Genomic DNA, 142300 nt, shown 5'->3' on the forward strand with positions numbered 1-142300 from the left:
AACACGTCGGGCGGGCTGACCTTTTCAACCCGCTATCCCGCATTAGCCCGCGCGGGCAAGCAGCGGGGCGGGGCGAGCTGACCCGCAAGAAAAAAAATTGGCAATTAGCAGCAGTAGAGCAGGGCAACGTAATTAAGTTTTCACAAAATTTCAAAGAAAGAAACACAACATAATCGTGCTCACATCTCACAGGGGCTTAACTGCTGCTCCCAAACGGTCCACACACAAACGCTCTCGACAACGCCGCTGCCGTTCACTCCGCCAGCACTGCCAGTCGCGCCGCCACGATTAAGCTTGCTCCCGCCGCAGCTGCTTGCTCCCGCCGCTATGACTCTGCTTGCTCACGTCACTGCTGCTCGCTCGCGCAGCCTCCGCTTGGAAGTGGAAGAATATTGATATTTGATATTTATCTTAATGTTTAATGTTTTGATGTTTGACTATGTTTGAAAAGAAAGAAAAAAAGATTTAGGTTTGATAGTAACAAATATATAGGTTTAATTTGACAATTTTTTAAGAACAAAATGTAAACAAAAAAATATTTAATTTAAAAAAAAAAGAAAAAAAGTACGCGGGCTAGCCACGACACGCAAACTCGCGGGCCACCCCTACCAGAACCTTTACCTCTTTCTTCTTTTCAGTTTCGCTCAACCATTTGTAAATCAAACGCTAATCCTCTCTTTCATATCCATCGATCAAAATGTTAGAACTCCGTCTAGTTTAAGGTTATCTTATGAAAAAGGTTGTGGAATGCATGAAGGAGCTCCGTCAACCAAGCAAACTTCGACTGCTCCTCCACCGGGATTTCTGTCAAGACTAGGGATTCCACATACTTGGTGATCGTCATCCTTCTCCTCGGGTTGGATGGTTTCGAGCACTACCGTTGCGACCACAACATATCCATTGGCATAAACCTAAAAAATATGGCTAAGATGCTGAAATATGTCGGCAATGATGACATCATGACCACCAAAGTTGATGGCGGTGGCGACACTGTCAACTTCATGTTCGAAAGCCCTGGTAAGATTTATGATTTTGAGATAAAACTGCTGGTTATTGAATGCCAACAGTATTGGATGTCTGAGGAGGCAGAGTATGACGCCACTGTTAAGGTGGCGTCTTCCGAGTTAGCTATGGTTTACAGGGATCTCAGTAGCATTGGTGGCATTGGTACAGGTATGATGAGAATGATGCATGATTTTTTTCGTATAGGGGTAACGACTGATCTACCTTATGGTTGGGAAGGTAGCATAGATTATTATGGGAGAAGTTACATTTTTTTTTATGCTCGCTCGCGCCGCTGCTGCTCTGCTTGCTCACGCCGCTGTTGCTCGCTCGCGCCACCTCCGCTTTGGAAGTGGAAGAATAGTGATATTTGATATTTATCTTAATGTTTAATATTTTGATGTTTGACTATGTTCGAAAAGGAAGAAAAAAATATTTAGGTTTGATAGTAACAAATATATAGGTTTAATTTGATAATTTTTTAAGAACAAAATGTAAAAAAAATAATATTTAATTTAAAAAAAAAAGTACGCGAAAAAGTACGCAATCCAGCTCTTATGTGGGGCGGGTCGAGAATTCTAGCCCTTAATAACATTGCGAAGCGGGCCAATCTGGCCCGCATTTTTGCAGGCCAAGCGTTGGTGCGGGGCGGGCTAGCCACGACACGCAAACTCGCGGGCCACCCCTACCAGAACCTTTACCTCTTTCTTCTTTTCAGTTTCGCTCAACCATTTGTAAACCAAACGCTAATCCTCTCTTTCATATCCATCGATCAAAATGTTAAAACTCTGTCTCATTTAAGGTTCTCTTATGAAAAAGGTTGTGGAATGCATGAAGGAGCTCGTCAACCACGCCACGCAAACTTCGACTGCTCCTCCACCGGGACTTTTGTCCAGACTAGGATTTCCACAAAATTGGTGATCGTCGTCCTTCTCCTCCGGTCGGATGGTTTCGAGCACTACCGTTGCGACTACAACATATCCATTGGCATAAACCTAAAAAACATGGCTAATATGTGGAAATATGTCGGCAATTATGACATCATGACCACCAAAGTTGATGGCGGCGGCGACACCGTGACTTCATGTTCGAAAGCCCTGGTAAGATTTATGATTGAGATAAAACTGATGGATATTGATAGCCAACAATATTGGATGTCTGAGGAGGCAGAGTATGCTTTAAGTAAACATGACATTGTCATAGTTGTCCGAAACTTCTAATGCACAAATGCATTAAATTTGAGTGACATGTGCTTTTCTCCTTGTGACCCATTTCAATTTCTTTTGCACCACTTAATGGTTAACCGAGACTCTTGAGTCTTAGCTCTTAATGATTTTAATTCCACATAACCACTTGTCTTAGATTTTAGCAAGAAAAATCACTACACAATCCACACTTTCATTGTGGATGTCAGGTTGTTGTTGCATAGTGCACATTTTCATCCATTAAAAAATCACTTATGCTTTATTTGACCAATGAATGCATCTACTATGCATGCAAGAAGGGTGAGTGAGACGACGATATTAAAGAGTGCGACATGGATAAAAAAAGTATCTTTCAATTTATTTATTTTTTTATGAAAAATGACATCTTGATTGTATAATTCAATTTTTTTTAATTTAAAGATAATTTTTAAATTGTATAATAAAAAAAATATTTTGTAACTAGTGAAAAATTTCGTATTTATAAAAGATAGAAGAGAAATATGGGGTGAAAAAGAAATTCCCAATTTTATGTGGACTTTTGTTGTGTTCAACTTTGTAAAAAATAAAATATTGAAATTTCTATTTTCCCTCCGCTCATTCCATCATACGTCCTGGTGCCGCTCCAAATTGAAGAGATAAAATTGAAGGAGATCAAAGAAGAGAGAGACTTGAAGAAGAAAAGAAGAAATTTGAAGAGGAAAAGAGGTGGTAGAATTAGCTAAGAAATGGACCTCAAGAACACCTTCTTTCTATTGAAGCCATGATAAAGATGACGATGAGTTAAGGGTGCAAAGATCAACAATAGAAAAGTTAAGATTTCAAAGTTCTTTGGAAGTAGTGACCCGAAACATATACTTAGAATTGGAAAGTTAAAATGGAGAATTTTTTTAATTTATATGTTTTATACGAAACTACTATGATCAGTCTGGTTCATTTTAGAGTTTGAAGATTATCTTATGCCATGGTGAAACAAAAATCTCACAGATTATGGACAAGGCATGTGAATGCCTATAAACTCTTAGTGTGATTTTAAAAATTGCACGTGTGAGAAAATCCTTCTTATTAAAGAAAAGAACTATACTTAAAGTTCCAACGAGTTAATCACTAGAATCATTAGAATAAACAAAATCAAGATGATAACGAGAGTATGGTGGAAGCAGTGATTAAAATATTAAAATTTCACAAATTTAATTCACAATTGTCGGTTGATCAACCATGAATATTAAAATTTCCACTTTACCTTTAATTCACAATTGTTGGTTGATTGTGTAACTGAAAAACTCACCAATGATGCAATTCATAAACCTTATGGACTGTGTAATTCAAAACTAAAAATTACACAATTTAGAGCAATAAAGTGGAAGCTAATATTGTATTTCAAATTACAAAATCTACAAGTTTTTTTTATAGAAAAAATTGACTTTAGGATTCTGCAATACAAAACAGACCTTGAGATGGACTTATAGATTGAACAATTTGAAAATTATTTTTTTATAAAATAAAATTATAAATTATACAATTTTAGACACTTAAAGATTGCAAAACTATAAAAAATGTGTCAAAGATAAATTCTCAACGTCTCACCAATTACATAGATCATTAAACCAATACCAATGTCCTGCCATCAAAACACCTTGAACTACTTATTCTCGTAAAAGACGAAAGCGTTCTTAATGGCGTATGTCCACTTTTTAGTTAATACTTTACTAGTAGTTCAACATTGGTTATGTACATCAGATTTCTTTAACAATGATGTTTTTAGTTTGTTGTTGAGGGATCAACATTGTAAGAAATGTTGAATTGATTGATACAAAACACTTGCATATGATAACTTGTTATTATGAGTTGAAAAATACAATACAATAAGACCTATGTTGTCATAATTCATATTCAGTGTTGTCCTTGTTGGACATGGCCATTAATTGTTTTCGTCATTAAACAGTGCTAAGGTTGTGTTATTTGTAGGTGTTGAGTTTTAGTGATGACAAAATGATTTATGCACCTGCTACTATTGTTGGCCATTCCACCACATGTGTGGAACAAAGTAAGTCCTCAGTTGGTGGATCAATGTTGCATCGACCAAGTAATTTGAAAGTGTTGTTGATATTGTTGTAAAATTTGTATATCTTCACTATGTTGTTTATTGTGATGTTGACATAGTGTGTGATGTCGTTGGGACTAAAATCAACAACCTGTGATGACACAAAATAGTGTTGGGTTTAATAGTGCCAAAGTTCAAGAGGGGGGGTGAATTGACCTTTTAAAACTTCTTCGCAAAAACAGTGTTTAACCCAGTTTTACAGAAAATAAATCGATTTATGTAAAAATGAACAGATTTATTTCAGCACTGTTTTTTGTTTGAAAAGCTTTTAATTCAGCAAGATTAATCACAAGATCATGCAGTGAAAATTTTCAGCAGCACACACACAAATATCAGATTTGAAAAACAGTGAATCACAGAAACTGCAAGCTTCAATTTCAAGCAATTGATTAAGGTTCAATTGATAGCATGCTAATTAATTGAGTTACCTTTGCACACAAGCTGTTCCAGTGGACTTTAACAGAGTATGAATGTTCTTCTTGATATTAAGCAATTTTCCAGAAATTAAGAACACTTAATCACAGAACAGCAAGCTTCAACTTTTAGCAATTTGTTTAAGGTTCAATTAATGATATTGACAGTTTCTTGATCAGCCTATCACAGTCAATCTGTTCCACTGGTTTTAGCAGATTCTGTATGTTCTTATCAGATTACAACAGCTTTTTCAGAAATCAAGAACAGTATGCACAGTGCCCAGAAAGAACAGATTTATTCTCAATTGAACAGATTTATTTCTTTGCTGTTTTATCAATTATGCAGAAACGAAATTGCAGAGAGAGAGAGAGAATGAACACAAGCAATTATACTGGTTCACTCAACCTGAGCTACATCCAGTCTTCACCAACAACAGGTGGAAATCACTAAAACACAGTACAATCAAGTACACTTCCCACTGTTCTTGAAACCTACAAGAACTTAGGTACTCTTGCTGAAAAAAAAAACTTATTTCAGCACTTACACACACATCCACTCTCCAAGAACACCTATCAAGAAGAGGATTCAACCAAACTTTTACAAGTAATAAGAAGTGAAACGACTACACCTGATTGAGGTAGCAAAGATCAGCCTTAAACCAGTAGGCAAGATTGCTAGAACAGTAGCTGCACCTCACACCAAGCTTTTGGAACCAAACCAAGAACAAGCACTTTGTGATTTTCGAAATCTTTGAAGAGCAAATGCTAATCCTTGAAAACACTTAACTCTCTGCTGTCAAAACTTGTTTTTGCAAATGTATAAACTGTTTGAATCATTGTTAATCTCAGAAAACAAGTTTGCATTTTATAGAAAGCAGCTTATAACAGATTTTTGAAAAACAGTTAAAGCTGTTATAAAATGAACAGATTGAAAATAAAATGAACAGATTTATTTTCAAAAAGCAGTTAGAGAATCTGTTAAGTGAGGAGACTTAGTCAACCATTCTGGTGCAGAGATAAAACTGAAAAACGTTTAAGCTTGTCATGGCACCAGAGAGAAAAAGAATCTATTCATTTACAGATGAACAGATTTATTTTTCAAAACGAAAACAGAGAAGGTTTAACTATTTGAAACTCAGTCGTTTTGAAAAGAAGAAGACTTAGTCAAAATACCTGATGCACAAAATCAAATTTTTACAAGACTTTAGCCAAGGCATCAGTGAAGAAAATGAATCTGTTTATTTAGAAAAGAACAGATTTATTTTTATGCAGTAAAACGTGTTTTTGTGTAAAACATGTGAAAAACAGTTTTAGAAAACTTATGCTTGTTCTTAACACATGGCCAGTGGTTATGAGGTGAGTTACTCAGCAAAAAGCTACTCTTAGAAAACCTCTAAGCACTAACTAAGACATACTTAAAGCAAAGCACAAATACATGGAAAGTACATAAATGTCTTCATCAAACACTACATACAAGTCTTCATCAAACACAATCTTGAAGGGGCAGCAACCATCTTCAACAAATAGTTCATAGAACATTTTTAAAAAATAACCTCCATAAGAAGGTGTGATAGAAAATAACATTTTTCAAGATTAAGACAATTCAATTGCAATTTTATGTCGAATTTCATTATCCAGCATGACTTTGTGATGGACAATGGCTTTACAAATTATAATTGGATGGATAAGAAAAAAATAATTTACTATATTTGCATGTGAAATTAATTTATGTTGACCATGAAATTGAATATATTGTTGTGTATTTTGTGGTTCTGTTGAATTACGATTCAGTATAGCAGTTTGAACATTGCTAGGCGATTCTGGAATTAAGTTGGTGGTTGTGTTTGTGTTGCAACGTTGTACAAAGGCAGGAAGGTCGCTGGTATCAATATCAAGTTCGTCATGGGTATCTATTTTCGTCACCTTTCATTTCGTAATACAAGCAACAAGCATGTTAAAAATAATCTTTATTAGAAATCAACAATTAAAACAAAAAATCATTTGAAGTGTGATTTTTTTTACCAAGAACTCAAATAATGGACTGGCTACCGCATACAGGTTGGACAAAATCATCACCTGCTTACTCCTTGTTGTGGAAAATAAGTTCAAGAAGAATGAGATTTCACATTGCCGTCACCGTTTTCTTTCCTTCAAATTTGACTTATTTAAATACACATAATAAAATCAATAACTTCACACAATAATGCTTTAATTTGTAAATGCTTTAATTAAACATGACATTGTCATAGTTGTCCAAAACTTCTAATGCACAAATGCATTAAATTTGAGTAACATTTCTCCTTGTGACCCATTTCAATTTCTTTTGCACCACTTAATGGTTAACCGAGACTCTTGAGTCTTAGCTCTTAATGATTTTAATTCCACATAACCACTTGTCGTAGATTTTAGCAAGAAAAATCACTACACAATCCGCACATTCATTGTGGATGTCTGGTTGTTGTTGCACAGTGCACAATTTCATCCATTGAAAAATCACTTATGTTTTATTTGACCAATGAATGCATCTACTATGCATGCAAGAAGGGTGAGTGAGACGACGATATTGAAGAGTGCGACATGGATAAAAAAAAGTATCTTTCAATTTATTTATTTTTTTATGAAAAATGACATCTTGATTGTATAATTCAATTTTTTTAATTTAAAGATAATTTTTAAATTGTATAATAAAAAAAATATTTTGTAACTAGTGAAAAATTTCATATTTATAAAAGATAGAAGGGAAATATGGGGTGAAAAAGAAATTCCCAATTTTACGTGGATTTTTGTTTTGTTCAACTTTGTAAAAAATAAAATATTGAAATTTTTATTTTCTCTCCGCTCATTCCATCGTACGTCCTGGTGCCGCTCCAAATTGAAGAGATTAGGCAATGAACGGTTTTTACCAACACAACTCGCAGATATTTTTACAAAGGCATTAGGCAATGAACGGTTTTTGACGCTACGACACAAGTTGGTGGTTCATGATCTTCCCCTACCAACTTGAATGGAGTATTAAGGAAATAATAATTATCAAATTATATGCAATTATTGTATGATATTGTACGATATTGTACCCAATTATATGCAATTAATTTAATAATTATAGAATCTCATGATTAGTATCCCTACCTAATTAGATTGTAATTTGGAGAGGGAAACTCCCCTATATATTTGCTATACATGTAACCATACTCATAAGAGAATAAGAAACATTTATTCTTCTTACCATTTTTTATCATTTTCTTATACTCTTTCATATCCATCCATAAAAATGTTAGAACTCCGCCTCCTTAAAGGTTCTCTGATGAAAAAGGTCGTGGAATGCATGAAGGAACTCGTCAACGAAGCAAACTTCGACTGTTCCTCCACCGGAATTTCTGTCCAGACTAGGGATTCCACAGGCTCGGTGATCGTCGCCCTTCTCCTCCGGTCGGATGGTTTCAAGCACTACCGTTGCGACCACAACATATCCATTGGCATAAACCTCAAAAACATGGCTGAGATGATGAAATGTGTCGGCAATGATGACATTATGACCACCAAAGTTGATGACGGCGGCGACACAGTCAACTTCATGTTCGAAAGCCCTGATAAGATTTATGATTTTGAGATAAAAATGGTGGATATTGATAGCCAGCAGTATTGGATGTCTGAGGAGACAGAGTATGACGCCACTGTGAAGATGGCGTCTTCCGAGTTTGCTAGGGTTTGTAGGGATCTCAATAGCGGCACTGGTACATGTATGATGAGAATGATGCATAATTGTTTTCGTCCTTGTAGTTACATTTTTTTTTTTCAGATTATAATTTTTTTAAAGAGATATATGAAATTTGTGGGTATTTTTGTTGAAGTTGTTATTTCCGTAAGCAACGAGGCTGTGAAGTTTTCCATTGAAGGAGAAGATTTTGGATGTATAAATATTGTGTGCATGGTGAGATGATAAATTTTGTTTTTGCTTAGTAAAGAAATATTCCTTAGTGGTAGACAATTTTTAGAATGTTATTTTTTGGTTAATCTTGCAGCCTGAAGAAGCTAGTGTGATTGATATGAAGGAGCCTATCTCACTGAGATTTGCATTGGGGTACATGCAATCTTTTACCAATGCAGCACCCTTGTCCAATACGGTCTCCATTTGTCTGTCAAAGAATTTGCCATGTCTTGTTCAATACAAGATTACTGAAATTGGTTATCTAAGGTTCTACGTGTACCCCAGGAACACCATGCTAGAAAGGATAAAGAGGAAGAAGGAAAACATTGGATTTAATCCCTATTGGATGTTGGGTTAGGATATTAGTATTTTTCTTTCAGTTCAACTTTGTAGTTTTTCTTTTGAAGATATATTTTTAGCTATAATTTGTTCAGAAAACTTTGAAGTTTACCAAATTGGGTGTGCAAATTTTCCGGGTGATGTATTTCTAATACTATTGAAGGTGGCACAAGGAAAAATCCTACACCTCCATACCTTCTTCTGCCACTCCATACTAAATGTAAAAATACCGTTTTCTCCTTTTTTGTGCCACTTCCATACATAATCCGGAAGCTGTTTTTGAACCGGAAGTGTTCTTGAGATTTATAAAATCCAAAACTCTTTTTTGCATTTGAAATAAGCCTATGGATTATGTAATCCGAATATATTCCAGATTACATAATCCGGAAGTCAATCTCATATTTAGAAAAGACTTCCGGATTATGTAATCCAAAAACTAATCACTCCTTTGAAAAAAGGAGTGATTAGTTTTTGAACCGGAAGTGTTCTTGAGATTTATAAAATCCAAAACTCTTTTTTGCATTTGAAATAAGCCTATGGATTATGTAATCCGAATATATTCCAGATTACATAATCCGGAAGTCAATCTCATATTTAGAAAAGACTTCCGGATTATGTAATCCAAAAACTAATCACTCCTTTGAAAAAAGGCTTCCGGATTACATAATCTGGAAGCTAATTTTATGTATAGAAAACTTCTCTGAAAAAAGTCTTCTGGATTACATAATCCAGAAGCTAATTCTGGATCTAGAAAAAGACTTTCAGATTATGTAATCCGAAATATTAGTAAAGAGTATTTTTGGAATATAAAAAATATATGGGGGTGGCACAAGAAGGTATGGAGGTGCAGGAAGAAGCAGCCCTCTTAAGAAGCAGCCCTCTTTGAACGCGTAGGCTCAACTCTGTTTCAGAAACCCGATGAGCTCAATGCCCAATTTTGGGATTAACAGAAATAAAAACTAAGAGAATTTCTTCTTGCAACCCATGCGTTTTTCTAATGTATTCCCATAAATATTAAAATCCACACTTTGGCCTTCCATTTAAAGTAGTTTCCGCAATTTAGAAATTTCCTAATAAAGAACTTAAAAATGTATATATGGATTACATAATCTACAACAACAATAATCTAAAAACTAATTTTTATTTTCGGTTTATATAATCCAAAAATTAGTATTACATTCTAAATTATATAATTTATTTTATTTTTTTATAAAAAAAATACCTTTGAATTGTACAACTGAAAATAGATGTTTAGATTCTTGGATTTGGAAGTAAATTTCAAATAGAATCACTTAGAAGTCATTCTTTTTCCATTGAAAAATAATTTTTAAATTATTTCATAAAGAATACACTGTACAATTTAGAAGTATATTTTTTGTTAAAAAATCCTCTAGATTATATAATATAGAACTATTTTTTAAAAAAAAATATTTCAGAATCGTGTAATAAGAAAGTAGCATTCAAATTTCACAATTAAAACACATTGGTAAAATAAAATATGGATGTTTTTTCCATGAGTAAAAATTTTGTAAGAATGATTGACCAATAATAAGAATTTGGATACAATTTTGTATTTTACAGTATTCTCCTTAAGAGTAAAAGCAATGTATTTCTTTTTCACTTATTATGAGATTATTGTTGAAACTTAACATTCGAACTAAACTTAACACCTCGAGTTTCAATAATAATCTGATAAAACTTAACATCTCAACTAAGCTAACACCTTAAATTTCAACAATAATCCGATAATATGTAAAAAAGTACTATTAAAAAAGAAAAAGGAAATACAAGTAAATGTTACAATATTCTTGTTCCAGGATTTCATTGCTAATTTGGAGGGTTGTCTTCAAAAATCTGAGTAAATATTATGGCAATTCAAATGAGGTGAACAAAATATAACTTTAGTGAAACTTTTCATTAGAAGAAATTATGTGGTATATTCACTTGGTGAAACTTAAGATTGTACTGGTATATTCATAAAAAAAAAAAAGGAATCAGGTTACCAATATAAGCCACAAAAGGGGCCTGACAAAGTCCTATAAAAAGAAAGAAAACCAATACACATGTTGAACCCTTTATCCTAAGATTCTTGGTGCAGTGCCAACCACAGCAAGGAAATCCAAGTATACAATAAAAAGGTATATCTTAAGATCTCAATAATGTGAACAGGAAAACTTCATCACCCCAATCAATTTTTGCATATAACTTTGAAATCCACCAGACAAAAGTAATGCTTCTAAAAGTGTCACTGATGGCTAAAAGAGTGCATTCCACCATGCTTCTTAATAGAGTATACCACCATCAATCCATACTTCCATTTATATGCTTTTTAAAAAGGAATTTATTTAAGTTTATACCCTCGTAGCATGTCCATCTACCATTTACCACATGCACTTTATTACAACGACAGAACAGCTTCTTTCTCTGGTGCCTCTGTAATTTTGATTAAGAGAAAATTAACAAACCATTGTTAGCAAGTAGAGTTTACAATGTACTATATAACTGGAGACCTGTGTGGATGAACTTTTCCATAAATACTTCTAGAAGAAGAAAATTTAGTTTCTGAATAAATTAATAGCTTTTCAAAAATCATATTTTAAACCTGCCCATAAGCGAGTTTAATTCATTTTTTTCTACAAGTGTTTTACAGAGAAGTTTATCCAAAAAGACCCTTTAGACAAAAATAGATCAATTATTCAAAAGTAAAAGGGAGAAGTTTAGGGGGAAACAATACAACTTGATGCTATAGAAAAGAGAAAAACAGCTCTGCCTTAAGAGTGCTGACATTTGCACCCTTTTATATGTTACTAATTACTAGTCTAACACTCAAAAATCGAACCCCACTTAACACTAATCTTAGACAAAAACATAAGCCAAGAAATCCACAAGCAGTACTCAAATAAATCATTTTTAAACATAGCATGTATCCTATAACAACTATAAATTTAATCATAAATTAAAGTCTATGTTTGCTTGAATTTCACAAATTTTATGGCTTCTGCATAAATTCATGATTGGGTTTCTTATTTTGTGTGTTGTTTATCTTCTGCTACCTTTCTTTTTTACAGACCACACCAAAACCATACACAAGTATTTGTACAAACTATGAAGGCAGTAGGACGATTGTAGAGAAGACATTGAAAAAACGGATACTACCAAAAGCAGCATGAGTAATGATGGAAACAGAAGGAATGACCTAACTTGACTTGCAGCACCTAAGCACAGTTTTTTACCTATGGGACATGACCAAGCCCAAATCAGAGACAATGACTAGGATGTTGAAAAGGAAACTATTTTCTAATGGGTCAAACCCAAATCATCATATAAAAAGGAATGGAATCATGAATAAGGAAAATATTGAGTCTATCCTAAAAGAAGGACACGATTAAATGGGAACCAAGCCTTCAGGTCATTTTACTATGCATACTATACATCGAGCCAGAATTGAAATAGAGGGGAGCACTTTACAAATGAATGAATTAATACAAGGATTTTACTACTGGAGATGAGGTCTTGGGATACATTGCAATGCTAGAAATTATTTCTTGAGTTAAGAGTACAAGACCCAATTTATTAAAGAGGAAGGCAAAAACTTCTGGCGAGAACAATGGTGTGGCTTGTAGGGATAAAACTGCTACATTTGGCTAAGGCTCATAGCATGGGAAAGGTTGGAGATGGTTTGGTGACACCTCTCACTGCCAATAATAGTGATCAAGGGACTCAGGTAGCCTTAGGCATGGATGTGGACAAAACAAAATAGGATAGAAAGGAACTAAACAGAGGGTCTTAAATGTACTGTGTTTGGACGTTGGAAGTTGTAAAATTAAACAAAACACAATGGTGCCATCAATTAAAAATATATCCATATCCTTGCTGGCTGATCTTATGGAAAAAAATATGTAGAATTTCAGTACAAGGGTAGGCAGGACTATGCATTATTCACTTTGCAAAGGACTCTTGGTGGAGTGTGTTAGAGATATAAATTTTACAAAACCATTCATATGTTTTTACTTAACAGCTTAAGCACTTGGGATAGTTAGTTCAAGACACTACCTAGACTACGTGGGAAAAAAGATTAAGATCAAGGGAAGAAGGGAAAGAGGTAAAATCATATATCATGTGGGATACAATGGAAAGGTGGAGATGAGAGATAGGAAATTGCGAAGTATTATGGAACGGAAGGTACAGGTCTCTAAAATGACATAAGGCTTTTTTTTCTTTTTCTATTGTCAAGAACTCTAGAGGTATATCTTTTAAGGAAGCAGTCTCCCTAATTTCTTAATGAATCAACACTCTAATAAACTTTTATTCCAGTTTTATGCAAAACTTTTCTCATATGCGTATCCTTCCCTTTCTAGTAAGCTCGAAAACAGATGGAACTTTCTCAAAATATGTAACTTCATGCAGTCACATAAAATACTATACCATCGTACAAAAGAATTTACAAAAAGTTCAAAAGCTTAAGGACGACTGCAATGGGATATAGTATTTTTGGAATTTTCAAATAAGGATAAGTGAGAGAAAACTCGAATAATAGTAACACTTGTTTGATTACTTTTTGCATAATAATCATCATCATAATAGTAATAATAATCATTATTTATAATTCAGAGAAAACAAATGATAATGGAGGGAGTATAATCATGTCCACACACTCACAGCATTAACATCGTATAAAGTATGTGATGCAACCATGAAGTCAGATCTTTCAATCAATCAAATAATGTTGTCAAGAACCAACAATCCAAAAGGCTTACAGGTTGATAGGTGAAAACAAATAACACACTCCCAAACAGAGAGTTCTTGGGGCTTGAACCATGAAATTGTATAGGCACGCCCAACTTGTGCCAAGATTTATGAAAATATTAAGAGTGGAAAGAATCAAGCAATAACAAGGTAGTTAAACTCGAGATTCTATTCAGACTAGGAAAGGGGATACAGAATCGTAAATCATGGAATTGTAATATGAAGCATAAGATCCTACAAGGTATATAAAATTCATATATATGCATATAACATAACATAAATAAGAAAACAAAAAACACGTAACACACTAAATATTTAATAAAGCTTAAATTTATAAACATGGATTAATAAGCATATGAAATTCAATGACTTAACCCCATACAGAACTCGACTCACAAGTCATAAATGGCAAACAAAGCAACTCAAACTACTTTAGTTGTGCCAAGTGATTACTCACTCCTAATAAAAGCACAACACTTGAACACCTAGACTAGACCTCTAAAATAGATCATCCAAATTAAAATTATAATAGCTAAAGAGATCCTCATTTCCTCCATAGAAAGAGAAGCAGTGAACCACACAAAAAGAGCCAGACAACCTCGGACAAGGATGAGAAGAGCTCTGGTTGCTATACTGAGGCTTGGGTGAGAGAGGACACAGTTTGTGCCAGAGGTTGAAGAAGATGAAGTGATGTCAGCAAAGGTGTTTTCCTCAATTATTAGTGTTGGGGTTACAGAAAAGTTGGTTTTTGGGCTTGGGTTTTATGGGCTTAGGTTTATAGAAGCCCAAAACAGAAAAAAGAAACCTTGACCCGCAGCTGAAAGTTGGCACACAAAAACATGATCCATCAAACTAGGAAAACTTTGATTCCACCATTTTTATGATTCTGCATGGCTAGTCTACCAATTCTGCTCAGCAGTGTTCTGAGCATGGACAAACTTGCCAAGGCATGGCAGAAACATAGAATCGTGTGATTCTACTGGTCAGAACATGAACAATACACCACTTAGTTGGGACTCTCATACCAAGACAAGAAGCAACGATACCAAAAGAAATGGTTTTAGAATACATCTCTTTATAGATGCTACCAGCATAACATTGATGAGATAATCTCTAACCAAACAACAACAGAACAAAGTAAGACCGAAAGAAGGGATTAGATTTCAAGGAAATATAGTTCCTTTCATATCGGGGCCACTGGACCAAATATTCTATACACAAACGAACTCAATAAAAGTGAGAAAATAATGTGTATATATGGCATACGTGATAGGAAATTATAGCATTAATTAACACTGTGGGTATAAACTTCAGATAGTAGACAAATTTAAAGATAAATCTAAAATCAAGACCAACAAAACTTACATTTCAGAAAAAATTGGGGTTATCAAGTGCATGTGGGTTTACTGAAAAAGCACCTATCATAGAAACAAGAAGAGGAGCTTGACTTGCAATATAAAAATAACTTTTGACATTGAAGGATGCCATTTTTTAGGAAGTATCCTGCATAGATAACACACAGGTAGCAATTAACACAACTAGGGATTACAAAGAAAAACAGAGGCACTAAGCTTAACAACAGTTCAACTAAAAGTAGTAGGCTTAGAAGTGAAATAAAATATTAGGTAAACTTGACATTTGGCTCGTTTATGAATATGTTACTTTACAAGAAAGTGACAAAAAACCCCTTAAATTTTAATTCCTATAAGGGCATATAGAAACTCAAAATAAAGATTTTTAGGGCTAAGACTTGAGAAACATAATAAAAGCACGGACCAATAATATGAGTGTATAGAGTTTAGGGTTTAGGATTTAATATTAGCACTAGAGTGTACTAATATGAGTGTATGGGGATTAAACTTAAGTTTTCTCCATACATGATCTGATTCCAAAACGAGTGTAACCTATGAGGATTAGAGACCAAATGATTAGTTCTACCAAACAAAGGCCAATTGAAGTTAGAAAAAAACAGATAGAAAGTTTTTCTATTTGCTTTGTATTTTTCTGATAAATATTCATTTGATGACAGTATCTAAGGTTGGAAAGTGAAATAATTAGAACTAAACCCCTCATAGTCATCCCCAATCTTAGACAATCATTTTATCTTCTATTTATTTAATCATTGAAGGCCGATGTTCATAAGCTTTATAATGTCCATCATTCCCATTTTCGGGAAGGCCATAAAAGATTGCTTAACTTGGCCTTGAAGAAGTGGTGACTCTTTCTACCTAGTGTGATTATCCTTCACTAAAAAGCAACCAAACACTAGTCAATTCTTTTATTCTCTGTTTCTATTCCCTGTCATGTCTAAATGTAAAGGAGAAAGTTGGTTTTAAGCAATTTAAAAGATACATATGTACTCACATTCAAAAGGCTACAATGAAGAACACTAAACACATTCATTTCTTAAATAGAACATGTTTACACAAAGATAATATGGCCAGACTACTAAATTTCACATGGCCTCTAGATACCCATAAAACCAATTGCCATTCAAGGGATCCTCAAACTTATGTAAATACCATAAAAGTTTGCCTCGGCTCATCCATAATAGAACAAATGGTGATGCTTCCCAAAGAACTATTATATTTGAGGCTTCAAAGATATAAATTAACAATAAAAAAAACTAAGCACCAAATACAAAATAAATATTATTATACATTAAATCATATACAAAAGTCACCCTCAATTTAAGTAAAAGGAAACACCAGTTTGAAACTTACTGGAACATACAAGCAACACCATTCATCTTAAATGCATGTTAGAAAGGAAGTCCGACAACCTGAAAGCATCATGTATTATGTTAGTGAATGGAAAAAAGAAAGGAGGAACAGGGTAAGGTTAAGGTCAGATATAATGAGAAGGAAAAGAGGAACCTGATGTCTTTTGCAATTACGGTATTTCCATCTGCAGCCCCTAGATGTCGCAATACTACCTGCTCCACACGGCCATCTCGATATGCATGCTGCGAAGATTTCAGAAAACAATCTCCAGTCAATTTTGCAAATAGATGCCTAAAACACTTCTCAGGCCTCACTTTTAACACAGTTCAAGCCCCAACCCACAATCTACAGATAACACAATTCAACACAAAGTAGGGGAATAGAAACTGTATGCCTGAAAATACTAATAGATTTAGTTACCAAAAAGAAAGAACTAGGTTGCAGCCATTGTTTTCAGTGCTGTAATGCTAATTTTGTAGAAAATAAAAGTCATTGGGATAACTGAAAATAGCTTATGGAAAACCAAATTTAGTGCACACTGTGCAATAAATTCTATAGTGTACAAGAAACCATGTACATGCCATGAGAAAAGATATTTTTAAGTGTTAAGCAAGAAAAGAGAAAAACGGCCAAGACAGAGGGGAACATGGGGGTAAAATAGAACTAGTTGTGTTCACAGAATTACCTTGTAGAAACAACTAGTTCCAAAAGGGCAGTTACCATCCCCAAAGTCAAAGTGCTTGCAGTCAATTGACCTACAAAAGGAATTAAACAATTACCAAAAGAGTATCAGAAAAGAGATAGTCATTCACTATTTCACTCAGCTGAGCTATTTTTTTTTCCTTGTTGTGAAATATATGCTATATTGCTTGCCATCAGCTGCCCTTGCACATGCAAATCAATATAAAGAAGGGGCAAATGAAATGGGTCATCCCTCATCAATAAGACAGCATATAATGGTGAACCAAAGTTTAAACCCTCTGCGCTTATATTGTAATCAGATGATGGATTAATTGGATAGAAAAAGTAAAAGAAGTCATAAGATTTAGTAAGTAATCAAGAAATTACTTGAGTTTGGCCTTGTAGTTGTCAATGATTTCTTGTTTCTCTTCAGTTGTCGAGTACCAAATGACACTTGGGATGACAAAGTACGATAGCTTACGACAAATAGGACAAGCCCTCAATGTACTATTAACATCCATCCCCAATGTTGGGTTACTACTACGCCAATTCCTAATACAGGATATGCAAAATGGATGATCACATTCAGATAGCAGCCCAAACTTACGTTCGGCTGCTGTAGGCTTTGACAGAACACGCTCCAGGCAAACACTGCATTCAATTTCTTGACTTCGTTTCAATGCCTCAAGATACTTGTGCTTATTTTCACAACTCTTCACATGCTCTTCTCTTTCCTCAGGTCGGAAAGGATGCAAGCAATGCTTTCCACAGGTGGCACATAGATCCCCATGAAGATGAGGACATTTTCCCCCTCGTGGACAGTTGCCAGCAGCAGCAAATGAACAGATTGAAAGTTCAGAAGGTGAAGTGATTATGGATCGACCAACATTGTCATCCCCTAAAATTTCATAATACTCAAATTCTGGATTCCAAGCCAGTTCATTATTCCAAGCCGGTTCAGTAGGAAGAATGTACGGACCAGTGGAAAGAGAAAACTCTGCAGCTGTACCAACACCAGTTGAAGTAGTTATAATATTTCCAAAAGCACCGGTATCTGGAACCAGCGTATGTTGTTCAATTACTGAAGAAGATGGAATGGAAGTTTGCGCTTGAGAAGCTTTGATGTGATCATATCTGCAGCGACTACCATAAGCACAGACTCCTTTCTGATAAAATGTGCATATCTGTCATAACAAGAGAACAAGAAGAAATTATAAGAGCTATGTACATTAATAATAATAATCAATTAGGCGGGTCTGCAGCAGAGAAGAGTTTGCATCACCAACATTATTTGGAGGATCTTTCCAGTCATGAGAAAATTCACAATGCTCCCCTTTCAGACAGGCTCCATGAGCAAAGAACTTACAGAGAACCCTACAAGATTCAGAAGACAAGAAAGAAATTAAAAAAATTATAATAATCTTCAAGTTGCATAACAAACGAGAGAGAAAAGGCCCACACAAGACTTGTCCTCCTGTGTATCAAAAACCAAGTTCCCCAATAAAAACCTTCTATCTAAATTTTCCACACACGAAAACAAAAGGTTGGATTCAAATGATTTCATAGTTAAAAAGGGTCAAGTGCCAACTACAATCCACAAAAAGGATAGAAAAGCCAAATACCATTCTTCTACCTACTACAGGAATCAACATTGTTATGACATCCAGGAATGGTTTATTGCCTGTCATGACCATAGAAATATCTATTACGAATAATGGTAAGCTACAAATTATAACCTGATTGAGTCCCCAACAACAAAAGCTATCTGAATCAAATAACGATTTTCCAAAGTCAATAACAAACGGGGGCTACAAAAAAGCTAGCAACTTTCAACCCTTTCTCTTCTGAATTCTGATCAACGAATGACACACACCACCAGATAGAAAAAACAAAATAATCTGATCGGGGTTCAAAGATTAAAAAAATTAAATAAATAAAACATGATTATAAGAACATAAATAGCATAAACATATCTCCAAACCAATCAACAATCATCATAAATTGGAGAAATGGCAGAAGAAAAGACAGAAAACCCACATGAAGAAAAGTCAATTAACCATGGGAGGAAAAGCAAGATGGTGAGGCTCACCTCTTAGACATGGCAGTTATTGAAAAGAATGAAATATCCTTAAAATAAGCGAGAGTGGTTGAGAGGATCAAAACCCTAAACCTCCAAAGGGATTATTGGATGAAGAAAGAGGAAAAGAAAAAAAGGGGCAACCAAAAAAGTGAAGGAGGTTACACGTGGGGTTTTGCAGCCACTCAAATTCAGAAAAGATTGAGAGCACAAGAGAAACGGTGGTGGTTAAGGTTGGATGGATGGTGGCAATGAGATATTAATAATAATAGGAATACAAATAATAGGGAAGATTGGAAATTGGATTTGGATTTGGATGGTAAAAAATATGGGACACAACACAACACAATGTTACAGCTTCCTTCTCTTCAAAACTTCCCTCACTTCTCTATCACGTGTACGTGAGTTTGCTTTATCCTATGATCACGTGTTCTATGTCCCACATCCTTCAATTTTAATTCACTTAAATACATGAATCAAAATACATGCATATTTTCTTTGTTTATCATACCTACCAATTTTCTTCATTCACAAGTTCTTAGAAAAAAAATTTAAATATGATTGGATAATTAGGAAATGGATTACCAATTTTGTTAATTCACAAGTTCTTAGAGAAAATAATTAAAATATGATTGGATATACTAGGAATATGGATGACTATTAGGTTAAACTTGAATGAGATGAATTACATATAACTCAATTTGTATTATTTGTCAATTCAAATGGTTAAGGATAGGTTGAATTGAGATGAATCATCACATTTTTTATTTTATTTTAATATATTGTTTGGTTAATTTTTTTATTGGATATGATTTTTAATTATTATTTTTTATTGGATATGATAATCTTTGGTTGGAGTAGAGTGATGTAGTTGCCCTAAGTTGGGTTTTCATGGAAAAAATAAAGTCTAAATTTGATTTTTTTTACTTTATTGTAGGCTTTGTTTTAGGTTATTTTGATCTACATCAAAATCAGGTTTGACCTACAAGTCTATTTAAAAGTTTATTATTATGTTATAAAACGTTTTATAGAAGAATGGGGTTAGTGTTATTGACCTATATATATAAACTATGTATATTACAATATAAGATAATAAATTACTTATTTAAACGCTAATTTGTAATAAAACTTTTATACAATATATAAATTCATCTTTCAACAACTCTATAAATTTTAATTTTTTTATGTATATCAACATGCTCATTAACAAATAAATATAAATATAAATAAATATACATTTAATACATCATAATTTATATTTATCTTATTTTTTTAATGAAGTAGTTTTTTATGTGTTTGGTTTTCATAAATGATGAAAATAGAAAAGAGATAAGTTGAGAAAAAGAAAAATAAGTAAGAAATTGAGAGAAAATATTGTGAAAGTTATGTAATTAGAGTGATAGTAAAGAAAAGAAGAAGAGATTAAGAGATAAATATAAATAGGTAAGAAATAATAGAGTGATTTCCACCCATTTTTTCTTCTCCTTTATATCCTAAATCCAACAACTAATATTATTTTCCTCTTAATCTCTTTCCACTCTACTAAATAAGGTGTAAGTTTAAGTTAAGCCCAAATTAATATTACAATGTTTTCCTCCTCAAGATTTAAAGAAGAATGAATGAAAAATAGTTAATTCAAAAGGCACATACAAAGTGAAAACTCTATTAAGTATTATCTAGAAACACTTACTTTTAAAATATTTAATTAAATGTGTCCAAAGTGTGTCCTTTCAAAAGAAAAGGACAATTTGTTAATGGACACAAAATGGATATATCCAAGTGTGTTTTTAGAATTGTGTCCAACATTCATTATAATAACTTAAAGATTTGACATCATTGGTTGAGAAGTGATAGGATAAGCTATTTATTTTTTTAGACAATGTAAGGACATGGGAATATTAATAGAAATAGTGGTAATGGAGAATGTGTCAAAACAACAAAATAACAATTCAATAACAAAAGCAATAAGTAGTAAAATAATTTTTTCTTCAACTTACTATAATATGTGAGGAACATCAACAAAAATAAAGCATAGTAAGAAATTCAAGAAGAATAAGAGTATAAGAGATAAATAGATGTTTAACATGGAAAACCTTGAGTCATACAAAAAATAAATAAAAACCTACCATGATCAATAACATTAAAAAAATGTCTTTGGTATAAAAATACATACAATCTATATCAAAAAATCAAACAACAATGTTTAAGATAAGAAAAAAAAATTAAAAACCTCAAAACAAAGTCTCTAATAAACAACATTTATTCCTTAACGACAAAGGAGATGGATGAAGTCGTTTGAGCTAACTTTGTTTCGTAAGGCAGTTGTTTATGTTGGGGCAACAAGTGAATTTTGACCATGCACAAAGAGATAGAGTCTCTATAGAAGAATGAGACATGGGAGTTGATAAGATCACCCGAAGACAAATCATTATTGAATGCAAATGGATCTTCAAGAAGAATATCATTGGAGCGCAAGATGGTCTCACATTTGTACTTATGGCAAAAAAATGCATACCCGTTGAGGATGGGATGAAGATGAATTTTTACTTCGAGCATGGGATGGAATAATCAAACAAGCACTCTCCCAGTCTAGTTGTCATCTCTACTCACAATAGCCACAAAGGATGTGTAACAACTATTTTCTTTTCAAACTCTTTATATAAGATCTCTTTGGAGAAGGAAGATTGACGAAAATTTTGCTACAACAATGTACACAAGATCTTAAGCTTCCAAGCCTTGTGGTTGTAAGAAAGAAGATTGTTTGTGTTCATTAATAATCTAGAAAAGTGATATTCCTTGTATAAGTTGTAAGATACTACCTATTTTTCTAGTGAATGAACCTGTGATCTTTTAAATCACAGTCTTTATAAACCTTGTGACCTTTAGCTATGAGTGACTATGTTTCAAATAATATTGTGTTTAGCTAAGAGTGGTTGCGTTCCAAGCAATACTCTGTGTAATAATGAATTATTACATTCCAAATAATACTTTGTGTTTAAGTTGGAGTTATTGCATTTCAAATAATACTAAATTTTATTCAGACTATTTGCATTCCAAATAATACTTAGTTTTAGCTAGGTGTGACTTATGTCCAAATAATACTCATTTATATCTTTGCAGCATTAGTTTGTTTTAGTGAAACTCAATTGATTGAGAATTGTACGCAATCTTTGTTAACAAACGAACAATAACCATAATCAAATCCTTTCTTGTTTTTATCTTACTTGTGCTTTTTTTTTTATACACAATAAAGGATATCCTATAATAAAGAAAACACCTCAGTGATTATATTATACCAGAAATGCAATTATTTCCTTTCAAGAATTGTTAATAACTTAACGAATAGATAAAAAGTAATGTAACTTACAAAGGCTATGCAGTTTATGTACTTTAACAAGGCATATTTGAATGATAATGAAAAAATTAGTGAATGGATGGACTTTTGATTTGGAAATATTCTATTTATCAAGGAGGAAAGTATTTTAACATAAGAAAACACTTTTTTTTCGATTCTCAATGGAAAGAAAGGAATTTTAAAATTTTATTTCGCACCCATATAATTTTAAATTTCAAAACATAAGGTTGACAAAAAAAACATTAAATTGAATATTTTATTATTATTACGTTTAAATTATTATAAATTCAAATAATTGAAATTAAGTTAAATTTAAATCCATATTTTTTAAAGAAAATAAGTTTAAATTTTTATCCATCTTAATTCAAATATTGAATTGAAATACAAATCTATATTTTGAAAAGGAAAATAGTTTTTTGATGTTTGTAAATCGGTTTGATATCAATTTTAGAACTAGTATCTTTTTTCAAAATAGATGTTGAATCCAAATAATTACAAATAAACATTAAAGATATTACATATTAAATATGTGTACATTTTATGAAGTATGTTTAAGTAATCCAAGTTGGTTTTCCATGGAAAAGATACTGAACTAGCAAAAACAAGCAATCTTTTCAACAAGGGTTTAACCAAAAAACTATGGTGATGAACATGCCAACAAGACCAAGAATATGAAGCCATATTGTACATAGAAGAGCAATCTGAATTCAAAGTGCAATGACACAGAACTAAGCAAAAGCCTCAAACCAAAACTATTTGAAAAGGTTCATGTTAGAAAATATACAAAATGGCATATGATCACGAATAGCAGATGTTGGCATGAGTACTAGCATACCATAAACTAGAAAATCTTGGGAGTTTCTGCCTAAATACTTCTCAAAACAAATGATGGGGAACCTCAACAACTGGTTTGATATGAACTGTGTGATTCTAGTAGAACTCATCACTGTATTCCTCTTCATCATCATCATCATCTATATTAGAATGCATCATCATTGATAACAAGGCAGCCTCCATAGGGTTGAATTCTTCATCCACAAAATCTTCAGGGCCAAAATCATCCACACCAGAAACCAGTGCTTCTGACAATGCAGCCATCTGAAAAAAATCTGTGTCTTCTTCATCAGAATCAAAAGGGCCAAAACAAGGACCTGATTCACCACCAAGACTATCAGATATATCCATCATCCCAAATGGATCCATATCATCGAAAAACCCTGAGTCCCTCATAATAGAATTTGTTAAATCAACATCGCTGAGCATCTCCAACATGTCATTCATCTCATTCATCGTAATATTGTTTTGTCTCCGGTGTGGTGGTGGCCTGCGATGGATCCATGTGTATGAGCCAGGCTTCACAGTGTGCTGAAAGCAACAGATATCAGAATTATTGAAGGTCAAACAAGTACAAATATAAGCTATGTAAAGGATTAAAGATAAATAAATATGCATGGCCTCTGAAAAACAGATTTACAAGTATCCTACAGGTGAGTAGTCTTTTTCTCTTTATATTGGATATTTTAAAGTCTATTAGTGTTTATTTCAAACATAGAGCATAGCCAGAGACTGAACTTGTTTCCAATTTCAATTTCTGTGTTTTTTTTAAATAAAAGTATTTCAAAAAATACCTACAACTCTCCTCCATTTTATAATTTAGTACATGCTTATCACTAAGGGTCTGTTTGCTTCTGCTGATGTGCTTGAAGTACGGTTTGGCAAGGCGTGCAAATTGGCGAGCGGGTGACTAGCTAGTTTGTTTCAAGTGTTTGAAGGTGACTCTACCAATGTGCGGATTGGAGAGCAGGTGACTAGCGTGTTTGTTTCAAGTGTTTTGAAGGTGACTCTACGAGTGTGCGGATTGGCGAGCGGGTGACTAGCGTGTTTGTTTTAAGTGTTTTGAAGGTGACTCTATGGATGGGGAACAGGGTGGTAAGCATTTCAGTTTCTTCACACAAATACATGATTTGTTCTGATTAGACGAAGGATGATCATAGGATTTTACCTTCATATCCTTAACCCTAACACTTAGGATGATCATAGGATTTTACCTTCATATCCTTAACCCTAACACTGTGCATGCATGACACTTCTCCGAGGAGAATCGATTCTCGTTCAAGTTCATTTCATGAGAGAATCGATTTTGTTCCAGTTTTACTTATGGTTGATTTCATGGAAGAATCGATTTTTAGTAGTTCTTTGTGCCCTTTGAAACCCATAATCAATTATTGTCCACGTTGTAGGAAAGGGAGAATCAATTTTCTTCATTTGTTGGTTACTTTTGGTGTCCAAAATCGATTTTCTTTAACTAGCATACAAGGGAGAATCAGCTCTCTTTCACAGCATTTCCAGTAATAGGAGTGCCATCTTGATTAAGAGGCAGGGATAATAATATAAACAATACATAAATTTATGTAAGAAAATATTTAAATATACTATTAATAACAACATATAATTATAAATAATAAAAATAATAAAATAAAATGATAATATGAACAAAACATACATAATTATATAAAATAGTAAATGTATATAATAATAATAATATTTTAAAATTTATTATTCCCACTCAATCATCACATCACTCACAAATTTCAATGAATCATCCTCACAAATTTCAATGAATCATCCTCACAAATCCATTCTAACATCCCTCAATCAAAACAACATCACGCATCCACTCTCTCAAATCCCTCCCCCCAAACACACCCTAAGGGTGTGATGATAGATTTCTTCCAGGTGTGAAGATAGGCGAGAAAAGCATGAAAATTAACAAATGAAAAATCAATTAAAAAACAAAAAGCTAGGCAAATATTTGCGAAGAAAATATCATTGTAAAGGTATATATAATAAAATATGTATTCACAATTGATTATGAATGCAAAGAATCAATTTTCATTATAGATTATGAATACATATTTTATTATATATACATTTATAACTATTATATTAAATTATATTTTTATATTATTAATTTATTATTAATTATATTTTATTATAATAAATACATATAAATAATAATAATAATTATTAAAATAATAAAAAAATTAATAAACATATAAAATGATAATTAAAATGAATAATAAATAATAAAATTAAAATTATGGATTAATTATAAATTTTTTATTTAGTTAAAAGTAATTTATAATAATATAAATTAATTAATTATTATATATATGCATATTATTTTATGATTTTTTAAATTTATTATATCTATCAAATCATTCACAAATTTTCATAAATTTTTCTTTCACTTTCATTCTATTTACCTTAATCCAAAGAATCTTACTCTCCTCACACTTTCTCTCTTCAAATCACTTCCTAATCCTAACAAAGCATAAAATGAAACAAGACATCTTAATTTTAGAAACATGGGACCATCCCAAATCAAACGAAACAAACCACAAATCCTGATCTAGTATAGAACCAAATCCCAGCTCATGATCGTTTCCATAACTACAAATACTTTTTTATTAATTATAAAAAGAAAAAGCATAACACAAAATGTAGTTCATAAGGTATGTGTAAAGAAAGATAACTAAAGAAACCAGAAGTTAAAGCCCAAGAGCTTTATTTCAGAGGCAAAGGCAAAAAACAAGCCCAATTTATCAACTTCAGAAGCTAATCCAAATAAAAAGATAACAAGAGCCACACAAACTAAAGTGACCTCACAGAGAGAGGCATGAGAAATGAAAAAAGAAAAGAGGGGTATTGAGTAAAAACCAAAATGCAGGTAAAGAACAGAGAAACGTGGTGTGCTACTTGGAAGAGGAAAGCTTATTGCAAATCTGTCTCTCAAAGATAAGAACAAAAAGACCCACAAAATGAGGGCTGCACTGGATCATGCAACACAGCTCACAAATTTGTGGGGCTTCAACATGCAGAAAATTAAAAATCTCACGTGCAAGCCAGTTTGCTCTTCAACCATCTAGTATGATCTCACTCTGCAATATTCATACACTGAATCAAGCATGGAAGCCAACCAAAACTCAAGGATTGTAAAAAAGTAAAATCACAAATTTGCCAACACTGAAGTAACAGTATACACTACAGATCTGTATGAAAGGAAGTACTTAAACTAACTAGCCAAGTATAATAGTACTAATGTACAATCACAAATGCTCAAGCTAGTCACTAAAAACAAAGTACCATAATGCAACACAGAAAGATCACTAACATTGTTGCATGCCCCAAAAGATTAAAAAAAATTAATCATAATAATAAATATGCAGACATATATGGCTTGCTTTAGTTAAGATTTCTGAACTCCCCAAAATGTAAACTGATTTGTACAATATTTTGGTAAATCAGACCTGGACCAAATGGGATAGTTTCTTGGAATTTTAGTTACTTGATAATCATGAGGTGGAATTATTATTTCCCTAAGAAACAGGAATGTTGAATTGTAAAGCAGTGATAATCACGTGTATCCAAATTGAATAGACGGTGGAGATTGGTAAGAAAGCTGAACTATTCAATTGTAGCCAGCATGGTGAGTCAATTCATCGATTCTCCTCATGTTGATCATGAGAATGCAATTGTCCAAACTTGATATTTCTTAAAGGATATCTAGTAGAAGGATGGATTAGTATATGAGAACAAAGGACATATCATTGCCTATACCTGTGCTGACAAGGCTGGATCTCCTACTAAACCTGCGGTTATTGTGTCCTATTTGGTGAGAATCCCATTACATGGAAAAGCATGAAACAAAATGTGGTTGCAAGTCCAAAGCTGAATCAGAATATCAAGCTATGACTCTCACTGCTCACGAACTAATTCGTCTAAAACAAGCAAACTCATCAGTGTTATTGAATATCAGAGATGGTAGTTTTGTTGCCAGACATCATAACAAGGTAGTAGCGGATCAGAAATTCTGTGGTGCTGCAAATTAGCCAGGGTGGAAATGACGTCGCCACTGCGGCTCACGTCTTCTTAATGAAGATTTGGGCCAACGTGATATGACCCGATTTCCGTGAGCTTGGGAGGGTGCTGGGAATAGAACATCATTAATGCTCCACTTTGCATTTATCAGCACAATTAATTGACACAGGGTTCATGGCAGTCTCATATTCATTGCATATTAGGGGTTAACCAGTCTTCATTAGTAAATAATACTCATCATGTATATAAACATATTTTTGCTGAATCATAGGGTTCCTTGAAGTCTCACACTCATTGTATATTAGGGGTTAATACCAGTCTTAATTTGTAAATTGTACCAATCATGTATGTAAACAGATTTTTGCTGAGTATATTACTACACGTAGAGCATTAACATTTTGAAATTCCTATCTCGTTTTTCTCAAGTTGTCAAAAGACATACAAAAAATAATATTGGTGTTAGATAAGACCAAAAAAAAGTTGTAGATTCTATACCCAAGTGGATAGTCAGCCCAAATATGATTATTTATATAAATAAAATCAAATTTGACATCTAATATCTAATAGCAAGATAATAAATATTATTTAAGTTGAAGGAGAAGCATGGTAGAATGCAATTCGCTGTTTAAAAAATGATGTTAATAACTAAATAGGAATGGTAATCAAATTTTCCCAAGGAATTTACAGTGACAAAAGAGATAGTAACTTGGGTACCTTGTAGAAGCAACTAGCCCCAAATGGACAATTCCCATTTCCGAAGTTAAAATGCTTGCAATTAATTAGTCTGAAAAAAAATCAAATAAGAAACCATTCAATCCCTTAATAAAAATATTGTCTTGGATCTCTTTAATAATCAGATTTTCACCTAAATAGCTGAACTCTGCATAAATTGCTCTCATCAATAGAGACATGTGAAGAGTATACAATCAACATTTCACAAAATATTGGAACACAGTGTGTGCATGCATTCTTATGTACTTTTGGGAGTGTTTGATTGCTGTGTGGTGTAGAAGGGGTTTGGGAATAGGAGTGGGGATATAGTGATGAGAAAAGGAGGGAATTATATTCCCAACCAACCACCATCTAAAACAACTTTGATTGATTAACTATAACACAAGTAAATTCAAAATCACGAGTCACCAAGTAACAAATCAATTTCAGGAAAGTGAAGGGGATGTTGAGTAGAGAAGAAATTACTTGCAGTTTGCCTTGTAGTTATCAATAATTTCTTGTTTTTCTTCCTTAGTAGAATACCAAATACCACTTGGAATGACAAAATATGACAGTTTGCGACAAACAGGACATGTTCTCACTGCATTAGCAGTGCCACTACTACTACCCATGTCCATTGCAGAGGTTGGGGCACTACTACGCCAATTGCGGATACAGGATAAACAAAAAGCATGATCACATTCAGGAAGCAGCCCAAACTTACAATCAGATGGTTTAGCCTTGGAAAGAACACGCTCCAAACAAACATTGCATTCTACTTCTTGACTGTCATTCAAAGCCTGAAGGTATTTTTCCTTTTTATCACAAGTTCTCAAATGATTTTCTCTTTCCTCTCTGTCAGTAGGATGTATGCAAAATTCTCTACAGTATAAACATCGATTTCCATGAACACGAGAACAGTTAAATCCAAGGGGGCAGTCGGCAGCAGCAAATGAGCAGAACAAAATTTCAGATCGTGCAGCATTACTAGAACTGCCAACATCATTTCCAGGAGAGAGCAGATTCTTATGTTGTGAACTCCTTGCACAATTGTCTGATGAAGATGACTTTGAACCCTTTGGAACCCAACTTGTTTCTTTGGCGGTACGATTCAGCAAACATTTCGGAAGAGGAGAACGACGTCTGTTAGATGAAGACGACCCATCAGAAGCTCTGACATGTTTATATTTGCATTTACTACCAAAAGCACATACTCCTTTTCTATGAAAGCAACAAACCTGTTTTCAACATAAGAAACAAAAGAGTAGGAAAGTCAATAAAAAGATTCATCGGTGGGTGCCAAACATAGTACACGATAATCAGAACGAGTCACAACTTACATGACCACTATCTTCATCCTTTTTCTCATGAACAAAAGCACACTGATCCCCTTTCAAACACGCTCCACGGGCATAGAACTTGCAAACCCTAAGACAAATAATCATTTCAAAACGCGTCACAATGTTATCAAGAAAGAGTCTACAAAAATTCAACACAAAAATTCAAAAAATAAGCAAGTAAACCCCTAAATTGGTTAACTAACAAATCACATAGTCTCCTCAAAAAGTGCACACATCAAAACCAACACACAATTTCCAAGTCACTTATAATGAACCATTACCAACGATAACTAAACAGAAAACTGATCAGACTGTTATCTCTTAAAGAAACACACATTTCCAATCAGTAAAACAAGAAACGAAAAAAGAAACCCAAGAACACGGTCCATACAATCCACCACACGGCCTTCGAACAAATAATGAGCAGTGGCAAATGCGAACTATCCGAACACGCCATGCAACAAAACCCTTTTTCTTTTCTTTCGCGCCCTTTCCAATGCGCGAACAAGACAAAAGATAAGACAGAAGGAAAAAAACGAAACGACAGTGACGGAAGAAATTCAAGAATCATGAAAAATGATGAAAATGGAGGAACGGAAAAGAAGAAGAGAGGGTGAGAAAAAAATTACCTGTTGGCCATGGTGATGAAGTGGAAATTGAGGAAATGGAATGGAAGAAAAGGGGAAGAAGAAGGGACAAAGATGCGAGCGTGAAAACCTAAGTGCGACCCATTTGAACCGGGTACGAGGGTTTTTGGCGCTGTGTCGTTAAATTGCAAATCTCTCTCGCGACTTAGATAATTTTCATTTCCCCTTTCTCTTCTTACCTCACACGCTTCGTTTACTACCACTTATTTATACCTCTCCACCGGAATTACTTTTTCTCTTAATTACGCCATTTTTACTTTTATCATGAGAGTTCTAAAATAGAATATAAATTTTCATTGTGAAACTCTATATTTAATTAGAGAATAATAATTTAATTGTAAAATATTATTATGTGAATTTTACTTTTTTTAATGTGAACGTTAAAACATAAAGTCACTCTTATTTACTTTTTAATACTTATTATGATAAAGATTATGTAATAAATTTCGGAGTGGTAGTTATTATAACTAACAATAATAACAATATTAACAAATCATAAGAGTAGTGACATAATAATTAAATATTAATAATAATAATGGTAGTTATAATTGTTTTAACTAAATTCTTTTGAAGTGAATTTCAAGACTATTTCAGAATTTAGTTATGTCCGTTTATTTGAATAGACTTGGTGTTATTTTGATTTCTTTTTATTTTTTCATTTAAATTAGTTGTAATTCATTGAATAATATCTTGATTATTAGTTTTTTATTTTGTTTCAAAATTTGAATTTATTTTTACTTGTTCATGTACGAGAAATAAATAGAGTACTTCGAAATTGAAGTTATATTAGACAAACAAAAAATTAAGCTCTAAATTTCATTTTAAAAAACAATATCCAATGCTTGTTCGCCTACTAATAAATCAAAATCATTGCATAAAAACAAAACCCACCTTTCAAATACGTATTTTAAATATGATTTACAAAGATAAAAATTTAATCACCTGAAATTTAATTTATTTAAATACTATGTGAAATAAATGTAATGTATGTTTTGCAGAAATGGTTTAAAAAAATTACGTGGGAGGTGGAAATCATACTTTTTAAAATTATAATAAAAAATTATTACAAAAAATACCATGTACAAATTAAAGATTTTAGTAAAATAACATTATTCTTTTATTTTTTGAAAAAATTATATAAATGTTTTCAAATATTTTTATCAATCAAATACATTTCAGTCATTTTCAGAAATCAAAATTTTCAACATTTACAATTCTCATTAATCATGAAATTTATGAAATCATACAATGTGTTTATTTTTTGTTAACTGAAATTACTGTGTGATCTACAAAACTATCGATTTTTTTTATAATAATTAATAAAAACATCAACTTATTTATAATTTATGAAGTGTAAAAAAAAGTTATATCAGACAAACAAAAGAGTTATGGAGAATGAAACAATAATACACAATACATTCTCCCCAAGTAATAATAATCTTTGGATTTGAGAATTAACTTTTGCTTCAACTCTATCATATGTACACAATCTTTATAGCAAATAGTCAAAGATAGAACAGAATCCCTATCATGGTATGGCAGATGCAATCTGGAACTGTAACTTACCACTTGAAAATTGCACTGCTTTACTTGTGCAGGGAAAAACTCTGTTCTTCAAATTAAACACTACCAAGGCTGCATCTGAGGTTCATCCAAACCATGTTGAATAGGAAAAGGTTTGGCAGTCCAAAATTCTCCATAGTTGCTTTGGGAGAAAATCTTGTCTCCTTGATCATCATCATCATCATCATCCTCTGCCTCGAAATCCAACTCCTCAAATATATCCTCAAAACCATCATCATACCCATTCTCAAAATTATCGATCCCAATATTATCATCGTAATCATCATCAGTGTCACTATTATCTTGACCAGTTCCATTCAAGCTTCCAATATCTTTGCTAAACCTACCCTTCCTTCTCTCTCGTCTCATTCTCTTGGACTCCCTAGCCAAGTCCATCCATTTATCTTGTATGGACAAAATCTCTTCCTTCTCCAATAAGTTGCCCTTCTCACCAAACCCCTCCACCAAGAAAACCGAGTGTCGCTCCCCTTTCAAACTCACATAAAACAATTCCGGGTGCCTTATTATCATCCCTCTCAACTTGTTTGGGAAGCCAAACTCCTTTCTGAAATGAGTCAAGTGGTCTATCAAAGTCCTCTTTTCAACTGTCATTGCAAGAACCTCCCTTACTAATGCACAAGCTCTCTTCTCTGCCTCCAACGATTCCTTTGCAAAAGCCTCAGCAGAATTCCTGTAGGGGCACACTTCTGCCATTTCTTCAAATCTCAGCAAGAAATTCTGGTGCCGTCTCTTTAAATTAAGCCCCTTTCGAAGTCTCAATTGCTTGAACTTCAAAGGACGGTCAACTATGAAACCAGGATCATGGGATGCAGGAGGTGGCAAAGGCTTTGTCAAGTTGACATCCCAAGAAACAAGCTCAAGGGCACGGCCATAGGGAGTGTCAACGGTCCTGAATTTGTCCGGATGATCGTTGCACAACCGGGACCTGAAATTAGGAGGCAGACCAAGATGTGGAGCAAAGTGAACCAATTTGGACAGAAGTAACAGGCGGCGAGAAGATAGCATGAGAAGCTTTTGGAGTTTGGCTGCTAACAAGTTGGAAATGGAAGATTGAAAAGCCAATTCCTCAGCAGCAACAGCAGCTGCAGCAGGGGTTAATCGAACACAGAGCTGGGGATGCAACTTGGTCGCATAGAGTGATTTTGGAGGCCATGGAATATTGAAGAGTTCAAAAATGGAAGGGTATCTATGAATCATAGAAAGCACGGAACGAGGCTTAGGAAGACCAAGATAAGAACGGCATTTACACAGAATATGAACTGGAATGTAATGTTTCGATTTAGAGAGAAGTAAAGTTTTTAGCTTCTGAACAAACCTAACCCTATACTTCATCACAACATGCCTATCGAGTGTACGGTCACGGACAAGTTTTATAGAGGAACAAGAAATTGAAACCGAGATACTCTGAAGACGATTACCCGTTTTCAGCTTCTCATTGATCGAAAAGGATGAAGGTTTTGTTCCGCCATGAACAAAACTGGAACTCAGGGAAGCAACTGGTTTGGGATTGCTGATTGAAAGAGGAAGACAAAGCGCCATTTCCAACGCTTCAACCACTCACATAACACACCATACCTGAAAATCACACAAAGAACAACAAAATTAGAAGAACGAAACGTTATTGAGACAGAACACCAGATTCTAATAATATTGATTCTGTAAAGAAAATTTAAAGAGATAATTACAACTTTAATTGGAATAAATTTAGTGTGTTTTTACTTTTCCGGCGAGGCAGAGATGTTCTGCAACTTCCGGCGAGGGTGAAAGGGTTTAAGAGAGAGTAGGGTTTCTTCCGGTGAGGCAGAAAAGGAGATAGCTCTGTTAAAATTGGAAAAAAAATTATATTTTAAATTCGATAAAATTTTGTACACGGTGAAAATATGCGTCAATTTCTTTATTAATAATTTATGGATAATTATAAAACAAACTTAGACAAAAAAAAAATATTTAAATCGAAATAATCATTTTTAACTACCTTTAGTTTAAAAAAAATTATTGATACTATAACAAAAATAAGTCATTTAGAGACATAAAACAAAAATTATATTGTTTAAATATTCTTTGCAATACTAAATTTGTCACTTTAGGATAAAATGCAATCCATAATTATTGTTATAATAATTTATTATTTAGATTCCACTTACGTGGCACACTCCTATTGGTGGAAAACAAAGATTACAATATGCCACATTCCACATAATTGTTCTATCTTGTGGATAAGAAAAAGATGTGTAACACACTTTGGTGTTTCAATGGACATCAATAATAGCACACAAAAACACTTCCACATCCACATATCCACCACACCATGGCAACCACCACCGCCATCACCACCGTGTTCTCATCCCCATCAGCCATTCTCTCCTCCACCGCCACAACCACCACCCCACCCTCTCCATGCAAGCCCCTCCTCCCCTTCAAACAACCCTTAACAACCTTAACTGCCGCCGCCGCCATCGCCTCCATTCTAACCACCGCACCACTGCCTTCCCTGGCGCAAGACTCCCCCTCCTACCAAGTCTACTACGGAACTGCCGCCAGCGCCGCCAACTATGGCGGCTACGGCGGCAACTCCAACAAGAAGGACTCTGCTGAGTATGTCTATGACGTGCCTACAGGCTGGAAGGAACGGTTGGTGTCTAAGGTCGAGAAGGGTACTAACATTTGTTCCATATTTCTACATATATGATGTTACCTCTGCTATAGACATGTAAAGATGTATGATATAGAAACATACACCCATTATCAAATAATGAACCAAAAAGTAAAATTTCTTCCGATTGATCTTTACACATGGTTTTAAAAAAGGAATGTGATTAATTAATAGTTATTAGATAACAATTCAAATTGGATAAATGATCTATTTGGTCTTTGAATGTATCCTGTTATTAAGAAAATGGATTATATGAGATGAGTTCACCCACTTATAAAGAATCAGAAATATGATTGAGTAGTGTATATATATGTTTACTATGTTTGATGAATGTGTAAGAATATCTTCATTTGGAAAAATGATATTGTTGTATTGGATAAGAATAGTGTGTGATAAAAGTGTAGCATTTGTGGATCATAGGTACTAATGGAACTGACAGTGAGTTCTACAACCCCAAGAAGAAGACAGAGAAAGAGTACCTCACTTTTCTGTCGGGGTTTCGCCAACTTGCACCAAAAGATGTGATTCTGAACAACTTGGCACTCTCTGATGTGGAGTTGCAGGACCTGATAGCCAATGCTGATGGCTTGAGCTCTGAGGAGGTGAAGGATGATAAGGGGCAGCTGTATTATGTGTATGAGATTGATGGGGTTGGCACTCATAGCTTGATCTCAGTGACTTGTGCTAAGAACAAGCTCTATGCCCATTTTGTCAATGCCCCGACTCCAGAGTGGAATAGAGATAAGGACATATTGAGGCATGTTCATGAGTCTTTTAAGACTGTGGGGTCTTTTTAGTTGGCTTTTGGTGTTTAGTATTTGGTAGAGGTAATGAATGATGAATGATTATATATTATGAGGATGAGGATGGTTGCTTTTGATAAATTTGAAATTTTTTACCATTTGTCATGTTGCTTGGATTTTTGGTGGGATTGGCTTCAAAGCTTTAGTGTCTGATGTAGTGTGTTGGGAAAATTGAAGTAGATGTTGCAGGTCTAAGTTTTGTGTGGTTTTTGGTTGAATTTGTGAGTGTTTTTCAACTTGTTCTTAGCTTAAAACATTCATTGATGTTTTTGGACTTCTCATGGAAAATTGAAAATTTGGGGCTTTCAGAATATTTTGGCATGGAAAATTCAATTTATGATTACTAAATTAGAACTCTGACTGATGAAATTCCAGATGGGGGATGAAAAGAGCTGGAATAGAAATATTCCTCTGGAATTGTAATCATCATCTGTTCTATGCAGAGGATGGTGTCCTTATGATGGTTTTCTTTTGATAAATTTGGGATACTTACTGCTTGAAATTTTGGTATGGCTTGCTTTGATTTGGAACTTTCAACTTCTGATGTGGTTAGCTGGGAAAATGAAGTGCAGCTCTTGCAAGTTGTGTGTGGTTTATGGTTGAATCTGTGAGCATATTATGCTTCTGGTTGTCTACTGCTTAAAAACTCAATTTCTGATGCTCTGTTACTTTTCATGGAAAATTCAAATTTAGGAGTTTTTAAATTATGTTGGAGATGTTTTTTGCATGACAGCAATATACATAGATTAGAAATTTTTACTGAGTGTGAGCAGCATGCTTGTGTTTCTTGAACAATTGGCTTCAATTTGATACTTGCAGGAATTTTTGCTTTGGAAAATACATTATTAGAGGTTGCAGATCAAAATTTTGAGTGACTTGTTGAATAGGTGTTGTTTTTTAGATTCAAAACACTTGATCTGAGTTTTGGCAGTTTCAGAAGTTTTTGAACATGTTTTCATTCAATTTCTGATTTCTAAATTACAGTTATGGTCAAAGAAATTCAGGGTAGGCTAATATTTATCTGCATGATATAATAGTTTTATTAGATATTAGTTTTTTAATAGTGTTTCACTGGTAAAGGATTTGACTGGTATCATTTTCTTAAATATTTTTTTATTAAATATTGTTTTATTCGATCAATATTCTTAGGTATAATATAAATTCCATTTTATTTAATTATTCTATTCTACACTTATTAATAATAATATTAGTTTTTAAAAATAATTTATGTTAAAAGAAATTTAATAAAACAATAGTGATGTAAATTTCATATTATTTAGTTATTTTTTTCTATATTTATTTATCATAATAATAGTTCTGACTAGAAGTTGTACTAAGACAAGTTAATATTAGTAATGTAAATTATTAACTTATTTATTTTATTTCCTTATAAGTCAAATTATGATTAGTTTGCCTATTTTTATTAATTAAATTGTAATTTTTTTCTCGTTGGACCAATATACCATTTTTATCCACTTAAAAAAAATATATTTAAAATTTAAATTTTATTATTAAATTTTTTGAATATGATAATTACAAAAAAAGGGTGAGTAGGTATTAATGCTCACAAATACTATTAAATTACAAATACAAAAGGGTGAGTAGGTATTTAACATTTACCAACCAAACTAATAAAAAATAATTATCCTATTAGATAAAAATATACAAATTTGTTTTGGTTTTTCCTATATAAATAATATGGAGGGTAATCTAATCACTGGAGAGAGGAATTTGAGTAAAACTAAATAAGAAGAATTGTTTAAATATAATAGCTTAACATAAAGTCAATTTAATTACATAATTTTAATATATAAAATAATATTATTGAATAAATAAAAGTGTTAAATATTATTTTGTATAACACATTAAAAGAGTTAATATACTTAATTTAAAAGGTATTTAATCTCACACTAAAATCGTCCTAATTACTGTAGAAAGACACGCTATTCCTATTCCTGTAATAATTGGACTATACAATTTGATAATTTCTTTATATAAAAAAAAAACATTTCTTTGTGATTAACTTCACTGTACAAATTATCAAAAATAAAACTATAAAAATAATTCTATCTAAATCACCTTATTTGTCACAAAAATAAACTGTAATACTAATTTATGGTAAGACTAAAAACAAAACTAAAAAATGTCAATAATCTAAGACTAAAAAACTAAATTTATAAGAACTAAAATCAAACAAGATCATATCTATAGGAATTTAAAATATATTTAAAGATAAAAAAAATAAGAGCCAGAAAATAGAATTTGTCTTTTCTTATAGAAAATAAAGTACATCTTGAAGGGGTGATTTTAAATCTATATCTATTAAAAATATGATAAAATCAAACATAATTGTCACCATTAATTCCTTTAATCAATAATTTGAAGTGCACTTTATCAAGAATTTTTTCTTTCCTCTACAGTTCTAACTTTGACTCATATATAAAACAACACAATAAAAGAAGGTGAATTGGGTAAAGAAAAAGACTTTTTATTTTAATTTCTTAAAACTGTTATTGAAGACTAAGAAGTAGAAATAAATTTTTTTATAGTAGTTAAATTTAACAGAATCTATATCCAATTAATCTTACACAGTAGTTTATTTATTTTTCGGTCTGTAGGTTTGTTTATATAAAAATGAAATTGATTACTTATTTTTATTGGGGAAAGTGGTTAAAGAAAACCATAATGAAAGGTAAGTGAGTGCTGGAAGGGGAACCTTGTTGCCTTGAACCTATGAACATTGCTTTAGAACTGATTCCTGAACCTTTCCTTCATTACAAACTATTCCTTCTCTGCTAAAGATGGCAAGTTTTAGCATGTTAAGCCCACACAATATTTGTCCCTGTTACCATTTTCATACCATCTCTCTTTCATTTCCATCTTGTTACAGAGGTACAACAACATGACACAGTTTGTGGTTGAATCTCTGCTTTTCAAATTGAACTCACTCCTCCAAAAGGAATTCACACCATTTCTGAGTTTTCATCAACACCTGAGGAAGCTTGCCGGCTTGTTCACTACTATCAAGCCTTCGCTTGAAGGTGCTGAGCTGAAACAATTCTCAGACAGAAATATTGACGATTGGCTGGCAAAGATAAATGATGCTGCTCACAAGGTGGACGACATGATTGATGAGTGTGCCTATGAAGCATTGCAGTTGGAGTACCAAGGAGTCAAAGCTGATCTATCAAGCAAGGTACAAAGCTCTTGCTTGTCCTCTTTTCATCTCAATCATGCTGTTTTCGGTTACAAAATGGCTAAGAAAATGAAAAGGATAAGTAAGAGATTAATAGAAATTATCCAAGAAAAGAACAGGTTTAATTTGACTGAGACTGGGGTGATTGTTGGTAGAGGAAATGAACTCATTGAGGGGCGCCCAACTACCTTTTTCTTCCATGAACCACTATGCGGAAGACAAAGGGATATAGATATATTTTTAAACCGTTTGATTAGTGTTTCTCACCATCTTTATGATTTACGGGTCTATTCAATTGAAGGTGAAGATGGAATTGGAAAAACAGCATTTGCCAAATTCATCTTCCATCATCAAAGCGTAGTGGACCACTTTGAGTTAAGAATTTGGGTAGGTAGTTTTTGGGATGTCAGTTTGAAGGGGATGCTAGAAGCTATCACCAAAGCAGCTATTGGGTGTGAGTGTGAGGACTTAGATCTAGAGATTCTACAAAAAAGACTTCAATATATTCTCCAAAGAAAAAGATATTTGATTGTATTCGATTTCAATTTGTATCTCGAGCATCAGAGTTGGAATTCCTTTGGTGAAGACTGGTGGAGGTTGAAATCAATATTGGCTTGTGGGGGAGTCGGTGCTACCATTGTGGTCTCCTCTCCTAGTTCCTTCGAATTTGTAGAGGAAATATTGTTTGGTCTTGAATTATCAGCGTTGTCTGACAATGATTGTTGGACATTGTTTCGACAACAAGTCTTTAAACCAAATGAGAAAATACCGTTTGAGCTCGAGGCAATGGGGAAGGAGATATTAAAAAAGCTTGAGCAAGTGCCTCTTGCAATAAAACTACTAGGTGGTCTTTTACACTCCAATAGAGAGGGAAAAGAGTGGCTCAATGTCAAGGAATACATTGGACAATACATTGGACAATTTTTTGAATATCCATTGTATCCAAGAAATGACATGAGAATAAGTTACTCTCTAAGAAGTGTCCTGATATTAAGTTACTTGAACTTACCAACAAGACTCAAAAAATGTTTTGCTTATTGTACAATATTTCCAAAAGGTGAAACAATAAGAAAAGCATATTTAATTGAACTTTGGATGGCTAATGGGTTCCTTTCATCTGATAGAAGGTTAGATGTTGAAGATGTGGGCGATGATGTATGTAATGAATTATATAGGAGATCATTTTTTCAGGATATTGAGAGAGATGAATTTGGCAACCTTACAGGTTTCAAGATGCATAATATTGTTTTTGATTTTGCAAGGTTAGTTGCAAATGATGTGAAATGCTTAATAGGCGACACTAGTCTAATTTATTTGTCTAGTATAACCAAACATCTCTCAGATTATAGACGGAAAATTGAATTGAATTCAATTGATTTGCAGCAAGTAAAATCTTTGAGGACTTATCTAATACCAAATCAATGCAGTGATCAATTTTTTCCTAAGGTATTATTGAAATGTCATTCTTTACGGGTGCTTGAGTTTCGACTAAGGGGAGAATTGTCACCTTCAATTGGAGATTTAAAACATCTAAGGTACTTGAATCTTTCCAAGAGTGACTTTAAAACTATTCCAGAATTCATGTGTAAATTGTGGAATTTGCAAATCTTGAAATTGGATTATTGTAAACATCTACAAAAGTTGCCCAATAGTTTGACAGACTTAAAATTTCTTGAAAAATTATCTTTTAAAGGTTGTCACAAACTATCAAGCCTTCCTCCTTATATGGGGAAGTTGACTTCCCTGAGGAGTTTAACCTCGTATGTTGTTGGCAATGAAAGAGGATTCCTTTTGGCAGAATTGGGAGGAATGAAGCTGAAGGAAGATCTTGACATGAAACATCTCGAAAGAGTGAAAAGTGTAGAAGATGCCATGGAAGGAAATATGTCAAGTAAGAGATTGAAGGAGTTGAGATTGTCATGGGAAAAAAATGAAGAGACCAAATTAGGAGACAATGCTGAAAAGATTCTTGAAGTGCTTCAACCTGATACCGAACAACTTGTGAGTTTGAGAGTAATAGGATACCCGGGTGGCAGTTTCCCAAGATGGGTGTTTGCTCATTCTCTGAAGAAATTGCAGATTGAAAGATGTAGGGAACTGAAAGGTTTGCATAAAGCTTTTGATTCCATGACTGCCCTGCACTCCTTGAGACTATATGATCTTCCAAATCTAGAATCCTTGTCTGATTGCTTTCAACACCTTCGCTCTCTTCGCCAATTAGCTATAGGTTTTTGTTGCAAGTTGGCAGATTTTCCAAACAGCCTAAGAGCGAGCATGCTAGAAAGATTGGATATTTACGCTTGTTATGCCTTAGAGAAACAACTATGTTATTGGTCAACAATACTTCTATCTTGTGAGATTAGAGTGGACGGTTGTCTTATTACAAAAGGTATACTTCTCACTTTTTCTTCTTTTACCACATGTTATATGAGGTTTACCAAGTTTTTTTGGTCCTTAGAATTTCTTTAGTTTAAGTAGTTTTTTTACCAAATTTAACATGAACTAAATGTAATGGTCAAAGTAAATAATATCAAATACCAAAGTTAAAGAACTAATTTGATAAAGAATAATGTTTGTGATTTTCTTTCTTATCTTTGTTCAGGAAGTAACTACTGATCACAACATACCAGATACCAGAGGGGGAATGGTAATAGTCATTTTCATGTGTTATGTCATGAATAATTTTGTATATGATTTTCACCTTCTGTTAATGCAAGTTTCCTTAAACTCTGTAGTTTGATTTAAGAGGCACATGTGAGTCAATGTAAAAGTTTTTATTCTCTCGATTAATAAGAAATCATCATGACTTTTGAGAAAATTATTGCATTTAAGCATCAATCATGAATATTGCAGGATGAATCTCAAAATCTGGTTGTGAAATGTAGTGATGAGAATGGAGAAACCAACCATCCATGGTGCAACATCAGATTGCAAACTACCTTTGTTCAGACAAACTCATGCATTTAGTCCCTCATAAGCAAGTACAACAAAGGTTTCAACTATGAAAAGGACAACCTCAAAACTCCATGAGAGGAGCAAATCCATGAAGCCAAAACTTGAGATTGTAAAGCCGATTAAGGTATATCATTTAAGTTATATCACTCTTTGCTTTCAAATTGTAAGGTATACACAATTAATAAACAAATGTAAAAATATACTGTTTCTTTGGGATTTTAAACTTATTTTTCTTTATATATTTTTAGCTGCACTTAGAATATTAATTAAGGAATTTGTTATATTAATAAAAAAAATTATTTTTTAAATAATAATTAAAGAACCAATCAATAAAATATTTAATAAAGATACTCCATTGATTGATAACATTTTATCATATAATTTTAAAGATATTTCGCCACATATTTTCTTACATCTATTCTCTCATATTTTCAAACTTTTATTCTCTAATCAAAACACATATAATTAAAACAAAAAAGTCTGAACACATATTAAATTAGGACTATTAAACTTCCTATTCAAACTTTTCGATGAAATCTTATTTTGAAGTAGACTTTCTAAAATATAAAAATATATTTTAAAAAAAATATTTTAAAATAGATCGAAGGTAATAAAAAATTATTAATATAAAAATAAACATCTCAAAACTATAGCACGAGAGTTTGTTAAACTATCTATTGGATTCAAGCCATTTAGTTTGTGAAGTATAATTACAAAAATTACACCTCCATCATAGATTATTTATTTTTCTAAATATAAATTTTATATTCGTTATACTTTTTATTTTGTTAATATTAGACTTTTTTTAGTTTTTATAATTCTCGTGACCTCTTTACAATTACCAACACCATTATTCTAGATCAATGTGGAAAGACGTCCATAGCTATGTCAATGTATATCTAGTTCTTTTTAATGATACATACAAATTAAATATTTATATTGATTTATTATTTAAAATTATAAAATTAATCCTAAATAAATAAATAAATTTTATTAGCTTTTATATTTTTGTGGTAGGTAGTTTATTATATAGATAGTAAAGTTAGTGAAGTAAAATTAATTGAATTTAAAAGAAAATAATAAAAAAAGTACATATAAAAAATAGTTATACAAAACATAAAAGGGTAAAATAGTATAATTTGTGTACATAAAAAATTAATTACAAAAAAAAATCCTTTATTAATATTAATAATTAAAGATACATATTCTAGTAGTAACAAGTTAACCTAATTTTTAAAAGTATAAAAAAAGTCGTTTAAACTTTAAATCACCAATTTTATTGAACTAAATCTATCTATCTATCTATCTATATATATATATATATATATATATATATATATATATATATATATATTGTAATGTCTCATTTACATTCTCCTATATAATATGGATTTATTAAAAAATGTTTTAGAGTTAATGAAAGTTATCTTTATCACTCTAGCAGTCCTATGTATATCAGAATCCTCTTTTGTCTTCTCTACAACTTCCTGAATTGGTCCTTCCACTCTTATTTGCTCATTCATGTTTTAATGCATTAAGTGGATTCGTGTTGCACATTCATGTTTTAATGCATGTATTTAAATATGATCATCAATTCAATAGTGGTGTCTTCATTTTCAACATTCAGTCTGGTTCTTCATCCACACCTTATATTATACACAATACTGTATCCATCATTTCTTATGCTTCTTCTTTTTGCATTCAATTTGTAATTTTGATACAAATTTGGGAGTCTCGGTTTCTACTGTTGTAAGACAGTGAAACATAGGTTAAAATAACTGCCCAAAGATTTTATTCTCACTGTTGCCAACTAACATTTGTTCTTCTGTAGGTGTAAGTTCCGTATCTGGATTTTCAATTGGTCAAATGTTGCTATTTTATGTGTCTAATCAATAGTTTGTCATTGGTTCTTATTTTAATCGGTTGAAATTATTTCTTGATGTTCTATTCGGTTCATGTTCTTGAAATGAGTTTCCCATGAGTTTCTTGATTTGTGTTCTTGAAATGGGTTTCCATTTGGTTCTCTTGTTCTTGTTGTGTTCTTGACTTGCTTGTAAAATCTTGATCCTAATTCATAAAAGTGTCTATTAACTCATCATCTCCCAATGATAATCATATCATTTGGTATCATGAGCCATGGGTTTGTTCTTGTTTTGAGTATTTGACACTTTTAATTCAAGCAATTTATTTTCCAGCACCTTATTTTGTGCAGATTTTTTTTAGGTTCCTTTTGGTGTGTGATGTTCTGTTTTTACTATATTTGAGTCTTTCTTGCTGTTTTTAATTGGTACAAAATAATCGTGTTTGAGTCATTTTGTTATTTTGAATCCATACAAGTTTTGTCATAGTCATATTTCTCCCAAAATGTCATCAATTCTATGTAGTACTTTTTTGATAATTTTGGTTGATTGATTTTCTTTGAGTGCAGTTTTATATTTCTGTTTTTGATCCTTTGGTGCCTTTTTTATTTTTAGTTTTGAGTTCATGCTTTTAGATCCATACAAGTTCTTAAACATCAATTCTATTGTGTCTTTTGAAGTTCTCAATTCTGTTTTTTCATTCCAAATTAGGTTTCCTCTATTTTTCTTGAAAACGTGCTGACTGTTTGGTTTATCAAAATTTTCAAATTAAGTAGTTTGAAGTGTTAAAAAAAGAGTGAAAAAAAAGTACATCAAAAATCAAAATACAAAAAAAAATGATAAATGAAATACGTACAGAGTGTAAAATTCTGACTCTGGAAAAAATGATGATGCGGCAGTGATTTTCGGGAATTTATCACAATTAATTGGTGTATTGTTTGTGTGTGATTCCAGTGCCCAAATTGAGACAACATCTTGAAGTTTCAGTGGTTTAAATTTCAAATTCCAGTTTGCATTATCAAGTTCAAGATAAATCTTTAAAGTTACGCACAGTTTTTACACAATTCCAGTAGTGTTGTTTTTTGGTTTTCTTCATCCTATTCTAGTGCTTTTCTCTAGGTTCCTTTTGTGTGCTATCTTTTAATTGAGTACCTTATTTTCTTGATTGTCTTTTCATTCCATATTCTTTGAGTTTGTCATATATCTTGTATTCCTTTTGCTATAACCTTTTCTTGATTGTCTTTTATTGCTCCTTAAAGTTTTGTGGTGTTTTGGCTTTGAGAAAGAGTGGGTTGCTTTGACATCTTTCATTTGAGAACTACCCAAACCCCAAGATAATCTTAGTCGAGGAAAGAATTATTTCTTGGAGTGCTTTGAGTGCCTTTTACTTTCCATTACCGCAACGTATTTGTTCTAGTTTTCTAACCTTGTTTTCTTTAATTGTTTGTTCATTGTGTTTGTTGTTTTCATTTTGGCAATGGCTACCTATTCAAGTGGTGAATCTTCCAAACCACACTCTCCACAAAGAGCATTTATTCTTGGTGAATTGAAGGAGGCAAAATGCTCTCTTGCACAAAGAGATGAAGCCATAAAATAATTGGAGGAAAGATTACAAAGACTTGAAGTGACTCATGATAGGTTCAACCATTCCAACCATGGAAGCCGACATTCTCATAGACTCTAATTTAATATTTTTTGAAACTTAAAATAACTCTAATTTATGGTAAGACTAAAAAGAAAACTAATAAAATTTCACATATGTATTATTAAATATAAAGTAATAATTATATTAAAAATTTAAAGTTAGATCACATATTCCTTACAGAAGTAGAATAATTTAATTGCATTAATTTAAAAGAATTTTCTTGCCTTTATTTTCTTAATTAATATTTTTTTAAACTTAAAATAACTCTAATTTATGGTAAGACTAAAAAGAAAACTAAGAAAATTTCAATAATGTAAGACTAAAAAAGAAATTTATAAGAACTAAAATCAAACAATATCATATCTATAGGAATTTAAAATATAAAAGATAAAAAAATAAGAGCCAGAAAATAGAATTTATCTTTTCTTCTAGAAAATAAAGTACATCTTGAAGGGGTGATTTTAAAACTATATCTATTAAAAATATGATAAAATCAAACATAGTTGTCACCATTAATTCCTTTCCCCTACAGTTCTAACTTTTTTTGACTCATATAAAACAACACAACTAAAAGAAGGAGAATTGGGTAAAGAAAAAGACTTTTTATTTTATTTTCTTAAAACTGTTATTGAAGACTAAGAAGTAGACATAAATTTTTTTATAGTAGTTAAATTTAACAGAATCAATATCCAATGAATCTTACACAGTAGTTTATTTATTTATTTATTTCTGTAATTTGTTTATATAAAAATGAAATTGATTAATTATTTTTATTGGGGAAAGTGGTTAAAGAAAACCATAATGAAAGGTAAGTGAGTGCTGGAAGGGGAACCTTGGTGGCTTGAGCGTATGAACATTGCTTTAGAACTGATTCCTGAACCTTTCCTTCATTACAAACTATTCCTTCTCTGCTAAAGATGGCAAGTTTTAGCATGTTAAGCCCACACAATATTTGTCCCTGTTACCATTTTCATACCATCCTTCTTTCATTTCCATCTTGCAGAGTTACAACAACATGACAGAGTTTATGGTTGAATCTCTGCTTCACAAATTGAACTCACTCATCCAAAAGGAGTTCGCACCATTTCTCAGTTTTCATCAAGACTTGAGGAAGCTTGCCGACTTGTTCACTACTATCAAGCCTTTGGTCGAAGATGCTGAGCATAAACAATTCTCAGACACAAATACTAACGTTTGGCTTTGGCTGGTAAAGATAAATATTGTTGCTGACGTGGTGGATTACATGATTGATGAGTGTGCCTATGAAGCATTCCGGTTGGAGTACCAAGAGGTCAAAGGTGATCTATCAAACAAGGTACAACGCTCTTGCTTGTCCTCTTTTCATCTCAATCATGTTGTTTTCGGTTACAAAATGGCTAAGAAAATGAAAAGGATAAGTAAGAGATTAATAGAAATTGTCCAAGAAAAGAACTTGTTTAATTTGACTGAGACTCGGGTGATTGGGGTGATTGTTAGTAGAGAAAATGAAGTCATTGAGGGGCGCCCAACTACCTTTTTCTTCCAGGAACCACTATTAGGAAGACAAAGGGATATAGATAAAGTTTTAAACCATTTGATTAGTGTTCCTTACCATCTTTATGATTTACGGGTCTATTCAATTGAAGGTGAAGATGGAATTGGAAAAACAGCATTTGCCAAATTCATCTTCCATCATCAAAGCGTAGTGGACCACTTTGAGTTAAGAATTTGGGTAGGTAGTGTTTGGGATTTTAGTTTGAAGGGAATGATGGAAGCTATCACCAAAGCAGCTATTGGGTGTGAGTGTGAGGACTTAGATATAGAGATTCTACAAAAAAGACTTCAATATATTCTCCAAAGAAAAAGATATTTGATTGTGTTGGATTTCAAATTGTATCTCGAGCATGAGCATAGGCAATCTTTACATGATGACTGGCAGAAGTTGAAATTAGTATTGGCTTGTGGGGAAGTGGGTGCTTCAATTTTGGTCTTCGCTCCTAAATCCTTTGGATTTGCAGAAATCATGGGAATATGGCCTTTTGTATTATCAGAGTTATCCGACAATGATTGTTGGGCACTGTTTCGACAACAAGTCTTTAAACCAAATGAGGAAATACCGTTTGAGCTTGAGGCAATAGGGAAGGAGATATTAAAAACTCTTGGGGGAATGCCTATTGACGTAAAACTACTAGGTGCTCTTTTACATTTCAGCAGAGAGGGAAAAGAGTGGCTCAATGTCAAGGAATACGTTGAAAACTTTGAAAGAATAGATCACATGATATTAGGTTACTCTCTAAGAAGTGCCTTGGTATTAAGTTACTTGAACTTACCAACAAGACTCAAAAAATGTTTTGCTTATTGTGCAATATTTTCCAGTGGTGAAACAATAAGGAAAGCATATTTAATTGAACTTTGGATGGCTAATGGATTCCTTTCATCCGATGGAAGGTTAGATGCTGAAGATGTGGGCGATGATGTGTGGAATGAATTATATAGGAGATCATTTTTTCAGGATATTGAGAGAGATGAATTTGGCAACCTTACGGGTTTCAAGATGCACAATATTGTTTTAGATTTTGCAAGGTTAGTTGCATTTGATGTAAAATTCTTAACAGATGGCAATCAACTAGTTTATTCGTCTCATAGGATTCAACCTCCCTCAAATTATAGACAGAAAATTGAATTGAATTCAATTCAATCGCAGAAAGTAAAATCTGTGAGGGCTTATCTAATATCCAATGAAGGCAGTGATGAACTCTTTCCTAAGATATTGAAATGTCATTCTTTACGGGTGCTTGAGTTTCGACTAAGGGGAAAATTGTCACCTTCAATTCGAGATTTAAAACATCTAAGGTACTTGAATCTTTCTAAGAGTGACTTTAAAACTATTCCAGAATTCATGTGTAAATTGTGGAATTTGCAAATCTTGATATTGGATTACTGTAAACATCTACAAAAGTTGCCCAACAGTTTGACAAACTTAAAATCTCTTGAAAAGTTATCTTTTAAAGGTTGTCACAAACTATCAAACCTTCCTCCTCATATAGGGAAGTTGACTTCCCTGAGGAGTTTAACCTCATATTTTGTTGACAACGAAAGAGGATTCCTTTTGGCAGAATTGGGAGGAATGAAGCTGAAGGAAGATCTTGACATAAAGCATCTCGAAAGAGTGAAAAGTGTAGACGATGCCATGGAAGGGAATATGTCAAGTAAGAGATTGAAGGAGTTGAGGTTGTCATGGGACAAAAATGAAGAGACCAAATTAGGAGACAATGCTGAAAAGATTCTTGAAGTGCTTCAACCTGATACCGAACAACTTATGAGTTTGACAGTAATAGGATACCCGGGAGGCAGTTTCCCAAGATGGGTGTTTGCTCATTCTCTGAAGAAATTGCATATTGAAAGATGTAGGGAACTTAAAGGTTTGCATAAAGTTTTTGATTCCATGACTGCCCTGCACTCCTTGAGACTATATGATCTTCCAAATTTAGAATCCTTGTCTGATTGCTTTCAACACCTTCGCTCTCTTCGCCAATTAGCTATTGGTTTTTGTTGCAAGTTGACAGATTTTCCAAACAGCCTAAGAGCCAGCATGCTAGAAAGATTGGATATTTATGGTTGTTATGACTTAGAGAAACAACTATGTTATTGGTCAACAATACTTCTATCTTGCGAAATTAGAGTGGATGGTTGTCTTATTACAAAAGGTAAGCTTCTCACTTTCTCTTCTCTTAGCACATGTTATATGAGGTTTATCAAGTTTTGTTGGTCCTTAGAGTTTCTTCCGTTTAAGTATGTTTTTACCAAATTTAACATCAACTAAATGTAATAGTCAAAGTAAATAATATAAAATACCCAAGTTGAATAAAAAAAACTAATTTGATAAAGAATAATGTTCAAGAACTAATTTGGTTTTTTTTTTTTTTTTTTTTTTAGGAAGTAAATGTTGATCACAACATACCAGAGGAATGGTAATAATCATTTTTATGTGTTATGCCATGAATAATTTTGCATTTGATAATTTTTCTTAAACTTTGTAGTTTGATTTAAGAGGCACATGTGAGTGAGTCAATGTAAAAGTTTTTATTCTCTCTGATTAATAAGAAATCATCATGACTTTTGAGAAAATTATTGCATTTAATTATCAATCATGAATATTGCAGGTGATGTCAAGTGATTATAAATTTGATTGTCAAATGTAGTGAAGAAAATGGAGAAGTCAACAATTCCTCAGAAGCAAGTGCAACAAAGATTTCAACTATGAAAAGGACAACCTCAGAACTCCATGAGAGAAGCAAATCCATGAAGCCAAAACTTGAGATTGTGAAACCCATTTTACATTTATGAATCATGTGCTGAAACTTTAACTTTAATTAAAGAATAATATTAAAGCCGTTTAAGGTGTATCATTTAAGTTATGTCACTCTTTGCTCTAAAATTGTAAGATATACACAATTAATAAACAAATGTGAAAATATGTTGTTTCTTTATTTTTTTGGAATTTTAAACTTATTATTTTGATATTTTTAGCTGCACTTAGAATATTAATTAAGAAATTTGTTATATTATAGAAAAATAATTTATTTTTTAAATAATAATTGAGAAACTAATCAATAAAATAGTTATTAAAAAATATCCCATAACATTTTATCATATAATTTTAAAAATATTTCGACTCGTATCTTTACATATCTATTCTCTCACATTCTCATACTTTTATTACCTAATCAAAACACATCTAATTAAATTCAAAGTTTGAACGTATATTAACACTACAAACAAATCATGAATTAGAAACCAATTTTATAAATAAAAAATAATTAGTTGTTATAATGACTGAATTAGAAACCATTTTAAAGACTAAAAAAAAATTTGTTTCTAAATTAGTTTATATTATTGTTAAATGGTTTCTAAATTAGTATCTAATCAGCAACCAAGGTTTTTGCTACCAAATTTAGAATCTAAATAATTGGTAGTTAAAACATTGGTTGTTAATTATATACTAATTTAGAAACCATTTAACAATAATAGAAACTAATTTAGAAACCAATTTTTTTTTAATTTAGTTACTATAGCAACTAATTATTTTTTGTCCCTAAAATTGGTTTTTATTTCATGTTTATTTTTTGTCTCTAAAATTAATTTCTATTTCATGTTTTCTTCTAATGTAAGTTAGCACTATTAAGCTTCCTATTATTTATAAACTTTCAATGAAATCTTATTTTGAAGTAGACTTTCTAAAATATAAAAAAAAAAATTTAAACAAGTTATTTTAAAATAGATTGAAGGTAATAAAAAATCATTAATATAAAAATATACATCTCAAAACTAGATAACACGAGAGTTTGTTAAACTATCTATGGGATTCAAGCCATTTAGTTTGTGAACTATCATAGATTATTTATTTTTCTAAATATAAACTTTATATTCGTTATACTTATTATTTTGTTAATATTAGACCATTTTTTAGTTTTTATAATTCTCCTGATCTCTTTACAATTACCACAATACCATTATTCGATATCAATGTGGAAACACGTCCATAGCTATACCAATGTATATCTAGTTTTAGTTTTTTTTTAATGATACATAATACATAAAAATTAAATATTTATATTGATTTATTATTTAAAATTATAAAATTAATCCAAAATAAATAAATAAATTTTATTAGTTTTTATACTTTTATGGTAAGTAGTTTATTATATAGAGAGTAAAGTTAGTGAAGTAAAATTAATTGAATTTAAAAGAAAACAATAATAAAAAATACATATAAAAAATAGTTACACAAAACATAAAAAGATAAAATAGTCATAATTTGTGTACATAAAAAAGTAATTACAAATAAATTTTCCTTTATTATTATTAATAACTAAGATACACATAGAATGTAGTAACAGGTTAAATAAATTTTCCTAAATTGGTCCTTCCACTCTTATTTGCTCATTCATGTTTTAATGCATTAACACTACAAGAAAATCATGAAATAGAAACCAATTTGTAAAAACCAAAATAATTAGTTGCAAATTAGTTTCTATTATTTTTTATTATTGTTAAATAGTTTCTAAATTGGTATTTAATTAGCAAGTAAGATTTTTGCTACCAAATTTAGAAACTAAATAATTGGTAGTTAAAACCTTAGTTGCTAATTAGATACCAATTTTGAAACTATTTAACAATAATAGAAAATAATATAAACTAATTTAGAAACCAATTTTTTTTTAGTTTCTAAAATGGTCTCTATTTTAGTTCCTATTGTAACTAATTATTTTGGTTTCTAAAAATTGGTTTTTATTTCATGATTTTCTTGTAGTGTAAGATGGTGTCTTCATTTTCAACAGTGGTGTCTTCATTTTCAACATTCAGTCTGGTTCTTCATCCACAATACTCTGTCCATCATTTCTTATGTTTCTTTTTTTTTGCATTCAATTTGTAATTTTGAAGATGCAACCTGATGCTGATGGATCTCTTGATTGTGCTGCAAAAACCCTCAAATCATTCCCTGTCTATTGTATTAGGATTGCTCCTCGTGTCATGCTAATATTCTCTTCTGCCTCATGTCACGTTTACTTTGGTTTATTTGTTATGTATTTGAATTAAATGTTTCATTTAAAGGGTTCAGTAAGTTTTATGAATTTATGGTTGTGATATATGATTGTATTAATTGGTTATGCAGATGACATGGGCTTGGGTTTTAAGTAAGAGTTTTTATAGTGTCTTAGTGTTATTTTATCTTACTCTATAAATGATAAATACAGGGTCTAAAAAGATATCTATTCTATTTTTTATATTTTATACAAACTAATATAAATTTATTCGATCGAAACTAATCTTAGTTGTTTATGTGTTGGCTTGAGTAGCTCCATCAAAGGTAAGAGGTTCGACCAACTTACCATAGAAGGTGTATGGAAGAGATTAAGAAAGAGTTTACTTTAGAGAGACGGGTGAAGGTACATATTATGGAGTTAGCACCACTTTTAATGTTTGGGTTTTGATTCCTTTTACTGGTTCTGATGACTTGGATATGAGGACAAATTCTTTTCAAGAGAGAGGGTCTGATGAAATAACATACATTGGGCCTTTAACAAGGATTATGGCTAGAATGTTGGAAGAAAGAAAGAGTTCAGAAGACTCTCCTTTTATGGATAATTAATTTTTTATTATTCGTTAAATTTTCTAGTCTTGTAAATTTGTACACAGTAAGGTAGGTTTATTTTTCTTGGGCTATGTATTAGGCTCAGTAGAGATAGAAAAGTTACAATGGGTCCTCCTTAAGTCCAATGCAACCCTAAACCGTATAGGGTTAGGAGTAAGAGTCCAGGGTTAGAAGTTAACATGGAACGTCACTTACAATGTCATGGAAAACATGTGTAGCTAGCCGGACCAAGGCATGGGTAATGTGACCTTACACATGGCAGCACTTGAATGGAGAGTTTTCTCATCCAATGCCAAAATATCACTTGTCTTCATAAGAATGGAGAGGAATTGCTTCAATTAAAGAATGCCACTTGTCAACCTATTTTGGAGAACTATTTCTGAATTATTGGCACCAATTAACCTATAAATAGAGGTGATAGTACAGTTGTAAACTATTTGAAAAAATGATATTCCTGATTTTCTTTTTAACAGTTTGTCCAGGACTGGAAGTTTTGTTGTGATTCAGTGCAAGTTTTTTGTTTTTGTAGTATCTCGCAAGTCTGTTTTTATACCTCTGATTCTCGGTTGGTTTGGCTCGCTTCAACTTATTGGTAAAAACCCTTTAGCGAAGTTGGAGAAGGTTGTAGGGTGATTCTCTATCTTGTCTTATTTTGTGAGAGTTTCTTTGTATTGTTATTTTGGCTACAGAGGGATGTTGTATTTGTGTACTGATGTGGTCATGACTATATATGTTTAATCATGTTTATGACATTTTGGTTGTTTTTTTGTTAGAGTCAGTTGGAATCCTAGTTGGTAGATGTTATGTAGTTTGGTTTGGATCTTCTTGTATAAGGGTTGCGACACCCTAAAGTGTCTCGTTTTATTTTATTTATTCTTTATTGATAAAAAAAACAATCAACACAATAAGTTTGCTTTACTATAACGATTTTAACCGTCATAAAAAGTGTAAAGTTGATACATCACCTATAAAACAATCATACAAAATCTATATTATATTATGCTGTTAATTTACTACAAACTTATTTAGATCATTTAAATCGATCAATAATAACCTCTTTCTTGATAACTCATTATTATTATATATAAACCATATTATAATTCTTTCTTTTTATTCATTAAATGAGAGTATACATTCTTCTATTTTTTTTTTCTCTCTTCCATTCAATACTCTTTTATTTATTAAAAAAGAAAACTAAACTAATAATATCTAAGGAAATAAAAAAAAATAAAATTTCTAGTGATATTAAACATGGATGACAATACAAACATGAAATAAGCAAGCCTCACAATACCAAAGTTTGGAGTTAACATACAAATTCTACCTTAAGTGGAGGGTATTTTGAACCAAAGAAATAACTCCTCTAGTGTGATACTTTCTTATGCCTTTGCTTTATTTTTATTTTATTTAGTATATAATTAATGTACTGGTAGGCTAAAACCGAGAGGTTCAAGCTGAGAACTACATAGTAAACAACTAAGAGATGTTAAGTTAAAACCGAGAGGTTTAGACCGAAAGCGAAAAAGACACATAAAAGAATAAAACAAAATATAAATATTATATAAAAATAAGAGTCCAATTAGATAAAAACTTACAAGAGGGGTGCACAAATAATAAAAAAGGTGTAGAAAGAAAGCCCAAAAGTAAGGGGGAAAGCCCATTAAAGAAACCCTATAAATAGGAGTTCAGAGTAAGAAAAAGGTAAGAATGATTTTATCTTATGAACATAAAACTACTTCTGACTTTGGCATCGGAGCGACTTGCAGGTACCCCCCACCTGTCGTGAGGAGAAGCCGAGAGCACCTGCCGTGAGGAAAAGCCGAGAGCACCTGCCGTGAGGAGAAGCCGAGAGTACCTGTCGTGAAGAGAAACCGAGTGTCCAGCTCAAGATTGAAGGATTTGCATAAAGAACTAATCTTGTTAACCTATTTCGAGTATTCTTGGTCCCGGTTGTAAGAACAATTAATAAAAGGAAATCGAATGAAATTTGTAAATACATATAAAGATAGATATAAATAAATACATTTTTGTGTGTGTGAAAACAATTAAAACTAAATAATTGATTCCTCTTAACTCAAATAGGTAGCTGGCTTTTCCACAGCTGTATCATGTCTGGTTGAAGGAAGCCCTCCATTTTTGAATAAGCAATAATACGATTTACAATAAAACCAACGAATAAAGTTTCTTTTGACAACCTAATAATAAAAAACAAACCTTCAACAATATTTGTTAAATAAAATATTATTTTATAATAAAGTTTTATTTTTTATGCATGGAAGTGGTATCAATTATTTTTACCCAAAATCAAAATTTTCCTTCTTTATTCTTGGTTATTTCTAATGGGACGACACTACAATAAAATCATTAAATAATTCTTGGTTATTTTTAACGGGACGAGACTACAAGAAAATCACTAAATAGAAATCAGTTTTAGAGAAACAAAATAATTAGTTGCTATAGTAACTAAATTAGAAATCATTTTAGAAACTAAAAGAATTATTGGTTTCTAAATTAGTTTCGATTATTGATAAATAGTTTCTAAATTGAATTTAATTAGCTATCAAGATTTTAACTACCAATTATTTAAATTTTAATTAGATACCAATTTAGAAACTATTTATCAATAATAGAAACTAATTTAGAAATCAATTTTTTTTTAATTTCTAAAATATCTCTAATTTAATCAATATAACAACTAATTATATTTTATTTTTAAAATTGATTTCTATTCAATGATTGTCTTGTAGTACAATAAGTACTAAACAAGCAATTAATAAATTTAAAATATTAAATATATTTTAATCTTTATAGATTTTTTACTTTTACTTTTATATCTCTTTTCTCAAAATATTGTGTGATGAGAACTTGTTAAAAAGAATAAAATTAAAGAGGTATACATAAACATACACATTTTACATTGTATTAAGTTTTGTATGTGAAATTAATTAAGTACATGAAAAGTGACTTGAATTTTGGTTATGATGTTATTAATTTCACATTGAACTATCCCCATCATGTTCAATTTCGGAGGCAGCTTCATCTTCCTGCATGCAATCAATGTGAACAGCTCCGTGGCCATGGCCAAAGGCCTTTATGTGATCTTTTAGAGATCTTTTGTGTTTGAAATCAGACCCACATAAACAGTACCATATTTTTCCACAGTTCTTCTCATGTGTCCTCCAATCACCCTTCACTGCAAATGTTTTGTCACATTTTCTGCACATGTAGGGTTTAATGCCATGTTTTCTCTTGTAATGTGTTTGAAGGGTTCTGAAATCCTTCAGAGGCCTTGCTCTTGGGTGGTCAATGTTGTGCTTGCAACCTGGTGCACAACAAAAGCATGGAAGCCTTAGCATTGCTGATGGTTGTGTTCCTTTTAGAGAATCTGGCCCCTTTCTATATTGAGATCCATGTCCCCACATATGCATCTGCAAAGCCATCAAAACATTTAGATATACTCTACAAATACAATATATATATATATTTAGAGACTTCAGTTAATCTTATTATGGATAATGTGCTAATTATGTTGGTTAGCAATATTTGAAGACACGAGAATAATTGTTTACTTAAAGGTAGTGTCAGTGAATTTCTGATTCTCTGACGATGTCTAAAATGTGTCTAAAATATCTGGTATGTATGCATTCAATTTAATGTTACTATAAGGGCGGTGAGGTTGATCCTCGATCCTCTTCAGCTTCTTTGTAGTTGATAGTGTTGAGATAAACAGTAAGAGGTTTCATTTGAGTTTCTTCATGGATATGAAAAGGTATCTTTTTGTCTTTTTTTACTATGTATGAGAGTTGGATCACCTTAAGTGGGTTTGTTTTAATTTAATTGTTTCTTACTGATTAAAAAAACCATCTTTCCTTGTCATCAGTTATGAAATTTAACTCATTTCTTACCAATAAAAGTGAAATGGAGGGTGTATTTAGTTTTGTGGTTGTAAATAAACTTATACAAGAAATGTGCACCACGTTTTCTACAATTAACTTATATAATTGTGTACCATAGAAATCACAAGGTACAATGCTATAGTAAATCAGCAGCGAAAACAAGGCAAATAGAAGGTCAAACAAAATCACATTTCAAGTTTCCATGCACAGTGCACAAACTACATCATATACATGGCTTATAGTGCTGCAACACCAGAAGCACTTTCAACTTACAACCACAGGTATTAGCATGTTTCTTCTCAATTCTGCATTAATTTCATCGTAGGGTAGTGAGATCCAATGTGATTCCATGTATATATATGAATCTTCTCACACACATGGCTTTGAAATTCTTACTGTGTTTTAAACAACTAGAGTGAGATCAGCTGTTGCAAAAGAATATCTAAATCCAGAACATAAAACACAAGGAACATATATTTCAAAAATGCTTAATGTTTTGAGATAACAAATTGAATATCTAATCACGTTCATATATATGAACACCATGCAGAAAAGATGGATAAAACCAAAAAGATGAAACACATATTATTAAAGAAAAGATCAAAACTTAGAGACTTTACTTGAAAGAGATAAAACACTGTAACTAAATTAACCGGATTTTATTTAATAATTTTGTGTATATATGAAGTGTACAAGGAAAATAATAGTAGCATATTGCATACCTGAAGATTGTTATATCTGTTGAAACTCTTGGAGCAGACAGAACATAAGAACTGAGTAGGACCAATAAGAATCTGGGAAGGGGTGGGAATCCAATACTGAACCTTGTTTAATCTGTCCAAAGGGTGTCCAGAAATCACACTCACTTCCCCTTTCTCACCCATTTCTGCTGAGATCTTCCCTGATCCAAGAAGATCAGAAGCATCCACTCTAGGTAGCCCTATGTGCAGTGCTACTGCCACACTTTCATCACCACCATCTTCACTCAAAAGGGTCTCATCCATGTCTCTTCTTTTGAGCCCTTCCTCTTCAGCTTCTCCACCAGCGTTGGAGCTCTTGTTCTCCTTCTGCTTTATGAGGCTTATGAGAGGAAGGGCTTCTCTGAGCGGAGGAGAAGGAGGAGATGTGTTGGTGGTGTTTGAGTGTGAAAGAGGGTAGGAAGAGAAATGGTTTGGTTGAGAAGTGAAAGAAGAGTGGTGAGAATAAAGAGGCATGAAGTTGAAGGTTCCAGCGTATAAATTGGAGTGAGGATCTGTCATAGTGAAGTCTGAGATGGTTTTTTTGATCTTTGGCCAGTAGCTATTCAGTTGTGTATAAATATAATGCAGCATGTGAAGAGAGAGAAAGGCCAACAAGGGATTCAAATCAACTTGTTCTACTTTTTGTCCTCATTGCTCTCTTAATCAAAATTACTATTATAAACTTTTCTTCTTCACAATAGTAGTTATTAGAAAGTGGATTTCAAGTTTAATTTAATCTCATAATCGCACTTCTAGAGTTTGTGTGTGGGATAACATATTATGAGTTATCCGATAACGGTCTGATAGCGAATGGTATGATAAGGCTAACAAACACTCGTTAGAATAGTCTCAAAATGACTCTAATACCAGATTACAAAGTGGACTTTAAGCCTAACTCAATCTCATAAAACCGACTCTTAAGATGAGATTTGCACTCACTTATATGAACTGTCTTCATATTTAATCATGTGTGATCTCCAACAATAAAATAGCAAATAATGAGATTAATATTTGAATTTTAAGTACTAGTTGTGATAGGCATACCGAATTTTTTTAAGTGTATATATTTTACTTTATAAAAGAATTGAATCATCTTTAAAATATACATTTATTATTAATCGAAAGCTACTAACAGTTTCTTTCTTAATTATTCCTTAAAAGAAATTTTAGTGCAGAATATATTTTGATTGTTAGATTATTGAAGGTCTTTCCTTCAATATAAGAAACAAAAAATGTTAATCACACTATACTTGATCATGTCTGTATCTGTCAGATATAAAAAAGTAAAAGTGTTTTTGAGGGAGATAAAAGCATATGGGTAAATTTAAGGTAAAAGAACTAAAAAGAAGGAATCAAAGTTATGTGTGGAAGTGCAGATAGAGTGAGGAAATTACCCCCTGCAAGCCAATAAGAGAAGTTAAAAGGCAAAGATAGAGTCATTCATTGATAAGACAATTGGTGGTTGTCTCCCCAAGAGATAGAGATGTTTGAAGCACCACCTACGTCTTGTTTTTAACAATGCTAAGAAAATGTTTTTACTTTTTCTATTTCAATCTCAAGAACAAAACTTCCTTTCTATATCAAAAATATTTTATATGAGGAAAATTATTAAATCAAAACTAATTTTAAAAATAAAACATAACCAATTATTATATTAATTAAATTAAATATTATTTTAAAAATTAAAAAAATTATTGATATTGGGATAAATAGAACATGTGATTTTGAAAAGTTAATAAAATAGATAAACAATAACCTAATTTTAGTTTATATAATTTTTTGTTATGTTTAAAAGACATATATTGATGAAAAAGGTTGTTGAAACACTTCCAAATCCAAAATCACAGGAACCATTTGCTTCCTGATCATGCGCACATACATGTACGTGGAAGAAGGAGGAAAGAGAGAGAACATTCTCTTATTTTTTGAACTTTTCTCTTTTTCTCTTCCCTCAATAAACATATAGATAGATAGATATATTATTTTTATAATCACCTCCAACATTTGCTTGGTTGAGCGTGTTTAGTGTTTCTTCCATTTGCACGCATACTCATGCACACTCTTCATTCTACCATTCTCACTTTCTGCTCTTTTTTTTCATCAAACAAAATATCAAATGCCACTCTTTTATTTAGATTTTCTCACTTTAGAAAATCTAAGTCAAAACCTCACTTTGAGAGGATTTCTTTTCATATTTCTAGACATAATTAAGAGTTAAGATTTTTTTTGTATCATAATGAATAAAATAAAATAAAAATATGAAAATAGTCTAATATAGTAATACATGACAAGAAAATAAATCAATAAAAAATAAATTTAGAGACTAAAAATAATTAATTACTAAGTTGATTAAATTAAATATTATTTTAAAAATTAAAAAATTATTAATATTTAAGATAATTTTTATTATTAATAAATAATTTTTAAATAAATATTTAATTAGTTATAAAAAAAATTAACTATTAACTATTTAGATTCTAAAATTGATAATTATAATTTTTTTAATTAATTAAATACTAATTTAAAAACTATTTTTTATAATAAAAATGCTAATAATTATTTTAATCTATAAAATAACATCTAATTTAGTTAATTTAATGATTAGTTATTTTTTATTTTTAAAATTAATTTATATTTAAGAATTTTACTTAGGAGACCTAAGAGATTTTATACCAAATTAAAGTTTAAACCCAAAATCTTAAAATAATTTCTAACAAGTGAATAACATAAAATTTAAATATTTTTAAAGTATTTGTGAGAGCTGTTAAGGTGGAATAAAATTGAAGTGGTGATGATATATTAGGTTGAATCATAGAGAATGGAAGTGTTAAAGATGGACAAAAACACAACCTGTAGAAAATGACGTTTTTATTGTCGTTTTGTGCTTATAATTAAAACATTGCTGGTTTTGCTGAGAACACCTTCTGTGAATTCTTTTCCTTCATTCAAAATGTCCTCAAGAGAACTTTCTCGTAGCAGTAACACCTTTTGGACACGTGGACCTCATATTAGGCACAATATTTGAAGATAGTGTATGCAGAATACCAGCCATAGATACAAATCCACAAATTAAAACTATATATACTAACATAGAAAATATAGGGGAGGCAAATCCACGGCTCGCTGAAGAAAACGTGAGACGGGTTGTTTATTTCAATTTGTTGATCCGTTTAGGCTTGTTTTGTATAATTCGCAGTCCGTGCAGGTCAAATGTAGGACGGAACGGGTTGGTCCGCATAACTTTAAAATGTAGAAAATTTTTTATACACCTTTATATTTTTTTCATGTAGTCTCATATTTCACATTTTAAAAATTTTAATGACATCTTACTACGCATGTCTAATAAAAATAATAATATAAAATCATTTACCTAATACATCTAAATAATAAAAATTCAAAAATTCTATTTAAAAAATTATTATAAATAGGTTAGATCTTATATTTACTTAAAGTTGATATTTTTATTTTTGGTAATGAACCTAGATTTTCTAGGTTATTTGCCTCACAAAGTAAGTAAGTTTGTGTATGGCTTTGATTTATTACACAAAATAAACCCTAAATTCTAAACTGAAGGTTTAGTATGTTTCTGTTAGATATGACAATGGAAATGTTTTTATAGGTTTTGATAAAATGGGACTCCTTGAGTTTGATAATGGTTTGTTAACGATTCCTTCTTTCATAGAAATAAATCATTCTATTTTAGATATTTGAAAATTTTATTTCTATATTGGAAACATATTTTTGATAAGAAGTGATATGACTGATATGACTTGTTAGTTTCTGAACTTCTTTACATCACTTGGACTTTTCATGTTGATAGTCATCAGACACTTATTTGAATTCACCTCAATACTTTTATTTACCATAAATTCTAAAATATAATTGTTTGTATTTTGTTTGTATTTTTATATATAATATAATTTACTTTTATTGTATTTTTAGCATTCATTTTCATTGTATTTTCTCTCATTTGTAATTTCTTAAAATCTAATTATTTTATAGGTGCAATTAGTAATTATTTGAATACTCTTTAGAGAAGCTCAAGAAAAAGGAAAAGGAGTAAAAGAAGAAAAGAGGAAGAGGTAATATACCTTTAGAATCCAAATTAGAAAGACAATTCTCAGCCAAGAAGAAAGAGATTTTTGAATCTAAATATGAAGGATGGAGAATCCTGAAAGAGAGTAAGATTTATAATAAGAATTTTCTCTGGTGGAGAGATTTGAAGGAGATTTAGTGCATGGATGAGTGGGGAAGGAGTTTTGAGGAGTGTGATGATTGGGATGTGGAAAACGGAAAGAACGTCTTGTTCTGGGACGATGTTTGGGCGGACAATAAAGACTTGAAGAGTAGGTTTCCGAGGTTGTTTTCTTTAAGTATTAGCAAAGACGCCAATTTGGATTCCTTTGGGGAATGGGCTTCAGGAATGTCACCTTTTTCAGGAGCTTCAAGGCTTGCGACCCATCTCGGATAAGGAAGATTGTTGGGTTTGGAAGGACGGCGTGACCACTGGGTTCTCAATTTGTTCGGCTTATAATATTTTAAGGGGTCATTGTGGAAGGGAGTGTTCATCTTTGTTTGTTTCTTTTTGGAAGATCAAGGTTCTGCCTTCAGCTCTATTTACAACTTGGATGGTGTTTCTGAGGCTAACTTGGTTAGACGAGGGTTGCAGTTGGTAGTACTTCCTGTTGTATGTGCGGGGAGGAAGAGGAGACAATAAGGCATCTGTTTTTTTTTTTTTAATTACATGGCACATTGCATGAAATTATTTACATGGACTTGCCACCCAGCATCATCGACAGGGGAGAACATTGTATGTCGACCCAACAAATTCCTTTATGGTCTCAAACAGGCATCCCAGACATGGTTTTAAACATTTTCTCACGTGATTAAATCTATAGGATTTCAACCGTCCAAGACAGACTACTCTCTATTCACAAGACAGAATAACTCATCATTTACTGCCCTTTTAATATATGGATGATATTCTTTTGACAGGAAATGATTTGATAGAAATTTAGCGTAAAGATTGTCTATTTTCTAGGGATTGAATTTTCCCGTTCCAAAGCTGGTATTTACATGTCACAAAGAAAATATGTGCTTGATATTTTACACGATACCGGACTCATAGGTGCTCGTTCAGACAAATCTCCAATGGAGCAATACCTAAAACTCACACCAGACGATGGAGAGTTATTAAAGGATCCAGTCAAATACAGACAACTCATGGGACGACTGATATACCTCACAGTTACTCGGCCTGACCCTAAGTCAATATATACAGATCCACGGAAACCTCATTAGGATGCCGCAATTCGAGTCTTAAAGTACATCATCACCGAGACAAGGATTGCTATTGCCATCCGAAAACAATATGACATTGACAGCTTATTGCGACTGAGACTGGGGAGGTTGTCAGACAACTCGGAGATCAGTATCTGGATATTGCATTTTTCTTGGTTCTTCTATTATCTCATGGAAGTTAAAAAACAGACAAACGTATCAAGATCATCAGTGGAATCAGAATACCGCACGATGGCCAATACTTGTTTCGAGATAGTTTGGTTGCGATATCTGTTGCAGGATTTAAAGGTGTCATGTAACTTGTCAGCTCAACTTTTCTGTGACAATCAAGCGACATTACATATAGCAGCAAACCCAATATTTCATGAACGCACAAAACACATTGAGATAGACCGTCACATTGTGCAAGAAAAATTACAAGTCGGGATAATCAGTCCTTCATATGTACCAACACAGTACCAGCTCGCAGATATTTTTACGAAGGCACTGGACAAGGAACAATTATTGACGCTACGACACAAGTTGGGGGTTCATGATCTTCACCTACCAACTTGAGGGGAGTATTATTATAGGGTCTCTCTTTTGAAAGGAGTTGTTTTGTAAAAAGATTGAATTACATGGTTCATATTTATTTATTTTTTCTTGCTAATAAAAAAAAAACTTGAGCAAGCATGAAAAATATGGTTTTAGAATGGCAAATAAGAGATAATCAAACATCATAAATTCTAGTAGATCCCTAAAGGTCTTTTAAATATCCTTTTTAAATTTTGAGTTCTTGCTTATATTTGATTTGTTCAATTCACTTGTTATGTTCTTCTTCTTGTCTTAAAATCATTCATAATAAAACAAGTGATTACAAAAAACTTTCAAAGTTATTAATAAACATATTCATAAAGCTTCCCAGATCAACCCTAGTTTAGGAGTTTGAATGTTTTCACTTAATTTATTGGATCATTTCAGCTATATCTTGATTTTTGCATGAATGATACACCCATGAAATAATTTATATTAAAAGTTTTATTCCTGATATATCTTTTTTTAAATTTTTTTAATACTTTTCTAAATATTATTTCCATACAATCAACGGAAAATAAATCTTAAAAATAGATCAACTACATGAAAAATATAATTAAATAATAATGAGGCAATTCTTTTGACACTTTTTTCTAAATAATTTTTTCTATTATTAAAAATATTGGTAGATATATAATGAGTATCTAAACAACAATTTGATGCAGAGGAGAAGTGAAATATAGTAATCCGAGAAAGTAGTGGTGATGTTGATGCAATGGCATCATGATGAAGAGACACCGAAAATATTGGGTGTTTGTACAAGATGCTATATTCCCGCTCCTATACTCTCAACTTTCTATCCTCATCAATTCTTCCTCTACTATTACCACCACACCTTATTCAACTTAATCTATATATCTCCACTTACTTCAATTAACAACTAAAAATAGTTGAGTAATTAAAATTTATACAAAAGATAAAATGTTGATATATTAAAGATAAATATTTAATTTTATTTTGAGGCTTATGTGAGTGTGTCTGGTTATTATTTTCAAGTTATCAATTATTTTACCAGTACCTTACAAGAAAGTTATTAAATAAAAATTAATTTTAGAGATTAAAATAATTGATTACTATTTGACTAAATTAGAGACTATTTTATAAACTAAAAAAAATTATTGATATCTAAAATAATTTTTATTATTAATAAAAAAATTATAAAATAGTTTTTAAATTGGTATTTAAGCATTAGCTACCAAAGTTTTAGCTATTTACTACTTTATATTCTAAAGTAGTCTTTTAGAGACTAATCTAAAATACTAGTAGTTAAAATTTTGATAGCTAGTTTAGATATCAATTTAAAAACCATTTTATAAATTTTCATTAATAATAGAAATCATTTTAGATACAAATAATTTTTTAGTCTCTAAAATAGTATCTAATTTAATCAGTACTAATTATTTTTTGTCTTTAAATTTAGTTGTTATTTAATGATTTTCTTATAGTGACATTATTCTATATCAACTATATTCTTGTGTTAAATGTCTTATATTTGAAGTTCTTTAAAGGCAATATCTTGATGGGTTATTGGAGTATGAATATTGACATTGCGTTAAGGATAAATTCACCATAAGCTCTTACATATGAGAGTACCTTTAAAAATAAGAGGAAAATGGAAATGTTGGAAAAGTCAAATTGTACAATTATTATGGAGAAGGTCATTTAAACACATTTTAGGTAACAATTTTTTAAAACATAAATACAACTAAGGAGTTTCTAGTGTAAATTGAACTAAGGCTGGTTAAGAATGAAAAGTCTAAGATAGGTACACTCTTGACAAACCTAATTTCAAACAAATATGAGTAAAGACAACATTAGAGAGTAAATTGTGGAGATGTCTCGTATTGCTTCAAAAGTAAAAGCATATAAGCTAAAAATCTCTAAGAAATTGTTGGTGCATTTAGTTCTGATTTCTCTTGATCAGTTTAAGGTGAGCTATAATTGTTAGAAAGAGACTTTGTCTCAGAATGTGTTCATCTCACATTGTGTTCATGGAGAGGAAAATACCTCAAAGTATAAGGGCAAAAGTCATCCCTCATGAAAATTATCTCATTCCATATAAGTTTTTTTTTTATCGGCAATAACTAATAAATAAAATATAACCACTTCAGGGGTGGTTCAACCCTTATACATATAACACAATACTAATTCCAGCTACCAACCACCAAATCCAACCCAACACACCTTGCCCTTACAAAACCAAGCAAAAAAATAAGAAAACTAACCTCGTAAACTCCAGTGGATCCAAACACCAATCATTTCATATAAGTAGTCATGATGAGTAAAAATGTATATTTGATGAAGCAATGATTTTGGTTAATAAGATTCTTGGGACACTTGTTGGCCTTCCAAATCCGATGTGATTCTCTTGAATCATTTGATAGAATTTTAGTTGGAAAATTTGTTTACAATGCTATGTAAAGTTAAGAATGATTTTTTTTTTATTAGAAAAAAGTGATTTTTCGTGTGTCAGCATGGTAAAAGCATTTATGGTGAACTATGTTGTAGCTAATGCTCCTTTGTAGTGTAAAAACCTATTAGATTGATCTTCTTTGAATCCCACTATAAGAAAATTAGGGAATATTAGCTATCACATTTGCTTAGGTTGGGGTATTTGTGTCCACTATCCATTCAAAAGTAAAGTATCTAATAAGTAATTCTCATATAGATGTGACAAGGGTAGACCAACAACTATGTTGGAAATGCTTTGAGAAAAATTTATGAAAAAGAAGAAGTATTTATTTGACTAACTCCAATCATGTAGTAAATACATTCAATTTGGGTCCAAGAGTTGTGTTTGAAAAGAGACAACCCCAAGTAGCTAAAAGCTTGAAGGAAGTTAGTGTGGATAAAGGACTATTAAGATTGGTTCAAATATTAACAAGATAATGGAAGAATAATTGATATTGTTTCAAAAAAATGGGGGCATTTTTGTTGGTCATCCTCCTATATGCCAAGAACAAACCTAGATCTTTTATGAAACAAAAATCAAACATAGAATTTATGAAACAAAAATCAAACATACTTGGTCTCAAAAGGGTAAGAAGAAATGACAAGGTTTTTGTTATAGATTTGAAATAGTATTTGATGCACACTTTTTGAAGAATAAGTGAGAAAACCAAAAGGAAAAAATAGAGTGTGTGTATATATAGTTTGGTGTGTCCCAATTAAGATGGTGCAGGGAAAGCGATGGAACAGTAGAGAGGCAAAGAGGACAGCAGAAAACTCGTTGTATGAAAAACTGGCCACAGGTGTATCTGTGTGTGTGTGGGTTCCATTGACGTTGACACATGAAGAACACTGCATGGAGATATCAACGCCACCATCATTGCAAACCACTGTTCAAACAACCTCATGATTCGCATGTCACTGCTAAAAACCTTCAACTTCTAATCACACTTTCTTTTTCTCTAGTCTGCTAACGAATTCTGTCATTATCACAAGTTAATCTTGTTTATGCTATTATATCAGTTAATTTATCTAGAGGGTTAAGGCGTCCAGAATGAAAGATCGTGCGTGAGATAACATATTATTGATAGTCTGATAATGATCCGATAGCAGATGATCCGATAAGCCTAACAAACAAATACTATGATATACTTAAAATAGTTATGATATCATATTAAGAAGTGCACTTTAAATTTAACTCAACCTCATAAAACCGGCTTATGAGGTGAGGTTTGCACCTATTTATATACTATGAAAGACTTAATCTCTAGTCGGTGTGGGATTTCCAACACTTGTTCCTTGTTATGCTAATATGACTTGTGTGTTGTAATGTCTGTCGGATTTTGAGTTGATTGGGTGTTAAGAACTTGTTCTCGAATTTTCTATATAAGAGTTGGAACATCTTAAAGTGTATCATTTTATTTTATTTATTTATTGTTTATAAAATAAAACAATCAATTTCACAAATTTTTACATAGATAAAAATAGAACACTTATTTTTTTATGTTCTTCTGAAACATGAATAATGAGCATAGGATGTACTGCAGCTATTTTTCTGGGTAAAGTAATGGCGTGAGGAAATGAACCATGAATGAGTTTCTCTTTCAGTGCCTTGTCCTTTACCATTTCAACTCTCAACATCATCACAGACCTAAATTAATTTTCATGGTAGCTTGCTTTGAAAGCTACAATACGTGATGAGTACAAAGAAAAAACATATAGAAAATTCTCCTTTTTATTATTATTATCTAAGGTAATATATCTCAAAAATTGTTCTTCTTATTATTAATTACCTAAGATTATTATTAAATAAAAAATTATGAATTCTAAAAAATCATTAAATAAAAACATATTTTATAAATAATTAATTATTGTATTGATCAAATTATATATTATTTTTATAAAAAAATTATATTTAAATTAGTTTTTATTATTGATAAATAATTTTTAATTTTGTATTTAATTAGTTATTTAGATTTTAGTTACTAATTTTTAGATTCTAAATAAATTATTGGTAGTTAATTAAATAGATACTAATAATTTTTTTAATATTTAAAATATATTCTAATTTAGTCAATAATTAATTATTTTTTATTTTCAAAATTTATTTTTATTTAATGATTTTTTTTAGTAGTGTATAAATAATCAAAACTTGACTTTTATTTATTTAAAAGTACAAATTCAAACATAATCTAATACATAAAACTTAGTTCACTTAATCTTTATTGCGAAATCATTTATGTATCCTAAAATGATAATTTTTGGTTAAAAATAAGTTTTTTTATAATTTTAATTTTAATTATTTTTTATTATAGGATTATACACCATAAAATAATATAAGTTTAATAGTTATTTTTACCATTATAATGATTTTTTTTCAACTTCTTCTCATTATTTTGATAGATCGCATTTTGATCCCACTCTTTTTAAAAAAAAAAAATTAATATATAATTTATTCCATCCAATTAATGGTAAGAGCGTTATCATAGGAACATATTTTGTAAATAGCATACTATTAAAAAATAATTATATAAAACCCATTTTAAAAATAAAAATTAATTAATTATTATATTGACTAAATTAAATATAATTATAAAGATTTAAAAAGTTATTAGTATTTAAATTAATTTCTGTGATTGATAAATAGTTTATAAACATATATCTAATTAACTACCTACTAACTTTAAAATCTAAATAATTATTAATAAAAAAATTTATAGTTAATTAGATATCAATTTAAAATATATTTATCAATAATAAAAATTAATTTAGATATCATTAATTTTTTTAGTCTCTAAAATAATATCTAATTCAGTTAATTATTTTTTATCTAAAATTAATTTTTATATTATTCACTGAAAAATGATTTATTAACAAAGAGGGCATATTACATTAATAGTATGACATATATCACTATACTAACGTTATAAACATCAATTTGATGGAATAAACTAGATTTGATTTTTGTTTAAATAATCTATCTGATAACGTTCATATTAATGAAACGAAATTGAAAAAAAAAAATAGATGCAGATGCCAAAATTGTTGATATTTTTCTTTCGTGCAAGTACCAAAAAAGTGTAGTCATTGATTCACATGATGGCTTCTATTGAACATATAGAGACTTTGTTCAACCAAAAGTTAGGCAGAAGATGAACCTTCAAATAAAACCACTTATAGGTGATAGAGACCTCATCCTTTCACTTTGATAAAAAAAAATTATTAACAAAAAATAAATTAAATTAAGAAGTGTCACGATCCTTATAGAAAAATACCTAGCAAAATCAAAATAACATACATGTTTTTAACAAAAAGGATAAAAACAGCTAAAATAAATAACTATCAACCATGCTACCAAGTGTTTATTCAAGTAGACTTTATACCAAAAAAAACTTAGGAAAAAAAGAGAATGATAATGTATAACTGAGGATTTTTTTCTATCAGCAAGAAAGAATAAATTAATGTGAATTATTTCAAAAGTGGTTCAACTCTTATACAAAACTAAAAAGAACATGTTAGTCTTCCCTATCAATACCAACTTTGTTATTACCAAACTACTGTTAGAGTCAAATCCTTAAATGATAAAAAAAAATCAACAAAATCATACAAACTTTGTAATTTGATAACTCTATGTTGGAGATCCCACATCGACTAGAGATTAGAACCTTTCATAGTATATAAGTGGATGCAAACCTCAACCTCTTGAGCCGGTTTTATGGGGTTGAGTTAGGCTTAAAGTTCACTTCGTAACATGGTATCAGAGCCATTTTCGAGTCTATCCTAGCGAGTATTTGTTGGCTTTATCAAGCCATTCGCTATCGGGCACGCACGAGTGAGGGGGTGTGTTGAAGATCCCACATCGACTAGATGCAAATCTAACCTCATTGAACCGATTTTATGAGGTTGAATTAGAGCCCACTTCTTAACAGTCTGATATCAACAACATAACACTAACCTCATATAAAAATGACTCTTAAAAAAATAAACAAAAAATAATAATATAAAAAATATCCATATATATATATATATATATATATATATATATATATATATATATATATATACCAATCTAGAAGATTTCAAACCATCAAATTACAAAATTGAAATAAAGTCATAAATGTATCTCTATGGATATTTTTCTCCTAAGATACTCTCTCATGCTATGTTAGATATGATAGTGATGACATGAAAAATCTACTATACATTCTATTCTAATCATACTTATTCTTAATGATATTTCCAACATACATCTTGTCACATTGATTCAATATATAAATATAAAATTATAGTTTATGAATGACATGATTCAAATTTGGTTGAAATAGATTTTTACACAGAAACAAGTCCCATAAAAAATACTTCAACACCCATGTCAATATTATGATGAATAGATGTCTCTTCTCCAAATTTGAATCTTTCAAAATTATTAAAGTTCATTGGTTTGACTTTAAGATTATCTAAACCCTAAACCAATTAACACAATATTATTGAAAGTGATGATAAATGTGAGAAGTGGGAGAAGTGAGTTACCGACACCCAAATAAGAGCTTTGGCATTAAAGATGAATGAACATATCCCGAAAATCCAGAGAAAAATAGACGTTTTGAAGAAGAAGCATTACTACCATTGGATATGGTGTTGAGGAAATGGGGCCATATCTTATTCTTTGACATTGAAGATCCTTATTCTTTGATCTTGTGTGAAACCACAGAATAATATTCTAAATGTTGCTTCACTTTGACAAATTCTTCTACACATCTTCACTTGTCATTTTAAACAAGATATTCCCTTTTCAAACCAACCTTCTTTCTCTTTCATAACTATCTAGCCTCAAATCCAAAAGGGTAAAAAATATTATTTAATATAAGGCAACTTCTTCCTGCACCCCCTCACTTTCTGAAAAGACTTTTTTGTCCCCTTTTAAAATGGCATATACAGATTGTTCTTTCCAAAATATTTCCAGAACGTCTTTTCCGAAACATGTTTTATGAATTCCAGATTTATAAATCTGGAAATAAAACAAAATGTGTTCCAGAAAAAAATGTTCTGGAATGATTTTTTATCTTCCAGATTTTTTTTATTCTGGAAATATCTTTTACTTACGGAACTACTATTCCGAAAACACCTATAAAGGATAATTTTGGTATTTTTGAAGAATGTAGGGGTGCAGAAAGAAAAAAAAGTAGAGATGCAGGAAGAAACAGCCTTAATATGATCCATGGTTGAATGATAAGTTAATTAGACTTATAACAATTATTGTGTTTGTTTTTTAATATCAGATCTTTTTTCTATTCATCAAACTCTTCACTTAATTTCCTAAAGTCTTCTCTCAATTAAATTTTAGGTCAACCAAGCTTTTTACTTTATTTGTATAAACTTTTTTGTGATGGTATCCTTAATTATATTACAATGGTTTATTGAAAATTATGATCCTTAATTATTGTCACAAAATAAAAATTATAAATTCACAAAAAATGTTTACATGTAACAACATACATAAATAATAAAATTATTAAAAAAAATATTTTTTTAGGTATTCAGAAAAGTAAAATTTTAAAGGCATTTGAAGTTTGTTAATAGACAATGGAAACTTTAAGGTAATAATAATAATAATAATAATAATAATACATTCAAAAGAAATTGATAAAAAAAAATACCAAAACACTTGGAAAAAATCAATGAGAAAAAAAATTAACCAATATTAGAATAATAAGTCGTAAATAATTAGCTTTTACAACTTTTCTTAATTTTATCTATTTCTCAACAGGAATATAACTATAATAATAATAATAAATTCTAATAAATTAATTTTGGAAAAAAAAAATAATGAAACCATTTTTGTTAAATGAGATCATCGTGATTTCATAAAATAAAAAATATATATTTATAAAAAGAACTTACTACACTAATATTTATGAATTTAAATGTATTAATTTATTATGTGACTACGGTATCAGTTTTAAAATCTCAAATTAAACCTTTTTATTTTAAATCCTAACATACTATAATAATTTTACTATTATTTGCAAATTTAAATCGATTTCTTGTTGAAATAAAAAAAAATTGAGAATACCTCATTCTCAAACTCAGCAAAGAAATATAATGTATGTCATTGATGAAAATAAGAAAATTGTTTACACATACTTTATACTTTCAAAAATTATTTTTCATACATAGTCTCATCATGTTCAAAGTTTATGACAAGATATGTTACATTGACCATCTTGAGATGCACACTGAAAAAACTGGTTTCTCCTTGTAAGGTTGGTGTTTCAAATTTGGTTTGAGAAGAGGAGCAAAATGAAAAGTGATTTCTTTTAAGGCATTTTCAAGCATGGAAAAAAATGGCATGAAACACAGATTTTTCTATACACTGGATTTTCTCTTCTTCAAATGGAAGAAAACTTTCTATTTGATTGAAAACTAAGCATACAAAAAAATGATAGTGTTAGACTGAAATGCAAGACTAATCTGAAGTAGAATCAAGTTTTTGAAGAGAGAACATTAGCATGGTAACAAAATAACAGAAAAAAGTTTACAATACTATTTAGGCCAAAATTACAAATGGTGGTCAAATTACATGAAATGAGAGGAGAAAGGGTTGAAGCTCTTGAATATGCCAATTTTCAACTTTCAAAACTGTGGTTAGTGTCACAGCAAGAAGGTTCCAAGCTATTGTTTTGTTGTTGTCCATATGCTGCAATTAGTAAAGCTTCTGCCCTTCCTAAAACATCACAAATTCCATAAATCAAAAGCATATTTAGCAACAAGAACCAATCCCCATGAACACTATCTTTCAACAAATTTTCACAAATAGTGTACATTTAGAAACTACAACTATGGCTTATTGATGTCCAACTTTCATATGAACTTTAAAAAACATATGGATTTAGTTTCTTAATCTAAGAGTTCATCATGTTTTATAAAGTTAAATGCATGTTTTTTAAAGTTTGGAGACCAAAATCATCAAAGTAGAAGTGCAAAAACCTTTATCACATTTGATCTAAGGGACTAAAAACACATTTTTCTCTAAAAAAGGAGGAATCCAAGCAAGAGCAATATTATCCACAACAACATGATACTGGAAGGACCTTTTCAGTTGTGTAATACATCTATAGTACTGGACTACAAGGCAGTTTGATAAATTGTAGGATCTTCAAAAATTTAACAGCAAATTTTCAACATGAATTAAAAGACCTTTTTGAAGATATTAATGATAATCAAGTACCGACATAATAGTTAACTAAATATAAAACAAAACAAGACAAGTACCATGATCTTTTTTCCTAGTTAACATGGAAGTCAGTGATGGAAATAATGTGGATGCAAGTCTCCTGCTATCATCCTGCAGTATAAAAAACTCAAATGCTATTACTAACAAAGCAGACTCAAAAATATTTAGAAAATATGCATGCAGAACAAGCATTGTGGACAACATGGATAAATGCAACATGTTGCTTAAACTTCCTTTACTTTCACAATGTTGAGACCTGTATCTCTATTAATTAGGAAAAAATATATTTAAAATCTTCACATTCATTCCATCAGATCTTATCTTATTTTCTTTTTAAGAGAATGTGAATGTTACAAATAGAGGAGTTGAGAATGTAATTAGCATGATTTTTATTAATAACATAGCTTCATCAAAAAGACAACAAGGGAAACATAGAGACGAAGACATCAGAGAAATTCATGTCAGACTACAATTAGTACATAAAAGTTGGGGCGAGATCACATTAAATAAAATCTTGAACAAAAGCGAGGTCTTTTCGAGACAAAGACCAATGGGACCAAGACAATTTTTTGGGATTTCTGGTCTGAATCTCTACAATAACCTCAGGGCCAAGGATGATTCACTGCAACTGTCAACTAGGCCAAAGTGCTAAAGAAATAGACTAGGAACAGTGTCTAGGACATAAGACAAAACAAGACTCCTTCCTCCTTTCTCCCCCTGGAAACTAGGATCACATGTCTCAAAAGGACAAAGAAGTGAGTCTTGGCAGTTGCAATTGTGACAATGCCTACAAAAAACCTCAGGCACATTTTGAAAAAAAAAGACTCCCTTAAGAACCAAACAGCAGCATAAGCCTCCAAACAAACAACAAAACCAGCAGCACAAAATAGGTGACCACAAGAAGGCAATACTAGTGAGAAGAACAATAGTAAAAATTACCAAGAGATGAATCAACAAGAAGCTCACAAATTGAAAGTGGTCACCAGGGGAGGCTGGCAAACTCAATGAGACTGGAGGCAGATACTTGAGAAGGACAGTGCATGAAGCTAAGACTGCAGGCAAGGGCAACCACAGTCAAATAATATGTGTAGGCTTTGTGAAGACTATGATGATCATGAAAGGTGAAACTTGCAGGGATGGTTCATAGAGGGCACGGTAAGTCAAATCAGACCATGAATTGGAGGTTACGATGAGAGCTGACTGTGGATGTAAAGGCTGCAAACAACAGGGGTGGTGACTACAAGCAAAAGAGTGTTAAAAATGTATTGGATATCTCGCATTGATAAGATATATGACCAATATAGTCCTTGTAAAGATTGGGTAACCCTGTCCTAAACCCAAATTATAAGAAATATAATGTGCAAATATTAAGTACTCACTTAAACATTATTAGTCTCAGCTAACAATCTTTTTTCTTTCTTTGGTAAAAAACTAGCATAGCATCATATATTTGGAAATAATAAACTTTGAAACTGAAAGCAAAATTGCACATAATAATTGGAAAAATTCCACTAATCTGTACAGTTGGGATCAAACCAACCTTAGAAGTCATGCTTCCAGAGAGTTCAAATTTCGCTTTCCAAGTGAAAGATGGCACTGGAATAACAGAAAACCCTGAGGAAACTAAGATGCCAATCCATAGCCCATATCCGAATCCTCCACTCCACCAGCCCTTGAATGCAAAAGATGGAGGGAAATAATATTAGTTTAAGTTTAAAAAATTAAACACACTTATCAAAATATTAGTATAAAGCAAAACTAAAAGACAGCTTTGACACTACACTACACAATTGTAACATAAAATTAAATAATAAATATGATAGTCTAAAGAACATTAACAATGTTGAGATCAGGTGATCAACTCATTAGCATGAATGGGCAATTTAAGAAAGTAAAGGGTTTTTAACACAAAATTGAAGTCTTTAGAAAACTACAAAATATGTTCTACTTAAAGCTAACATACCAACCTGTTTCCCATCTTGTGGAAAAGGGAGTGACTGCTCTAAATACGCAGTGGTTCCTGATGAAATCAAGAGTCAATTTGCAAATAGCCAACCATAAACAGTGTCAACCTTCAAAAGAAATATGAAAACGGCAAAATAATTCAAAATTTACTGTGGCAAACTTGAGAATTAGTACTGAATCGTAAATTGCACTGCCAGGGATGAAAAAGAATAAGTAAGCATCATCATTATCTCAGAATAACTAACAAACAAGCAGATTGAAAAATGTGATACATAACATCAATTGATGCTTCATCCAAAGGAACAATAATATTTTCAGAAAATACGCATGAAAAATGGTAATATCATTTTAACTTTTTTCAGATGTAAATGTAAACTTGTGACGTGTTACACTAGATCTACTTGGGACCAGAGAAAAGCAGAGGAAAATTATTCTGAGATTATTATTGACTTGACACAAATACAGAGTGATACATGTATAATAAATAGATACAAGGAACAAGAAAAAGAGTTAAGGTTCTAAATCTACTAGAAATCAATGAGATTTCCTATGATACAGCAGACTTTCCTTAGATCCTTCCTAAAATATAAATCTATACGACCACAATAACTGTTATAATTATAGAAATAAGGAATAGATCCTATACAATCAAGAATGTCTAGATTATATATGTTATTAGAAACGCTTTTAGTTATTCCGGTATCATATCTGCTATTAAAGGATATCAAATCTCTAGTATTTGTTGTATTGACTCTTTTTTCTCAATATAAATAAATAACAATAACAAACAAATAAAATCAAAACTTAATCTACAACAATCTTTCACAAATTCAAATCTCAACAGATGTTATAAAAAATTATGACACTCAAGTGGAACGAAGTAAATACAACATTTACACTCTATTGCTCTAAGATCGTACAAATCTAACTAATATTGATTTCTCTGATTGTTTTTATTTATTAACTAGTACTACTCTATGTCCACACACAGTTTCCTTTAAATCCACATTTTGCATTAAAGAAATTGATCAATGAAATATAAACCACACACACACAAGTAGATAAAGATTCTTGCGATAAATCAAGTCTGCAGCCTTATCTCAGTATATCGTAGTCACAATCTCAACAGATCATAATAAAATTCTTTCAAGATCATAATATAAGCCTCAGCATATCATAATAGTCTCAAATAACAAGAATATAGAAAAAATTATGTGAAGACTTTAGCATGAAGACTAACAACTGTTACGAAATGACAAAAACAGATAATTGAACCAAATTCGATAATGATTCATTTTCTACCATTTGTATAAATAGACAGAAATAGTTAGTTGAAGCACAATAACCAAAAAAGGAAGTTTAGAAAAATACAATATACCAATTGGAGCATCAAAACTACGAATCAACTGAACGACAGACTTGGCATCTAAGCGCCTTCGGGTCCTGTTTTTCTTGCCAACAAGTATTTTCACATGAGGAGAATCAAATACCTGCATATGTCAGAGTAAGGATATGAATACAGAGACAATGTTCAGAAACATAATCTAGTAGTTTTTTTAAAAAAATTGAATCAAGAGGCCTAGAGGATCTAAAGCCAAAACAGTTCACAAAAATGCAAAGGAACAAATTTACTGTTGAGATCAATCCTCATCCAGATTCCATTGCCTCTTTGTTATGAAGAAACCTAGGTGTAATACTGTACACACCATTAGTCATCAGCCATACGTAATTTATCAATGACTGCCCACAAAATTTCATGCATAGAATTCTTCATCTAAGGGATGGGTTGACCACATTTTCCTCAGTTTCTTTTTCATTATGATGATAGCAAAAGATCACTCATTTTGGCTCCTACTGTGGTTGTGAAAATAAGACTTACATTCACAATAAAAAAGCATACAAGTTTTTATGCACTGTATACTACCTTAATAACCACTCAATTTTAATCCAAACCACAATTCTACTACTATCAGCATCCTCCCTTCTTCATATACTTATGTATCATTCCCATTTCTTCTTGCTATTTAGATTACCGGATATGCGTAACATGCTTAAAACTGTGCAAGGCTCAAAACTTAAGCACAAAGCCGTAATCTCATCCTTCCTTACTACCTTAAGCATCTAGGATCCTTTTGCATGCATTTTAGCAAAAATGTGCCACTATATATCTAGTAAACTGTCCCCTATGGAACTCAAATATTCCCTTTAGACGTATATCTTCTTCCTCAACGGAACTTACAATTAAACAAGTAAATAGCATAACAAGGCACATGTTACAAACAATAAAAAACATTAAGCACAATCTCTACCAGTCAACTTGCAACAATATCTACCAGCACAACAAGAGGTACAAAGCATATAGGCTTTAGAAATCTTATTGATACTCTAATAACACTGCTTTTATTCCACCACATCGCAGGCAATTCACCAAACCCCATCCTTCTATACCAATACAGACACATTCAGAGCCTACCCTTACCCATAAAATACAACCCCTCCATGCCATTAAAAACCATACAATCAAAACCGTAAAAAGCCATCTCAGCACATCTTAAACCACATCTAATGGCACACGTGTAACACTTCAAAGTTTCACTCCTATTTTCTGACAATATTATTTAAGAAAAAAAAAAACACTATTCTACTGCCATTATAACCACAATATAAAGTTATTTGAAGAATTTCAACAAAATCTCTACCATGACAGCAACTTAAAACCTTGAGTAACGCTATCAATGCAACAGAACCGTGCTGAACAAAAAGGAAAGGACTTTAACCAACAAAGACAAAAAGAAGCACGATACCTGAGCTGAACAAACGGAACCGTGTGTTTTCAACAGTGCAACTGCACCAGAGACATCTGGGTCAATTCCAAGGACCCATTTGGACCCGTCATTTTGGTGGGTCGGGTCATGCTCACCATTCAAAAGATGGGTCTTTTCTGGAAAAGGGTAAGAGAGTGAGGCCAGCCAATTCTCTTTGAAGTGGGTATCAGAAGCCTTAACCCTGCGCTTTTTTTCAGGAACTGTGATTGGAGGGTCACTCTGATTCTGGGTTTGGGTGAGAATGGAAGAAGAAGAAGAATGAGTAGAAGAAACCCAAAAGGCCCTGAAGGAGATTTTGGGTTTGAGTTTGGAAGAGACTCTGTTCATAAAATGGAATTGAGATTGGTGGAATTGCTGTGTGAATTGTAGGGATTCCATGAAATAACAAAGATACACAGAAAAAATGGTTTAGAGATGTAAGAGAGGGAAGAAAAGGGTCCAAAACAAAATCAAATTAATATATTTTTCTTTATTTTTTGCTTTTGTTGAGCAAGAGTTTCTTTACCAATTTTATGGTAAAAAAGAGGATGAGAGGCTACAAAATTTAAATTGAAAACAAAGCAAATTTAAATTCTTATTTTGTAAAATGTTTCTCTTTTATTAAAAAAAATGTATTATTTTTTAACTTTCCCTACCATCTAAGTATATCTTTGGTGAAATATTGTTATAAAATTAATTTATAATTATTGAATATAATTAAAATATATACTTAAACCATATTACTCACAAAATTTGAGTAAAAATGTATGTGGTGATATTGATTCTAATATTTGATCAAATGAAAATTAAATTAAAAAAGTAGATTATATATATATAATTAAATTTGTATTTTTTGTAAATTATTTTTAAATAATCTCTTTTTCAATGGATCGAATAAAGTTTATGACAGAAAAATATTTTTTTTTATCCAAAAAGAAATTGGAAGTGTTTATGGATTAAGTTCTATTGCACTCTTTATTTCTAATAACTAGTTTTTCTAACTATTGCAAAACATAATATGACATCTTGAAGATCATTTGCCTAAATGTTTGTAGAACAAACTAATAAGACATCAACAACATACCATCAAAGTCTAAAAATATTAATTAAATTTAACTTAAGGTGTGGGAATTTAAAATGAATCTTGTAGTATTTTGATAGTTCATATGCTTCATCCAAAACTGATTCCAACTTGTTTATATTAATGTTTTTTTTCTTGGGTGATCCTAAATTATTAGGAAACATCTGAATTTAAAAGTATAAAATAATTTTATTTATTATTAATGGTTTTATTTAATACTATTTATTATTTTTAATTATTTAGTATTGTTATTGTATAAAAGAAAATGATAAAATAAAATATCCACAAAAATTTACAAGTACATATAACATTTCAAAATGTCTATATTTTAGCAAGTTGCAATTTTTTTTTTCTTTTATTCCTCTTTTTAAAAATATTAATTAGTAAACATAAAATATGTAAATATTTCATGACAAAAATTATAACTAAATTTGACCTATTATAGATGTGACAAAAGATACACCCAAATGGAAGAAATATGGTTTGTATGTTGGATGGATATATAAGATAATGTGATTCGATAAAAGTATGTAGTTAATATGATTGAAATATATTTTTTTTCTAAGATAATTAATGATGGTGGTGTATATAAAATAAATTTTGTGTAATTATTTATAGTTGTGATTTTTTCAGTTAATGTTTATTTTTTCTTTAAAAATCATTTTTAAAATATATATTTTATCTATAAAAAACTTCATCTAATAACATAGCATAACTAATTTGTGTATATTTAATATAACTGAAATATGTTTCTTTTTATAAGATAATTAATGATGGTGGTGTATATAAAACAAAATCTGTGTAATTATTTTTAATTGTGATTTTTTCAGTTAATATTTATTTTTTCTTTAAAAATTATTTTCAAAATATATATTTTATCTGTTTTTATATAAATAAAAAAATGAAAAGCCATACAGTCAAAATCGTAAAAAACCTTCAGCACATCTTAAACCACACTTAACCCAACAAAATAGGGAAAAAACCGAACAATTTTTTTTTTAAAAAAAAACAATATTTGAAAATAGAAAACTGAGCAACTGTGAAAGAATTGGTGGTAGTGGAAGATGATGAACCAACGAAGAAGAACTAGAAAACCTGGAAGAATCGGAATTTTCGACTAAGCCATTGATGGAGAATTGGAATTCAAACGTTTCAATTTATAAGGATGCCTAAACACTAAATTGTATCAACTTAGTTGAATAAATTAATATTAGAATTTTCAATTTAAAAAACTAATGTTTTACTTACGAAAATTATTAATCCATGTTCTTTTTTCTACTTCATAGGAATTGGTCTGCATCCTTAACAAAATCAAATTATTTATTTCAGAATAAAAATAATTCCTTCTGAATATTCAAATAGAATTCCTGGTAGGTTTTAAAATTGCTTAACTTTTTAGAACAATTGATTTAGAAATTCCAAAAGAGTTCAATCTTTTTCTGGGATGGTATTTCTGGAGGTACTGAGTTTTTCAAAAAAGTAATATTTCTGAAGGGTTGTTAATTTCTTTCCAGAATTGATTGTCAAGAAAAAATGAAATTTGTGAGGAGGAATCTAAATTTAGGAAACCCTTGGGAGAAACTTTATCATGTCATATTTTGGGGGACACAGGCTGAGATTCCTACTGTGCCAGAAGAAAAAGATGCTCTCTTTCTTGCATATTCTTGATCTTCCCCATATTAAGATCATGATCCTGAGTCATCACCACCTCGTTGTTGTTTTTTGCAGAGGAGTAGCTATGAATGAAATAGAAACACCAGCCATTGCTCACTCCAAAATCAATTTTCCTTGTCACATGTAATGTCTATTTCTGAAAACAAAAAAAGCTACATGTCTAATGCTTTATTCAAGAGTAACCTCAAAGACCACCCCTTCAAGATTCCCAACAATGCATCGAGTTCCAGTAACTTCTTTCATCTTCATCCGAAGCTTAGAAGCTTCAATGATAATCAACGAATCCATGCTGCAAGCAGGGGAATTTAATCAGTGAGAGATTATACTTTAGACCAAACAAATCAATAGCTATGCAAACTAGATAAGCTATGACGTTAATAATTTGTTGGATTTGACGAATAAGCTCGGAAGAAAATTGGAACTTTATCTGGGGGACAACATAGGGGCAGGGGAAGCTGAATTCACAGTTGAGATCACAAGGGTTACAAGACTAATTTTAACCAACCAAATTTTGAAAATACCAAGTCGCAAATAATTACAAAACAGTACATGCAATGAAAGTAGCTCAAAAATACACTTTAGACATATATATATATATATTAGACACAAATACACACAAAACAGAAGAACAAAAGCAAGGTTACATACGTCTTAGCTCTTGATACATAGCCTAGAATGAATTTGCACTTTCTGCCCTCTCTGGCCTGCAGTAGCTGTTTAACACTATCAAAAAGCTTTGGTATGCTTGACTGCTGAAAGCGTATAAATTGTCAAGGTTTCTAAAATCAAATTTTAGTGAATTGAAATACTTTTACAAAGAACCTTGATAAAATGAACATATTTTAATTTCAAGCATTACAGTATTCGGCAATGTTTGTTATTTTATCTTCTAATTCATTTCAGTTAATGCCTGGAATCGGATTTAGCTCCTTTAAAGTGAGGGGAACCCACTTTAGAAGATAAAGTGCTGTGATAATAACCATTGATAACAAAAACAGTGGTTGCGAATATAATAACTAATTTTCGATTTTGTGAAATATATATTTGATTTTATCATAAAATTAATTATATTTGATTATAAAACTAAATTTATATTTGATGTTATCATAAAGTTAATTATGTATAAAAAACAAGAATTTAACTGATTTTGAAAAGAAACTACACAGATGCATAGTTTTTAAGTATGATAAGGTGGAATAAATACATAAAGGATATATATATCAGCTCCAAGAATGAGATCAAAACCTCCAGGATGTTTTTGTAATATTTCATTTATATGACCAGTGTTCCCCCATTCTAGTTTCTCTGCTACTAATTCTGCATGTACATTAATGTATTTCAGTGAATCAAACATGTATATTCCATTATTTCTTTAGAAGGATTTTTACTCACCATGAGAAATAGAGCTAATATTCTCAGGACATGAATGCAGTTCTATGTTTTTCTTCAAGATCTGATAAGAGACAGAATATTAAACTATATAGCAGATAACCAGGGATGTGTACCATGCGTCATACAAACAGATTTTCACAACCCTACCTTAAGCACTTCTTCATTATGATCTGTCATCACAACTTTATGGCAGAATCTGCTGCAAAGTATTCCAGTAATACCTGAGATTCAAAACAGAGACATTCACAGCATCAAGGTCTAACATTATACAAATAAGGATAGGGTATCAAACAATCCAGATTGAGATCCTACTTAGGATCAGGAGGGGTTAGAAACACAAAGATGAAATCGTTCTGAAATTAAAGGATCCTTGAATTTTTTATGTATGTATACCAAAACAACTTAGTAAGTAGTACAACTAAAATTTAATTAAGTGTTAAAACTCCAGTTGAAAATCATGTCAGAACACAAGTTACACGTAAGTTCTGGCTCATTAAATAAAATACAACCATACAAAACTAAAAGGTTACATTTTCACAAGAGACATGAGTACAATCAGCTCATTGAACAAAGTCCATAACTGAGGACCAAAGTATATACACTGGATGAAGCAGCAAATATACACCAGAAAGCCTCTGAACCACAAGTAGAAGCAGATTGGAGGAGAGAAGGAGTTGAAAACTCAAACCACCACTAGAGGTCTAGCCGTCATCCATAACTGGAGGCTCCCATGGATCTGAGATCAAGCAAACCTGGAAAGAACCCAAAGGTCATAGGACAGTGGTCCCATGTACGACAGAAAAGGTTTGTATGCCTTTAAGGCCTTCAGAATTTGGATGTTAAAAATGAGCAACATGGCCAGTATACTGGTATTGTCCAGTCCAACCCACCATTTCCGCAATACAAATGACCAACCCCTGCTCATCTACTCAAACAAATGAAAAGCAGTATAACGTGATTCTACAACTTATCATGTGATTTTGACTACTGTGATAGGTTTAGGTGCCCTGTTTTGGATTTGGAAGATAATAAAGTAACTATAAAGATAAGTAATTCATTTTGTAGAACAAGGCAAGTTAATCATCAGCAACGAGTGATTAAGGATGCACGGCTGATTTGTAAAACTAATAATATATTACAGACACATTGTATCTCCTTCAAACATCAAAGAATCTAAGTACAATAAATCATATTTACTTATAAAGATGAATACATACATACCAACACCAGAACCTAACTCAATAACAGTGCAATCCTGAAGCATCTTAACATTTTTTGAAAGATAATCATTCAACAACATGGCTCCAGGCCATACCAACTGCCCTGTCAAGTCAAAATCAGCTGATTCAAAAGATAATTAGTATTCTGACAAAAGCTAATAGAAGATACAGAAAGCAAAATAGGAGCCAACCAAAAGGGACACGGTGTGTTCACTCTAGTTTATTATATACAAAAGTTTCTAAGTTCCCAATTACGCATTGATAGATCATGTTCAACTCCAAATCCTGTGTAAACAGTGGCTTCAATGTAAACTCTATTTGGTACACTTTTTAAAGATTGAATAGCAAATTGTTAACCTATTTACTACACCCAATTTTCCCCGTTTCAAAAATAAGAATGGGAACGTAAAGGGTCACTTGGATATATATTTTTTCAAATGCAATTTAATTTAAAGGTTTGATATGTTTGTTAGTATAATTTCAGTTCATAAGAACTTTTCTATCAGATGAAAAGCATGTACCAATTTATTGTCTTACTGAAACTAGATAGAGAATCAGTTTTCATTAATAGCCTAGGCCTGTCAAGTGAATAATAGCTTTAGTGAAAAAATATTTAATTGAGCTTACCAAATACTTAAACTTCGCAACAAAGCCATATAGTCATATATCAAACTCAAAGAACATTACAGTTCCTTCGTGAGGAATCAATGCAGCAAATGTTTAGGATAGCCACCTACTAGAAATCCCAAGTTACCAAAGTCAGTAAATTTAAAACACACACACACAAGACAGTATACCACCCAAACAAAGTACACACGCCCATAAAGTGAATATGTGTGGAATTGAATAATAGGTATTAGAGTATACATATTTTAAGAAAATAAATGTTGGTAACACACTCTTTCCAACACACTATTTGTTGTGGAATAAAATACACAAAAATTCATGTGCGACTCACTAAATGATCCGGGTCTCACACCCAACATCATGCATCTCATTCCCTATTTGTGAGTATGCATGGTCAGCTCAATTGTAACAGCAATGGTTCCTAATTGTTAGCCAGTAGTTAGGCACAACTAAGCTACAAATTGGTTCCTCTGATGACTCACTAATTGATTGTGAATGCAATAATTAGCACTGTAAATAAGATAAAATTTGTATAGTATAACAAATACAAACAGTTCCTCTCAAAACACCATTTTTTTCAACACCTAGTTTTGGTTTTCTTCTTAACTTTTCATTACTTCACATAACCATTTTTTACTTATCAATCCTGTTATAAATGGTCATTAAGACTACGAAACAAACACTAGCACTACAACTAGAATTTACTAACAAAATTTAAAAAATAAAAAAATACAACCTTTTAATCAAACTCTGTCTCAAAGGTAGTAGTACAACCCACAATCAAGCACGTGCATTTTCAAATATTTTGAAATTTAAATTACTCACTGGAAGCAGAATGCAGACAGAAGAGCTCAATATCTTGCGAACCGAAGGTGAAATTTGTCAGCTTGTAACTTCAGATTCAAAAAATAAAAAAATAATCATCAGAACCGTTAATTTGAGAACGAGGTGGAGAGAGAAAGAGAGAAGGTGGGGAATTACTTGTCATCGACGAAGAACGATGCGTCTAAGCAAACGATTTCTTCTTCTTCTTCTTCGTGTTTCCGCTGATTTCCTCTTTCTTCCATATTCAGTGTTCGGAGCTTTAAACGACGGCGTTCTCTTCAGTTGCCGTAGTATTGCTGTTTCTCTGTTTTCTAATTGCAGTGAAGAGGGAAAAAATAAATTTAGGTTTTTTTTATTTACGTCCAACGATGTCGTTTTATATTAATGACAAAAGAGCTCAAAAATTAAAGTGAAAAAAATAAACAAATGTTATTCTTCCATTATAACACTTCTGAAAAACATTCACTTTTTTTTTTATTCAATATTATTTTGTTATCATATTATATCTTAACAAAATAGGTATAAATTTATGGTATAACATATTATTCAATCACCCATAAATATGTAATATGTAATTTTGTATTTGATATGTTTAGACGTTGTTCTCGTATGTCAATATAGTTCCACATCGCTCAGGAATCGAGTTCAAGGGACCATTCACCAAGCTCCTCATCCATTAGGCGACTGAACAACAAAAGAAAATCCGAAGAGAGCTCACCAATACTCCGACCGACGTCGAACCGGTCATAACAGACGTGAAAAGATATGTTAGAAATTATATGTCAATTAGAAAAAATGTCAACTTAAAATATATAAATAAAGTAATTTATTTATAAAAGTAAAATATTGTGATTAATAGTAAAAATAATTATAAAAAAATGCATTCCATTAGTTCATATGAATGTGGTATTTATTTATTTAAATTAATCATGGGGTTTGAATTTAAAAGTCACATTTTCATATGGAAGAGTCATGAGCCTCCTCATTTGAATCCTACCACCAACCAAGATACATCGGCTAATAATATTTTAAGAGTCAATCCAATTTATTTTAGAACAATTATTAAAGTATATTGAATAGTTTCATGTGTAGTACTAGTTAGTATTATGGCTTAGGGAGTTTTTTTTTTAAATAAATGTTATGTGAAATTAATAATTAATAATTATTTATTAATTTATTTTTAATTAATTTTACATGGTGATGATTTTTTACTTAACTATATTATTTTATTCAATGCAAAATCTTTATGGTCCATCAATATATAATCGGGTATTAATTTATTCTTCAACTAATACAAACTTTGATTCCGATTCTTAATTTATAAAAATAATAATAATCAAATGTTATATAAGTAAAGGTGAGTATTTAAACTCGTGAGTTATGCATATAACTTGTAGATTGTGAGATTATGAAATTTTTATTTTGGATATTACTTGGATGTCAGTCATTTAATTTGGTTTTTATGATATGGGAGCAAGAAAAAAATATAATTTTTAACATTTTAAATTAAAATATTTAATATAAGTTAGATATTTTATTTACAATGTATTGTATTATAAATAAAATAAAAAATATTCATAAAAAAGTGAAAGATAATATATATATATATATATATATATATATATGAATGAGATATGGTAATTAAAATAATAAGATAAGATGAGATAATTTTAAAAAACTTTGAAGAATATTGTTAAAAAAAAATGTGACTATGACATTAGTTCGGTCTAGAGTTTTTTTTTAATTGTTACACAACTTTTCTTTTAAAATTACATTTAAATTATTGTGTAATTGGTAATAAGGTCACTCTTGGATTAAGTATAGCTTAAAATGTATGGTTGTTTAGTATACGAGTCAAGTTAACTGCTTGAGTTCTATAGTATATGACTCAAGCATTGACGATAATCTTGAGTAAAAAGATGTTGAGACAATTGTGTTTTTTTTAAAGTATATCGTTCAAGTTTTGGATAAAATGCTCAAAGGATATGGCTTCTGGTTTAAGTATTGTGTTGAATACTTAAGCATTATATAGGTGGTATACATATCTCTTAAACGCTAGTTAGTGACATCGACGCGTTGATTAGATGATGGTGATAATCTTTTGAAACATGTTGGATTATTCAAACAATTGGTTGTCGTTCAATTATTGATCATATACTCAAGTAATGAGATGGTCATTAGAACAAACAAGTATTATATAAATACTAATAATTTAATTAAAAATTGGGAGCAATTTTTTTAATTAGATTTTTAGAGAAAACATTAATCATATCACAACTTCTTAAATGTAAATATATATCAATATTTTACATTTTTATAATTATTCATAATATAAATGGATAATTTATTCATTATTATAATAGAAGAATTTATGATTAAAATTATTAAAAAAAGTGTATTTATCAAATAATTTTTTTTAAAATTAAAACCTAATAATTTGGAAAAATGAATTCAATAAAAATTAGGAAATAAAACTTACAATAAGTTGGGTTTTTTTGATTATATCTAACGTTATTATATTTCAAGCGTTAATTACTAGTGAATTAATTAGTAATGTTAAACCCTTTATACTATATATAATAATCAAATTCAAACCAATAATAATAAATATTTTATCATAAAGATATTAAATCAATTAACATGTATATGATTAATTACTTTCTATAACAATATGGTAAAAACTATATTTAACCTAGGTTTTAATTAATTAATTAAATATTTATTCTTGCAATATATACAAGTTAAACTTAAATCAAATATTAGAGAACATATATTTTGTCATACAAATACTAATGTAGAATTTTATTTTATTTTAATTTTTATTGAATTGTCACTTTTGACTTTGGAACTTCTAGCAGCACCCATGACTCTTTGGACGGTGAATAGGGCTAGAATATGACCAATTTGATGTGGGCCAATGAAAAAATGACACGTGTCCCATGTGCTTGGTTCCATTAGACTTAGGTCTTATATAAAAACTCTCTACCTTGTTATTTCTTGCTCCGTTCAAAGCACGCCGTGTTCCACTCTCTCACCCTTTCGCAATCTCAATACCCTTTTGATTTGTGAAAGGTAAAATCTTCTCTTTTCCTTCTTCCACTCTTTGTTTCGATCTCAAGTGTTTTCTTGTTCTTTTCTACATGTATTCTTCGGATCTGTTGCCGCATGATGCTGCATCTGCTGTCTTGTGTTCTGTTTTTTCCCATGATGTTTTATTTTTCGATTTTGTACAGTTTGGTGGTCTTATTTTTTGGTGTTTTTTTTGTTCGATCTGATCAGTGTTTTTTTTGGGTGGTTGGGTCATTGTTGTTTTCCTCTTGAAATTGAAGAAGAGTCTGATCCGTGTTGGTCTGTTCTTGTGTGATCGGATCTCGAATGGGCTTGATCTGTAGGCTGACACCGATTGTGAGTAGGGTTTTAGATTTGTGAGTGGGGTTACTGTTCAAAGGTCTTTCCTTTTTCCTGTTTGATTGAAGTTTTTTTTTATGGTGCATAGGAATTTAGCAAATTTATACCGACTTTTTTGTTTTATGGTTGGATATAAATATGATCTATTTCATAGATCTACCTTGGGTTTTGACTTTTTTTTGCGTTCTCTGTCATGCGTGTCTCTTGTATTGAGGTAGATTGTGGATCTGTTCTCTAAGATTTTGAAATCTATTCCATTTGTACTCCTACAAAGGCAATTTAGATTTTTTTTGGTTTGAATAAAGGATGACCAATATTTTTTCCTTAAAATATTTTTGCTATTTTATTTACTTATTAGGATTTTACTAATTTTAAAATATATCATGACTATATTTAGCTGAAAATTTGTATTCCAAGTCAATTGGATGCATGTTTCACTTTGTCTTACCACCTAAAGACCTATGTCTGTATAATTTGTCTTTGCATGGTTTATTATTATTAACGAAATATCCTGATTATTCCTATGGTTGGTCCTAGATTGTGACCTGATTTTGATGTGAATGTGTATTCTATACCAGTATTCTGTATCAGACAAATAGTTATTATTTTAAGTTATTTTTATATTGATTATCACTGTGGGTTCTTCTTTCATGTGTTTTGATGGTGATGGGCTTCTTGTACTATAGATAGACTCGGTTGTTCGATTTTTAGTGAACATTTTGGATTAACAGGGGTATTGTGTTCCAAACTTTATGTATATACTTTTTAACTATCAAACAGCCATGAAATCCGTTTGATTAAATGTGCTTTTTCATTACTTCAAAGTAATGTTCATGATCTGTGAATGCCTTTTCTTTATACTCTCATGGTAAGATTGCTAAATTTACTTAATTTAACATTGGACACTTTTTTCAGGAAAGCCACCATGGTGGATCAGGTCCAACACCCTACAATCATGGACAAGGTTGCTGGCCAGCTCCATCTCCGTTCTGGTTTTTCATCTGGTATTAAGAGTTATGATGGAGCTTACCGCCACCCTGCCATGTACCAAAGACCCTCCTTTGGGAACTACTCGAATGCTGCATTGATGCCCTCATGCAAAACTACTATGGATTTATCTGCTGCTGTAGCAACACCATCCCCTGTATTTGTTGCAGCCCCAGCAGAGAAAGGGCATTTTCTTATTGACTTTCTCATGGGAGGTGTTTCAGCAGCTGTCTCAAAAACTGCTGCTGCCCCCATTGAACGTGTTAAGCTTCTGATCCAGAACCAGGATGAAATGCTCAAAACTGGAAGGCTTTCTGAGCCCTACAAGGGTATTGGTGATTGTTTTAAAAGAACAATGGCTGAAGAGGGTGCTGTTTCTCTATGGAGAGGAAACACTGCAAATGTCATCCGTTATTTCCCCACTCAGGTTAGTTATTTCGTAATTTTCGTATGGCAAAATTTAGACACTGTTCTCCAGAAATTTGATTATTGTTGTTTTCCCATGAACTCAGATTTTTACCATAGAAATCTATGTTGACACTCACTATACAGTCTTTTATTTAGCATTTGGTAAAACATAAAATCCAACCAAAGTTCTTTACATATTTTATGTGATACTGAATTTGCTGTTTGAATTGTATCAGGCTTTGAACTTTGCATTTAAGGACTATTTCAAGAGGCTTTTCAATTTCAAGAAGGACAGAGATGGCTACTGGAAGTGGTTTGCTGGTAACTTGGCCTCTGGAGGTGCTGCTGGTGCATCGTCCCTTTTATTTGTTTACTCTCTTGACTATGCCCGTACCCGTCTTGCCAATGATGCTAAGGCTGCAAAGAAGGGTGGAGAGAGACAATTCAAAGGTCTTGTTGATGTCTACAGGAAGACATTGGCATCTGATGGTGTTGCTGGTCTCTACCGTGGTTTTAACCTCTCATGTGTTGGAATCATCGTGTATCGTGGTCTGTATTTTGGATTGTACGATTCCGTGAAACCAGTTGTCCTCACCGGATCATTGCAGGTTGGTTTTTGTCATTATGACTGTTATCTCTGATATTGAGCTCAACCTTACATTTGCTAGTCTGTTTTTTAACCATGTTTAAAGGTGTTTTCATTTCATGTGTTTCTTATTTGATTTTTAGTGTTTTATAGTTGGTTTTCAAATTTGTATTCTATTTAATCTGTGTGTAGTTAGTAGTGATATATGTTGTGTTGTGTCATTATCCATGTGAGTTGCATTGCATGTGACCTGACATAATTGGTTTGAGTTGGTTGTTTCATTTTAAGAATGAGTAGATAAATACATAACTTTTTGGTTCTATTTTTTCTTAACATAATTCTGTCTTGTAGAGTATTACCAAATAATATGTCAAAATTCAGAATGAGAGTAATTTTAAGGATGAAATTCAAATATAACCATTTACATTTTTGAAATAATGAAGTTGTTCTTGTTCATGATGTACTTAATTATGTTAATGCATCCAAAAAAGGTTCTTGAAACTTTTATGCAGTAAAATCTAATGCAATTTCCCCTGTATGGATTGCAGGATAGCTTTTTCGCCAGCTTTGCCCTTGGATGGCTCATCACCAATGGTGCAGGTCTTGCATCATACCCAATTGACACAGTGAGAAGAAGAATGATGATGACCTCTGGGGAAGCAGTGAAGTACAAGAGTTCCTTGGATGCATTCCAACAAATCGTCAAGAATGAGGGTGCCAAGTCCTTGTTCAAGGGTGCTGGTGCCAACATCCTCAGAGCTGTTGCAGGTGCTGGTGTGCTTGCTGGGTATGACAAGATGCAGGTTCTTGTGTTCGGCAAGAAGTATGGTTCTGGTGGTGCTTAAGAGTTCCTTGATGGTGCTCAAGAGTCTGTTTTTTTTTTTAGATGGCGATGAAAAAAACCATTTCAGTTCTGAGAGTTTAGACTAATTGCAGCCGCAAATTTTGTTTAATAAATTTACTAGATGATGATGGGACATTGTCCCAAAAACTTTTTCATATGTCATGCTGAAGATTTTTCTTCAGAAAAGTATGATTTATTGAGTGGCGGTGTAAGAGACTGTCACTTGGAATTCCATTTTCTTTATATGATTTAAAAATATGTGATACATGTTCAAGGTTCTTTTTTCAGAATAAAGTGCAGATGAAAGTTCTGCTTTCATGATTATTGATATTGTTGAAGAGTAAGCTTAGGTATACCTGTATTATTTGGATTCTGCATTTTACTTTTGCTTTGTCTGTTATATATTATGTAGTTATAAAAGTGTATGCTAATTTATTACTAAATATGCAGCATATTGCATCTTTCTTGGGCAGGCGAATAAAGTAACTATTGGTATGATTGGTAACTTGAGAATTCTCTTAGAAGAACTATTGAATATATGCTTCTGGTATTACTTTTTATTTGGTCCTTCTTAGATATTAGAGTTTAAGTGAAGGGCTGTGTGTGATCTTTACCAGGTGTAATTTCACAATAAAATTATCATGGGTAAAATTTTACCAAAATGATAATTATCAAAATGGTAAATTACTAAATGTTTTGGAATTCATAAAATAGGATCCAAGTGATTTCGATAACACAATGAAAATATCTTTTTCCTAATATTCTTTTTTTTTATCTTGTTATCTTAACAAAAATCACCAAGTTTTGTGGCGATTGTCTCAATTTTTTAGTATAGATAATTCAACTAAACCTAACCTTAATTGTGTTTGATTAACTTAAAAACTCCATTACAAGTTATAAATCAAATACTTCTGTTATTAGATAATATTTAATAATTCAAAGGTTAAGGAGGATGAGAGGTATATGGTGATAGAAAAACTAAAGGATTTTCATCCACTGATAAATAATATTAATAAAATAAATCATTTGCAGTTTTTTGTTGTTGGGATTGAAGACCCATTTTAAACTATTATATAGTATCATGCTGGCATCAAATTATTGCTTGTGTTGTGAAAAGTGTTGGAAAAGTCAAAGGAAAAGGATAAACAAGACTATCTTTATATTCTTTGAAGACTTGGATATCTTTATTTATGGTGATATTTAGAAAAAAATGCGTTTCATACAATAACATTTTAACTTTCAAATCTTCACGAATCCAGTTTGATTCTCTCAAACTTAATTCTTCCGTTTAAAGGTAATTTACGGATTAGTCTAAGAAAAATATTTTTTTAAATATTAAAATTTTATTAAGTAATAATGGAGTTTTTAATTTTTTCCTGTTGCAAACAAGATCTCTTTAAATAAAAATTATAAAAGAGACACAATGATTAAGTGTTGTTGAGGTGAATGATGCGATGACACATTTCTTTTTCTATAATACAACTTTATAAACAAATACACTTGAAAATTATATGTGCAATGTAGTGTTTAAACAAGTTCATGAACCGACCTTTTACTGTCGATAAAAAAAAAAAAAAAAAATGAACCGACCTTTTACTCATGTCTCTCTGTTTAGTATTAGTAGGAATCATGACTTCCCACAATCTCTATGTATAGTATTATTAACAATTATGATTTTCCACATTTTTTTTCTTTTCACGCACATAACCACCACAAACTAAATGCTTCTCTCAACTATTAAATATCCACCACAATTATCTTACTTACTCCAACCAAAGACTTCTCTCTCCCTCTCTGTAAAAACTCGACATTCACAACCTTTCCTTCGCTTCCACATGACACTCAGGCTCAGACTCCTCCAATCCCAGTCGGTGTGACCCCTCGGAAGTCGCTGTCAAGTTTGACTTCATGGAGATCCCGACGAGGCTCTTTTGGCTCGCTAATTATGTAGTTATCCACTAATCAGGAGATTCTATAAATTAATTGCGTACTATAATAATTGCGTATAATTTGATAATTATTATTTTCTTAATAGGGTAACAGCGGAACAAAACAAATATACTCGAAAAATATATGTAATGTAGCGTTTAAACAATGAACCGACCTCTTCCTCACATCTCTCTTTGTTTTTGTTTAGTATTAGGATTCCCACAATTTTTTTTTTCAGGCACATGAACACCCATCTCTATGTATAATATTATTAAGCATTATGGTTTTCCACATTTTTTTTATTTTCACGAACATGACCACCACACTCCTCTCAATTATTAAGTACCCACCACAATTATCTTACTTACTCCAACCAAAGACTTCTCTCTGTAAAAACTCGACCTTCACGATCTTTATTCTGCTTCCACATGACACACGTGGTCTCAGACTCCTCCAATCTCAATTGGTGCCGGAGGCCGCCGCCGTCAAGTTCGACTTCATGGAGAACCTGGTGAGGCTCCTCTTGACTCTCATTTACAAGTTAATTATGTAGTTATTCACTAATCATGAGATTCTATCATTATCAAATTAATTGCGTACAATTTGATAATCATTATTTTTTTAATAGGAGGCGGTAGCGGAACGAGAGGAGAAACATCCCTATCCATCGAAGTCTGTATCAGGAGGTGAGGCAGCAGCAAAGCGAGAGAAGAAGGAGAGTTAGACGTAAGTTGTTGCCAAAAACTTGCGGAGCGGAAACTGCAGCAGAACAGAAAAATACACTAAAAAAATATATGTACATGTAGCGTTTAAAGAACTCCATGAACCAACCTCTTCCTCATGTCTCTTAGTAGGAATCATTGCTTCCCACAATTTTGTTTTCAAGCACATGACCACCAAAATAAACACTCCTCTCAACTATTAAGTACCCACCACAATTATCTTACTTACTCCAACCAAAGACTTCTCTCTCCTCTCTATAAAATCTCGACGTTCACAATCTTTCCTCTGCTTCCACATGACACGCGGGGTCAGACTCCTCCAATCCCAGTCGGTGACCCCACCGGAAGCCGTCGTCGTCAAGTTCGACTTCATGTCTTCTTAAGTTCCATCATCACCATTTTCATATTGTTTCATATGTAGATAAGATCATTTATATATAGAGACGATAGAAGTAACATATTTACCTTAGTATTGAAGTAGTGTTGACCCACTCTTTCTCCTCTTAAATACTTGATTGATGATTTGCTCATCAATTTTGCTATATCATGGTTGAGGAGCTTGAAGTGTTTCTTAGTCTCAACACTTTAGCTTCATTACCTTTGGTTACAAATCCTTGTGGTTTCTCCATGTGTAGTTCTTCTTCAAAAACACCATTTAGAAAGACCAATTTGACACCAAAATGGTGAATACTCCAGTCTTTTTGTGTTGCAAGATTTATTAAAGCTCTAATTGTATTTAGACGAATAATAAGTGAAAATGTTTAGTTGTAGTCAACTTTAGGTTGTTGTAAGCATCCTTTAACTACTTTTATCTTATTCTTTTTGTATGGTGCCACCAGGAGTGAGCTTTGTTTTGTAAACTCATTTAAGTCCAATGACATATTTTACATACAAGCAGTGTATGAGTTCCAAATAATTATTACTTTCGATAATTTTAATATCTTCTTCCATTGCCTTGATCCATACTTCTTGCTTTGTTGCTTCTTTATAACACTCAAAGCTCAAGCATTGCATATTTCATGTTTCATACATATTCACCAAGGATCTTACTCATCTAGGAGTAAACGTTGATGAAGAATCTAGTTGTTGTATAAGTAAAAGAGACATAATTGGATCTTCTCTCACTTCTTGAACTTCTTCTTGAGGTTGTTGTATTAGAGCTAGAAAATTGTGTCTTGTAACTTTCCCTTTTTCCCTTTTCAAAGAAGAATTTTCATCAACTTCATCATATTTAGTAATTGTGAGCTTCTTTGTCTACATGTTTTAAACTTTACTGCCTTTTGATTATGTGTTATATCCCAAGAAAATTTCTTGTACAGTCTTGTCTTCTAATTTGTGGTTTTTCTAATTAGGTACATGTATGTAGTAGATAAATTTGAAAACTCTTAAGTACTTACCTAATGGCTTTTTCCCACTCCAAGCTTCGATTGGCATCTCTTGGACTTATTTAGTTGGAACTTTGTTGAATATGTAAATGACATTGTAATGTGCTTCAAACAAAAAAGTATTAAGTAAGTTTTTCTCCTTTAGTCTTGATCTTGCCATCTTTATGACTGTGCTATTCTTCCTTCTTTACACTCCATTTTGGTTCTGGACAATATGAAATTGTAAGTTGTTGCTCAATTCATTTGTCTTCACGAAAATTATCGAACTCATATGAACTATATTCTTTGCCTTGATCACTTATTGAAACTTTTATATATCTCCCACTTTGTTTCTTGACGAGAGTTGTAAATTTCTTGAGTATTCTAAAGACTTCTGATTTTTTTTAATGAATAAGCACAAGTTGTTCTAGAAAAGTCATGAATTAAAGGATAAAGTATTTGTTTTTAGTTAGTGACAGTGTCTTCATTGTCCTCCATGCTTTGTTTGTTGAAAAAGATAATCTATGTTGCTTCTTGAGAAAATATCCTTCACAAGCTTCGTTATTTTCTTTTAGGTATACCTTTCATCACATTCTTTTGATTTAAAAACTTCAAAACTTGAGTGTTGAAGCAACCAAATCTTTGACGTCAAAGCTATGAATCATCATCAACTTGGACTTTCACGATAATATCAATAGTATAGTTAAACCTTACAGGAAAAAATTTGTTTCTTTTCCATTTTAACTTCACCTTTGTCTCGTATTTTTTTACCATAGATTATGTAAGTATATCCTTTGAAGAGTGTATCTTTTCTCCATCATTTGAGAAATTCTCTATAAACTCCATTTAAAATTAGGAATTAGTAAGACATCTTTGATGAGTCTTGTACCTTTTTTTTATCTCCACCACAATAGTGTCTTTGCCTTTTGACTCCACCATAGCATTATTTCCCAATCGAACTTTCACTTTGATAGAGTCATCAATATTTCTAAAGATGTTCATGTATTTGACCATGTGATTATTACATTTGCTATCTAAGTACCAACTTCCACTTGTTTTATCAGAGGAATCTCGAGTAGTATAAAAAAGTGTTACTTATAATCATGTTCTTCAATAAAATTTGCTTGATGTATTGATACTAAGTACACACCTTCAAACTCCAAATTTATTATCAATAAACTCCAAATTTGTTATAGTATTGATATTGAGAATTTTCGCAATACCAACAATCATTTTCCAAATGACTTGACCTTTTACAAATATCACATTGAGGATATTTATCTTGATTGAACTTAGAAAAAATTCTAAAATTTTCATTTTTCTAAAAATTTCTCCATTTTTATTTCCTTTCCTTTCTTTATTTTGAGATTATATTTTCATCATTGATAGGAAGACATCTTCAACAAAGTCTTCATTATGTCTTTTCAATATTTTCTAATAAGCTTCAAGAGAGTCTATTATTTTTGTCACCATAAACATATCTTTGATTGTTCAATTATTGTCACCATAGCCTCTTATTCTAGGAAAAAAATACATTTTTTCTTAACAATTTTATCAAGTCACATACTCTCATTTGACTAACTAATTCTTTAATTCTAGAACAACATTTTCCAATGGTATTGAACTCTTTTATATTTATAATTCAAACCCACATAAGAGTTTCAAGGTGTGTACTCTTACATTTTCTTGAAACTCCCCTTAAGTGTGTTCCAAGCCTCTTTGACATTTGTGACATCTATTTTTCTTGAAAAATATTTCATCCACCACTGCTTGTACAAAACATAACGGCTTTATGCTTATTTTTCTTTAATTTCTTCTTCTAAGCAATTATCAGTGTACAAATGCCTATAAGTGCAATATAGATATCTCTAATAATCTCCTATAAACCTTGAGATAATGTTGAATGATCATCGTTAATTTTAGTTACATGAACATATGAATGAGAATATGTAGTTAGAATTTTTTTCTAAAGTAGTATGGAATATAATAGGGATTTTGGAGTATTTGGGTATTATATTTTCGTCTTGTAAATAACCAAAAGTAACTATGGTGACAATGTTAGAATATTAGAAAAGATAGAAAAAAAACTAGTTGTGAGTTTAGAACACAAGTTTAGTAGAGTGAGTAGAAATGTAATAAATATATGTTATAAATAACTTTAGAGATGATGAATAATGTCACCAAATTTATTGATTGCTCATATATACTACAATAAATGATTCATCACTTTTAAGAATGGTGGTTGTCTAAAAAACAAATTTAATCATTGTGATCTTTGTAATATAATTTTTTTATTCTATTTTTTTTCTATACAAAATATCATATTATAGTAGTTGTTGTGATATGATATGACATCATCAATGAACCACAAAAATTGTTTAAAATAGTAAAACTCTATATTATATAAAAAAAAACATTTATAAAGACCAAAACAATACAATAAATATACTATAATCATCTTCTCATAAACACTAATTAATTATAAGTACTGATGAATTGATCAACGATGATCTCCAACGGTCAAAAGCAATCCAATGTCGGTTCCTAACGTTCGTTGTTCCTTTCTCTCTGATCCATAACGGTCACATTTGCACTCTTCACTATCACGTGCACGCACACTCACTGACTCAACTCACTCATCTCTCACTCTCTCTCTCGTCAATGGAACCCGCAAAAATTGACTGGAAGAGACTTGAGTGGAATTTTGTGGAAGACGAACTCTTCGAACACATCAACGCGCCTAAGTGGGTCGACTTCTTGTCCCTTGACCACTCCATCAATGATCACGCTGATGAAGCTTGGTTTTGCAAGCCTGGTATCGTTCTTCCGCTTCTTTTCTTCTTCTTTCAAGGGAATTTGCATCTGGGTCGCCAAAAGTTTGCTTCTTTTTCTATATGGGTGTGGTCAAAGTTTTGAATGTTGCGGTCACAGTTTTGTTGTAATTGTTGATGTTGTGAAACATTGTGGATAAATGTGAATGTAATTGCCGTTGGTTTGATCCCAAAAGGTTTGGTATTGGAGCCGAACTCATGTTTGTGGAGCGAATTTCAAAACTTGTCTTACTAATTTTGTGGGGTTTTGCAGATTGCAGACATCCCAAGACTGCAGAGGATTTTCTCAGATCAATAACTCCTCCTTCCAAGGTTTTTCCCTTTCTTTTCTCTACCCTCTTGTTTTGTGTGAGATTATCAATCTTGGGTGTTTCTCCATTTGATAAAAAATAAACCTTGAGCTGGTTTTCTCATTCAATTATGGTCTTTGGTAATCTTGTTCTGAGGTTCTTTTAATCTTTTGTCTTTTCTAGAAGGGTTTTAGTCCGAGTTATGTTTCCGAGAATCTTCCATGCGGTGACAAAAATAGAAGGTACGTGTAAATTTCACTCTTTCTTTTTTAACTTTTAATTCAAGATTGTGTTGAAATTCACCAGTTTTGTATGGTGGAACAGAGATGTGAAAATCAAGAGAAGGATGCCTCCGTTATCCTCAGCTTCACCCCAAGCTGATAAATTTAGATTCAACCAAGACAGTGAAAACCAAGACCCGAATTTGTTTACTCCTCCTCCTTCTAAAGTTAACCCCATGAAGGAAGCAATTAAGTCTAGTGAGGAGAAGAAGAAATTGGTTGATAACACCTTCGAGGATCAGAAGGTGCCTTCTTTGAGATCAACCTTATCTGCCAAAAATTTGTTTGCGGGGAGGCCAATTCTGAATCAAATCACGGAATTCTGCAATGAATTGAAGAAACTCGCAATAAGAGCTAGGGAGAGAGAAAATGCTGAAAGTTTGAGCCCCGAAGAGAGTGAAGAAGTAGTAGAGAAGAAGATCCCTTGTTCTGTTCAACCTTTGGCAGAGTCAGATAAAGAAGAGAAAGAAAGGAAGCCACTGCTGGAAGTAAGTAAGGCTGAAAGATTGGAGGGAATGTGTGTAAAAGGGAAACAACAGAGAAAAAAGTAAGCATATCCTTCTTCCTTGAATTCATATGTAATTATGGTGTTTCTGTTAGAAATTCTAAGAATTACTTGGAGATAAAAAAACCTTAGGATTTTTCGAGCTCACAGAATATTTGTTGCTCAACATTCTCATATGGGTTTATGGGATTCTCATAGGTAACCCTTAAAACAATTTTAATCCTTGAAAATAAGGTGATATTTTCACTGCTAAGAGGGACTTTTCTGATCATATAGCACTAAGTTTATAGTTCCTAACTGTTCTTCTACCTTTTGTTTCATGCACCTATTATTGCTTAACCGGCATTGTTAATAGATATGACAATTAAGTTAGCCACAAATTTGGTGTAGGTAGTTGTATAATTCATATAGCTTAAGTTTGTAGTAGGGTTCATTTTCTCACAAAAGAGAAAGCTACCTAGGACTTGTGCATCATGAATAACTATTTTTTATGTACTAAGTTACAGGTTTCATTATACAAGGCTGCTCAAATTATTGAACATTATCTGTTGTAGTTCTGTTACCTTTTCTAACTTGATTATGAAGCACCGCAAGTTATCACTACATTCTAACATTTCCTGAGATAATCAATTGTTTTTTATTACTGTATTCTGCAGAAGAACTGATGAGGCAGAGAACATGCCCATAACTATTGACCTAGAGAATCTAAAGCACAGGAGGGAGGAGAGTTTACAGCAAATTCGAACAAATCCTCCCTCTCCTCAGTGCTTCTCTGCGGCACGGGGATTCAACAAACCTAACCCTTCAAAGGCTCATAAATCCCGGCTAATGGTATGTTTATAGGGTGAACTTTTTCAGATTGATAGAAGACTAACAAGACAATGCTAACATTTGATTAAACAAAATCAAGCTATTCTTAATACCAAAGATTTTGAATAGATTAAGGTAAAAAGGTTATGCAGTTCTTTTTTATAAATTTTCATGAATTACCTTTTAAGGTAGATCATTCTCCTGCATATCAAGAGAGCATAGTCTGTATCATACGTGAAAGGGTCATGAATATGTATGTACCAATTTATGCATATTGTCTTGTTCTGCATACATTCTGATCCTGATTAGTAAACATCATTAATGACTTCTTTGATATCACATCAATTTACTTGTTTGTTACTAAATTATTATTGTTTTGGTGCAAACTACCGCATTTAAGTAACTTCAACAAATTTCTTTCAATCATATTGTGCTAAGACACAGGTTTTTTTCTTAAAAGGTTAGGTAATTGTTTCATAATCTAATATACTTGAAAGGGTAGTGAAAATGTACCATTTAGTGTATAGTGTTTTGTTCTGTACATATTCTGATTTTTGATTAAACAACTTCTTTCAATGTTAATTCTTAAGTAATATCAATTTACATCTTCACTAAATTATTCTTGTTTTTGCTGCAAACTGGTGCATTCAGCTTCAAATACGTTTCTTTCCAATCCTACTAATATATGGGTTTTTTTTAAAAAGTGAAAGTTTGAATGATAAATTTCTATAAATTTGAACGAAAAGTTAAGACATGTTCTTGTTTGCACATCTATAATAACTTAGGTGTTCCTTAAAAGTTAAATTTTGAATGTATAGGAACATGAGTGCTTGCACTTCTCTAACTTAAAACCATTGAATTGTTGCTGATATGCTTTTTTTATCTTTCATTTTTGTAGGAGAGAGGAATACTTGAAGAAATTGAACTAAACAAGGAAAATGTGAAGGAGTCTCCTGTAGAGAGAATCAGAAGCACTACAATAGTTGATGGAAGAGAAACAAAAGCCTTGGACATGTTTTGGTTCCTGAAGCCTTGCACGATGTCAAGCTGAGTTTATTGAAACATGGGGCAACTGATTATTATTATGTCATTCTTTCATTTGTTTTCAATATTAGTAATCTTTAATGAAGTCCTCATAAAACAATACAGTTTTATTTAGGTTCATATATAGTCATTCTTTATAGCTATAGTTATTCTTTCATAATTTGTCGTCATTTGTTTCCCATATTCTTGTTTGTACCATTAATGATCAATACATGAAATTGATGATGTACACACAAACTGGATCAAAGATTTTGTTAAATACTAATATTGTTGTTGATATTTATGGGCAATCATATATGTATATGTCTTTGTCATTTGACTCGTTAAAATCGAGTGACATGATTATGTTACTTGACTGGAGAGATATTCCATTCCTTGTGTATTTCATTGAGCAAGAATGACATTGATGTGATCATATGGAAGAAGGAGAATCAAGAAGGAAGTGAAGACTTTGAAGATGATGAAACTTCTCAAGGAGTCTCAACAATAAACATGGCTAAAGAAAAAGAAGAAATACAAGAGTAACTTGTAAGTTTTAGGAAATTCTAAAATATTAGGAGATTGGAAGAAAAGATAAGAAAGCAAAGTAAACTTGTAAATTTGAGAGGATTCTAAAATATTATAGAAGATTCAAGAATATTATAGAAGCTCATAGAGTTAGACCGTCTTGGATGGCTAAGTAAGAGACAATAACACGTGAAGATTGTAACTTTCTAAGTGTCAATATCGGTAAATAGAACTAGATTTGTGAGAATTTTGTAGTGTTTGAGAATATCGATTTTATATAGGTTTTTTTCTTGGAGAATTTTTCAAGTGACTAATCTTCAATATATTATCTAAGGTGGTGGGGTGTTTTTTTACATACTTCTTCCTTAATCTTTTTTTTTTTTCATTACAACTTGTTTTTGTTTCTCTTTGGGAGCTGTTACAAGCTTTCAAGTCCTCATGGGGTTTGTTTCCTTCAAAAAAATTCTTGAGTTTGATAGATCTATTTGCTCGAAAGAATTTTTACACTAAAGCTTTAAGGCATATCTCGTCGGGTGAGTAACATGGTTATCAAACAAAAATTTTAGTGAATGCAAGTTTGCATATCTTTCCTTACGTGAATCATGGTCACCATATCTTACACTTGTTGAGTGAGTCATTTTGTTGAGCGAGAAGATGAAAATCTTGGAACAAATTTACATTAAAATTTGACACGATTCTAAAATATTATAGAAGATTCAAGAATATTATAGAAGCTCATAGAATAAGACTGTTATGGATGACTAAGAAATAACAACACACGATGATTGTGACTCATGTAAAGAATATGTGAAATTTGTAACTTTCTTCAAGTGTCAACATCAACATAAGATGCCTAAAGGGTGAATACATAACTTTTATCATTAGTTTTGTGTTTACACTAGTGTAATCATTAAAGTTTGTGTTCATGTTGTTTCTTATCCATTTGTAAATATGAGGAATTAGTACAAAACTCATATATTCACAAAATCGATACATAAGTAAACATTTTTTCAACAAAGAAAACCAAAATAAAAAATCAAAGTACGAAAACACAAACTAGATTTATAAATACACCCAAAGTCACATAAGTTTCGACCAAGTATTAAAAAATGGATATAAAACTTAATAAGTGGATTATCATATAGAATAAAACAAAATTATTAAGAAATTTTTTTTTTTGAAGATATAATAGAAAAAATAAAATCACAACTTAATAATAATAACTTTGGAAGATAAAGATAACTTAATAGTAACAATACTAGAGAACTTACATTTTTTTTAAAGAATGGTGACATATTTGACTTATTATCTTTAATGTTAGAAACTATTTTGATGATAAATGGTTGCATATTTGACTTATTATATTCAATATTAGGAACTATTTTAAAAAATTAATTTACAAGATTGGATTGATAATATCTTATGATTTCAAGAAGTAAAATGGTAATTAACTCAAACACATATAATATTAATTATTATTTTAATAAAAAGTAATATTAAAAATAATAAATAAAATAATTTTTTTAACGTATTCTCGATACAAATAATTCATCGTTAGAAACATTGAGTAACTTGGGTTTGAACAAATATTGTTTAATCTAAGACTCTTAAAAAGATAATCAATGTAAAGAGATAACTGAAAACCAATAACAAAATAAAATACTAACCAAAACTGAATTTTATTTAAATTTTTTGAATTTATTTTTTCTTCTACTGAATGGTTTGATTTGGATTTTGGATTGAAAATAAAAAAACCTGAATCAAACTGTTTGTTATATTTAAATCTAATATTTAAATTTAATATTATATGATTAAAATTAATTATATATACATTTCAATATAGTATTATATGTTTAAAGTTAATTAACAGCTAATAATATATAATTAAAAAAACATTACTTAAATTTTATTTTATTATTTGATTGTATTGTAATCACGAAGTATTTATATCTATCAAAATATGATAATAAATTTGGATCAAGGTTTTTAATTATAAAATTACGTAATTTATGTACAGATATGATTAAAAAATGAAATTTTATATAAGACAGCAATGGTATACAAAAGAAATAATAACACGTGTCTTTATTTAAGAATTTTCATTATAAAATGTTTAATAATTATTTCATAAAAAGATTGTTTAACAGTTTTGTTGTAAGAAACATTGTTAAAATCAATCCAAACTGATAATAAATATTGTCCTTTTAGTTGGTTCATATCTTATATTAAATTGAATCCAAAACAAATTGGAATACATTTGATTCTTTTATGTTTAGTTAAAATGACTTTTTAATTAAAAAAATTAAACCAACTCAAAATTATAAACACCCTTAATTTATTCCATATCTAAAATGGTATCACTTCATAACACATCTAATTTATTTCATATATAAAATGGTATCACGTACTAAACTATTTTTTTTAATTAAAATACACATATGGTTACAACTTATGTTAACTAATGAATAAATAAACCAAGGAAATATTTATTTATTTTTAAAACAAAAAAACTAGTATATTAGTTGTTTTTTTTTCATTACCTAAAGAACATAAAATAATTGATAAAAATAAATTGAAGAAGTTATAAGGATCCAAATATCTTAAGAACTCTAATAAAAAAAAATTAAAAATGCATTAATAACATTAAATATTTCTTTTTATACCAAATTAAATCTATTAACTCTAAATGGAAGTTAATTAACATTTTCCAAACATTAATAACATGAAAATACCTATCATACTAAAACAAATGGATGTAGCAAAAACATGGTAGATAAGATAAGAGAAACTAGTAATTGATAAAAAGTGATTTCATTTCATATGAAAAAATGCCTCCAAAAAAACAAAAAGAAAACACAAAGGGTCTTCCATACACCAAAATATTACAATAATTGTAATGAACACAAAATGATCAAACACTGGTCAAAAGTTTGAAACAACTTCTTGATGGAAAATGAAAAGCAAAAATGAATAAAAAAGCAATTGAGGGAAAATCAAAAGGATATTGAAAACAAAAATGAAAAGTTTTACAGTAAGATCCAGTTGAAGCCATTGTTGAATGCATCTACCTTGTTCTGCACAGCATGCAACTGATTAGCCTTGTCCAAGCTAGATGAAGAAGAGGGAAGATCCTGCTGGTGTAGATTCTTGACTCTCTTTCCATGCCTTCCATGGTTTCTACAAAGAGGTTTAAGCTTCTAATGGGTGGAATATAGAGGATCAAAGGAATAGCTGAGAAAGCCACTGAGAAGAACAAAGGCAACATAATTCTTGGTTTCCTTCGAATTCTGGCACACCCTTCACTCAGAGAGGAATCACTTCAATGGAAGAAAACCAAAGTTCAAAACTTTGATCATAAACAGAAAAAGGGTCATTCAAATTCCAGAGATTTATGTCAACAAAAGACAGGAAAAAGATAGAGCAATAGTTCTGAAAAGTTTGAAAAAAGTGTCGAACTGCAGAAACCTGAATCCAAAGTGAAGAGAAAGAAACAATATATATTGTTTTACTTATTATTACTATTATTATTAAAAAAATTATTTCTAATGCATGCTCTCCAATTTTAAGTGTAAATTAATGTATTTTTTTTCATCTTAGGTTAGATATATAGTAAAACCTTTAGTGGTGAGATTTAGGGTTTAGATGTTTTTATCCTGATTTACCTTACCCCACTATAAAATATTAATATTTATAATTTAAAAAAATAAATTTTTTAATAGAAATATAATCAAAATCTAAAATATTAAAATAATTTTTAAAATTAAAAATTTATAAATAATTAAAATATTAGTATTTATTAGGGTGTTGGTGATAATTAAAATGTAAAATATTAAAATAATTTTTAAAATTAATTTTTTTTAAATAATTAAAATATTAATATATTTTGGACTGTAGGTTGGAGTATGATGGTAAAAAAAATCATTTTTTTTGTTAAATATTACAACAACTTTATGTGTTGTCTTTGGTACACCACCTACCATATATGTAAGAAAATAAAAGTAATATAATAATAAATTTAAAGGAAAAAATTAATATGAGTGCTTAATTAGAAATTGGTTGTTACACTGTTTCCTATTTTTTCATTTATTCATTTAGGAAAGATATATGTTTTAATATAACAATGCCAGTTATGAATTTATGCTGATATTGCCAACAATGTGATTTATATAAATTAAAATTGTGATTTATATTTTTATCCAAAATTAAAAATAGTATTTATGTATATGCATGGCAATAAAATATTTTATGTAACTTTTGAATATATGTAATGACAAATAATAATAAATTTTGTAATATATAAAAAAATACTTTTGAATATATTATGACATGAAATAGATAATTTATTTTAAATAAATTAAATTTTATTCTATAGTTAAAGATTACAATGTAATTCTATAGTTAAAGATTAATATAAAGATAAAAGGATACGAAATCTTTTTAAAACACTATTTTTAAAATTAACTATTGATATTTTATTTTAAAAATATTTAAATTTGTTTACAGCTGAAAAGGGTGTATTAATAAAGATAAAAGGATAGAAAATCTTTTTAAAATTATTTGAAACAGTTGTTAAATATTATTTAGGTGGATTATAATTTTAATCCTTTATTTTTTTCTACTTATGTTCAATTTATTCTTTTATCTTTTAAAAAGTATAATTTCATTCTTTATATTGTTTAAAGTGATTTTAGTCCTCTGTCACACTATTAAGTTTATCATTAAAAAAAAAAAAAATTAACATGCCAACAAATATTTAAATTAAAAGAGAAAGAGTGTTATTTTTTTAATTTCTTTTTAATTATTGTGGAGGTTAAAAGCTATTACTTTTGTAATATTTTTTTAGATGTGTTGTTTTGTGAAGTATTTAAACTCTGCAATATATTTAAATTATTAATGAAGTTGATTTTAAAATAACATCAGAATAATCTGAATTGTAATTTTTACCAGATAAGAGATCAAATTTAATATGAGAAAAAAAAAAAGCAGTGAATTAAATAGTTTTGTAGTCCCCTTATGAAATTAACTATAATGATCCTATAATTATAAGTACTTATAACTCTAGCGAATTTTTTTTTTATGAAAAATGAATTAAATTTAATAGAAAGAGTAATACAAAATTGCATTTTTCTTAACACTGTTCTATATTATACTAATGAAATATTAATCACAGTTTCAACTGTCATTTGTAATTTTCCATGCATTAAATAACAATAATTAATAATTTAAATTAATAACATTGCCACAATTAATATATATGTGGACATTGAATTTAGATTTTAATTTTTAAAACATATAATTAAAGCATCACTGTATAAATCACTTTTTCATTATAATTAGAAACATTAATTGAAATATTTTTTCATAATACATTTAATATTTAAAGATTTTATAAAATATATAAAGGAGATACATATTTAATATATTTATTTTACTTTTAATTGTATTTTAATAAAAATAATATTTTTTATTCAAAATATTAAAAACAGTTTTTGTGTATTTTTTTATATATAATTACTACTATTAATATTACTTTTTATTTAAAATAGATAAAGATATAAAGTGCCTCTTTCTTGAAAATATTTGAATAATTACTTTAGATAATAACTTTAGTTTTAAATATTGAAACATTCCTAGTTACATCATTAAAAAAATCTTATGATAATTATATATATAATTTATATTATCGTTAAATAATATTACAAAATAATATCTCTTGACCAACCTTCTTTTCCCATGCCAAGAAGTTTAGCACCCATTACCAAACCTTCTCCAACCGACCTTCCTGTTCGACGATCCAGTCGCACATCAACCCAACCTTCCTGGCTTCAAGACTACGTAACGGGATCCCAAGCCAATCATTCGACCACTGTCCAAGACCGACAGAATGGAACCAGGTATCCTATGCATCATTTTCTTTCTAATTCACGATTTTCTTCTACACATAGTGCATATCTTGCTAACATCACAGCCACCAAAGAACCTCACACTTATGCTCAAGCTATCCTTGATCCAAATTGGCAAAAAGCAATGGACGAAGAGCTTTCCGCCTTGCAGCTAAATCAAACGTGGACCTTGACATCGTTACCCGCTGGACAGATATAAGGCGCGCCTTGTCGCAAAGGGGTACACTCAGATTGAAGGTGTCGACTATTCTGAAACTTTTTCACCAACAGCAAAATTAACAACGTGTCTCCTCACCATTGCAGCAGCCAGAAATTGGTTTACTCACCAGCTAGATGTGCAAAATGCCTTCTTACATGGCACATTGCATGAAATTATTTACATGGACTTGCCACCCGGACATCATCGACAGGGGAGAACATTGTATGTCGACTCAACAAATCCCTTTATGGTCTCAAACAAGCATCTCGAACATGGTTTTCAACATTTTCTTATGTGATTAAATCTGTAGGATTTCAACAGTCCAAGACAGATTACTCTCTATTCACAAGACAGAATAACTCATCATTTACTGCCCTTTTGATTTATGTGGATGATATTCTTCTGACAGGAAATGATTTGACAGAAATTTTCAGCGTGTTAAAGATTGTTTATTACAACAATTCGCATTAAAGATCTTGGAGACCTAAAATATTTTCTAGGGATTGAATTTTCCCGTTTCAAAGCTGGTATTTACATGTCCCAAAGAAAATATGCGCTTGATATTTTGCAGGATACGGGACTCACAAGTGCTCGTCCAGACAAATTTCCAATGGAGCAATACCTAAAACTCACACCAGACGATGGAGTGGAGAGTTATTAAAGGATCCAGTCAAATACAGGCGACTCGTGGGACGACTGATATACCTCACGGTTACTCGGCCTGACATAGCATTTTCGGTTCGGACCCTAAGTCAATATATACAGGATGGAAACCTCATTGGGATGCCGCAATTCGAGTCCTAAAGTACATCAAAGATTGTTATTGCCATCCGAAAACAATCTGACATTGACAACTTATTGCGACTCAGACTGGGGAGGTTGTCAGACAACTCGGAGATCAGTATCTGGATATTGCATTTTTCTTGGTTCATCTATTATCTCATGGAAGTCAAAAAAACAGACAAACGTATCAAGATCATCAGCGGAAGCACAGAATACCGCGCAATGGCCAATACTTGTTTGGAGATAGTTTGGTTGCGATATCGGTTGCAGGATTTAAAGGTGTCATGTAACTTGCCAGCTCAACTTTTCTGTGACAATCAAGCGGCATTACATATAGCAGCAAACCCAGTATTTCATAAACGCACAAAACACATTGAGATAGACTGCCACATTGTGCGAGAAAAATTACAAGCTGGAATAATCAGTCCTTCATATGTACCGACACAGTATCAGCTCGCAGATATTTTTACGAAGGCATTGGGCAAGGAACATTTTTGACGCTACGACACAAGTTGGGGTTCTTGATCTTCACCTACCAATTATTGTATGCAATATTTGACGATATTGTACCCAATTATATGCAATTAATTTAATAATTATAGAATCTCATGATTAGTATCCTACCTACTTAGATTGTAATTTGGGAGAGAGAAACTCCCTATATATTACATCAGAGAATAAGAAACATCTTTTCTTCTTACCATTTTTTATCATTTTCTTATACAAACTTTTATAAAAAAAGTAAAAAAAGTATTTTTAATAAAATAATAGTTATTTTAAAATCAAATCTAAATAAGTAATTTTATTTTTTATATGATTTTTTTTAATATATATCAAGCTATTTGTTAGGTAGTTACAACTATTACAAACTATTTGTATTATCTGCATAAAAAGAAGAAGTGAAACAAGAAGAGAGAAGAGAATTATATATAGTTTTATATTAGATTCAATTTGATGAACAGGGAAAAAAGATGAAGTGAAACAATAGGATAGAAGACAGAATTATATATGGTTTTATATTAGATTCAATTTAATGAACCAGGAAAGGAAGTTTTTTTTTATCTTAAACATTTGTAATAATGATATTTTTTAACCTAAAATTGGATAAATTGTTAACTGGGAAAGCATAACTTGGTTTTGGTATATGTGCATAGTAAATATCTATTTGATTTTATCTAATTTTTTTATTTAATTAGTAGATAGACATGTGTATAAAGATTAATAAAATTAAATAGTTTCTTTTTTAATGGGCTTTGGCTTGAGCTACAGTCCAGCCCACTTAATTATACTTTTATAATAAAACAATTTCTTTTATTTTATTGTATAACTATTTTATGTTAAAAATGAAAATGAAATTTAAATAAAATAAATATTAATATCATTATACATTATTGAAATTATCAATTTTTTGAAAAAGTCTACTAAAAAGAAAGTATATAAATTTTCAATTTTTTTAGCATGGGAATGTTTTTAGCCTTTTATAGCCAACCGAGATTTATTTTGCTGTTTCGCAAGAAAATTCAATTATTTTTTAGAAAGTTTCTAAAATTATATTATCATTCTAATTTTTTTAACTTAATTTCTTTTTTAAATCTTACTAATTTTTTTTATTAATATTTCTTTTTAAGGACAAATATAACATTTTCTCATGTTTTACCCTGAATAAAACTCATGAGTATAAGTTCAAGAGTATTTTTTACAAATTTTGATATTCTCACTCATATTTTAAATATAAATACAAAATAAATACAAAGAAAATTGATTAAATAAAAATAAGGATGTTACAAATAAGTTCGAAAACAATCCAGTAATAGAAAGTGTATAATTAAATAAAAATGAGAAAAAATGTTTATTCATGCCTTTATTTTGCTTGATATTAATCGAATGAACATTAAATCAATCATAACAATATGAAACAACACTCAATTTTGTCCCTTTTATTTTTTATTTTTTATGCTACAGTCCAAGTAATTAGAATTAATATTGATTTTTTTTATATTTATAATTTTTTTTCCTTTTTCTTCCAACTTTATAGTAACATGTAAACAACAAAAATCTCATTCTATAGTCTAAGTTTTCTTTCTTTCTTTAGTTATTTAAATTTCACCACTTTTAATTTTCTTTTAAAATATTTCAATACATTTGACTAAAATTGACTCACTTGCTTATTTTTTAATAAAAAGTGTAAATATATATATATATATATTTGTTTTTTTTCAAATTTCTATTTATTTTTATTGTCTCTTTTCTTCTTATAAACACTATATATATATATATATATATATATATATATAATAAAAATTTACACCGGGTTTTTAAGTATTTAAATATTATAAAGAACATTCTTGAAACTTTGGTGATAATGTATCACTTCAAAAAATGAAAAACAAATCGTGATATTGTGATCTACCATTTATTATATAAAAAGTGAAAGTATTTTATGAGTTACTTTAACTCTAATCTTATTTGGAAATAACTATAATTCTTAGCCAAAATTGTTTTGAATGACTCTAATTTTCAAACACAATATGCTGACCTTATTTAGAAATAAGTATAATTTGTGGTCAATATTATTTTGAATGAGCATCATTTTCAATCACTCGATAGTCTTGGTTTGAGCAAAAATTTATGAAAAAAATCTTCTGAAATAGTTTTTTCCTGATATTTCACTAAAGAATCTTCACTGAATTCGGGACAAAACGCAACACATTTTATATCAAACGGATGAGTATTTTGACCTACGAAAAAAATAAAACAGTTTCACACACGAATGAACCTTCCTTTCAGCCCTGACAGTGATCAATAAAAAATCTATTGCCAATCTTGTGGGACGAATCTGGGGCTCAAATCTTAGCCAAAACTCAATAGACATAGTGACGAATGTCTGGTAAGAATTTCAGACCAAAAAACCCAAGGAGTAAGGCGTAGTAAATCCCAGACCGAGAGTGCACAAAAGTGGTTTTCCAAAAACAAAACGTCCTGGTTTTCTTCCCCGTATCTTCTTTTTGTAATTCGTTTATGGACGTGCCTCCTTACCTGGGTGCAAATAACATATGAAAGTACTTGTGTGAATTTTTTCAGCACAATACGGACGCAGAATAAAAATTTCAGAAAGTATGGCGAAATTTCAAAAGTTTTGGTAGAGGATAGCCTTGGTTTGAGCGAAAAATTCTGAAAAACTCTCCCGAAATAGTTTTTTTCCTGAAATTCCACATAAGAATCTCCACTGAATTCGGGACAAAACGCGACAAATTTCAGGTCAAACGGATGAGTATTGACCCACGAAAAAAATCAAAGAGTTTCACACACGAAACGAACCTTCCTTTCAGCCCTGGCAGTGATCAATAAAAAATTTATTGTCAATCTTGTGGGACGAATCTGGGGCTCAAATCTCAGCCAAAACTCAATACACACAGTGACGAACGTCTGGTAAAAATTTCAGCCAAAACACCCAAGGAGTAAGGCGTAGTAAGTCCTAAACCGAGAGTGAACAAAATTAGTTTTCCGAAAACAAAACGTCCTGATTTTTCTTCCCCGTATCTTCTTTTTGTGATTCGTTTCTGGACGTGCCTCCTTACCTGGGTGCAAAAAACATATGAGAGTACTTGTGTGAATTTTTTCAGCGTAATACAGATGCGGAATAAAAATTGCAGAAAGTAGGGTGAAATTTCAAAAGTTTTGGTAGAGGATAGCCTTGGTTTGAGCGAAAATATTTGAAAAATTCTCCCGAAATAGTTTTTACCTGATATTCCACGTAATAATATTCACTGAATTCGGGACAAAATGCGACAAATTTCAGGTTAAACGGATGAGTATTGACCCACGAAAAAAATCAAACAGTTTCACACACGAACGAACCTTCCTTTCAGTCCTGGCAGTGATCAATAAAATATTTATTACCAATCTTGTGGGACGAATTTGGGGCTCAAATCTTAGCAAAAACTCAATACACACAGTGATGAACGTCTGGTAAAAATTTCAGCCCAAAACACCCAAGGAGTAAGGCGTAGTAAGTCCCAGACCGAGAGTGCACAAAACTGGTTTTCCGAAAACAAAACGTCCTGGCTTTTCTTCCCCGTATCTTCTTTTTGTGATTCGTTTATGGACGTGCCTCCTTACCTGGGCGCAAACAACATATGAAAGTACTTGTCTGATTTTTTCAGCGCAATACGGACGCAGAATAAAAATTGCAGAAAGTAGGACGAAATTTCACAAGTTTTGGTAGAGGATAGCCTTGGTTTGAGCGAAAATTTCTAAAAAATTCTCCCAAAATAGTTTTTTTTCCTAAAATTCCACGTAAGCATCTCCACTGAATTCGGGACAAAACGCGACAAATTTCAGGTGAAACGGATGAGTATTGAGCCATGAAAAAAATCAAGCAGTTTCACACCCAAACGAACCTTCCTTTTAGCCTGGCAGTGATCAATAAAAAATTTATTGCCAATCTTGTGGGACGAATCTGGGGCTAAACTCTCAGCCAAAACTCAACAGACACAGTGACGAACGTCTGGTAAAAATTTCAGACCAAAAAACCCAAGGAATAAGGCGTAGTAAGTCCTAGACCAAGAGTGAACAAAACTGGTTTTCTGAAAACAAAACGTCCTGGCTTTTCTTTCCCGTATCTTCTTTTTGTAATTCGTTTATGAACGTGTCTCCTTAAATGGGTGCAAACAACATATGAAAGTACTTGTGTGAATTTTTTCAGCCCAATACGAACGCAGAATAAAAATTGCAGAAAGTAGGGCGAAATTTCACAAGTTTTGGTAGATGATAGCCTAGGTTTGAGGGAAAATTGCTGAAAAATTCTCCCAAAATAGTTTTTTCCTGAAATTCCACGTAAGAATCTCCATTGAATTCAGGACAAACGCGAAAAGTTTCAGCTGAAACGGATGAGTATTGAGCCACGAAAAAAATCAAATAGTTTAACACACGAACGAACCTCCATTTCAATCCTGGCAGTGATAAATAAAGAATTTATTGCCAATCTTGTGGGACGAATCTGAGGCTCAAATCTTTGCCAAAACTCAACAGACACAGTGACGAACGTCTGGTAAAAATTTCAGACCAAAACACCCAAGGAGTAAGGCGTAGTAAGTCCCAAACCGAGAGTGAACAAAACTGGTTTTCCGAAAACAAAACGCCTTGGTTTTCTTCCCTGTATTTTCTTTTTGTGATTCGTTTATGGACGTGCCTCCTTACCTGAGTGCAAACAACATATGAAAGTACTTGTGTGAATTTTTTCAGTGCAATACGGAGGCAGAATAAAAATTGCAGAAAGTAGGGCGAAATTTCACAAGTGTTGGTAGAGGATAGCCTTGGTTTGAGCGAAAATTTTTGAAAAATTCTCCCGAAATAGTTTTTTCCTGTAAGAATCTCCACTGAATTCGGGACAAAACGCGACAAATTTCAGGTGAAACGGATGAGTATTGAGCCACGAAAAAAACAACCAGTTTAACACACAAACGATCCTTCCTTTCAGTGCTGGCAGTGATCAATAAAAAATTTATTGTCAATCTTGTGAGACGATTCTGGGGCTCAAATCTCAGCCAAAACTCAAAAGACACAATGACGAACGTGTGTTAAAAATTTCATACCAAAACACCCAAGGAGTAAGGCGTAGTAAGTCCCAGATCGAGAGTGAACAAAACTTGTTTTCAAAAAACAAAACGTCCTGTCTTTTCTTCCCCGTATCTTGTTTTTGTGATTCGTTTGTGGACGTGCCTCTTTACCTGGGTGCAAACAACATATTAAAGTACTTGTGTGAATTTTTTTCAGCGCAATACGGACGCAGAATAAAAATTGCAGAAAGTAGGGCAAAATTTCACAAGTTTTGGTAGAGGATAGCCTTAGTTTGAGCGAAAATTTTTGAAAAATTCTCCCGAAATAGTTTTTTCCTGAAATTTCACGCAAAAATCTCCACTAAATTCGGAACAAAACACGATAAATTTCAGGTGAAATGAATGATTATTGACCACGAAAAAAATCAAATTGTTTGACACACGAACGAACCTTCCTTTCATCCCTGACAGTGATCAATAAAAAATTTATTGTCAATCTTGTGGGACAAATCTGGGGCTCAAGTCTCAGCCAAAACCCAACAGACACAGTGACGAACAGCTGGTAAAAATTTCAGACCAAAACACCCAAGGAGTAAGGCGTAGTAAGTCCCAACCGAGAGTGAACAAAACTGGTTTTTCGAAAACAAAACGTCCTGGCTTTTCTTCCCCGTATCTTCTTTTTGTGATTCATTTATGGACATGCCTCCTTACCTGGGTGCAAACAACATATGAAAGTACTTCTGTGAATTTTTTCAGCGTAAGACGGACGCAGAATAAAAATTACAGAACGTAGGGCGAAACTTCACCAGTTTTGGAGGAGGATAGCTTTGGTTTGAGATAAAATTTCAGAAAGATTCTCCTGAAATACCTTAAATTCCATGTAAGAATTTCCACTGAATTCAGGACAAAAAGCGACAAATTTCAAGTCAAACGGATGAGTATTGACCCACAAAAAAAATCGAACAGTTTCACACACGAACGAACCTTCCTTTTAGCTTTGACAGTGGTCAATAAAAAATTTATTGCCAATCTTGTGAGACGAATATGGGGCTCAAATCTCAGCCAAAACTCAATGGACACAGTGACGAACGTCTGGTAAAAATTTCAGACCAAAACACCCAAAGAGTAAGGCGTAGTAAGTCCCAACCGAGAGTGAACAAAACTGGTTTTTCGAAAACAAAACGTCCTGGCTTTTCTTCCCCGTGTCTTTTTTTTTTATTCGTTTATGGACATGCCTCCTTACCTAGGTGCAAACAACATATGAAAGTACTTGTGTGATTTTTTTAGCGCAATACGAACGCAGAATAAAAATTGCAGAAAGTAGAACGAAATTTCACAAGTTTTGATAGAGGATAGACTTCACAAAAATATTTTTGTTTTCTTAAACTTATTTTACCATTGTAGTTTTTTCCATAATCACCATTAAAGATCCAAACCTATTTTTGAACTTTGGTTAACAAACTCATCTTTGTTTTTTTAAAAAATTGGAAACTAGCAAAAATAACACACAAAGAAATGTCTCTCTTAATATATCAAGAAATAAGAAAAAAATTAGTTATCATGGTAACTAGTAACACAATGAACAAGTTTTATTCCAAACCCAAGTATTTTCCTTGGTCGGGAGCAAATCACAATTTCATAATTGTTAAAGACTAATAGACTAATGGTGTGTTTGTTTCTAAGCGCGAGGAAGAGGAAATTTGTGTTTTTTTTTGTTTCTTTCAATAATTTTGAAGGTGGGAGAGTGGACGGGGGAGATGATGAATGTCTTTTATTTGTGTTGATTTATGTAGGATTATTATATTTTACTCAAATACCATTGTACATACATTTTATTATAATATAAAAAATAAATTTTACATAAATTATTTAATAATTTAAAAAAATGTTTAATTATATCATTAGTAACAACATATATTTATAAATGAGAAGCGTTGATGATCTACTTCAAGAAAAATTCCTTATGCCGAAATATTTATAATAACCTATTTTTTATATATTTGAATTAGAGATAAAACAATACGATGTGATAATGTTTATGAATTTCTTTTAAGTTTTATTTCCTTCCAAAGAAATATAGTTCAAATTAATTGTGTAGATACTCTCCAACAACACCAAAGGTTAAAATATATCAACATAATAATACCAAAAGTCTCATGTTTCAATTTCAATTTTTTACCATTTTTTTTTCGTATTTGAAACAAGTTGTATAATCAAATCAAATTACATATCTAACTAATTGAAATATATATTTTTAAATTTTTTTTTGCATAAATAAACACTATTTTTTCATAGTTTAAATTTTTTTAATATTTTATTTTCGCCTTCATTTACATTGATTTTTTAAAATATTTTTTAATAATTTTTTATTACAACTTCCTTATTTTCAAACACTTTTTTTCGTCTTACCATAGATGATATACTGTAAATTTAAATTCATATTTCATGCTTTGTTTTTATTTTTTACCTTGAAATTTAATATATGTAAAATATATAATTTATAAAATTATTTAAAAATTACTAAATAAATTATAGTAACTCACATTTTTAACAATTATTTAAAAATTTAATTAGCATGGTTCATTTAAATAAGAATGTACATAATACCTTAAGAATACTATTTGCAATAATTTTTTTATATTGTAAACGTAATTTATTTCTTAATATATTTTTTCATTTATTGAAGTTGTATTTTTTATATTTAAACAGATATGTCACTCTTACATTAAACTTTGTTATTTGTCATTCCAATATAAAAGTAAAGTTATGAATAAAACTTATTACATTTATTTTTTTCAGAAGTTGAATTGACATTAAGAAAATTTAAATATATATTTATTCTCTAATTTTCTGATGTATATTTTAAAGTAAACAATAACTTAAATATGATAATTAAATGTGATAATTAATTTTAGTAATGTTATCTAAAGACTTTGATGAAAATAATATATCTTCTCACCAGATATAAATTACAAGTTATTATTATAATAAGTCAAGTTTTCAAAAATTAATATATTATTTATATTAACAAAGAAATCTAAAATCACCCAAAATTTAACTATAAGAAAACCTACCCAAATACAATAACAAACAACACTAGTGTAATTTGTATTGTAATATTCAATTTAATGACAACAGTTATGAAGAGATTTTTTTTAATATTTAAAGTAATTCCTATTGTAAGAGAAACTCAATGTAGTATTTTTAAACAATTGTGGAAATTAATGAAATGCATAAAAAATATTGTTTTAATTTTTTTTTAATCCATTAAAAGTAAAAAAAAAAAGTGTAAAAAAAGCAAAGAAAATAGAAAAAAAAATGTTAAAATTTACTTCTGAGTCTTCATTAGCCCTATTCAGATTCAGTTCCTCTGTGTGTGCCTTTGTTTCTCTCCCGAACAACAGAACCAGAATCAGTGACTCAAACTCCACAAAATTAGGGTTTTGCAGTGATGGCACTGTGCAACCGCGTCAGATCGGGAATCTCCCTCTTCAACAAATCCACCCTCATCACTTCCCACCGATCCGATCTCCACCGATCCCTCGTTGTTCCTTCCGTTTCCCTCGTAAGAATCATACACCAAACAATCTCAATCTCTCCTTCTGATTTCATTTCCGTGCCCTCAATTCGTGTGAAATTTTTTGAATCTACGATTTGTATGCATTTTTATGTTTTGAATCACAACTTGCCTTCGTTTCGTTCCTATTCTTGTACAGGCCTCCAGAAATTATGCCAACGTGCCGGGAGCAAGGGACAGCAAAGTTAAGGTAAACGAATGCTTGGATTATGATTTATTTTATGTGATTCATTGAAGAAAAGAATATGCGTGGGAAACTGTGTGCATCGATGTGTTTTTTGGTTAAATAGTTTGTTGAATGGAGTGGTTATGTTTAGCAGAAGGGAATAGGAATAGTCCTTCGCAGTGCAGCGAAAGATGTTTTGAATCCCTGCTGTGATGTTTTATATTTAGTGTGTCGATCGGGATTGCCTTGGAAGGAGATACCTTTGGGTAGCCAAAAGAATCTTCTTTTTAATCATGTATTCAGTTAGGGCTGATTGAACATTTGTAGAAAGTTTCTCTTTTCTCTCCCCTGTTTTGTTTGTTGTTGTTGTTATGCATCGTTTGATTTGGTTTTTCCTTGTCTTTTTTCTCTTCTGTTGCTTTTTAGGTCCCTTTGGCTTTGTTTGGAGGTTCAGGAAACTATGCATCTGCTTTGTACATTGCATCTGTGAAAGCTAATGCAATCGAAAAGGTCGAGTCTGAGATTTTGCAATTTGTTGAGGCAGTTAAGAATAGTTCCAAATTTTCACAGTTTGTAAAGGATGTGTCTGTGGCTAAGGCTATTAGAGTAAAAGTCATCCAGGAGGTTTGTGGAGAAGCTAAGTTTTCAGACTTGACAAAGAATTTCCTTGGTAAGAAGTCTTTAATCCTCTAGTAGGCATGACACGTGTGAATTTCCTTCTGACTTTAGAGCATTAATCCTGAAAGATGTAATAGTTTTTTCTTTCCTGTTCTTCTATATATCTATATTTGGACATGTTATGCGAGTGTAAGCTAATTTTTGGAGGCACTGTGCTTTTTGTGCTATTATTACATTAGTAATAATTCTCATGGTACTGTGGCAGCTATCTCATTGTTAAGCATTCACATCTTTCAGTGGATTTTATATTTGCATCTTCTTTTTACTTCCCTTGATTGGAAATTATACTTAAAATATAGCTCCATATCACCCAATTGTCTCCAATGTTGATTCCAGTCATATGAAACTTACTGCTAATTGACAGCTTAAGTGTGAAGCACCAGAATTCAGTGCTCTCTTTCTACTTAGCTTTGTCTGCGTGTGATTTATAAAACATTGAAACACATGTTCCAATTTTTTAAATACTAATATTTATTAATGTCTATAATCTACAATAATATTTAAATAATAATTAAAATATATAAAGGGGGTGCCTCCATTAGTTTTAACATGATAGCTCAGGATTGGCTTTTCTCAGTGCACTTCATGACCTTCCATTGACACATTGGCCAGTGTGGCCTTTAGTTTAGTTAAAAGTGGGTTTTCTGAACTTAGTTTTGGCCTACTATGGTGTTCCATAAAATGAAGGCAGTTTCACCTCTTTACTATTTGATTGTCATCCATCCCATCGAACTAAGTTCCTGATGTCATTAGGATCGATACTAACTGCAAGCTTCCCTGAGCTGTCACATCACTTTATTTCAGTATAGAATTTTGGTTCTCCCAAAGCTTGGATAATTTAGCCTCAGTCTCTTGGACTGCATTATTTTGCAATGCTGTTACAGAAAATTGCAACTATTGAAATTGAGTTTCTAGATCTGAAAGCTTGGCTTCCATGTCATATCCTTTGGACACAATGGTATCTGGCAGATTGGACCAATAATAAAAAGACCAAGGAGAAAAACATGTGTATTTTTGTATTACTGACTGATGGAATTGGGGAGGATTACTGCAAGACTATAACCTCCCGTCACAGAGGAAGTGCTTCAGAGAATAAACACTCTGCCGAAACCCTTAGCTGACAAAGTATAAAACAACAGGAATGCCCAGATATCCCATCACCTTCATTAACCCCTCTAAAACTATCACCCTTTTTTGGTAATGGCAGTGACGCCAAAACAGTAAGGAACACAAAAGAATTTAGTCATATGCTCCTTTCTTAATTCACATTGTATTTCTCCTAGTATAGATGCTAAACTTAGGTCACTTCTCTGATGCTCAAGCTGGACCTATTCTACTTAGTTGACTTTATGCTAATTATATGAGTTTGGCCATGTTGAATAATACTTTTAAAAAGGATGCCTTTGGGAGTGTTACACAAACAGAAAAGGTCTGAAGTATGACAATCTCTCTCTCTCTCTCTCTCATTAAGTATGACAGCCAGTACTGTCAAAATATTATGTCAACTTGTTTGATGATACATGATTTTCCTCCTGTCAGTGTCAAGATGTGTTGCAGACATAGGTGGAATGATCAGGACGGTTCCTCCAAGGTGCTATATCATTGAAGTGGTGTGCAAAAATAGCCCCATTTTTTTGCATATTTTGTGCCTTATTGTCTCGGCAAGTAATAATTGTGTCTCTGCCTCTGGGCACTAGTTCCCCTCTCCTATCTCTTGTGCCCAACCCTTCCTATCTCTCTCTTATGTAACTCACAGCACTTTCTTCCCTCTCTGATTTCTGTTGCTGCTTCACTTTCTTCCCTTGTGCTTTCTCTGAGTCTCTTTTCTTCTCTGGTTGTGCTGTGGCTGTGTTATCTGGGTTCTTGCATGTATCAGTATTTAAATAGAAGATAGATAGATATGGGCAAAGAACGGAAATTGAACCTGTGCATGGTGGATTCACCATCCACTGCCTTGATCAATTTGGTTACATCCACCTTTATACTATGTAAAAATGATCTATGTCTCAATTTCTTAATAAATAATGAAACAAATAAAAAATGCATGTAGAAACCTAAATAATAGGATTACTATTAAGATAAAAAAGGAGCAATATTAAAAAAGTTGTTTGCATTCTGGTTGAAACTTAAAATACGTGTTATAATAGTGTGAGTCTTCAAGGTTACATGCCGTGGTATTTGTTGGAACTCATGTCTTTGGAGAATGCTAGCTACTTTGGTGCCACTTCTTTAGCACTTCAAACTATCTTATTTATCCTTGAACTAATTAGATGGCAGCTACATTTATTTTTTTATACTATGATTCATTGATTATTATTATTTGGTTGTGAAGTTATTGTTGCTGAGAATGGACGGCTTAAAAACTTAGAGACCATTGCAAAGAGGTTTACGGAGTTGGCAATGGCATACAAGGGAGAAGTGAAAGCGACTGTGACCACTGTTGTTGTAAGTAGTGTTATACCTTTTAGAGTATTTTTACATACTCAGATTTTAGCATGTTATATATCCAATTCTAAAGAAGAGCTAGTATATTAGCATGCCTTACACCTACAGATAATTGCTGTTTTATTGCTTAGTAGTTGCTGCTGTAAACTGTCTAAATACTCATATGCTAGTATCGGTAGTTGGGTATGTTGGTGTTTTGTGAAATTATATCAACATTGGCCCTTGGATGCTTAGTTGGATACATGATATGAAGTTATGTCGCTGAACAACAGAGTGATTAGTTATTCCCTTAACTATATTTTTATGCCAGGCTCTTCCCCCTGAAGAGGAAAAGGCCTTGAAGGAGACTCTTCAAGAAATAATAGGTTCTGGAGCAAAGGTTCATCTTGAACAGAAGGTACTGTGTGGAATTTTTTCCACCTGAGATTATGTGTGTACGTCTCCTGAGTTCGAGTTGTTAATTAGTGATTTTTTCCCTTTTGATTTTTCAGATTGATCCAAGCATACTTGGTGGCCTTGTGCTGGAATTTAGCCAGAAGGTCTTTGATATGTCTATTAAGACTAGGGCACAACAGATGGAGAGGATCCTCCGAGAACCTGTATCCATTGCCAACATCTAAAAGACAACATTTTGTGTGTTGTCATGGTTTAACTTACATTCTTGTTCATTATAAATTGTGTGGATACAGATTTCTATGGGATGGAATGCCATCATTTTGCAAATAAAAGCTACCTCTTTCCAACTTCTTGTTATGCTTTGTTGCAATTTTTTAGTGTATCTGAATATATTTTGATTTGGAATTTTGAAGAGGTTTTAGTTTGTGGGTGTTGTCTGTCATAATATGGATATTCAATAATGATGCATCCTAATACAAAGCAAAGGAAGTTAAGTCTGTATGGAGGCGTTGGATGGGGTACTTGATGAGAAGTATTAGTTATGCATAAAAAAATATTAGAAGATAAACATAATATAAAAGAGTAATTTTATTGGAAGGATCTAATATTTACAAATGAATTAACATTAAAACTGTAATTGGAGAAGATGAAACATTTAACATGGGTGACGACAAACACATTCTTTTTTTAATTACAGATACACCACTTGTTAAATATTCATGTTTTTTTTTTCTCACAAACAATGAAGCACTTGTCGTTGTCTTCACATTTGTTGTATTTCTATGCTAACTTTAGACAACATTATCTCAACCCTTTTCCTTCACCCATTTTCAATGCTCCTCCATTTTCTACACAACACAAAATATATTCAATATTCAACCATTAATTCAAACCAAACAAATAATAAAGCATGCATAAATTAGTGAGTAGAGAATCTTATAGATTCAAAACAAAAACTTACCATTAGTGAGTAGAGAAACTTATAGATTCAAAACAAAACTTACCAATGTTGGTGCATAAATTAGTAGACTTTAGTGAGTAGAGAATCTTATAGATTCAAAACAAAACTTACCATTAGTGAGTAGAGAATCTTATAGATTCAAAACAAAACTTATCAATGTTGGTGCATAAATTAGTAGACTTTTGAATGTTGTGGATCACATTTTGAATGATACTTTATGAAGAAAAATGTATGAAATTGAATTCATATATTTGGGATAATATATGGACTGATGTTTATTTTTCACTAATGATCTAAGTCACATAAACTAAGATATCAGATGATGAAAAGCTGATGGGGGAGTTCATGCACATCGTGACGTATGAGATGTACTATTTGGGTTGTATTGAACTTACTCTGATTCTTTATCTTGAATTCGCTGGTAATCTTTGGATCGTTAGTCTCTAGTAGGACTTAATACAGATGTTTTAGAAGACGTCAATTGTTATTATGTTTGTTGAATATCCTAGATGTGTAGATCTATGTGATTGTTTTATGTTGAATTTTATTTTCACTCCTTACCCTTGTTTTTCTTCCTATGTTATGAACTCCGATGACCGTACTACACGAGACAAACATATTGGTGTCGGAGGGTCTACAAGTTATATTGTAAATATTTGTAGTTCTATAAGTTCTAATCATGTATTAGGAATATTTTGAAAAACATTAAGCTTGTATAAAGATATGTAGAACTTGTGTTGTAATTGATAGAGATGTATTATTGGGGTGTTACACATTTAACTCTTCAATACATTTAACCTACATTATTATCTTCTTTCCAATAACATTTATTATTATTGGACTCCTTTAAACAATTTAACAAATTCTTAATGCAAAATAGTTAATAGAATTTATCATTTATTATTATTGGACTCCTTTAAACAATTTAACAAATTCTTAATGCAAAATAGTTAATAGAATTTATCATTTATTATTATTGGACTCCTTTAAACAATTTAACAAATTCTTAATGCAAAATAGTTAATAGCTATAATCTTAGCAGCTAGTTATATCAATTTAAAAATTAATTTAAATTTTTTTATCATTAATAAAAATTATTTTTAAATATTAATAAATTTTGAGTTTATAAAATATTATCTAATTTAATCAATAAAAAAATAAATTTTAAATAAAATAATATTTTTAAAATGATTTAAATTATGGATGTAATAATTCTACGTTGCAGTTATTTTGATTTATAATAATATAATATTCATTCCTTTACATAGATGAAGTCAAACCTAACCTAATCCCATATAAATTAATATCTTAGAAGTTAGATTAAGTTCCATTATATTTAAACAGAAATCCAATCAAACTAAAATTTAAAATAATACTAATAATAATATAATTAATATTTAACTAAGTTAATAATTATATTTACTAAGTTATTGCCATATCATATCTATGTGATTAGAGGATATCAAATCTCTATTTATGGTATTGATTCCTTTTTCTCTATATAAATAAAGCAGCCATGGTTTATCTAAAAAATACACCAGTGTTCTCCACTCAATATTTCTCTGTACACTTGAGTTTAAAAATAATCTAAACTGAAAAGGTTATCAATTCAAATCACAATTTCTGTAAAGAATAATGTAAATTTTATCCAGCACCTCTGCCCCTATTTCTATTCACGAACCTAATATTTTCTGGCATTTTGACCAAGGATTATTCCTGTGTACCTCTCTTCTTAATAAAAAAATTAAAATAGAATCGATGTGCAAGAAAAAGAGCAAAATTTTCCCCTCAATAATCTTCTTCATCTTGTTCGTTGGCTTGATTGTTGGCTTGAGCTTTATACAACTCAGCAACCTGCAAAACATGAAAACATGAAAACATGAAGATGACAAAAAATAATCCATTACTATTTTCTCAATCTTGAATCATATTGGTACCTGCTCAGCTGATGTGGCCTGTTCAGGAGCTTTGTCATGCCGGAGTCGAATTAGTCGTGGAAATCGAAGAGATATGCCCTTCAAAGGAAAATGTAGAAAAATGTAGAAATGGCACAAAAAAAGTTAATGTTAGGCATCAATTCATTCATTGTATTACCTTGTTGGGATCAACTATGCCCGCTGCAGCACGGTGGACAGGGCTAATGGTCAGCTCTGCCGCTCTCACTTCCCACACCTCACTGGCTTCAAACCACACATCAGGATTCATTGTTTCTCCAAATCTATAGTATGACTGAAATCAAAGAGCATCATCAAATTAATTTCAAAAATATCAAGCATCACTAGAAAAGGATAAGAGTGAAAGAAGAGGTTGGGACCTTTGGCCTGGAAATCACTTTAGAACGAAGACTGGAAGAACGTTCTACAAGATCAGAATCTGCAAATCCCGTTCCTGCCCACCATAACAAGATTAAGAAAGAATCTTACCTAATGAAATCGAACAAAATTAAAATACTAACCAATCTTGCAAATACTTTGAAATTCTTCATTATTGTTGTCATAGCAAGCCAGGAGGAAGGCGCCATAAACTCCTACAAGACATGTCACTATTTCATTTCAAACCGCTCTAAGCTATTCACAATACCAGTGTATCTTAATCCCAAGGGCATAGCCTTCTTCATACATGATGTTAAAACGACGAGTAAAATAAGCAACATCACATTAAAGAGTACACTTTCTGATCACCTGTACGTCTTCCATGTCCGTGGAAAGCACCAATAGGTACCAAATCTACAGAGTCCCCTAAACTGCAAACTAGAGCCATTGAGCAAACATAAATTCATAATAAAGAATTAAGAAATATGAATGTCAGAACACACATCCTTACTTCTCCATATAATCTTTCTTCAGTTTTAGCCACCCGAGTGATCGCTTGGCAGGTTCATATGTAGCATCCTCATTTAATGTCTTAATGACTAATCCCTCACAACTATGAATCAAGAGACACCAAATATCAATGACAAATTCTCATTCAAATAATAGCAAGAAAACCAAACTTGAAACATATGTGAATGTCGGACAATAAACAATAATTTGAAGAGTATCATGCATTGTGCTGAAATTATGTACTATTTTAAACTCGAAATTAAGTAGAAGAGAAAGTGCACCTAGCACCAACAGCTTGGTAAAGAAAATTTTGTAACTCCTCAACATCATTTGAAGTTAATGCTTTTGCAAACTGAAGAGATCCAGATTCTTCATCAAAAGAGGCATAAAGATGCTGCAGACAGAAAACAGATACCCATCAATAAGTAGTTCTTATTTGTATAGAAGCCCGTGATTAATGGAATAAATTCATGAAAAAACAACATTCAATCAACGCTATGAAAGAGATCAATTGGTTTCCCTACCTATCAGGACTTGAGCAAGAGAACCCAACCTAAGAAACTACTCCATTAAGTGGAAGAGTCTCAATGCTTAAGTATTGTTAAAATTATGATTGTATGGTATTGTACAGTTTTCATAAAGCCGTATTTTAGGTGTATGTACCTAGCCTAAGGATTGAGTGATATAGGATAACTCTTTTCTCTTTCATATCTGTGTATATATATAATCACTGATTTTTACTGCATCCAAATTCAAGTGCATCCAAATTCAAGTCAGTATCAAAGCCCTGTTGTCTCCGGCCACCGTCTTCTGAAACAGTTTTGTCTAGCAAAGTCAGGGGTTTGGTGTGCCTCAAGGAGAACCCAACCCCAGTAGTGACATGACAAAAAGATTAGTAATGTGCTGCCCCGCTCTAATCCCAGTCAGTCCTTTATCAGGCACATGTGTCCATGTGCAACGTGGAATCACACCGGACCGCTTTCATCTGTCTTGTCGGCATCTTATGGTCACATTTCTTGACACTAAGTTCTAAAATAAATGAGTACCAAGAGTATGAGACTTAAATTTGAAAAAACCAACAATTAAGGTCAATCTTGTTGGGGACCAGTGTTTCAACAATTTGTATTTCTCAATCAGTGGAAGATTAACATTTGTGGGGTAATAGTTGACTCGAGTGCCTCTGATAATTTTTCTGGTCCGTCAACTCTTTCACATGATTCATTTCAGATTGGCCAATTACTCTTATGAAAAGTATTTGTTCCACGCTTAATCCATATCCCATTTATCGTCAACATTGTACTCTTTTTTTGTTTCTTTGTTTGCCACCATTGTTCCTAAAATTATTACTTGATCATCCAAGATAGCAACAAGCATGATTGATGAAGTGCACGATCTTGTAAGCATTGACACATAGAAGTTTGTTCCTATTCCCTCCCTCTGGAAAGAAGATTGTGGTTATAGATGGGTCTATGTTGTTGAAATTGGACCTACCCAGTGATGAAGTTGATCACCTTAAAGCTTGATTGGTGGCCAAATGATATATACAAATTTATAAACTTGATACCCACTAGGTTTTTTTTCTTGCAATGGTTGTTATTTTTCATTAGCCACTTCACCAACTTCACACTAAAAATGTTTTCCTTCATGGTAATATTAAGGAGGGAATTTACATGGAGCAACCTATTGGATTTGTTGCCTAGGGAGAGTCTCTCTATGGTCCAAAGTAGTCCCCACGAGCATGATTTGGTAAATTCAAACATACTATGCAGGTGTTTGGATTGAAACAAAGTTGACAGATCATTTACTTTTCTACAACCACACTTCTCCTGGGAAGTTTGTCTATCTAATCGTCTATGTGCATGATATAGTTATTCAAAAGAATTATACCAATAGGATCTCTTAGCTAAAGTTGCAATTATTCAACCATTTTTCAAACTAAAGATCTTAGTTATAAAAAAAATATTTTCCAAGTATATTGAAGTGGCTTAATCAAAAGAAGGTGTTGTTATTTCACAAAGGAAATATGGTTTTGACATTCTTGAGAAGATAGGGTTGGCAAATTTATGTCTATTGATGTTTCCATTGATCCAAATCAAAATTTGATGGGGTACTACGGTGAAACTTTTTCAAATCAAGAAAGAAATAGAAACTCATTTATCACATTGGTTAAGTTAGGCTTTAAACACTACTCCAATAATTACAAGACATAATATTTGTCGAAGTTGTTAGACAATTCATGAAGAATCCTCACAAGTGTTTTGGGTTGAGCTCTCCTTCTGTGCTAAGTCCTAACAATTGGTGTTTTTATTGAGTTAGACTATAGAACGAAATATCATACATAGGTTGGATTAAGGTGAAAACAAAATATTGATTGATGAATGAAGTCATCTCAAGGAGAAAAGGACTATCACCAGATCAATGATGATTATTGATGTCAATCCATAAAAGGGGTGACAGTTTTAGGAGTCCCACATTGAGTGGGGCGAACTACTTAATATGGTACTTACAAGCGGTGTTGTCAAGATCGCGATCTAGATCGCCGATCTTACGAAAAGAAAACAAGTTAGATTGTGGGGTGGATCAGAATTTGTCCGAATTGGAGCGATCCAACCATTCGGGTCAAACGATCTCTAGGCCTCTCTGATTCATGACTCGGCCCATTAAAAAAAACTAAACACCCAATCCAAATAAAACCAGAAACCCTAATTTCAAAACCCTATGTAGCTCACGACTTCGTTCTCGCCACCGCTCATGCCTCCGTTCACGCCTCGGTTCGCCGCTGCCCGCACCACCGCGACTCCACTGCCTCCGCCACAGCTCCACTGCTCGCGCCACTACAGCACGACGCGCGCCTCCACCACTGCCAGCACTTTCTATGATTGCTGCCGCACACTACTCTTCATTGCATTTGGATGATAATTATGAATGATGATAATGAAAATGAAGATCATTTAGAGGAGGAAGATGATTATCCTATGATTAATGTGAATGATTTTCTTGGATAGTTTACCTGTATTAAACATTATCTTGAATCTACTATAACTATGTTATGTTTTTGGACCATTTTATGAATTATGAATCTATGTTTAATTATGTTATGCAATGTATTTGGACCATTGTATGAATTATGAATCTATTTTTAATTATGTTATGTATAGTAGTAACTCGAATAATAACTCTTCCGACTCGAGTTACGATAATTGGGTTACGAATTTTCATACCCTATCCGATCCGCTAACAACATTGCTTACAAGGAGGTTCCTCTACCTAATGGAGGAGTCTTTTAGGTTGGACTTCCCTCTTGTGCTTAAGTCTTAACACTACCAAGCTAAAAATTGTATCTCAAAAGTTTGATCAGCATGTAGGTTTAAAACCTTTCAGCCTTCTCAAGGACTAAGCTACTGAATAAAAAAAACATGAAATTGTTGGTAGATGTTCAGTACCTCTCTACGGACTCTGAGGTTTTTCTGAAGAAGTTCTTGGCCATTTAGATACAACAAATCGAAACCAAATACGCAAACATTAACCTTTATATCTTCAGTTTCTACTTTCTTGCGAGGTCGAGTAGCAAGAGTCTGTCAAAAAGAAACATGTTCTTGAAAGAGTAAAAGAGAATTTAGATGTGAAGTACTAACATGTCACATATAAAGGCAGGTCATAAATGTAAATGAAATCTTCCTATCTGATACATGTCCTATATATTCTATGACAGAGAACTATAATAGAGAACTTTCTATGTATCAGTTAAAATAACATTCTTTTCTTCTTTCAAGTCACATGTCTAACTATCAAATCCTACCACAAAAATATCCAAAACCGAACTTGTGTCACCAAGATAGGTAAAACAACACAAGCATAACATACCAAAGGACTTAATTTTGATCAACTGCACGTAGAAAAAGGTTTCTGATAATGTACTGACATCAAAAAAAAGAAAAACAGCATTAAGATTACCTGGAAAGAAAGAAGCTTCCGTGTTGCGCGGTCATATGCAACAATTTCACAATCAAGAATAAATGAAGATACACTTTCTTTCTTTACCTGTTCATTGACACAAAATGGTCATACATTGTTTTACTAAATGCAAATTCGTGTTGTTAAGAAGTGCCCTTCCTAATAAAGCTTTTTTCTACCTTGAAACTGCCTCAATAACATCAGGAAACTTCTCAGTGTTCCGTTCTTCTTGTCTACTGTAAATCTCAACTTTACCATTCTCCAGATAATGTATCTGTTTCAATGCAGATAATGATATTGTACATAGTTAGTATCATAATAGCTATGTTTCTGATGGAAGATTTGACCATGAAGTATCACCTGGGCACGCTCTCCGTCATATTTGTATTCACAGGTAAACTCCACACCCTGGAATTTTTTTAGAATTTCAGGTACAGTTTTTACTGCCTTTGGCAGCATAGGTCTAATTGGAACACCAGGGGTAAATTTTAAAAATTTCTTTGGAAGCATCCATAGACCCTCTCTAAGCAGTGCAGATATTATTTTGTCATAGTCAGGAAGAACAGAATAGACTTGTTTAACAATATCCGAAGCCTGATGCAAAATGAAACCAGAAATAAATATATACTTACACACACACACACACACACACACACACACACACACACACACACACATATATATATATATATAATAGGAAAGAAAATGAGGAGGTGGTCTAGAGTGTTCTTCACTGTATACTGCAGCTTGGCCTAATGCAGCCAATAGAGTTTGCTCTGCATAACCAATTCGCAACTTCGCCTAGAAAACAAGAACAGGATGCATTTAACATGGAGAAGTAAGCCCACCAGAACATTTAAATAAAGAATTAAAATTTCAACCTGAAGCAAACGAATTAGATATTGAGGTTCACACTCAGTTGCAGCAACAAGAAGTGCCTTGATATGGTTCTTTTTTATTTCTTGACTGTCTTTTCCAGATTCCTGAACACATTCAGAAATAAAGAAAAAGTAACAACATAATTTAGCAACATTCAGTTGTACACAAAAAGGTGTTCAAACCCCGACAACAAATTCCTGCTTTATTCTCTTACAATAAATACACCAAGCCATACTAACTTCCAACATTGCCACTAAACAGATGGCAAGAAATTTAAAGATGAAAACAAACGTATATTTAGTTAGCCATGGCTTCAGCAAAAGATGCAGAAAGGAACCTCCTTCCCAGGCACATTAAACTCCAAAAAACATCTAACCATAATAGAGAATAGAAAAATGAATGAGCTGAAAATGACTGTTGTGCTCTATGCACGATATGTGATAAAGGCACCAATAACACACTCCAAGTCTTCTTCAGTATCAGTGGGAACTTACTTTTGCAAATTCTCTCTTTTTTTTACCATTCAAGCTGTTATACCACGTCAGAATGCACTAAACCTAGTTATCCCAAACCAAAGACCCATGATCATGTTGTGCTTAGTTTTCTCAATCACTCAAACATTGTAATAATAATTTCAAAATTAATCCATACATGGGTAGAACTTATAATGCAAGTTGTCAACAAAAAACTAGGCACTGCTATTTAGAAAGTAAATTTCAATAACATTGCAAACGTTTTGTCAAATTCCATCCCATACCCTTTCTTTTTTAAACCCTGCACTAACCCCATTTAATTGTTTGAAATAAACTGCAGTATTTTATAGGTGCCCAACCACTGAAATCATAATCAATGGACTATGAGAGGAACGCTTGGTAACATATCGAACAACCCAAATGCATTGGGATATTAAAATTCAATGATAACATACCTTAGCAATAAGGCGAAAAGTGTTGAAAACCTTCCTAATGGTCAATGCTTCAGGAGGCTTCTGCGGCTTATAATATTGAGAAATGGTAGATTGAGACGAACGGCTCTCTTTAACAAGCAAGCCCAAATCCCCCTTTTTCTGCCAATAATAAAATGTCCTTCGGTCAAAGTCGTCTCAGCAACGAGAATGGAAGAAATACCAAAAGAATCAGTCACCTGATACTAATTCTTAGTAAACAATTTCAGTCAAATTCATCTCAATAAGAATAATGCAAGAAAAAACAAAAGATTCAAGCACCGACAAATTCATTTCAACAAGAATTCTTAACAAGCGTCTTCTCCGGTCAAATTCAACTAAACAACAAGAAGGGAAAAAAAGAACCAAAAAGACTCAACTAAATTCAATCACCTGATACTGAGTCCTAATTAACTCCTCCTCCTTTCCATAGGCCTCCGCGAATGTCTTGATAATGATCGAGTCGCCGATTCCCAACTCCAACCCTTCATGAGGAGGCGCAATCCGGCTGGCGGAGAGGTAAACGATGGGAACAAGATCCTCCGGCGTGACGACCATAACAGTCCGCAGCATATTGCAAGCAATGTCAGTTATAACAGTTTTGCTGGTTTCCTCATCAATCATATCAAATGCCAAGGCGAGAAAGAGAAACGGCACTGGCTGTCCCTTCTCCCATGCAGTCACCGAAGCGGGATCGAAACTCGAGGGTTTCTGCCTCAACTGCTGCACTTGCTTCTCCATCTCCACGACTTCTTCTGCTTTAACCGCTTCTTCTGCTTTAAGAACTTCTTCCGGTTTAAGAACTTCTTTCGGTTTAAGAACCTGTTCCGGTTTAACAGCTTGCGGAGAAGGCAGATTGAGGAATTTGTTGATGCTAGGGTTTTGTGAGGAAGTGGAGTGTGGGGATTTTCTTTTCTTGGCGACGGAAGTGGAGTTTGGGGATTTTCTTTTCTTGAGGGATGATGAAAGTTTGGGTGTTTGGGGTTTGGACTGGGAATTCTTCTTGACGGCGGCGGCGGCGGCGGCGACGGACATTAGAAAGTCCAAGGCGGAGGGTGGCTTGGACATGGCGCGGAGGGAGACGGAGGAAAGAGACAGAAGGAAATTGGAGAAGAGGATCTTGTTATTCTCAACAATAAAAATAAAATTGTAACTACTGAATAAGAAAATAAAACCTAGTTATCTCTATTTAATCAATTTCAATTAATTATGATAATTAATATATAATTTTCTTAATATCTAATGACTAATAATATTATATAATAATTGATATATTTTTTAATAGGATCGAAAGTTTGAATGATTTGTTTCTATAATTATAACAATATTCCTTCTTACATAGATCAACATTTTATTTCTATAATTATAGCAATTATTATCTATGGATTAGCATTGTATTGTTTTAAAAGTATTCGGTTTGGTTACTTTTTTTTTCAATGAAATGAAACTTATTTTATATATATTTCATTTCTTATCTTAGTAAATATAATATATTGAATAAAAAAAAAAATAAACAATTTAATTATTATATTTTAATAATAAATAAATAAAATCGATATGTTCATTTGATTATAAATAATCTTATAAGATTATAAAACCTGACAAAAAAAAAGCATAGTAGGGTAGAAACTATGCTACTTTTTATAATATAATAAAGATAATTTCTCTCAATAATAAAATTTCTAAGTCACCGAGTTAAAATTTATTAAGATAATATTATTATAGTCATTATCACAATTGTGTTTATTTTAAATCTCTAGATTCCATTTTGATTTTGTCTTTTAAAAATATATTAGAAGTTTATGAGAAGGTGTATTTTAATTTTCTTTAATCTCGACTCTTATGATGTGAAGAGTCTCAATGCTTTAGTATTGTTAAAATTATGATTCCGCTGTTATTTGTCTTGTCGGCATCTTATGGTCTAATTTCTTGACACCAATTTTTAAAATAAATGAGTACCAAGAGTATGAGACTTAAATTTGAAAAATCCAACCATTAAGGTCAATCTTGTTCGGGACCAGTGGAATATTAACATTTGTGGGGTAATAGTTAGGCTTTAAACACTACTCCAATAATTACAAGACATAATATTTGTCGAAGTTGTTAGACAATTCATGAAGAATCCTCACAAGTTTTTTGGGTTGAGCTCTCCTCGTGTGCTAAGTCCTAACAATTGGTGTTTTTATTGAGTTAGACTATAGAACGAACTAACTATAGGTTGGATTAAGGTGAAAACAAAATACGGATTGTTGAATGAAGTCGTCTCAAGGAGAAAACGACTATTAACAAAACTAGGTTTAAAACCTTTCACCCTAAATCCTAAACATTAACTTTTATATCTTTAGTTTCTACTTTTGTGTGTTCACTATTTATTAAATATACTCCTTGGATTTCTCCAAATTATTAGACTTTGTTACAATATTTCACTAACTAATTATTCATTTATTTCTATTTAATTTTCAATCTTATTTTCAGTATCTCAATCTTTTGACTACTTGACCTAATCTTTTTAACTTTTCTATCATTCGGACTAGACAGTAGAGATGTCATTTTAAATATGAAAGAAATTAGAAGTATTATGATACCATTTCAGATATGGAATAAATTCCAGGTGTTTATAATTTGAGTTGGTTTCATTTTTATTTTATTAAAAAGTCATTTTAACTAAACATAAAAAAAAAATGTATTCCAATTTGTTTTGGGTTCAATTTAATATAAAATATGAACGAAACTAAATGCACAATATATATATTTATGATCAGTTTGGATTGATTTTAACAATGTTTCTTACAATAAAATTGTTATAAACAATCTTTTATGAAATAATTATTAAACATTTTATAATGAAAAAAATCTTAAATAAAGAGACGTGTTATTATTTCTTTTGGATACAATTTGTCTTATATAAATTTTTTTTTATCATTTACAGAATTTTATAATTAAAAACCGCAATGCAAATTTATTATCATATTTGATAAATATGAATACTTTGTGATTACAGTAGAATCAAATAATAAAACAACATTTAATTAATAATTTTTTTAATTATACATTAGCTGTTAATTAATTTTAAACATATAATCCTATATAGTTGTTAATTAATTTTAAACATATAATCCTATATAGTTGTTAATTAATTTTAAACATATAATCCTATATAGTTGTTAATTAATTTTAAACATATAATACTAAATTTAAATATAACAAACAGTTTGATCAATCTAAAATCCAAATCAAACCATTTAGTAGAAGAAAAAATAGATTCAAAAAATTTAAAGAAAATTCAGTTTTGGTTTTTTTTTTTTATGGCTCTTCAGTTATCTCTTTAGATTGATTATCTTTTTAACAGTCTTAGATTAAACAATATTTATTCAAACCCATGTTACTCAAGTTGAAAACTACCATATAAATTTGTTATAATGTTTTGATAAATATATATATATATATATATATATATATATTGTGATTATAATATAATCAAATCTTAAAACAATCTTCAAGAACACACGTATGTTGCTTGCATTAAATTCATATAATATATTAATTTAGTCACAAAATTAGCATTTTAGTCCTTACAATTGTAGGACATTTATCAACCTATAGTTCTGAAATTATAAATTAAATGTAATTTTGGTTTTTAATATTTTTCCTAGAATTTTAGTTCTTAATTTTTAATTAATTATTCGTAAGTTTGATCTTTGATTTTTTAAACATAATTTTAATATACTTTATCTTTGCAACATTCCAGAAATACATCTAACTATTACAATAAATTCTCCAGGCTTTTTACAAGTTTAAAGTTTTTCAAAATACTCATAATAAATGATTAGGACTTATATAGAAATCTAAATATTTACAATATAAAGTTTAAAATAAAATCCTAAAGCCCTTCAGACCCTTCTGTACTTGTATAATCATCTACTGTGTACGTAATACACTCATCACAGTTCACAATACAACAATAAAAACAAGAATAAGCTGATGAAAAGAAATTTCATAACATATTTAATTCATGCAAAAAACAATCAAACTAATCATTTATAGAAACTTCTTTACATGTTGTCATACAAAATTTCAATATCAATTTCATCATTCATACTGACCACATATGAATTTATTTTCAATCATAATTGTTCGATATGAATTTATTTTTATTGTTGTTGTTTTTATTTTCTACATTTATTTATTTTTACATTTTTTCTTCTTCACATTTTTAAGTATTAAGTGTAACATCTGCATTAGTTTTTTTTTTTTTTTTAAGATTGTGTATTAAGGGTAGACACTTCAATATTATCTCAATGTCAACTACTAATTAATATTAATTGACTTTGATCTTTTTTATAATTATGTCCCGTATTTTTACTTGAAATTAACATGATTACATCATCAATAATAATAGAAATAAATATTAATTTATGTTAATATATTGAACTTTTATGTTGTTGTAGGGTTTAATTTTTTATTTTCTTCATTCTTAAATAAAATTTAAACTAAACATTTCTACTTTACTACTTTTTTATTTTTATTTTGTAAAAACTCATTTCTGTATTCATTAATTATATTTCTAACTATTTTAAACATTAAAAATATTTTTTTTAATATATTCAAAATTAAAATTATCAATTTTTATTTTTTTTACTTTTGAAACTGTACTAGATAGAAAAATAAAAACAAAAAGGTACTAAATAGAAAAATAATGTTACATAAAAAATTGAGTCAACTTCAAAATACCTAAGATAAAAAAGTTCATATAAATACTACAAAAGTTAAATTATTCCAATCATAAAAATTAAATAATTAAAAATGAAGAAATATCAAATTTATATGTCCAATTCTCTAATTATGTGGATTAATATTTTATCACATGATTTCTTCCAAAGTCGTTGAATTTGATACTTACATTTCTTAAAAAATACACTGCTCCAAACTCAAGTTCTCACAAAACAAAATAAAATTTATACGAAGTTTTTCCAACTAAAAAAACAGAAAGCATTTCCAAAAAAAAAAAACTGCACCTCAATTAAATAAAAAAAATGGAGTCATCTTGTATTGTGCAGCCCAATAAAAAGAATAAAAACCTAAATCACAATGGAACCTTGATTCTACACCACCCAACGACACCACCGCGATCACCGCACGAATGCACGAACCGCCACCATCGCGCGATCGCTACCACCGCCGCACTCGTACAGAGAAGAAGCACCACCTCCGCATAATGTGACTGAAACCAAAACGCAACGCGAAACCCTAAAGTGAGTTTATTCTATTGATTGATGCAATGTTAAAGGTGAAAAAACAACATAACACAGTAGATTTCTTTTTATCATTTTGTAATAAACTTTCTATAATCTTACTCGCTTCAGTAGATTTTTTTATATCATGGTTGTAATAAACTTTCTTTAATCTTGCTCTTAGCTTGATGAAGATGAAACTATTACTGGATATTTGTTAGAGGAACATCATACCTCTTCTATGAAATTCTATGAATTCTACTTAAATTTTTTATTAATTTTGTTCTCTGTTTTATTTATATTGGTGTTATTTTTTTTTTTTCAGTTTGGTAGCCATCCACCCAATAGCTAACTAGAGAGTATTAGTTTTAAGGATGTTGCATAGGATTTGTAAAAGGGTGACAATATACAAAACTAACAAAGATAAAGAGGCTTCCTCTTCAAGGATGTTGCGGTGGATTCGTATAATGGAGGTAATCTACAAAGCTAACAAAGATAAAGAGACTTCCGCTTTAAGGATGTTGCAGAGGATTCATAAAAGGGTGATCAATAAAAGGGTTTTAGTAGAGGCAATATACAAAACTAACAAAGATAAAGAGGCTTCTCCTTGGGCTTCCGCTTCAAGGATGTTGCAGAGGATTCATAAAAGGATGATCAATAAAAGGGTTTTAATGGAGGCAATCTACAAAGCTAACAAAGATAAAGAGACTTCCCCTTCGGCTCCCGCTTCCGCTTCAAGGATGTTGCACAGGACTCGTAAAAGGGTGATCAATAAAAGAGTTTTAATGGAGGCAATCTACAAAGCTAACAAAGATAAAGAGACTTACCCTTCGGCTCCCTCTTCCGCTTCAAGGATGTTGCATAGGACTCGTAAAAGGGTGATCAATAAAAGAGTTTTAATGGAGGCAATCTACAAAGCTAACAAAGATAAAGAGACTTCCCCTTCAAGGAGGTTGCAGAGGATTCATAAAAGGGTGAATAATAAAAGGGTTTCAAGGATATTCCAGAAGATTCGTAAAAAAAAGGTGATTAATAAAAGGGTTTTAATGGAGGCAATATACAAAGCTATCAAAGATAAAAGGACTTATGCTTTGACTTCAAGGATGTTGCAAAGGAGTAGTAGAAGGGTGATTAGTAAAAGGATTTTAATGGAGGCAATCTATAAATCTAACACAACTAACAAAGATAAAAAGGCTTTGGCTCTCACTTCGTCTGTCACCTCAGCTCTCACTTTGGCTCTCACCTCAGCTCTCACTTCTCTCACTTTGGCTCTAGCATCGGCTCTAGCATCAGCTCTAGCATCAGCTCTAGCATCGGCTCTCGCTTCGGCTCTAGCGTCAGCTCTCGCATCAAAGATGTTACAGTGGATTAATAAAAGGAAAAAGGTGACTAATAAAAGGGTTAAGAAAGCTAACTACAAAGCCAAGAAAACTAATAAAGATAAAGAGACTTTGTTATTGGCGAAATAGCTTAACCGAGATCATGAGATCCTCTTGAAAATAAGGGTTTTTCTTGCATTTCTTTATAATATCTTTAGAATATATGATTTCATGTTATGAATGATGCAAAATAATCTATTGATTTTATTCACATACTCAAATCAATTGTGTTTACTTGTGTCTGAACAAATTAATCAAAAGACGACACAATGAAGAGAATTAAAATTTCAGGATAAATGATTTGTAAGTGTATACTTTTCCATTTCATAATTTCATTTCAAACATGATAGTTAGAGTTCTTAAGAAGATTCATAGTTATAAAAGTGATTAAATACAACACATATTGATGATTAATCTCTACTCTTTGTTTAATTTGGACTAATCCAACTATGAGACAGATCATCACTTATTTTAATGTTTTGTTCAATTTTTTCATTCTTAAATAGTGAGTAGTCTATAGTTTGTTCATCACTTCTTCTGACCATCTTATTTTAAGTGGTTATGTTGTCTTTATTTCACTTGTTTCTGTTCATATTTTCTTCATAATCATCGATATATATATATATATATATATAAATGATAATATTTACAATTTTTTTACCTAAAATTTCAACTTTTTTTACAAAATAATAAATATATCATCAATTAGACATATATATATATATATATATATATATATATATATATATATTACTGTGTTTGTTTGTTTTGTGTACCTAATATCCTGTTCCGCTTCCTCTGCTTCTGCTTCTCTTCAGCTTTTGAAAACAAAATTTTCAACTCACACCAAATAGTTTTATATTAATTTTATTCAAAAAATTTGTCCAAATTTTATATATTACAATATTATCTATAAATAAGAAATTTTAAAATAATAAACAAAAAAGTAAAATTAAATTAGACTAACAGTATTAATTTATATTAACAACAATATTACACCATCAACACTTTAGTTTTATTAAAACAATAAAAATAATAAAACAAAACCAACAAAACAATTAAATAAAGTAAATATCAAACTTATATCTAATAGACATTAAAAAAAACTTTATTTTCTTTAAAATACAATAGAATCAAACATATAATATACTTAATTATTTTTCAAAACCAAATATAATAATAAACATAATTATTTTTTTTCATTCAAAATATAACAGAACTAATTTACCACAAGAAAAATTCTGTAGAGAGTAACTAATATATATAATATTCACTCTGATTAAGAAATCTCTACACACAAAAAAATTATAGGAAGAAATTTAAGAATACCATCGTTATTAGTTACATTTCAATTTTATCAACCAACTATTCAAATAAATAAATAAATTATTATAAATATATTTTCCTCTTTTTCAATAATTTTAAAAATGTTATTCGATTGTAATGAAGGTTAATATACTTGAAAACTTCAATTCAAGATTTGAAATAATATTGTTTATAAAAAAGTTTTCATTTCATTAATTAAATATTTTTCTTATATTTGACATCAATATTTGAATGTAAAATATTACTTGTTATCAAAATATTTTTTTCTCTTTCAAAATTCTCAATTTTAATTTTCTAATTCTAATAATAATAATATAAAATAATTTTGATAAAAATAATAAAGCAAAGAAAAAACTTTCCTTACTTCTATTGACAATATATAAATTATATTTTTATCCAGTTTACTTCTTCTTAATTAATTCAATCAATGAAAAAGAGCCTGTGTAGAAGACTAAAGCGCTTGCACTTTGGATCAAATGAGGCACCGCAACATTAACACTGTAAACGAAACTAGAGTGAACAGAAAAGGAGTTTGATGAACCCTAAGAGTGAAGGTGCACAGAAAGAAGAATAACTGGTACGAAAGTAAGGAAAAAAATATTATTTACTTCACTGAGAGTTTTGTAATTACAGATATATACTTATAAAAAATAAAATTGTAGGACATTTATTAACCAATAGTTCTTAAATTATAAATTAAATGTAATTTTGGTTTTTAATATTTTTCCTAGAATTTTAGTTCTTAATTTTTAATTAATTATTCGTAAGTTTGATCTTTGATTTTTTAAACATAATTTTAATCTACTTTATCTTTGCAACATTCCAGAAATACATCTAACTATTACAATAAATTCTACAAGTTTTTGTACAAGTTTAAAGATTTTCAAAATACTCATAATACATGATTATGACTTATATAGAAATCCAAATATTTACAATATAAAGTTTAAAATAAAATCTTAAAGCCCTTCAGACCCTTCTGTACTTGTATAATCATCTACTGTATACGTAATACACTCATCACAGTTCACAATACAACAATAAAAACAAGAATAAGCTGATGAAAAGAAATTTCATAACATATTTAATTCATGCAAAAAACAATCAAACTAATCATTTATAGAAACTTCTTTACATGTTGTCATACAAAATTTCAATATCAATTTCATCATTCATACTGACCACATATGAATTTATTTTCAATCATAATTGTTCGATATGAATTTATTTTCAATCAAAATGGTTGGATTTTATTTCAATCCACATATGAGATATTGACATATCTCCATAGCACTCACTAATACAGGGCACACACGTGGCCTAATAAGAGCAATACAATGGTAACAACAAGAATATGGAGTTTATCGTGATTGATAAATTGCAAACACATACCAAGTGTTTTTATTCATGTAGTTTTTTATAACAACTATAGTGTGTGTTAAGTTCCTTAATTGAGAAGTGGTTCATATAGTTTGTTATACCATCTCTGATACATTACATCTTATATGATATCCATGATTTTTTTTTTCATGCCTTTTGGAGTATGGGTTTGTTTTGAAATTCTAAATTGCAAAAGATCCAAAATGTGAACACAAATGAAACCCCTATTTTCGTCCAAAATGGAAAAACCCACGAAGGTGCGCACCCCCTCTTTGTAGCGGTTTACTCTTGACCATCCATGAATGTTGCCTATCTCCACAACATACCCCTCCATTTTGGCGGTTCACTCCTCAACTAGGTTTCTTCGATGAATGTTGCCTATCTCCACCTATAAATAGGTTACTCTCCCTTTTTCTGAAATACACCTTCAATCACTCTCCTCTCTTCTTCTATATTCTCAGGTTCTTTGTTTTTACGAGCTTGCTTGCGAGTTGAGTTCTTTGATGCCATCCGAAATTTTTTATTCTGGGAACTTGTGCAACACACTGTGGGCAAGTCTTTAAAGATAATGATCATTTACGTCTCAGAAAATCAATCATGTTTATGTTCTTAGTTGGCATTTATTGCATTTATTACTTGTATTACAAAGTGGACTTTAAGTCTAACTCAACCTCATAAAACGAACTCATAAAGTTGAGGTTCGCACCCACTTATATACAATGAAATGTCCTCATCTTTAGTCGATGTGGGATCTCCAACACACCCCCTCACGCCGAGAGTGACAACTCGTGCATGTGATAACATATTATGGGTGGTCCGATAACGACCCGATAGCGGGTGACCTGATAAGCCCAACAAACACTCGCTAGGATAGGATCGAAATGACTCAGATACCATATTACAAAGTGGACTTTAAACCTAACTTAACCCCATAAAACCGACTCATAAAGTTGAGGTTCGCACCCACTTATATACAATAAAATGTCCTCATCTTTAGTTGATATGAGATCTCCAACAACTTAAGCATTTAATAATCTTCTACAAATAAGCTCAAACATGACAAATTTTTTGGGAGTTGCTTATACTTCTTCCGTGGTTAAGTATGATAATTTTATTGTTTATATGTATATATAATTTAAAAGTTATCTAATTAATTAAATGGTATGTAATTAGCTAATTAATTTTAAAATCTAAAGTAGTTGATAAGTAAAATCTTGATAGTTAATTAGATATCAATTTAAAAATTAATTTAAATTTTTTATTAATAATATAAACTAATTTTGTATAAAGTAATATGTAATTAGTTAGTATAGTAACAAATTATTATCGGTATTTAAAATTAATTTTTATTTAATGATTTTTTTCAGTAGCTTCAAAATTAATGACAAGGATGAATATGCGTTTTACTCTATTTTTCAGAAATGGAACAAAGCACGGATAAATGAATATAAACAATGAAAAATTATGTTTGGTATTGGAATTGGAAATAGAATGAACTGAAGAGGTGAGAAGAGACACCATACAAAATATCTTAGTTTTCTTCTTGTATACATTTTATTAGGTTTTTTTCACTCTTTATCGTATTTAATCTTATATTTTAAGGTTTAATGTTTATTAAAATTAAGTGATGTGGGGTATAAAAAAAATAGAAATCTCACAATTTAATTATGATAAATTGTGATTATAAAGATTGGTGTGATCCTAAAATGGCAGCAAAAGCATAAAGGGAAAGAAATAAAATATGAAGGAATAATTTTGGTGAATGTCTAAATGTTTAACTGCATTAGAAATTGGATAGAAATAATAACTAGAAAAAGTCCAAATTTTATTATTTTTAAATTTTGGATTGTAGGTGTTGTTTTGGTAATGCTTTATTGGCATAAAGAATCCATTATGTACCAATTATTTGTTTAGATAATAGTTTTAGTGTAAGAAAAGAAATAAATATATGTAATTAACATAAAATTAACATTAAAATTATTATTATTTGTAACTTTATGTAATGATATTTTTATTTTATATGTTAATGTAGTTTTTACGAATATATTAAATTGAATTTTTTATATAATAAATAATTAAATTTCACAATATTATTAATTTATATATCCTTTGCATTTCCTATCAATTCTGCTATTTTTGTGTGGATCTGGATCTTCTTGAAAAAGAGGTAAAATTGGATTTTTGTTTTGCTTTTTATCTAGATGATCTCTAAGAGCATCCCTAATAGGTAAAGTATGGAGGAGATCAATTTGGGGAAAATTCCATTTGACGTTCATTTTCATCCGTCAGATAATCTTGTGGCCACGGCTCTAATTAACGGTGATCTACACCTGTATGTTCATACCTAACCATTTTTTTACTATTTATATTTTTTTTTATTTATGATGATTGATTATTATATTGAATTGGATATATGTCCTGCAGATACCGTTTTGGTCCTGATATGGTTCTTGTGAGGTATATAAATTCTGAACCTTTTTTGTTTTTGTGTGATTGTTACAATTATTAATATTATTTTATTATTTATTCTTTTAGGCAATTGGAAGTTACTGCACACAGAGATTCTTGCAGGGCTGTTCGATTCATCGATTGTGGGCGTGGTAATGCAGTTTATTTTATTTTGGATGCTGTGGATGATTTCTGATGATGAGTTTGATGTGTTTGAGGACTTTAGGGTTTATGGTTTAGGGTTTATTCTTTCAGTGCTTTTGACGGCTTCTTCAGATTGTTCTATACTGGCTACTGATGTGGAGACCGGATCTACCATTACTCGTATTCATAATGCTCATAAGTGAGTACATTTATTGTAATTACACATTTCTTGTGATTTGCTTTAAAAATTTTATTTCCTTTTTGTTCTCATAGGGCTGCAGTGAATAGATTGATAAACTTGACCGAGTCTACCGTTGCCTCAGGAGATGATGATGGTTTTATAAAGGTATATGAATTTTTGTGAGAATTCCTATTCCTATTCCTATGCATTCATAATATTTTACATAGATATTCACTCATTTCTATGATACCTACCAATAATTCATAAACCTTCTTATTACACTGAACAAAGAGAGAAACTGAATGAGAGAGAAAATAAAAACAAATGTTATTCACTAGTTATTTACTCAAGCCTAAAAAGATCTTATATACAAGGGTACAAAGAGAAAAAAAAAGTATAAGAAGAAGATTAAAGTTTACAACACTAATAAGGCCCATAAGGCCAGGCCCAAAAACAGAAGGCAACTGCTTCCTGCACCCGATCAATTGTGACTGGCACCCGACAAACTTTTTAAAATTCCATTATGTCCTTGTCTTGCACAGAACAACAATAACACTACGGAAAAAATTATCCGCAAGTCAAATGTCTCTTGCGGATAAAAATATCCGGAGGCCATTCTTCCACAACTGCAGATAAAAATATCTGGAGACCATTCTTCCACAATTGTGGATA

At 31.2% G+C, this 142300-nt stretch overlaps 16 protein-coding genes, 1 long non-coding RNA gene and 1 pseudogene across 32 annotated transcripts in view; 10 read left to right on the forward strand and 8 right to left on the reverse strand.

Moving 5' to 3' along the window:
- Positions 1-697: 697 nt before the first annotated feature.
- Positions 698-2222, forward strand: LOC137836124 (proliferating cell nuclear antigen-like; annotated as a pseudogene).
- Positions 2223-7992: 5770 nt separating this feature from the next.
- On the forward strand, positions 7993-9007 carry LOC137836125 (proliferating cell nuclear antigen-like). Its single transcript, XM_068644983.1, has 3 exons — positions 7993-8461; positions 8573-8652; positions 8717-9007. The coding sequence occupies exons 1-3, from the start codon at positions 7993-7995 to the stop codon at positions 9005-9007; spliced, it is 840 nt and encodes a 279-aa protein (XP_068501084.1).
- A 1898-nt stretch (positions 9008-10905) lies between these two features.
- Positions 10906-19649, reverse strand: LOC137834733 (putative RING-type E3 ubiquitin transferase C3H69). 4 transcript variants are annotated; one of them, XR_011084948.1, is made up of 8 exons: positions 19228-19649; positions 18425-18512; positions 17526-18322; positions 17143-17212; positions 16611-16699; positions 16458-16516; positions 15100-15237; positions 10906-11421 (listed from the first exon to the last, which is right to left on the reverse strand). XR_011084948.1 is itself a non-coding variant. In XM_068642894.1 (7 exons), exons 1-6 carry the CDS (start codon positions 19236-19238, stop codon positions 16480-16482), a joined length of 1092 nt encoding a protein of 363 aa, XP_068498995.1. In that variant the 5' UTR covers positions 19239-19602; the 3' UTR covers positions 10906-11421; positions 16458-16479. The 4 variants fall into 4 exon arrangements, 2 of the variants coding, with proteins under 2 accessions (XP_068498995.1, XP_068498996.1); XR_011084949.1 differs by having other exon boundaries at positions 19176-19465; XM_068642894.1 differs by lacking the exon at positions 15100-15237 and having other exon boundaries at positions 19228-19602.
- Positions 19650-23299: 3650 nt separating this feature from the next.
- On the reverse strand, positions 23300-30329 carry LOC137834739 (E3 ubiquitin-protein ligase makorin-like). Its single transcript, XM_068642903.1, has 5 exons — positions 30132-30329; positions 29503-29590; positions 28649-29400; positions 28166-28235; positions 23300-23935 (listed from the first exon to the last, which is right to left on the reverse strand). Exons 1-5 carry the CDS (start codon positions 30140-30142, stop codon positions 23501-23503), a joined length of 1356 nt encoding a protein of 451 aa, XP_068499004.1. The 5' UTR covers positions 30143-30329; the 3' UTR covers positions 23300-23500.
- A 1206-nt stretch (positions 30330-31535) lies between these two features.
- LOC137834737 (protein WHAT'S THIS FACTOR 1, chloroplastic) lies at positions 31536-33596 on the reverse strand. Of its 2 annotated transcripts, none has more exons than XM_068642900.1 (2): positions 33453-33596; positions 31536-33308 (listed from the first exon to the last, which is right to left on the reverse strand). In XM_068642900.1, the coding sequence occupies exon 2, from the start codon at positions 33270-33272 to the stop codon at positions 31776-31778; it is 1497 nt and encodes a 498-aa protein (XP_068499001.1). In that variant the 5' UTR covers positions 33273-33308; positions 33453-33596; the 3' UTR covers positions 31536-31775. The 2 variants fall into 2 exon arrangements, with proteins under 2 accessions (XP_068499001.1, XP_068499002.1); XM_068642901.1 differs by having other exon boundaries at positions 33419-33547.
- Positions 33597-33945: 349 nt separating this feature from the next.
- LOC137834732 (thylakoid lumenal 19 kDa protein, chloroplastic) lies at positions 33946-35294 on the forward strand. The gene is made up of 2 exons (XM_068642893.1): positions 33946-34387; positions 34807-35294. The coding sequence occupies exons 1-2, from the start codon at positions 34042-34044 to the stop codon at positions 35181-35183; spliced, it is 723 nt and encodes a 240-aa protein (XP_068498994.1). The 5' UTR covers positions 33946-34041; the 3' UTR covers positions 35184-35294.
- A 2677-nt stretch (positions 35295-37971) lies between these two features.
- Positions 37972-41567, forward strand: LOC137834735 (disease resistance protein RGA2-like). The gene is made up of 3 exons (XM_068642896.1): positions 37972-40774; positions 40988-41032; positions 41239-41567. The coding sequence occupies exons 1-2, from the start codon at positions 38092-38094 to the stop codon at positions 40999-41001; spliced, it is 2697 nt and encodes an 898-aa protein (XP_068498997.1). The 5' UTR covers positions 37972-38091; the 3' UTR covers positions 41002-41032; positions 41239-41567.
- Positions 41568-45743: 4176 nt separating this feature from the next.
- LOC137834736 (putative disease resistance protein RGA3) lies at positions 45744-49313 on the forward strand. Of its 2 annotated transcripts, XM_068642898.1 has the most exons (3): positions 45744-48530; positions 48760-48794; positions 48987-49313. In XM_068642898.1, the coding sequence occupies exons 1-2, from the start codon at positions 45860-45862 to the stop codon at positions 48771-48773; spliced, it is 2685 nt and encodes an 894-aa protein (XP_068498999.1). In that variant the 5' UTR covers positions 45744-45859; the 3' UTR covers positions 48774-48794; positions 48987-49313. The 2 variants fall into 2 exon arrangements, with proteins under 2 accessions (XP_068498999.1, XP_068499000.1); XM_068642899.1 differs by lacking the exon at positions 48760-48794.
- Positions 49314-54844: 5531 nt separating this feature from the next.
- LOC137834738 (zinc finger protein WIP2-like) lies at positions 54845-57156 on the reverse strand. The gene is made up of 2 exons (XM_068642902.1): positions 56598-57156; positions 54845-55407 (listed from the first exon to the last, which is right to left on the reverse strand). Exons 1-2 carry the CDS (start codon positions 57132-57134, stop codon positions 54973-54975), a joined length of 972 nt encoding a protein of 323 aa, XP_068499003.1. The 5' UTR covers positions 57135-57156; the 3' UTR covers positions 54845-54972.
- Positions 57157-71409: 14253 nt separating this feature from the next.
- On the reverse strand, positions 71410-77412 carry LOC137834740 (Holliday junction resolvase MOC1, chloroplastic-like). Of its 6 annotated transcripts, none has more exons than XR_011084951.1 (8): positions 76941-77403; positions 75515-75626; positions 74139-74191; positions 73712-73843; positions 73343-73386; positions 73138-73223; positions 72210-72282; positions 71597-71661 (listed from the first exon to the last, which is right to left on the reverse strand). XR_011084951.1 is itself a non-coding variant. In XM_068642904.1 (6 exons), exons 1-6 carry the CDS (start codon positions 77337-77339, stop codon positions 71564-71566), a joined length of 867 nt encoding a protein of 288 aa, XP_068499005.1. In that variant the 5' UTR covers positions 77340-77412; the 3' UTR covers positions 71410-71563. The 6 variants fall into 6 exon arrangements, 2 of the variants coding, with proteins under 2 accessions (XP_068499005.1, XP_068499006.1); XR_011084950.1 differs by having other exon boundaries at positions 73111-73223; XR_011084952.1 differs by lacking the exon at positions 71597-71661 and having other exon boundaries at positions 72263-72282; positions 73111-73223; positions 73343-73408; positions 76941-77402.
- Positions 77413-79764: 2352 nt separating this feature from the next.
- Positions 79765-84110, reverse strand: LOC137834741 (uncharacterized). Of its 2 annotated transcripts, none has more exons than XM_068642907.1 (8): positions 83916-84110; positions 83760-83827; positions 82309-82410; positions 81235-81308; positions 81088-81148; positions 80911-81012; positions 80344-80455; positions 79765-79984 (listed from the first exon to the last, which is right to left on the reverse strand). In XM_068642907.1, the coding sequence occupies exons 1-8, from the start codon at positions 83999-84001 to the stop codon at positions 79864-79866; spliced, it is 726 nt and encodes a 241-aa protein (XP_068499008.1). In that variant the 5' UTR covers positions 84002-84110; the 3' UTR covers positions 79765-79863. The 2 variants fall into 2 exon arrangements, with proteins under 2 accessions (XP_068499008.1, XP_068499007.1); XM_068642906.1 differs by having other exon boundaries at positions 82309-82428.
- A 2591-nt stretch (positions 84111-86701) lies between these two features.
- LOC137834744 (ADP,ATP carrier protein 1, mitochondrial-like) lies at positions 86702-90316 on the forward strand. The gene is made up of 4 exons (XM_068642912.1): positions 86702-86831; positions 88083-88581; positions 88799-89170; positions 89697-90316. The coding sequence occupies exons 2-4, from the start codon at positions 88093-88095 to the stop codon at positions 89991-89993; spliced, it is 1158 nt and encodes a 385-aa protein (XP_068499013.1). The 5' UTR covers positions 86702-86831; positions 88083-88092; the 3' UTR covers positions 89994-90316.
- Positions 90317-96554: 6238 nt separating this feature from the next.
- LOC137834742 (uncharacterized) lies at positions 96555-100047 on the forward strand. 2 transcript variants are annotated; one of them, XM_068642909.1, is made up of 6 exons: positions 96555-96822; positions 97092-97150; positions 97312-97370; positions 97453-97956; positions 98571-98745; positions 99623-100047. In XM_068642909.1, the coding sequence occupies exons 1-6, from the start codon at positions 96669-96671 to the stop codon at positions 99773-99775; spliced, it is 1104 nt and encodes a 367-aa protein (XP_068499010.1). In that variant the 5' UTR covers positions 96555-96668; the 3' UTR covers positions 99776-100047. The 2 variants fall into 2 exon arrangements, with proteins under 2 accessions (XP_068499010.1, XP_068499009.1); XM_068642908.1 differs by having other exon boundaries at positions 96556-96822; positions 97315-97370.
- Positions 100048-116038: 15991 nt separating this feature from the next.
- LOC137834745 (ATP synthase subunit O, mitochondrial) lies at positions 116039-120327 on the forward strand. The gene is made up of 6 exons (XM_068642913.1): positions 116039-116283; positions 116435-116485; positions 116888-117131; positions 119472-119584; positions 119895-119981; positions 120076-120327. The coding sequence occupies exons 1-6, from the start codon at positions 116170-116172 to the stop codon at positions 120202-120204; spliced, it is 738 nt and encodes a 245-aa protein (XP_068499014.1). The 5' UTR covers positions 116039-116169; the 3' UTR covers positions 120205-120327.
- A 2074-nt stretch (positions 120328-122401) lies between these two features.
- On the reverse strand, positions 122402-130688 carry LOC137834743 (DNA ligase 1-like). Of its 4 annotated transcripts, none has more exons than XR_011084955.1 (15): positions 129933-130688; positions 129525-129662; positions 128599-128700; positions 128078-128518; positions 127895-127991; positions 127718-127803; positions 127207-127338; positions 124045-124157; positions 123765-123866; positions 123623-123691; positions 123397-123468; positions 123256-123329; positions 123036-123170; positions 122879-122956; positions 122402-122795 (listed from the first exon to the last, which is right to left on the reverse strand). XR_011084955.1 is itself a non-coding variant. In XM_068642911.1 (15 exons), the coding sequence occupies exons 1-15, from the start codon at positions 130605-130607 to the stop codon at positions 122730-122732; spliced, it is 2373 nt and encodes a 790-aa protein (XP_068499012.1). In that variant the 5' UTR covers positions 130608-130688; the 3' UTR covers positions 122402-122729. The 4 variants fall into 4 exon arrangements, 2 of the variants coding, with proteins under 2 accessions (XP_068499012.1, XP_068499011.1); XR_011084954.1 differs by having other exon boundaries at positions 123397-123483; XM_068642911.1 differs by having other exon boundaries at positions 123623-123684.
- A 3902-nt stretch (positions 130689-134590) lies between these two features.
- Positions 134591-136370, forward strand: LOC137834746 (uncharacterized). Its single transcript, XM_068642914.1, has 2 exons — positions 134591-134791; positions 135096-136370. The coding sequence occupies exon 2, from the start codon at positions 135145-135147 to the stop codon at positions 136237-136239; it is 1095 nt and encodes a 364-aa protein (XP_068499015.1). The 5' UTR covers positions 134591-134791; positions 135096-135144; the 3' UTR covers positions 136240-136370.
- A 4716-nt stretch (positions 136371-141086) lies between these two features.
- The window catches only part of LOC137836202 (WD repeat-containing protein 55-like), a 4202-nt gene continuing 2988 nt past the window's right edge, over positions 141087-142300 (forward strand). Inside the window, exons 1-5 of the mRNA XM_068645049.1 lie at positions 141087-141187; positions 141280-141312; positions 141391-141455; positions 141559-141646; positions 141721-141793. Coding sequence (XP_068501150.1) covers positions 141090-141187; positions 141280-141312; positions 141391-141455; positions 141559-141646; positions 141721-141793 — 357 coding nt within the window. The 5' untranslated portion in view covers positions 141087-141089. The remainder of the gene's footprint in view (positions 141188-141279; positions 141313-141390; positions 141456-141558; positions 141647-141720; positions 141794-142300) is intronic.
- Positions 141932-142300, reverse strand: part of LOC137836201 (uncharacterized) — a 1003-nt gene continuing 634 nt past the window's right edge. The window contains exon 2 of the long non-coding RNA XR_011085206.1: positions 141932-142300. This exon is cut by the window's right edge and continues 203 nt beyond it. This is a non-coding gene — a long non-coding RNA (uncharacterized lncRNA).

The sequence above is a fragment of the Phaseolus vulgaris genome, chromosome 5, assembly GCF_000499845.2.
Source record: "Phaseolus vulgaris cultivar G19833 chromosome 5, P. vulgaris v2.0, whole genome shotgun sequence".
Lineage (NCBI taxonomy): Eukaryota > Viridiplantae > Streptophyta > Magnoliopsida > Fabales > Fabaceae > Phaseolus > Phaseolus vulgaris.

What these genes read in the sequence shown, in the direction of transcription:
- LOC137834746 (XM_068642914.1), top strand. Translation starts at nt 135,145, where the DNA reads ATGTTGCATAGGATTTGTAAAAGGGTGACAATATACAAAACTAACAAA.
- LOC137834733 (XM_068642894.1), bottom strand. An exon ending in GGAAAGATCCTCCAAATAAT is followed by an intron (nt 18,323 to 18,424) that starts GTTGGTGATGCA and finishes TTGTTATGACAG; the next exon opens with ATATGCACATTTTATCAGAA. An exon ending in GAACTAGTTGTTTCTACAAG is followed by an intron (nt 16,700 to 17,142) that starts GTAATTCTGTGA and finishes AAATCTTCGCAG; the next exon opens with CATGCATATCGAGATGGCCG.
- LOC137834735 (XM_068642896.1), top strand. Translation starts at nt 38,092, where the DNA reads ATGACACAGTTTGTGGTTGAATCTCTGCTTTTCAAATTGAACTCACTC.
- LOC137834745 (XM_068642913.1), top strand. Translation starts at nt 116,170, where the DNA reads ATGGCACTGTGCAACCGCGTCAGATCGGGAATCTCCCTCTTCAACAAA. An exon ending in CTTGACAAAGAATTTCCTTG is followed by an intron (nt 117,132 to 119,471) that starts GTAAGAAGTCTT and finishes TTGGTTGTGAAG; the next exon opens with TTATTGTTGCTGAGAATGGA. An exon ending in AGGTTCATCTTGAACAGAAG is followed by an intron (nt 119,982 to 120,075) that starts GTACTGTGTGGA and finishes TTGATTTTTCAG; the next exon opens with ATTGATCCAAGCATACTTGG.
- LOC137834742 (XM_068642909.1), top strand. Translation starts at nt 96,669, where the DNA reads ATGGAACCCGCAAAAATTGACTGGAAGAGACTTGAGTGGAATTTTGTG. An exon ending in TGCGGTGACAAAAATAGAAG is followed by an intron (nt 97,371 to 97,452) that starts GTACGTGTAAAT and finishes ATGGTGGAACAG; the next exon opens with AGATGTGAAAATCAAGAGAA. An exon ending in CTCATAAATCCCGGCTAATG is followed by an intron (nt 98,746 to 99,622) that starts GTATGTTTATAG and finishes TCATTTTTGTAG; the next exon opens with GAGAGAGGAATACTTGAAGA.
- LOC137834736 (XM_068642898.1), top strand. Translation starts at nt 45,860, where the DNA reads ATGACAGAGTTTATGGTTGAATCTCTGCTTCACAAATTGAACTCACTC.
- LOC137834737 (XM_068642900.1), bottom strand. Translation starts at nt 33,272, where the DNA reads ATGGCGCTTTGTCTTCCTCTTTCAATCAGCAATCCCAAACCAGTTGCT.
- LOC137834740 (XM_068642904.1), bottom strand. Translation starts at nt 77,339, where the DNA reads ATGGAATCCCTACAATTCACACAGCAATTCCACCAATCTCAATTCCAT. An exon ending in GTTCCGTTTGTTCAGCTCAG is followed by an intron (nt 75,627 to 76,940) that starts GTATCGTGCTTC and finishes TGACATATGCAG; the next exon opens with GTATTTGATTCTCCTCATGT. An exon ending in TTCCACAAGATGGGAAACAG is followed by an intron (nt 73,844 to 74,138) that starts GTTGGTATGTTA and finishes TTTGCATTCAAG; the next exon opens with GGCTGGTGGAGTGGAGGATT.
- LOC137834738 (XM_068642902.1), bottom strand. Translation starts at nt 57,134, where the DNA reads ATGACAGATCCTCACTCCAATTTATACGCTGGAACCTTCAACTTCATG. An exon ending in ACAGATATAACAATCTTCAG is followed by an intron (nt 55,408 to 56,597) that starts GTATGCAATATG and finishes ATGGCTTTGCAG; the next exon opens with ATGCATATGTGGGGACATGG.
- LOC137834744 (XM_068642912.1), top strand. Translation starts at nt 88,093, where the DNA reads ATGGTGGATCAGGTCCAACACCCTACAATCATGGACAAGGTTGCTGGC. An exon ending in TCCGTTATTTCCCCACTCAG is followed by an intron (nt 88,582 to 88,798) that starts GTTAGTTATTTC and finishes GAATTGTATCAG; the next exon opens with GCTTTGAACTTTGCATTTAA. An exon ending in TCCTCACCGGATCATTGCAG is followed by an intron (nt 89,171 to 89,696) that starts GTTGGTTTTTGT and finishes TATGGATTGCAG; the next exon opens with GATAGCTTTTTCGCCAGCTT.
- LOC137834743 (XM_068642910.1), bottom strand. Translation starts at nt 130,607, where the DNA reads ATGTCCAAGCCACCCTCCGCCTTGGACTTTCTAATGTCCGTCGCCGCC. An exon ending in TATTGAGGCAGTTTCAAGGT is followed by an intron (nt 127,804 to 127,894) that starts AGAAAAAAGCTT and finishes TCAATGAACAGG; the next exon opens with TAAAGAAAGAAAGTGTATCT. An exon ending in AAGAAAGATTATATGGAGAA is followed by an intron (nt 123,685 to 123,764) that starts GTAAGGATGTGT and finishes TCTAGTTTGCAG; the next exon opens with TTTAGGGGACTCTGTAGATT.
- LOC137834732 (XM_068642893.1), top strand. Translation starts at nt 34,042, where the DNA reads ATGGCAACCACCACCGCCATCACCACCGTGTTCTCATCCCCATCAGCC. An exon ending in GGTGTCTAAGGTCGAGAAGG is followed by an intron (nt 34,388 to 34,806) that starts GTACTAACATTT and finishes TGTGGATCATAG; the next exon opens with GTACTAATGGAACTGACAGT.
- LOC137836125 (XM_068644983.1), top strand. Translation starts at nt 7,993, where the DNA reads ATGTTAGAACTCCGCCTCCTTAAAGGTTCTCTGATGAAAAAGGTCGTG. An exon ending in CAATAGCGGCACTGGTACAT is followed by an intron (nt 8,462 to 8,572) that starts GTATGATGAGAA and finishes TTTTTGTTGAAG; the next exon opens with TTGTTATTTCCGTAAGCAAC. An exon ending in GTATAAATATTGTGTGCATG is followed by an intron (nt 8,653 to 8,716) that starts GTGAGATGATAA and finishes GACAATTTTTAG; the next exon opens with AATGTTATTTTTTGGTTAAT.
- LOC137834741 (XM_068642906.1), bottom strand. Translation starts at nt 84,001, where the DNA reads ATGGAAGAAAGAGGAAATCAGCGGAAACACGAAGAAGAAGAAGAAGAA. An exon ending in TCGTTCTTCGTCGATGACAA is followed by an intron (nt 83,828 to 83,915) that starts GTAATTCCCCAC and finishes TTGAATCTGAAG; the next exon opens with TTACAAGCTGACAAATTTCA. An exon ending in ATAATGAAGAAGTGCTTAAG is followed by an intron (nt 81,149 to 81,234) that starts GTAGGGTTGTGA and finishes GTCTCTTATCAG; the next exon opens with ATCTTGAAGAAAAACATAGA.
- LOC137834739 (XM_068642903.1), bottom strand. An exon ending in AGGATGAAGATAGTGGTCAT is followed by an intron (nt 29,401 to 29,502) that starts GTAAGTTGTGAC and finishes TGTTGAAAACAG; the next exon opens with GTTTGTTGCTTTCATAGAAA. An exon ending in GGGCTAGTTGCTTCTACAAG is followed by an intron (nt 23,936 to 28,165) that starts GTACCCAAGTTA and finishes TGTTGCTTTCAG; the next exon opens with CACACTGTGAAGCCTGGCTC.